The 144,179-nt window shown below is 44.0% G+C and overlaps 1 pseudogene; it reads right to left on the bottom strand.

Annotated features, from left to right (window-relative positions):
* Window positions 1-141,695: 141,695 nt before the first annotated feature.
* Window positions 141,696-143,072, bottom strand: LOC142258892 (uncharacterized; annotated as a pseudogene).
* Between the last annotated feature and the right edge of the window lie 1,107 nt (window positions 143,073-144,179).

Here is a 144,179-nt window from a genome sequence, read left to right as displayed (position 1 = left end):
ATGGAAGTGTTTATACAACAAACAGCAGATTCCATTAAGAAGTCCTCTCGCCAATTTAAACCCAGTCATCGACAGTTTCGGCTTACTGAGAGTTGGTGGTCGTTTGAACCAGGCTCATCTTGGAGTTGCAGAACAAAATCCTCTCATCATTCCCAACAAACACCATGTTACAGTCTTGCTGATCTGACACCACCATGAAAAGACTGAACACCAAGGCAGGCAAATTACAAAAGGTGCTTTACGGTCTGCAGGCCTCTGGATTATTGGAATGAAGAGACGTGTAGCACAAATACTACACGATTGTGTGCACTGTCGTAAAGCGAGAGGAAAACAACTGTACCAGCAAATGGCTGGCTTGCCTACAGACAGACTTTCTACAGAGCCACCTTTCACCTACGTGGGCCTAGACGTTTTCGAACCATGGATGGTGTCCACACGCAGAACTCACGGAGGCCAAGCAAACAGCAAGCGGTGGGCTGTGTTATTCACCTGCATGAGTGTTCGAGCCGTTCACATTGAGGTGTTGGAGTCCATGGATACCTCCAGCCTAATCAACGCCTTGAGAAGGTTCCTTGCCATCAGAGGACCAGTGAAACAGCTGAGGTCTGACCGTGGAAGCAACTTCGTCGGTGCATGTAGAGAACTGAACATCGACACCAAACCTATCCAAGATCAGTTGGCAGAGAAAGGTTGCATCTGGATCTTCAATTCCCCTCACAGTTCTCACATGGGAGGCTCCTGGGAGAGGATGATCGGGATTTCACGCAACATCTTGAACTCCATGCTAATGGACGTCAATTCCTCAAGACTCACACATGAGACTCTAGTCACTCTTTTAGCTGAAGTCTCAGCCATTATCAATTCAAGACCCCTTGTGCCGGTGACCATGGATCCAGAAACACCAACCATATTAACTCCTACTATTCTCATTACCCAAAAAACTGACAACGTGGTAATGCCCAGCGGAGAGTTCACCCACGCGAACACTTATCAAAAACACTGGAACTGGGTTCAATACTTGGCTGACTACTTCTGGAACTGATGGAGGAAGGAATACCTCACCATTCTTCCAGGAAGAAAGAAGTGGCGACATCCCAAGCCGAACCTCAAGGAAGGAGACCTAGTCCTCATGAAAGATCAGACCACAGAAAGGACTGACTGGCCTATGGGACTAATTACTAGGATACTGCCTAGTCAGGACGGCAATGTTCGGAAGGTGGAGCTAAAGGTCATCAGGAAAGGTGAGACGAAGACCTTTGCAAGGCCAATCCACGAACTTGTTCTGCTTTTGCCCATAGTGAGCGTCCCTACAGGATGAACGCTACCGGACCTGAACTTTGAGCCATTCTTCTTGTTTTGGACTCAATTGAGCTTGTTTTTGCATTTAACATGCCTTTCCTTTCAGGTTGTATTATGGACTCAATAGTGAAATCCCCAAAGTGAATTTCAGACGGGGAGTGTGCTGTTTCTATTTGTTTTAGTTAAAACTGTTATTTAATTTTTTTCATGCTTGTCTCTGCTGACATCTACTGGTCAGACCTTTCGGCTCCTCTGTTTCTTTTGTCCAGCCCATGGGAGTGTCTGATGACCCTCTTGCTTCACATCCTGGTACGTTCATTCCAAACCAGAGTTTGTGAGAACAACATCCCATATTGGATTGGAGCTACTAGGAGCAAAGTCTTCTGACCACGTAGTAGCTACAGAGGCAAGCATCACTGGAGAATTACAATGCCAAGTACTTGGATTACTGCACTCTGCATGTCCTAACCTTTGGAGAAAATAAACCACCATTGTTTCATCTCAGCATGTGCATGCTTCACTCTGGAGCGCTCTGGTCCTGTCTGCCCCACCTATAGGAAAAACAAAGGTAAGATTCTCACAACCTCTCACAACTACGCACCTTCCGTTGCCTTTAAGTGGGGACAGAACATAGACCTGTCATGCTAATAGGTTGAGGAGAAGGGACGTAGCCTCACTGTGTCCTGAACCAGGCTTATCCAGAGGGGCATGATTAAGTGCATTATTATTATTATTCGTATTACAGAAAAACGAGCAAGAGCATGCTAAAATAACAACTGAACTGATAAGATTAAGAAAAGAGCTAGAGATGCGTTTATCACAGGATCAGTGGAACAAATTTCTACAGAACCTAGACAAAAAATTAATACCATATCAAACAATAGTAAAAGAACGCAAAAAAGAGAAGTTTTTGAGAGACAAAGCAGACTATGATTCTGGAACTGTTTTCAGATGGAATAAAAATAATGACAGTTTCTCTACCTATAAGAAAGGAAAATCAAGGAAAAAACCTAAAACTGCATCAAATAAAAGAGCCGCATGGACAACAGATTCTGATTCCAGCGGTCAGGAGGAACCACCCCCGGGAAAAAGGAGATTAAGTGAAGATAGATCTAATATGAACTTTCCCATTAACCCTTTAGAAGGCGGACAAGGAGAGGCCGGAGGAGAAATAAATGTGCCCCTGATAGGGAAAAGGAAAGCTGTTTCCTGGAGGGACTGACAATCAGTTCGGAGCCTAATAAAAAAAAAAAAAAAAAGAAAAAAGTTTACAACCTGACTAATGAGACACTGGATGATGATATGTTGGCGGTCCTGGAAAAAGGACTAAATTTCTGCATTCCAGAACCATTTAATATGGTGGAATTTGAAGTGGACTTATACAAAGCTTGCAGAAAATTGCATTTAAAAAAACATTTTTTTAACGCAGATAATAAATCGACTCAAAAACAAGCTGATGAAAGGCAATGCAATATAGGTCCCCTTGGTTTTTCTCTGATGGGTTCAGAAATTGGGAAGGTAGCTGAGGACGCTTTGCATCTGTTGAGTATAACGGATGATAAAATTAATGTGGCAAACGTTTCAGCTATAGAGAGCAATCTAGACAATAGCACTAAATTTACTGGAGGTTTAAAATCTACTTTTATCCCACCTATATCCCCTGGTAATAGTATCGATTTATTTCAGGAAGTAGTATTGAGAGATATAAAAGCGTTAAAATACCCCAATATGAAGAATAATCTATCTAGTTCAGAAAGAGCAGCACTAGAAAAAATTAAATCCTTCAAGAATGTAACGATACGAAAAGCGGATAAAGGAGGTGCCACTGTGCTTATGACCACCGATTATTATTTAGCAGAATCAAAAAAACATCTAGATAATTGCACAGTTTATCAGAAACTAACTGGTGACCCTACAGGTAAAATTAAAGAAAAATTACGCAGTTTTTTGAATAGGCAGATAACAACTGGCCTTATAACAAAAAATAGAGCTGAAAAACTCTTTCCTGATTTCCCAACAAAACCGCACTGGTATTGGCTACCAAAGGTACACAAGTGTGAACAGAGACCACCAGGCAGACCAATAGTCTCGGGAGTGGGATCTCTCACCGAACCACTTTCAGCATATCTTGACTGGCTGTTGCATCCATTACTAAAAACAATTCCATCTTTTGTAAGGGATACAAGGGATTTGATTGAGCAGCTTGAACAATTCGAGTGGCAAGAAACATTTAATTGGGCTTCCTTAGATGTGGAAAGCCTATTCACAAGGATTCCACAGAACCTTGGAATAGACAGCATTACAGATATGTTGAGAGAGCTTGGTGAAGATGCCCATTTAATTAATTTTATTGAAGAGGCTTTGAATTTGGTCTTAAAACATAACACTTTCAAATTTGGGCACACTTGGTACCAACAAAATAGTGGAGTAGCAATGGGGACTCCGGTGGCATGTACTTTTGCGAATTTGTTTCTGGCGCACCTTGAAGATCGTTTAATTTACAGTCCCATCAATCCATATATCAAACATATAAAAAAGTACATGCGATTTGTGGACGATGTCCTGATAATTTGGGATGGAGATAGGGAACAGTTTAATTCCTTTGTAGCGTATTTAAATTCGGAAAATAATTGCAATATGCTGTTCACACATTTTTTCGGAGATAAATGTATTGAGTTCCTTGATGTTAAATTAACAGCCCATGAAGGGTTAATTTCAAGGGAGCTCTACAGGAAACCGACTACAGTGAACACACTATTGCATTATAAAAGTGCCCATCCTGAGCATGTACTGAAATCGGTTCCTTTCAGCCAGTTTTTAAGGCTGAATAGGATCACCAATAATACAGATGCTTTGCAAGTTCAGACAAAAGATCTAAAACAACGCTTTTTGGAAAGGGGTTATCCCCTGAATTTAATTAACTCCATGCAGGCCCAAGCAGAGGAGAAAATAGAGCTTGAAAAAAGATCTCTTGTCAGGAATTGTAACAATCTCCCCCCCAAAAAACAACTAGATCGTTTTGTGTTTAATTTTAAATTCGGACCTATGGACCGAACAATAAAATCAGTGATAAATAAAAATTGGTATATAATCGAAGGGATTGATGAGCTGAGAGACATGGCCATTAACAAGCCCCTAGTGACACACAGGAGGTGCAGGAATATTGGAGATATTCTGATTAAAAAACGCTATTTACCGCCTATGACCTGGCTACACCATGCTGGCCCTACAGGTAATTTTAGATGCGGCAATTGCTCTTTTTGCCAATTTCATATAGTTGGCAGAACATTTAAAATAGGTGGCCATTCACATTATGTCAAAAGTCTGATTACCTGCAGGTCCAAAATGGTGGTGTATGTAATATTCTGCCCTTGTCAATTTTTTTATATTGGCAAAACTATTCGAAATTTGTTTATAAGATTTAGAGAGCATAGAAATTCCATCTCTAGCGGAATAGGCGCTACAAGATTAATCAATCATATAAAAGAAGTCCATAATTCTGACCCCAATGTATTGTCATTTATAGGCATTGATCTAGTTAAAACTCCAGCCAGAGGTGGGGATACGCACAAACTTCTGCTCAGAAAGGAGGCAGAATATATTATGAAGTTTAATGCTTTGGGTCCATTAGGACTAAATGATAAAAATGAGTTGAGCGTATTCTTGGGATAATTTTTCTAGATTCCAGCTATATGTAAAATTATTGTATGTCTTTATATGTTTGTACATGCTTATTTTGCACTCCATTCAGTAGTAATACTGCAGTTTGATTTTAAACTTGTTTTAATCACTGCTGACATCAACCACCTGTATTATGTGGATATAATGGATGTGATGTCAGCTCAGTTCAGACCAGCTGAAGCACCAGACAGGTGCGAAACGGCCGCCGTCGTCTTTGGACGTGTGTAGCGTCCACTCCCTCCCCTCCACTCCATGCACTTGTAACCTGCACGAATAAAACAACAAAACTTGCACAAACAGCAACTGGTGAGTGCCTGATGTTTTTTCCTTTTTTATTGCTCTGTATCATGAGAAAGATGGGGTGGGAACCACTGCCTCTAGAGAAGAACAGGAAGGATAAACCCTGTCACTTACTCTGAGCAACCCTGAGCTCCCGGATGTCCCATGACAGGTTCTTTCACGTCGTGCGACAATCACGTGTCTTACCCTAATCACAACTGTGTCTAGTGAGCAGGGCAGGAGGAACACTAGTCCTGCTTTATGATAATGACACAAAAGGAAAACAACAGACAAAGGAAAAAGAAACTGCATTCCCAAACAACAAGTGGTAAAAAATGGGGATGGAAGAGAAATGAATAAAAAGGGAGATGATCTCCTATTGACACCAAATAAAATTTCCAAGCAGCAATCTCCAGGATCAAATTCAAAACAATTTCTCTTTCCATGGCTCTCACCTCCATGCCAGCACCATGGAAAAGCAAGTTATCCCTGGCAACTACTGAGGTAAAGTGGTGAGAACTTATACCAGGAGGGAGTGCAAAAATCAGAACAGCTGAGACAACTCAGGATGGTAAGCCAAGAAAAACACAAGGGTCCGCTTAACCCTAGCAGCACCAGCACAAGGATCATCTGCACAGCTAAGTGGAAAACAAAGTAGATCCAACTAGTGCTGGCTTGCGCAGTAACCTTCTGACCTATGGGATAGGGGCGACCTCTCTCTGTCTGATAACCTGGTGTCGAAACATTGATGTAAGTGTTCAGTGTAGAGAACGGGATAAATGTTATCCAAAAGTCACAGACAGATGGAGACGTCACATCTATGATCAACTCTAATCCTGCTGTGGCGCCCCTGAGACTTCAGGCGCCACAGGGTACTACTCCTCAATTAGGGTGTAGTACTTATCCTGGGTCCAAGGAGGGTCGGTACTGGTTCCACCAACAGTTACAGTTACAATGGGTTGTCCTCCCCAATGGGGACCGTACCAGGGTCGGATCACAGTAGGGGGTCACTACAGCGGTTGGGTTTACAGGACGCCACCGCACCAGGGGCTCCCCGATCCACAGGAGCTGGGACCCAGGGTCAGGGAGAAGCAACCACCAGGGGGAGTCAGGAGCACACAGTGGGAAGAGCAGATTGACCTAGTGAGAGTAGTGAACCAGCCGGTGGCAGCGGCTGGGGGCAACAGCTTGGAACACACAACACAACTACAAAGGCGGGAACAGCTCTAGACACGGAGCAGAGCGGATGTGCCGCGAGGCAGCTCTGTGGGCCAAGGCGTTTGAACACGGTCGCTGGGGAGAAGCAGGCGGCTGCTTCCACAGGACCGGCACTGTCGGGGTACAGAACCCTAGGGCAGATATACTTCACGTTGTCTACCAACTGTGCAAGGGTCGCAGGAAAGGCTAGAAGAGTCACCGGTCCTGTCTCACTGAGTCTGCAGCCAAATAGCATATAGGATCCGGGGCTGAGGTCTTGGACAAGTCCCACATCAGAACCGCGCTATCAGCATACAGAATGGGACACTTTACTGACACCGGGATTCCCAAGTGATTCACGCCACGGGGATCTGATACTTAGCGCAACAAAGTAGGAAGGTCTCATAGACTGACATACACCAGATCTGACCTTCCACGGAATAGGTATTGGCTGGAGTCAATCGTGGTGGAGAACGGTACTCTGGGGCAGCGCCTGAACTACCAGTGAGTAAAAGACCTGGAACCGCAGTCCCTGTCTCTGCCTCTCCTCTTCCACCGCCAGCGCATAGCGCTGCGGCGCCAACGGGGACCATCACCACCCCCGTCCGTCCTCAGTTATTCTCCCCGGGGTAACCCCGCTCCGCCTGTGATGAGCGACACCATCCCAGCGGCAACCTTCACCACCAGCCCCGGAGAGGGTAAAACAAGACTGAGCACAAGACCTTCACAGCCGTCTACACATCATAGGGAGATTTCATGGCACCTTCTCTCCATCTACCTGATGATCCTGAGGAAGATCGGGATCTTCTAGTTTACAGTCCTGTGGGAGAAGAGGACGGGGACATCTTTCTGGTGTTGTCCTCTTACTGGATAAACCTGGAGGAGACACATACAGGGACTGAATTCATTCCTTACATACAGATAATTATAGGCCGTGTGTATTTAGTCCTGTCTATTACCTGGTGATGTGAGGGGCTGGGGATCCTCCATCATGACGTCCTTGTACAGATCTTTGTGTCCTTCTAAATACTCCCACTCCTCCATGGAGAAATAGATGGTGACGTCCTGACACCTTATAGGAACCTGACACATACAATGATACCGTCACCCCCGATCCCTTCATAGCGTTACTGTATAATGTCCCAGCATTCCCAGCAGTGTCACCTCTCCAGTCAGCAGCTCAATCATCTTGTAGGTGAGTTCTAGGATCTTCTGGTCATTGATGTCCTCATGTATCGGGGGGTGAGGTGGAGGCCCCGTGATTGGGCTCAGGGGTCTTCCCCATCCCTCAGACACAGGGGCCTGACAGCGCTCACTAGAGGTCTTCTTCACTACTGTGTAATCCTGGTTATGGAGAGACACAGTAATAAATCTCACTCCAGACATTTCCAGAGTCCTCACCTCTCCAGTTCTGTCCATCTGTTATTCCCATAGATAAGAATGATGTAATGTGACGTCATCAGAATCTCTCACCTCTCCAGTAAGCCGGAAGAGGATCTCTAGGGTGAGGTGTAATATCCTCTCCGCCATCTTGTCCCTGTCCATATCCATCCTTCACGGGGCAATCAGGAGAATTCTCTTATATAGAATAAAACCACTGAGAGGATCCGATATTGTAGAGACCTGAATGGGAAGGAGATGAGCCGATATGTAACATTAATCGGGATAATAATGAAGGGACGATATCATTTGGGCAGTAAAAAAAAATTTCAACATGAAATGAAGTTGCACCTAAAATGGTATCAATGAAAACGTGAGTTCATCAAGCAAAAAACAAGTCGTCACTCAACTCCGATGTCGGAAAATGGAGACACAAGCCGATTTTTTTATGTTTTTTTTTTTTTTTTTATAAAAGTCTGATTTTTATTTACTACTAGAGATGAGTGAACCTGGAGTTCGGTACAGGTACAGGTACAGGTTTTCGGTACAAACTCAGACTTTTGCAAGATAGCAAAGTTCAGTTTTGGATTTTATCCAGGGGTATAGTGAGCAGTTTGAGCCCACAGGTACTTTACAGAATTTAATAAAGTTAGGTCGTCATATTGAACATTTTCTTTTTTTTTCTACAAAAATGTTGCTTTAGCACCAAATTTCTCACTTTTTCAAGCGGCAACACCAAAATGTGGACCCACAGTTTGTTATCTAATTTCTTATGACATACAAGCATTATGAGCGCAGTGATACCCCACATGTGGCTAAAAACCTCTGTTTGGACAAACGGGAGGGCTCATAACAGAAGGAGCACCATGTGAATTTTGGAAAAATTGAAAAAAAATTGTTGGCACCATGTCGCATTTTCAGGACCTCTAAGGTACCTATACAGCAGAAACCCCCACAAGTGACCCCATTTTGAAAACTAGACCCTCAAGGATTTCATTTGGGGGTATAGTGAGCATTTTGAACCCACAGATACTACACAAAAATGTTGCTGTAGTGCCAAATTTCTCAGTTTTAGGTATGTGCCCACGATCCAGCGACACTATGTCTAGGACGCAATGTCAGCTTTCGTGCAGAGGTCCGAGTATTGTCCACTGGAGAATGCAGCTGACGGGCCCACGATCCAGGTTCAGGCTGCTGAGGATTTTAGCTCTATTTTCCCTTTGGACAAAACTCTCGTCTCCACAGCATAAATTGACATCCTGAGGCTCAGGAAGCCGCGCTGCAGGTCAGTTTATGCTATGTAAAAAAACAAGCACAGTGGGCAGATTTCCAAAAATCCTTCCATTGCGCTTGTACTGCACAGCGCAGCATTTTGGATGCAGCAAAAAGACTCTGTGTCCAAAAGGCTGCAAACACTGATCGTGGACACATAACCTAAAAAGCTAGGATGGATGGATAGACAAACACATATATACCGTATTTTTCACTTTATAAGACACACCGGATTATAACACGCACCCCAAACGTAGACATAAAAAAAGGTAAAAAAAAGAAAAATGGGGTCCGTCTTATACTCCGGTGTTCTCTTACCGGAGGGGGGCAGCAGTGGTGGTGAAGCGGGGTCACAGGAGGCAGAGGTTGTGCTGGCAGGCACGGCGGGTCAGTGGCAGCGGGGTCCGTGGTGGCAGGTGCCGTGGCGTCCGTGGTGGCAGGTGCCGTGGCGTCCGGGGTGGAAGGAGTCGGGGGGGTCAGTGGTAGCAGGAGCAGATGGCTGAAGCCTGCAGATCACAGTTGGCAGCTTCACCTTGGCTGGCAATCCAAAACAGAGGGCACCCCACGCTGTTTTTTTAAAATTATTGATAAATTAAAAAAAAACAAAAAAAAAACCCATGGGTTCCCCCCAAACTGGATCACCAGCAAAGGTGAAGATGACAGCTGGCGTCTGGTATTCTCAGGGTGGTAAGGGCCATGGTTATTTGGCCCTTCCCAGCCTAAAATTAGCAGGCTGCAGCTGTCCCAGCAGTGGTGCATCCATTAGATGTACCAATCCTCGCATTTTATTCTGGCTCATCCTGTTGCCCTGGTGCGGTGGCAAACAGGGTAATAAATGGGGTTTATACCAGCTGTGTAATGTCACCTGGCATCAAGCCCTGGGGCTAGAACCGCTCTGCGCATGCAGACGATATTTTTCAGAGGATGAGTAGGGATCACGAGGACAGAGCAGCAGCCGATATCAGGAGACCGGGGGAGGACCGGGGGTAGTGACAGGGGGTGACTTAGCTGGACCTGGGGAGGTAGTTTCTGTCACATCTGACGTCACATGTGACAGAAATCAGAGGAGGATGAATGCAGCGTGCGACCACCATCTTAGATGATCAGTATGGAGATGGGAATGGGGGGGCACTTTGGCCACACGGGGGGGGGGGACCGGGGGAGGGGATTTATCACCCATCTGACATGTCTGATCAAGTAGTGCTGGCTCCCCCCTTTCTAATATGAAAATGTGCCTGATCAAGAACCGGAGTAAACTGGTCTGGAACTGGACATAAAGGGGTTAATGATAATGATGATGACCCCAAAATAACAGAGACCCTGCACCTACCTCCACCTGCAGAGCCGCACACTAGATATATAATACCCTGCACCTACCTCCTCCTGCAGAGCCGCACACTAGATATATAATACCCTGTACCTACCTCCACCTGCAGAGCCGCACACTAGATATATAATACCCTGCACCTACCTCCACCTGCAGAGCCGCACACTAGATATATAATACCCTGCACCTACCTCCACCTGCAGAGCCGCACACCAGATATATAATACCCTGCACCTACCTCCACCTGCAGAGCCGCACACTAGATATATAATACCCTGCACCTACCTCCACCTGCAGAGCCGCACACTAGATATATAATACCCTGCACCTACCTCCACCTGCAGAGCCACACACTAGATATATAATACCCTGCACCTACCTCCACCTGCAGAGCCGCACACTAGATATATAATACCCTGCACCTACCTCCACCTGCAGAGCCGCACACTAGATATATAATACCCTGCACCTACCTCCAGGGCTGTGGAGTCGGTAAGCCAAACCTTCGACTCCGACTCCGACTCCGACTCCTCAAATTCTCTTGCACCGACTCCGGCTCCGGCTCCGGCTCCGACTCCTACATATATTGCTTATAGTTAGGTGAAAAATTTATTGTAGTACATGAATATGTGTATGTGAACATCAGACATTTAATAATTTTTATGATACAATAATCAAGATATTTGGATAGAACATAAAATATATTTATTGGAATACAACTTTAGAACACAAAAAACTGTAATAAATTGTAAATATGTAATACACTATGTAATATACAGTAGATTACATATATATCTTGTGTGTGTATATACACTGTATATATATATATGTATATACAGTGTATATACACACACAAGATATATATGTAATCTACTGTATATTACATAGTGTATTACATATTTACAATTTATTACAGTTTTTTGTGTTCTAAAGTTGTATTCCAATAAATATATTTTATGTTCTATCCAAATATCTTGATTATTGTATCATAAAAACAATTAAATGTCTGATGTTCACATTGTACTACAATACATTTTTCACTTAAATATAAGCATTATACTAAATGTTATTATTTAGTAAAATATTCAGCACATTCTGCATTGCACTCCTGTCCCCAATTTATTATATATTTTAGGAGTCGGAGTCGGTGCATTTTATACCGACTCCGACTCCGACTCCACGACTCCGACTCCGACTCCACAGCCCTGCCTACCTCCTCCTGCAGAGCCGCACACTAGATATATAATACCCTGCACCTACCTCCACCTGCAGAGCCGCACACTGGATATATAATACCCTGCACCTACCTCCACCTGCAGAGCCGCACACTAGATATATAATACCCTGCACCTACCTCCACCTGCAGAGCCGCACACTAGATATATAATACCCTGCACCTACCTCCACCTGCAGAGCCGCACACTAGATATATAATACCCTGCACCTACCTCCACCTGCAGAGCCGCACACTAGATATATAATACCCTGCACCTACCTCCTCCTGCAGAGCCGCACACTAGATATATAATACCCTGCACCTACCTCCACCTGCAGAGCCGCACACTAGATATATAATACCCTGCACCTACCTCCACCTGCAGAGCCGCACACTAGATATATAATACCCTGCACCTACCTCCACCTGCAGAGCCGCACACTAGATATATAATACCCTGCACCTACCTCCACCTGCAGAGCCGCACACTAGATATATAATACCCTGCACCTACCTCCACCTGCAGAGCCGCACACTAGATATACAATACCCTGCACCTACCTCCACCTGCAGAGCCGCACACTAGATATATAATACCCTGCACCTACCTCCACCTGCAGAGCCGCACACTAGATATATAATAACCCTGCACCTACCTCCTCCTGCAGAGCCGCACACTAGATATATGGCTGCTCTGTGCTTACAGGACCTGTGATGATGTCACATGGAGGGGAGGAGTCAGGGTCACATGATCAGCTCCTCAGTGTATGCAGGACTCTGCTGTGCTGGTTGTCATGGTGCTGGATGAGGGGAAGTTTATGTGTGGGGTCAGGAGGGGTTTACAGTGTGGATGTAGCAGAGCCGTGTGTGTACGAGGTGTACGGAGCGGAGCCGTGTGTGTACGAGGTGTACGGAGCGGAGCCGTGTGTTTACGAGGCGTACGGAGCGGAGCCGTGTGTGTACAAGGTGCACGGAGCAGAGCTGTGTGTGTACGAGGTGTACGGAGTGGAGCCGTGTGTGTACGAGGTGTACGGAGCGGAGCCGTGTGTGTACGAGGTGTACGGAGCGGAGCCGTGTGTGTACGAGGTGTACGGAGCGGAGCCGTGTGTGTACGAGGTGTACGGAGCGGAGCCGTGTGTGTACGAGGTGTACGGAGCGGAGCCGTGTGTGTACGAGATGTACGGAGCGGAGCCGTGTGTACGAGGTGTACGGAGCGGAGCCGTGTGTGTACGAGGTGTACGGAGCGGAGCCGTGTGTGTACGAGGTGTACGGAGCGGAGCCGTGTGTGTACGAGGTGTACAGAGCGGAGCCGTGTGTGTACGAGGCGTACGGAGCGGAGCCGTGTGTGTACGAGGCGTACGGAGCGGAGCCGTGTGTGTACGAGGCGTACGGAGCGGAGCCGTGTGTGTACGAGGCGTACGGAGCGGAGCCGTGTGTGTACGAGGCGTACGGAGCGGAGCCGTGTGTGTACGAGGCGTACGGAGCGGAGCCGTGTGTGTACGAGGCGTACGGAGCGGAGCCGTGTGTGTACGAGGCGTACGGAGCGGAGCCGTGTGTGTACGAGGCGTACGGAGCGGAGCCGTGTGTGTGTATGAAAAAGTTGTGACAACTCTGAATTTCCCTTCCCGTTACATCTATTGATTAATTCTCTATTGATCTATTCTCCCCTTTATCAGTGAATAACATTTATTTTTATCCTTTATCCAGTAAAATAATAATTGCAGATAGTGAAAGTCATTCTTCTGTTACCCAAATCTCTGCTGAACATTACACAATGTACATATCACATTCCTCTAAATAATGGGGACAATCTAGTTATACCTTTATCAATCCATTCTGTGACATTCCCAAAGTGCTCACAATTCCTGTTCTTCCAGATCAGAGCACAACATAAGTAATAACCAGGGGCGTTACGACTGCGGTGGCAGCGGTCGCCACTGCAACCGGGCGCGGGCAGGTTTGGGGCCCGCGGCCGGCGCCCACCGTTCAGAAAAACAACCGGCTCCTCTCAGCTGTTACTTCACTTTCAAACAGTAGTGCAACTACCAGGGGAGGGGGGCCCGTGCTCAGAGGACGCCCAACCGGAGCTGCGCTGCTGTTAACTATATCGGCGCATACAACGCGCCGATGTAGTTAACCTCTGCAATAGTGCTAGCAAATATGATTTCCCTGCACTGCTGCATGAGCGCACGCGCAGGACATCAGAGTCCCAGCGTGGTGATGTCACCGCAAAGCGCCGGGACTTTGATATCTTGCGTGCGCGATGAGGCTGCTCTGATCCGTCGGCGCTGGGGCCACCAGGAGAACCCTGAAGCAGGTTAGTTTGAAGGCTTTATTTGTTCAATGCAGTATGGGGACATTATATATATATATATATATATTTATATATATATATATATAGCAGCGTAGGGGCCAGCCTGGGGGACATTTTATATATATATATATATATATATATATATATATATATATATATATATATATATATATATATATATATAAAATCCCAGCCTAGTGTGTGTATGTATGTATCATATATATATATATATAGATACATACAGTGCATACAAACACACTAGGCTGGGATAAATATATATACTGTGTGTATATATATATATATATATATATATATATATATATATATTAGGATAGGCCCACACCCTTGGGGACAAATATATGTCACAATATCACAATAGGGCCCAGTCTGGGAGACAAATATATATATATATATATTTGTCTCCCAGAGTGTGGGCCTATCCTGGTGTGTATATATATATATATATATATATATATATTTATTTATCCCAGCCTAGTGTGTATGTATGCACTGGATGTATATATGTCACCGGGGCCCATCGCACTCTAGTTACGCCACTGGTAATAACCTATACTAAAATGGATTTTATTTCTGACCAACACTGATCACACATTTTCACACTCCACATGTGTCCCCTGTTTGTCCCAGGAGTCCCACTTCTAGGGGGAGATTGATTGCCGCCTTTCTCTGCACCATGATAGCCATTTGGCTCATAGCGCAATGTCAAGCAAACACCTTCTTTCACAAAAGTGAGGCCATGTGCGCACGTTGCGTTCTGTAACTTGCAGGAAAAAACGCATCCTCTGGCAGAATTTGTCAAATTTCTTTGTGACCACAAAAACGCAGGAAAAATGAATGTGTTTTTACCACGTTTTTCATGCTTTTTCAGTGCTTAAAATGGGATGCGTTTTCAAGACAAAGACACTACTAAATAAAGTTTGAATATTCAAACACTAGGAAAAAAAGGAAAAATAAATCATGCTTTAAATCATACACTATAATGATAATTTTCATAAAAAGATTATTGAGATTTAATATTTATATTAAAAATAAATTTATCTTAGGCTATGTGCACACGTTGCTTTTTTTTCAGCGCGGAAAAAAACGCACCCTCTGGCAGAGGGGAGAATTGTAAACAATGCTTTTTGAGAAAAACGCATCGAAAACGCATGCGTTTTTCATGCGGTTTTCATGCATTTTTCATGCGTTTTTTTAGGTGCGTTTTTTAAGACTTGTCAGTGTTAATAAAGTTGGTTGAACACAAACCTTTGGAAAAAAAAACCTGTGATGTCATTTCCTTCCCCACATTCTGTTTGGATAAATGGGAGGGCTTGGAATGGAAGGAGCACCATTTGAATTTTGGAAAAGTTGAAATAAACTTCGCGCACCATGTCACATTAGCAGGGCCCCTTGGGTACCTATACGTCAGAAAACCCCCACAAGTGACCCCATTTTGGAATCTGCACCCATCAAGGATTTTATTCAGGAGTATATTAAGCATTTTGAATCCACAGCTACTTCCCCCAAAATGTTGCTGTAGCAACAATATTCTCACTTTTAGGCCCGTTTCACACGTCAGTGAAAAACACTGACGTTTTTCACTGGCGTGTAAAACACGCACATGTCCCTCCGTGTGCTGTGATTCACGGCACACGTGGGTTGTCTAAGTGCAATCCGGGCTCCGTTCTCCGTGGCCCGTGATTGCACTCAGTAATCAACTCACCTGCTCCCGCTCCCGCTCTCCATGGTGCTGATAGCTCCCGCGGTGCAGCATCCGGCTGGTGCTGACCCCCGCAGCAGCTGCTTCCGGGTCGGCTGTGTCGCGCATCATGAATATGCGCGACAATAATGAGCCGGCTCAGAAGCAGCAAGCTGCACGGGCTGCAGAGGACATCGCTGGACGCCGGGTGAGTTAAAATGATTTTTATTTTAAATGCACGTTTTTTTCTGGCACGTGTTTCACGGACCACACCACTGCGTGGTCCGTGGAACATCAGTGATGCCAGAAAAAAAATGGACATGTCTCCGTGCGGCAATCACGCACACATGGGTACGCCGCACGCAGACACGTGCAGTGATAAATCACTGACGTGTGAGCAGACCCATTCATTATAATGGGTCTGCGTATGTCAGTGATTCTGGTACGTTTAAAAAAAAGCACAAACGTCCCAGAATCACTGACGTGTGAAACAGGCCTAAAGCTATGTGGCCATGATCCAGCGACACGGCGTCTAGTACACAGTGTCAGCCTTCCTGCAGCTGCCCATGTCCACGATTTGGCTTCAGGCTGCTGTGGAGCTCTATACTACCTGCAGAGAACACTCTCGTCTCCGCAGCATAAATTGACATGCTGAGGCTCGGGAAGCCACGCCACCGGTCAGTTTATGCTGCGGAGAAAAGAAGCACAGTGGGCATGGGATCTCCAAAAATCCTTCCACTGTGCTTCTACTGCACAACGCAGCATTATGGACGCAGGGAAAACACTCAGCGCCCATAACGCTGCAAACCCTGATTGTGGGCACACAGCCTAAAAAGCGTCAATGGATGAATGGATATCAAATATATATAACGTCCCACCCCCGCCTGCATATTCTAAGCTGGCACCTTTAGTACCTTTCATGTGGCACTAAAAGGTGCCTAGCTTAGTATTTATCAAAAAAAAAAAAAAAATGGCGTGGGGTCCCCCCTATTTTTGATAGCCAGTCAGGGTAAAGCAGACAGCTGTAGCCTGCAAACCACAGCTGGCAGCTTCATCTTGGCTGGTGATCAATTTGGAGGGCTCCCCAGGCATTTTTTTTTTTTATTTATAAAGAATTAAAAAAAAAATAACGTGGGGTCCCCCCAAATTAGATCACCAGCCAAGGTGAAGCTGACAGCTGGGGTCTGGTATTCTCAGGGTGGGAAGAGCCATGGTTATTGGACTCTTCCCAGCCTAAAAATAGCAGGCCGCAGCCGCCCCAGAAGTGGCGCATCCATTAGATGCGCCAATCCTGGCGCTTCGCCCCAACTCATCCCGCGCCCTGGTGCGTTGGCAAACGGGGTAATAAATGGGGTTGATACCAGATGTGTAATGTCACCTGGCATCAAGCCCAGCAATTAGTGATGTCACGGCGTCTATCAGATACAGTTAGGTCCAGAAATATTTGGACAGTGACACAAGTTTTGTTATTTTAGCTGTTTACAAAAACATGGTCAGAAATACAATTATATATATAATATGGGCTGAAAGTGCACACCCCCAGCTGCAATATGAGTGTTTACACATCCAAATCGGAGAAAGGGTTTAGGAATCATAGCTCTGTAATGCATAGCCTCCTCTTTTTCAAGGGACCAAAAGTAATTGGACAAGGGACTCTAAGGGCTGCAATTAACTCTGAAGGCGTCTCCCTCGTTAACCTGTAATCAATGAAGTAGTTAAAAGGTCTGGGGTTGATTACAGGTGTGTGGTTTTGCATTTGGAAGCTGTTGCTGTGACCAGACAACATGCGGTCTAAGGAACTCTCAATTGAGATGAAGCAGAACATCCTGAGGCTGAAAAAAAAGAAAAAATCCATCAGAGAGATAGTAGACATGCTTGGAGTAACAAAATCAACAGTCGGGTACATTCTGAGAAAAAAGGAATTGACTGGTGAGCTTGGGAACTCAAAAAGGCCTGGGCGTCCACGGATGATAACAGTGGTGGATGATCGCCGCATACTTTCTTTGGTGAAGAAGAACCCGTTCACAACATCAACTGAAGTCCAGACCACTCTCAGTGAAGTAGGTGTATCTGTCTCTAAGTCAACAGTAAAGAGAAGACTCCATGAAAGTAAATACAAAGGGTTCACATCTAGATGCAAACCATTCATCAATTCCAAAAATAGACAGGCCAGAGTTAAATTTGCTGAAAAACACCTCATGAAGCCAGCTCAGTTCTGGAAAAGTATTCTATGGACAGATGAGACAAAGATCAACCTGTACCAGAATGATGGGAAGAAAAAAGTTTGGAGAAGAAAGGGAACGGCACATGATCCAAGGCACACCACATCCTCTGTAAAACATGGTGGAGGCAACGTGATGGCATGGGCATGCATGGCTTTCAATGGCACTGGGTCACTTGTGTTTATTGATGACATAACAGCAGACAAGAGTAGCCGGATGAATTCTGAAGTGTACAGGGATATACTTTCAGCCCAGATTCAGCCAAAAGCCGCATAGTTGATCGGACGGCGCTTCATAGTACAGATGGACAATGACCCCAAGCATACAGCCAAAGCTACCCAGGAGTTCATGAGTGCAAAAAAGTGGAACATTCTGCAATGGCCAAGTCAATGACCAGATCTTAACCCAATTGAGCATGCATTTCACTTGCTCAAATCCAGACTTAAGACGGAAAGACCCACATACAAGCAAGACGTGAAGGCTGCGGCTGTAAACGCCTGGCAAAGCATTAAGAAGGAGGAAACCCAGCGTTTGGTGATGTCCATGGGTTCCAGACTTAAGGCAGTGATTGCCTCCAAAGGATTCGCAACAAAATATTGAAAATAAAAATATTTTGTTTGGGTTTGGTTTATTTGTCCAATTACTTTTGACCTCCTAAAATGTGGAGTGTTTGTAAAGAAATGTGTACAATTCCTACAATTTCTATCAGATATTTTTGTTCAAACCTTCAAATTAAACGTTATAATCTGCACTTGAATTCTGTTGTAGAGGTTTCATTTCAAATTCAATGTGGTGGCATGCAGAGCCCAACTCGCGAAAATTGTGTCACTGTCCAAATATTTCTGGACCTAACTGTATCTGGGGAAGATGTGGTGTAGAGCAGGATTAAGCAGACTGGAGATACAAAGAACAAATGACATCCGGCAACAGCCTGCAATCAGACCAGGATTTAAATAAGCAGAGAGTTAGCAAAGGAAAAACCCACTGCACAACACACCTGATCCAAGTCCAAACCATTCCAGGCCACCAGAGGGAGCCTCCCAGCAGCCAAAACATAAGTAACATTCACAATACGTACGTATGCAATCCGTGTGCCGTCCGTTTTTAGAGGTCCGCATTCTTACCCAAATAACGTTGTTAATCTTTCATCATGAGATCCTGGTGTTGTTAATTGGTCAATTTCCGTCCCTCATCGGTGGATAAGGTTTAAAAACATTTCAAATCATTGTTTTTAGGCTCTTCCACTCATTAGACTGACTCCAAAATGACTCAAAGTGTATCATTGATATCAAATTGTCTTACTGACACGATTACCCATTAAAAGAAACTTTATTCCTATAATAGTAGAATGTTCCCCATGATATTGTCAGTAGAATTATATATAGTATAATGTTCCCCATGAGTCTTATTGATACGATTACCCATGATATTAAATGAGAGAAGTCGGTCTTATTGATACGAGTACCCATGATATTAAATGAGAGAAGCCATTTTATTTCATATAATAGTATAATGTTTATTTAACCAAATCCACAATACACAGCAAATATCAAATCAATTATCATGTGAACAATATCAAAAATCAATACACTTGAGCATCCGCAATACACAAATCAAAGTTGTCGTTACATAGTGAGCCACGTGGATTGTAGAATCGGTGATACTCTTTTTTTAATCCTCAAAGGGCCTTGAGCAATACCTATTGGAGAGGAGTGTAAAGGATGGTTCACACGTCGCGGGGTGAATAGAGTTCGAGATTTAGATGTACCATCAGATTCATTCAATGGTATTTTTAATCGATCTAACTGTTCTCTGGTAGTGGAATTACCCACAACAGTGGAGGGCATATTTAACTCAGCCATGGCCTGCATAAATGTATCCCAGCCCCGAGGTAAATTCCTGTTGGTCAGGGCGTGGCTCTGAGTTGTGTTACGTACCAAATCCATCATGTTAGAGCCTGGAATTACACTTCCTTTGAATATAAATTCACTTTTATCATTCCACGATGTAATAGTTTTGTTCTGCAACAGTCTGTTTAGTAAAAATTCTGCGTTCTTTTTATAGCGAGGATTTACCTGACTTACAATTTCATTAACGGTTGTATTATTATCAGGTTCTGAATTCGACAATTGTTGATGATCAATCTCAGGAGCGTTAATAAACTTTAAAGTTGATAATTCCTTTGCATCGTGTTTAGCATGAACCAAGTATCTCTGTAGTACATCACTATATTTTTTAATTTTGATGTCGTCCGTTATGTCACGTCTTTGTAAAATTTCACTAATTTCAGCATCGAGACGATGGATTACACTCTGTCGTATGTTGTCTGTAATAGGGGCTCGTAGTTTAATTAGTTCCTGCTTAGGAACAAGATACATTTTCTCAGTATGTTCCATTATTTACCGGCGAGAAGACTTGTTATTATCGGAATCGCAAAGCCTAAAAGAGGACCTATAAACCCACCGGTCTGATTTAGTATACGTTTCTTTTTCTTTATGCTGTGGGACTTATTACTCATGGCTCTTATAGCTTTACGCCATTTTTTTAGTATATTTTTTTGGCGTTCTTTCAGAGGAATACGGCCTTTTAAGATGTTTAATGCAATTTCCCCTATGGCTGTAATTAAATCATGACTTGCATTGCACAAAATAGATTTTCTGACAGAAGGAGGGGCCTTCACGAGGGTTTTTAAGAGATCCCAGTTACGTCGGATTCTCTCAGACATCTTTACATCACTATGTCCACAGCGTAGAATGTCTGATTTTGCGCAAATTTCACTTTTTAGAAGTATTTTTCTTTTGAACATACACAGCGGGTAAAGCTGGTGGAAACAGGCCCGTCCTCAAGCGAAGATCCTCAGGGGTATCGGCTCTTAAGTCTAGCATCAAATAACCATAAGGTACCCGCGTTGCATCCTCAAAAGCTTCTAAGAAAAAACGTGTTTTTCCTGGATACATCTGTCGCGCTAACGTAACAATTTGTAATTTATCCCGAGGATTATTAAAAAGTACCATGTACTTTGTGTTTAAATTTATCGTCCGACTTTTCTTACCTTGACAAAATATGTTTTGTACCAGGTAGAAAATGCTGAGATTTCTGTGGTGTACATACTTGGTAAAAGCTTTTTCTACTTCACTATTATCACTCGCGCTCTCCATGAGATCATCAACAATAGTCAAATTTACCTTTTCGGGAGGGAATAATTCATCATCTACAAATGTATGAGGCAGACCCTCCACAAATCTGATGATTGGAAAAGAAAGAGAGATTTCGTCATATAGTTTTTGCCAGCACGAATAAAACCAAACAATATTATCAGGCTTATGAGAAAAATGAGTGTCAATATTATATAACAGTTGTTTTACAAAATAACTTTTTCCAGAATTAGATGGACCTGCTAGAATGCAGGAGAATGGGTGTTGCAGACGGGTATCCATCACAAGTCACAACTAATAGCCGAATGGTACGGTAGTAAAATCATCAAATAGGCGTCGTTTTGTGTAAACACACCTTTGTGTTTTGCGTAATGGCCTCGTCTCAATGTCCCAGTACTTTTTATTTTTCACAATTCCTGGCTGCTCAACGATAATTAGTTTCTGTGTTTCAGAATCAGAATTACGCGGGTAGTCCAGAACTAGATCTTTTAGACTGTTGAAATTAATAGATTGGTTGTTACCAACATTTAACTTTATACCCTTCACTTTTAAGACAGTTTTACCAGTGTTGAGTTTGTATCCGTACGTTTTTGGACCTGCAGATACAAATTCAGTGATGTACGTATCATCAGGTATCTCACTGGTCAATTCCCCCAGGTAATCACCTAAAGGAGGACTCCACTCACCATCTTTCTGCACAAAAATAACAGAATCTGTGTCATGGTATAGGCACCTTTCCTGCAATTTATCCAGAACAGAGTATAGCTCTAGTCTGGCATACGCTGTTGTAAAACACGCTATAAAAATGTTTGTGTTTTTGTTGACAGTGTGATGTCCCTCTGTATATTTCCAGTCAATTGTGGTTGTCTCATCATCAATAAAATGCAACATTGAAATGTCATAGTACGGTAAAAAAACATGATGAAACAAGGCTTCAGCGTCGCTGATAATGCTGGTACATGATAAATTAGATCTCTGTGCAAACTTTCCCCATAAAGAATTTAAGAAAAGCTTGGAGATCTGTCTCTTTGCAGAGTTCATTCCTATATTTTCAGACCGTAATTGTACACCTTCTTTTTCAAGAAAGGTGTCAATGTACTGTTGTTTCTTGTTATCATCAGTGCACCAGCTGGGATAACCGGAAGCCTCCTGCTTATCCCTAAGGTGTAATTTAATGTACGGCGCAAACAGAGTATCACTGGTATTAGGAAAATCCCAAATTTCATAGATGTGTGCAATCCTATATCCTTTTTATATTGCCATCTCAACCTCTATTGTGCACCAAGTACCTGTCAAAGAGCGCTCCTCATCACTGTGTGTACAGTCCTCAGTTTGTGAATTGACAGCGCATGTATAGCAAAGGGGGAACATTAATTTTTTGTTGAGTTTTACCGGAAGAACTGGAAAAAATAAATCCCTTGGAGGGTAGACCTTGACTTTGACAAGACCAAAGTAATTTTTAATAAATCCAAAGTTCTCATAGATAATATGAGGATGACCAACAGGATATGTTTTAGTTTTGTTTACAAAGGGATACAGACTGGTGAAATCATAGTAATGTAGCATCTCTCCAGATTCCCGTTGGTGATAAAGTTTAATGGCATTAGTACGGCCCCCATAAAGTGCATCGCGGGGATCTAAGGGTTTGGGGAATTCCATTTGGACAAGAAATGTTTGAAGATTAGAATCTTTTTCAACCATTTCATTCCAAGCATGTTCCCACAGTACTCTCACTGTGTAGCCGCAATACTGCAAGTAACGTTTTTTAGCTAAAAAGGCGTAATATAATTGACCATAGGATGTGTTTGTGACCTTATTTGAGTCATTTTCATTATAACATACAGGACAGCCATGGTAAAAGCAGCCCTGAAATTCAAACGCTATGTGACTGTTGTTAACATAGGCGTAACCATCTAAGAAATATTTTCCGACTTGTTTTTCACCTCCTCTCAAAGCATGCTGAATGGTTATGTTCTCTGTGTGTGCTACATACATGAGCCACTGTATAGCGGGGGACGAGAAACGTTTTTTTGTCTTGTGATAATTATCCCCAGGTAAAATGGCTATTGTGTTTTTTGGAAGAAATTTAAACCTGTACATTGCCATACATACAGAGGCCAGGGTCACGAGTTGAAAAGGATCAATGCATCTGGTCACTTCAATCTTTTTCTTTTCCTGTTTACAGTATATTTGAATATTTTTCTGCGTCATCTCCATATCACGCTCTCTATAGAGTTCACACGAGCGCCTCAGAATCTCAACATCTTGCTTGCAATAAGCTTTTAGTTCAGACTTAAAGTCAAAAGTTGTATTTACCTGGGTCTCATACCACTCCATAAATTCCCCTTTCTCACTAGGCGACATGTACTCTACCCCATAATATTTTACAGCGGGTAGGGGCCCCACATAGTTTTGATTTTCTTCGGTGTTAAAAAAGTGGGGAAAATGCCCTTTTGAACCTGAAAAACCCATAGCCTGTGGTAGCTTACTAAGTTTCATGGGTATGAAATTTAGAGAGTCTATAAATCGTATATCCAAATCAGGCAGCGTTACACACAAGAGGCGCCCACCTCGGGATATCAATTTTACGCAGAGTTTTTCAGAAATCAATTCTTTAACAATAAAGTAAGCATCGTATCTGCCGGCATTGTGGGCTATAAATGTATGACCTGAAAATTTACCGCTTGTAAAGAACAGTACAAAGTCATGAGTACACGATTTACCTTCAAACTCCCAGGAAGGCCTGCCATGCAATGTTGTTGCGTAAATGTAATTTGGTATGTGCGTACCTGTTTCTTGCATACATTCAAAGTCATAAAATATATATTGTTCTGTTTCCTCCTTTGGTACATACCTCCGCATGTAACAAAGATGGTCATCAAATTCATTTAGACGTATGCGACAAACAGGACAACACATGCCTTTACATTTATGCTCGGACTCACTATCTTTGAACACAAAATGATGACATTTATCACAAAATGTTTTAAGTCTGCAGAATGTTGGGTTATCTGTAGCTAAATGTGTGTGATGATCTAAGCACTCGCTCGAGCGACAAAAAACCCGACATATAGGGCAACAAGGTGGGTACTGCTCATCACTGCTCTCCACACAACTCTCTCTTTGACAAGCTTTACAAAAATATTGACACGAATGATTAAATTTGTGATGAAACACCGAATTGCATCTTTCACAAAAGTAATCCTCACCGATAAAACCCTTCATATTTTTGATACCGTAGTAGTGATTATCATGGTGCAATATGAAAATGTTTTTAGTACCAGATGTTTTACCTGATTGAAAGTAACGCCAGTCACCCTGACCGTAGTACAGTACTTTAATGTTGACACCCAGAAGTTTCTCAAAATCCACAATTTCGCTAAAGCTTATTAGTTGTTCCTCAGGAATACCCAGGGCTGCATGTATGGCTTTAGCACGACTCAGTATAACTGAATCACCGACATCAGTGTCGTCCATCAGGGCACACACACTAGCACTGAAGCACAGAATGTTTTCTAGCTGCTAGCGATCGTTTAGATCTAATCAACAGTTTTAGGGCCCGTTTAAGTACTCTCGATCTGTATGCCCTCTGTGGACCCATTTTAGATAATTTCGTCCCTTTTTTGGCAATTTCTGCATCCCGTAACCAACCATGCATAGTCACAGTGATTCCTTTTTATTAGGTTGTGATAATACAATAGCATGCTCTCTTTTGAATTCAGATAGTTCTGCGATAATGTCAGGTGTCGGATATGCATTCATGAATCTTTCATAGTTATCACAAAAATATTTTAGTTTGTTCTGGTAAAGTTTGCATTGGACATACTGTCCAGACATAGCAGTAAGCATGATGTCCTGTTCATCAGCCCACACAGGTCTCGCTGTGTAAGCTGATGTAGAGTCAACTCTCTGCTTTTTGCTTACTCTCCGTTTTGAATCAGAACGTTTCTTTAGAGGCATTACAATACCAAAATCACTAGACGAACCTTCAGAAGTATTAACTGGCGGTTGCTCAGTGTGCTGCACCCGTATAATGTTCATGTTTATAGCCTTTGGAATTAAATTCCCGGGTTGCTTGGGGGATGTAGCTCTAGCCTCACGTTTCTTCGGTACTGAATTCCTGGGATACTTGGTGGACGCAGTCGTATCCTCACGATTCACAATATTGCTTAGTGAAAGAGGCGTTGTTCGTGAAAGAGGCGTTGTTCTCACGATCACATTAACTCTTTGTGGAGTTATCTGCGGCGAGTCATAATTAGACCTCTGCAGAGACGACGTTGCTGAAAGAAAAGATACTAGCGTCAGTTCATCGTGAAGTTAGAGTAACATAGAAAACAACATAGGATCAACATAGGAAAAGTTACAGGTACCAGTTAAGCTATTTTCATTGTGACATTGTATGTATAAAGGCAGTATAGAATGAAATAAATATATACTTACAAGCATGAGCTGCGTATTGTACTTCTACAGGCCCTGGATTAGTAGTCTTCTCATTGAACGATGTCGACGGGATGGGAATATTCTCTTTTGCAAATTCAAGTTTTTTGGCCACTAGTTGAACATCTGTAAATAAAACATAACTATTAGACCCATCAGAAATGCTTTTAACACAACAGAAAAGCTTTTCTTCACGGACCTGATAATCGTAAATTACCTTTTCTATTCTTGAGGTCCCTTCTTATTGATTTTCCGGATTTTTTTGGAGCGTTAGGAGCCGGGGGCAGTACAGGACTACAGGGCACTTCTACGAGTTCGATAGCCGAATCCCGATTTTCAGCTGTTGCATACGGGGGCAGTACAGAACTACAGTGCACTTCTACGAGTTCGATATCCGAGTCCCGATTTTCAGCTGTTTCAAAGTCTTGATTGTTTTCCATCATATTAACTGACAGCATCATTTCAGTATCTGAATGAGAAATTTTACTTAGCATCAGGTCTAGAAGCACATGTTTAATCAGTTATTATACAAATAGTAATAAAAGCTGCTGATAATATACATAATTACCTGTGACCGATTGATGAAAACCTGGAACATTTGACTCCTCAATTACATCTTCATTGGGTCCATAATTCAGAGTACTAAAAATGTTGTTAAATCCTGGACTCATACACTCTTCTTAAATAAGAAAGAATGAAAGAATATATAATTAATATACAAAATATGAACTTAATCAGAGTGAGATGACCCTCCTTTCAATATATTCAATATAATACCTAATTGGGAATTCGTAAGAAAGGTATCGAAATGATCTCCGGAATTGTGGTTTTCCATCTGAAATAAAATGTAACACATTAATATATATATATATATATGGGGGCCGTACTAATGCCATTAAACTTTATCACCAACGGGAATCTGGAGAGATGCTACATTACTATGATTTCACCAGTCTGTATCCCTTTGTAAACAAAACTAAAACATATCCTGTTGGTCATCCTCATATTATCTATGAGAACTTTGGATTTATTAAAAATTACTTTGGTCTTGTCAAAGTCAAGGTCTACCCTCCAAGGGATTTATTTTTTCCAGTTCTTCCGGTAAAACTCAACAAAAAATTAATGTTCCCCCTTTGCTATACATGCGCTGTCAATTCACAAACTGAGGACTGTACACACAGTGATGAGGAGCGCTCTTTGACAGGTACTTGGTGCACAATAGAGGTTGAGATGGCAATAGAAAAAGGATATAGGATTGCACACATCTATGAAATTTGGGATTTTCCTAATACCAGTGATACTCTGTTTGCGCCGTACATTAAATTACACCTTAGGGATAAGCAGGAGGCTTCCGGTTATCCCAGCTGGTGCACTGATGATAACAAGAAACAACAGTACATTGACACCTTTCTTGAAAAAGAAGGTGTACAATTACGATCTGAAAATATAGGAATGAACTCTGCAAAGAGACAGATCTCCAAGCTTTTCTTAAATTCTTTATGGGGAAAGTTTGCACAGAGATCTAATTTATCATGTACCAGCATTATCAGCGACGCTGAAGCCTTGTTTCATCATGTTTTTTTACCGTACTATGACATTTCAATGTTGCATTTTATTGATGATGAGACAACCACAATTGACTGGAAATATACAGAGGGACATCACACTGTCAACAAAAACACAAACATTTTTATAGCGTGTTTTACAACAGCGTATGCCAGACTAGAGCTATACTCTGTTCTGGATAAATTGCAGGAAAGGTGCCTATACCATGACACAGATTCTGTTATTTTTGTGCAGAAAGATGGTGAGTGGAGTCCTCCTTTAGGGGATTACCTGAGGGAATTGACCAGTGAGATACCTGATGATACGTACATCACTGAATTTGTATCTGCAGGTCCAAAAACGTACGGATACAAACTCAACACTGGTAAAACTGTCTTAAAAGTGAAGGGTATAACGTTAAATGTTGGTAACAACCAATCTATTAATTTCAACAGTCTAAAAGATCTAGTTCTGGACTACCCACGTAATTCTGATTCTGAAACACAGAAACGAATTATCGTTGAACAGCCAGGAATTGTGAAAAATAAAAAGTATTGGGACATTGAGACAAGACCATTACGCAAAACACAAAGGTGTGTTTACACAAAACGACGCCTATTTGATGATTTTACTACCGTACCATTCGGCTATTAGTTGTGACTTGTGATGGATACCCGTCTGCAACACCCATTCTCCTGCATTCTAGCAGGTCCATCTAATTCTGGAAAAAGTTATTTTGTAAAACAATTGTTATATAATATTGACACTCATTTTTCTCATAAGCCTGATAATATTGTCTGGTTTTATTCGTGCTGGCAAAAACTATATGACGAAATCTCTCTTTCTTTTCCAATCATCAGATTTGTGGAGGGTCTGCCTCATACATTTGTAGATGATGAATTATTCCCTCCCGAAAAGGTAAATTTGACTATTGTTGATGATCTCATGGAGAGCGCGAGTGATAATAGTGAAGTAGAAAAAGCTTTTACCAAGTATGTACACCACAGAAAACTCAGCATTTTCTACCTGGTAAAAAACATATTTTGTCAAGGTAAGAAAAGTCGGACGATAAATTTAAACACAAAGTACATGGTACTTTTTAATAATCCTCGGGATAAATTACAAATTGTTACGTTAGCGCGACAGATGTATCCAGGAAAAACACGTTTTTTCTTAGAAGCTTTTGAGGATGCAACGCGGGTACCTTATGGTTATTTGATGCTAGACTTAAGAGCCGATACCCCTGAGGATCTTCGCTTGAGGACGGGCCTGTTTCCACCAGCTTTACCCGCTGTGTATGTTCAAAAGAAAAATACTTCTAAAAAGTGAAATTTGCGCAAAATCAGACATTCTACGCTGTGGACATAGTGATGTAAAGATGTCTGAGAGAATCCGACGTAACTGGGATCTCTTAAAAACCCTCGTGAAGGCCCCTCCTTCTGTCAGAAAATCTATTTTGTGCAATGCAAGTCATGATTTAATTACAGCCATAGGGGAAATTGCATTAAACACCTTAAAAGGCCGTATTCCTCTGAAAGAACGACAAAAAAATATACTAAAAAAATGGCGTAAAGCTATAAGAGCCATGAGTAATAAGTCCCACAGCATAAAGAAAAAGAAACGTATACTAAATCAGACCGGTGGGTTTATAGGTCCTCTTTTAGGCTTTGCGATTCCGATAATAACAAGTCTTCTCGCCGGTAAATAATGGAACATACTGAGAAAATGTATCTTGTTCCTAAGCAGGAACTAATTAAACTACGAGCTCCTATTACAGACAACATACGACAGAGTGTAATCCATCGTCTCGATGCTGAAATTAGTGAAATTTTACAAAGACGTGACATACCGGACGACATCAAAATTAAAAAATATAGTGATGTACTACAGAGATACTTGGTTCATGCTAAACACGATGCAAAGGAATTATCAACTTTAAAGTTTATTAACGCTCCTGAGATTGATCATCAACAATTGTCGAATTCAGAACCTGATAATAATACAACCGTTAATGAAATTGTAAGTCATGTAAATCCGCGCTATAAAAAGAATGCAGATTTTTTACTAAACAGACTGTTGCAGAACAAAAATATTACATCGTGGAATGATAAAAGTGAATTTATATTCAAAGGAAGTGTAATTCCAGGCTCTAACATGATGGATTTGGTACGTAACACAACTCAGAGTCACGCCCTGACCAACAGGAATTTACCTCGGGGCTGGGATACATTTATGCAGGCCATGGCTGAGTTAAATATGCCCTCCACTGTTGTGGGTAATTCCACTACCAGAGAACAGTTAGATCGATTAAAAATACCATTGAATGAATCTGATGGTACATCTAAATCTCGAACTCTATTCACCCCGCGACGTGTGAACCATCCTTTACACTCCTCTCCAATAGGTATTGCTCAAGGCCCTTTGAGGATTAAAAAAAGAGTATCACCGATTCTACAATCCACGTGGCTCACTATGTAACGACAACTTTGATTTGTGTATTGCGGATGTGCAAGTGTATTAATTTTTTGATATTGTTCACATGATAATTGCTTTGATATTTGCTGTGTATTGTGGATTTGGTTCAATAAACATTATACTATTATATGAAATAAAATGGCTTCTCTCATTTAATATCATGGGTAATCGTATCAATAAGACTCATGGGGAACATTCTACTATCATAGGAATAAAGTTTCTTTTAATGGGTAATCGTATCAATAAGACTCATGGGGAACATTATACTATATATAATTCTACTGATCTACTATCATAGGAATAAAGTTTCTTTTAATGGGTAATCGTATCAATAAGACTCATGGGGAACATTATACTATATATAATTCTACTGACAATATCATGGGGAACATTCTACTATTATAGGAATAAAGTTTCTTTTAATGGGTAATCGTGTCAGTAAGACAATTTGATATCAATGATACACTTTGAATATCAATTTGATTAACGGAAAATTAGAGTATCAAAATACCTATATAAAAGAGAACAATTATTGGACCTATAAATAATAGGCCAGGATTAAGGGGAAACATAACAACCTAACAAATAAATATCAGATGATAGCCATTTGATATCAAAATGATATCAGATGATAGTCATTTGATATCAAAAGGATATATCAAAAGGATATCGGATGATAGTCATTTTATATCAAAAGGATATCAAATGATAGCCATTTGATATCAAAAGGATATCAAATGATAACCATTTGATTAAGGGGGCGTGTTTAATACACTTTGATAGGGGCGGGGCAACTGTCAGATTTCTTTTGATGACTTGTCCCCCACCCCTACTACTGTTACTAAGCCAATATACTAGCAAACACTGAGTAAACTTAGTGGCATCCTAAAAGTGGCTGTTGGACTTCCATTAGTGTCCCACTGGTGCAAACCTATGTGCAGCACCTCTGCATTGCACACTCAAACTCATTGTTACTAAGCCATTATACTAGCAAACACTGAGTAAACTTAGTGGCATCCTAAAAGTGCCTGTTGGACTTCCACTAGTGTCCCACTGGTGCAAACCTATGTGCAGCACCTCTGCATTGCACACTCAAACTCATTGTTACTAAGCCATTATACTAGCAAACACTGAGTAAACTTAGTGGCATCCTAAAAGTGCCTGTTGGACTTCCATTAGTGTCCCACTGGTGCAAACCTATGTACAGCACCTCTGCATTGCACACTCAAACACATTGTTACTAAGCCATTATACTAGGAAACACTGAGTAAACTTAGTGGCATCCTAAAAGTGGCTGTTGGGCTTCCATTAGTGTCCCACTGGTGCAAATCTATGTGCATCACCTCTGCATTGCACACTCAAACTCATTGTTACTAAGCCATTATACTAGCAAACACTGAGTAAACTTAGTGGCATCCTAAAAGTGGCTGTTGGACTTCCATTAGTGTCCCACTGGTGCAAACCTATGTGCAGCACCTCTGCATTGCACACTCAAACTCATTGTTACTAAGCCATTAAACTAGCAAACATTGAGTAAACTTAGTGGCATCCTAAAAGTGCCTGTTGGACTTCCATTAGTCTCCCACTGGTGCAAACCTATGTGCAGCACCTCTGCATTGCACACTCAAACTCATTGTTACTAAGCCATTATACTAGCAAACACTGAGTAAACTTAGTGGCATCCTAAAAGTGGTTGTTGGACTTCCATTAGTGTCCCACTGGTGCAAATCTATGTGCATCACCTCTGCATTGCACACTCAAACTCAATGTTACTAAGCCATTATACTAGCAAACACTGAGTAAACTTAGTGGCATCCTAAAAGTGGCTGTTGGACTTCCATTAGTGTCCAACTGGTGCAAACCTATGTGCAGCACCTCTGCATTGCACACTCAAACTCATTGTTACTAAGCCATTATACTAGCAAACACTGAGTAAACTTAGAGAACTTAGTGGCATCCTAAAAGTGGCTGTTGGACTTCCATTATTGTCCTACTGGTGCAAACCTATGTGCAGCACCTCTGCATTGCACACTCAAACTCATTGTTACTAAGCCATTATACTAGCAAATACTGAGTAAACTTAGTGGCATCCTAAAAATAGCTGTTGGACATCCATTAGTGTCCCACTGGTGCAAATCTATGTGCATCACCTCTGCATTGCACACTCAAACTCATTGTTACTAAGCCATTATACTAGCAAACACTGAGTAAACTTAGTGGCATCCTAAAAGTGTCTGTTGGACTTCCATTAGTGTCCCACTGGTGCAAACCTATGTGCAGCACCTCTGCATTGCACACTCAAACTCATTGTTACTAAGCCATTATACTAGCAAACATTGAGTAAACTTAGTGGCATCCTAAAAGTGCCTGTTGGACTTCCATTAGTCTCCCACTGGTGCAAACCTATGTGCAGCACCTCTGCATTGCACACTCAAACTCATTGTTACTAAGCCATTATACTAGCAAACACTGAGTAAACTTAGTGGCATCCTAAAAGTGCCTGTTGGACTTCCATTAGTGTCCCACTGGTGCAAACCTATGTGCAGCACCTCTGCATTGCACACTCAAACTCATTGTTACTAAGCCATTATACTAGCAAACACTGAGTAAACTTAGTGGCATCCTAAAAGTGGCTGTTGGACTTCCATTAGTGTCCCACTGGTGCAAATCTATGTGCATCACCTCTGCATTGCACACTCAAACTCATTGTTACTAAGCCATTATACTAGCAAACACTGAGTAAACTTAGTGGCATCCTAAAAGTGGCTGTTGGACTTCCATTAGTGTCCCACTGGTGCAAACCTATGTGCAGCACCTCTGCATTGCACACTCAAACTCATTGTTACTAAGCCATTATACTAGCAAACACTGAGTAAACTTAGTGGCATCCTAAAGGTGGCTGTTGGACTTCCATTAGTGTCCCACTGGTGCAAATCTATGTGCATCACCTCGGCATTGCACACTCAAACTCATTGTTACTAAGCCATTATACTAGCAAACACTGAGTAAACTTAGTGGCATCCTAAAAGTGCCTGTTGGACTTCCATTAGTGTCCCACTGGTGCAAACCTATGTGCAGCACCTCTGCATTGCACACTCAAACTCATTGTTACTAAGCCATTATACTAGCAAACACTGAGTAAACTTAGTGGCATCCTAAAAGTGCCTGTTGGACTTCCATTAGTGTCCCACTGGTGCAAACCTATGTGCAGCACCTCTGCATTGCACACTCAAACTCATTGTTACTAAGCCATTATACTAGCAAACACTGAGTAAACTTAGTGGCATCCTAAAAGTGCCTGTTGGACGTCCATTAGTGTCCCACTGGTGCAAACCTATGTGCATCACCTCTGCATTGCACACTCAAACTCATTGTTACTAAGCCATTACACTAGCAAACACTGAGTAAACTTGATGAACTTAGTGGCATCCTAAAAGTGCCTGTTGGACTTCCATTATTGTCCCACTGGTGCAAACCTATGTGCAGCACCTCTGCATTGCACACTCAAACTCATTGTTACTAAGCCATTACACTAGCAAACACTGAGTAAACTTAGTGGCATCCTAAAAGTGGCTGTTGGACTTCCATTAGTGTCCCACTGGTGCAAATCTATGTGCATCACCTTTGCATTGCACACTCAAACTCCATGTTACTAAGCGATTATACTACCAAACACTGAGTAAACTTAGTGGCATCCTAAAAGTGGCTGTTGGACTTCCATTATTGTCCCACTGGTGAAAACCTATGTGCAGCACCTCTGCATTGCACACTCAAACTCATTGTTACTAAGCCATTATACTAGCAAATACTGAGTAAACTTAGTGGCATCCTAAAAGTGGCTGTTGGACTTCCATTAGTGTCCCACTGGTGCAAAACTATGTGCATCACCTCTCCATTGCACACTCAAACTCATTGTTACTAAGCCATTATACTAGCAAACACTGAGTAAACTTAGTGGCATCCTAAAAGTGCCTGTTGGACTTTCATTAGTGTCCCACTGGTGCAAACCTATGTGCAGCACCTCTGCATTGCACACTCAAACTCATTGTTACTAAGCCATTATACTAGCAAACACTGAGTAAACTTAGTGGCATCCTAAAAGTGCCTGTTGGACTTCCATTAGTGTCCCACTGGTGCAAACCTATGTACAGCACCTCTGCATTGCACACTCAAACTCATTGTTACTAAGCCATTATACTAGGAAACACTGAGTAAACTTAGTGGCATCCTAAAAGTGGCTGTTGGGCTTCCATTAGTGTCCCACTGGTGCAAATCTATGTGCATCACCTCTGCATTGCACACTCAAACTCATTGTTACTAAGCCATTATACTAGCAAACATTGAGTAAACTTAGTGGCATCCTAAAAGTGCCTGTTGGAATTCCATTAGTCTCCCACTGGTGCAAACCTATGTGCAGCACCTCTGCATTGCACACTCAAACTCATTGTTACTAAGCCATTATACTAGCAAACACTGAGTAAACTTAGTGGCATCCTAAAAGTGGTTGTTGGCCTTCCATTAGTGTCCCACTGGTGCAAATCTATGTGCATCACCTCTGCATTGCACACTCAAACTCAATGTTACTAAGCCATTATACTAGCAAACACTGAGTAAACTTAGTGGCATCCTAAAAGTGGCTGTTGGACTTCCATTAGTGTCCAACTGGTGCAAACCTATGTGCAGCACCTCTGCATTGCACACTCAAACTCATTGTTACTAAGCCATTATACTAGCAAACACTGAGTAAACTTAGAGAACTTAGTGGCATCCTAAAAGTGGCTGTTGGACTTCCATTATTGTCCCAATGGTGCAAACCTATGTGCAGCACCTCTGCATTGCACACTCAAACTCATTGTTACTAAGCCATTATACTAGCAAACACTGAGTAAACTTAGTGGCATCCTAAAAGTGCCTGTTGGACTTCCATTAGTGTCCCACTGGTGCAAATCTATGTGCATCACCTCTGCATTGCACACTCAAACTCATTGTTACTAAGCCATTATACTAGCAAACACTGAGTAAACTTAGAGAACTTAGTGGCATCCTAAAAGTGGCTGTTGGACTTCCATTATTGTCCCACTGGTGCAAACCTATGTGCAGCACCTCTGCATTGCACACTCAAACTCATTGTTACTAAGCCATTATACTAGCAAATACTGAGTAAACTTAGTGGCATCCTAAAAATAGCTGTTGGACATCCATTATTGTCCCACTGGTGCAAACCTATGTGCATCACCTCTGCATTGCACACTCAAACTCATTGTTACTAAGCCATTATACTAGCAAACACTGAGTAAACTTAGTGGCATCCTAAAAGTGGCTGTTGGACTTCCATTAGTGTCCCACTGGTGCAAACCTATGTGCAGCACCTCTGCATTGCACACTCAAACTCATTGTTACTAAGCCATTATACTAGCAAACATTGAGTAAACTTAGTGGCATCCTAAAAGTGCCTGTTGGACTTCCATTAGTCTCCCACTGGTGCAAACCTATGTGCAGCACCTCTGCATTGCACACTCAAACTCATTGTTACTAAGCCATTATACTAGCAAACACTGAGTAAACTTAGTGGCATCCTAAAAGTGCCTGTTGGACTTCCATTAGTGTCCCACTGGTGCAAACCTATGTGCAGCACCTCTGCATTGCACACTCAAACTCATTGTTACTAAGCCATTATACTAGCAAACACTGAGTAAACTTAGTGGCATCCTAAAAGTGGCTGTTGGACTTCCATTAGTGTCCCACTGGTGCAAATCTATGTGCATCACCTCTGCATTGCACACTCAAACTCATTGTTACTAAGCCATTATACTATCAAACACTGAGTAAACTTCGTGGCATCCTAAAAGTGGCTGTTGGACTTCCATTAGTGTCCCACTGGTGCAAATCTATGTGCAGCACCTCTGCATTGCACACTCAAACTCATTGTTACTAAGCCATTATACTATCAAACACTGAGTAAACTTAGTGGCATCCTAAAAGTGGCTGTTGGACTTCCATTATTGTCCCACTGGTACAAACCTATGTGCAGCACCTCTGCATTGCACACTCAAACTCATTGTTACTAAGCCATTATACTATCAAACACTGAGTAAACTTAGTGGCATCCTAAAAGTGGCTGTTGGACTTCCATTAGTGTCCCACTGGTGCAAATCTATGTGCATCACCTCTGCATTGCACACTCAAACTCATTGTTACTAAGCCATTATACTAGCAAACACTGAGTAAACTTAGTGGCATCCTAAAAGTGGCTGTTGGACTTCCATTAGTGTCCCACTGGTGCAAACCTATGTGCAGCACCTCTGCATTGCACACTCAAACTCATTGTTACTAAGCCATTATACTAGCAAACACTGAGTAAACTTAGTGGCATCCTAAAGGTGGCTGTTGGACTTCCATTAGTGTCCCACTGGTGCAAATCTATGTGCATCACCTCGGCATTGCACACTCAAACTCATTGTTACTAAGCCATTATACTAGCAAACACTGAGTAAACTTAGTGGCATCCTAAAAGTGCCTGTTGGACTTCCATTAGTGTCCCACTGGTGCAAACCTATGTGCAGCACCTCTGCATTGCACACTCAAACTCATTGTTACTAAGCCATTATACTAGCAAACACTGAATAAACTTAGTGGCATCCTAAAAGTGCCTGTTGGACTTCCATTAGTGTCCCACTGGTGCAAACCTATGTGCAGCACCTCTGCATTGCACACTCAAACTCATTGTTACTAAGCCATTATACTAGCAAACACTGAGTAAACTTAGTGGCATCCTAAAAGTGGCTGTTGGACTTCCATTAGTGTCCCACTGGTGCAAATCTATGTGCATCACCTCTGCATTGCACACTCAAACTCATTGTTACTAAGCCATTATACTATCAAACACTGAGTAAACTTCATGGCATCCTAAAAGTGGCTGTTGGACTTCCATTAGTGTCCCACCAGTGCAAATCTATGTGCATCACCTCTGCATTGCACACTCAAACTCATTGTTACTAAGCCATTATACTATCAAACACTGAGTAAACTTAGTGGCATCCTAAAAGTGGCTGTTGGACTTCCATTATTGTCCCACTGGTGCAAACCTATGTGCAGCACCTCTGCATTGCACACTCAAACTCATTGTTACTAAGCCTGTGAGGCAAATCCTGGGATATGAAGAGGAATTATGATTGCCAGTCATAATCGCTCTCATCACTCCCTGGCAGTGCCCCCTCCCTTCTTGTTCTCAATGTCCACCATCTGGGAAGGTGTCACATCCCAGCAACACATCCCATGGCCATCTCCTGTGATATGGAGATTAGATGATGTGGGAACAATGGACACAGGATGACTCCCTGCCGTGACCCTGTGGTAGGGGCTGCTATCTAATTAGCAAGGCTATGGAAGTATCCAGACAGGACGACTCCAGTAAAAAAAATGGTTCATATCTCGCAAGCCATATTTCCGATAAATATGGCAACCATAAAAATGGTGTCTCCGCATGCGGACGATGCTGGCACACCCTTTTTATGGGAGCAGGACCTGGGGAAATACCCCAGGCGTGATATCAGCCAATGGGGAACTAGTAGACAAGTCATGAGTCCTCTCGTTCTGTAGCTAAATTCATAACTGTCACAATGAGAGCGTTGGCGTCTGCCTACGACGCTCCCAGGCAAAGTTATGGCCATATCCCCTGTTGTGGATATTGTCCATAACTCCAGCCAGGGGTGGAGCAGTGCTCCCTCTGAGGTCACTAAGGTAGGAGGGGACCTGGATTTGCCCAGGTTGATAACCCTACTTCGGCCATTTTCCAGCGTTCTTTCGCCGGGGGTCACGTGTAGGAAACATCTGTGGGAAGGATCCTAGAAACCTGGTCTACAGCGCCCCCCTGTGGCCAGACGCACAAGGTAACTGCTGGAACTGTGTATGCCTGTTTGTAACCCATGCTTTGATTGTAACTGTACTCTGACATAACTGTATATTCTGTAGATTCTCTATTGTATATATTGTAGTTCTAGTGTGCTTTAGGCTGATTAAATTATATAATTAATCTTGGGCTGTTCTGTTATCTCGATCTTGAATCCCACGTCTGTGTGTTCGGCTAATAGTTACCGTGAAGCGGTTGGTGGCAGCGAGTTGTGCCAAGGATTATTGTGGGGAGGCCAGTGAGATTCGGGGAGGTTTTATATATTCCGCCCGCGGAGGTCGGGGGAATATATACCCTACTCTCACCGGGGACCCTTCAATAATCGGCATAAGTAGTATAGCGGCCTCCTTGCTTATTGTCGGGCAATTCCATAATTGGCCTGACTATAAGAGGGGCGCTAGAGAGCGCATCACGTGCTCTGTCTGTCGGTCGGGAGGTATAAAGGAGGGGTGACCCCCACTTGTTACCCCCCGATTGTGACGTACTGGTAGCCAGCGCGGGGGATTTCTGAGTGACCCCCCCGGTGGTTCGTGACATATTGGTGGCAGCGGTGGGATTTCTGAGTGACCCCCCCGGTGGTTCGTGACTTAGTGGCATCCTAAAGGTGGCTGTTGGACTTCCATTAGTGTCCCACTGGTGCAAATCTATGTGCATCACCTCGGCATTGCACACTCAAACTCATTGTTACTAAGCCATTATACTAGCAAACACTGAGTAAACTTAGTGGCATCCTAAAAGTGCCTGTTGGACTTCCATTAGTGTCCCACTGGTGCAAACCTATGTGCAGCACCTCTGCATTGCACACTCAAACTCATTGTTACTAAGCCATTATACTAGCAAACACTGAGTAAACTTAGTGGCATCCTAAAAGTGCCTGTTGGACTTCCATTAGTGTCCCACTGGTGCAAACCTATGTGCAGCACCTCTGCATTGCACACTCAAACTCATTGTTACTAAGCCATTATACTAGCAAACACTGAGTAAACTTAGTGGCATCCTAAAAGTGGCTGTTGGACTTCCATTAGTGTCCCACTGGTGCAAATCTATGTGCATCACCTCTGCATTGCACACTCAAACTCATTGTAACTAAGCCATTATACTATCAAACACTGAGTAAACTTCGTGGCATCCTAAAAGTGGCTGTTGGACTTCCATTAGTGTCCCACTGGTGCAAATCTATGTGCATCACCTCTGCATTGCACACTCAAACTCATTGTTACTAAGCCATTATACTATCAAACACTGAGTAAACTTAGTGGCATCCTAAAAGTGGCTGTTGGACTTCCATTATTGTCCCACTGGTGCAAACCTATGTGCAGCACCTCTGCATTGCACACTCAAACTCATTGTTACTAAGCCATTATACTATCAAACACTGAGTAAACTTAGTGGCATCCTAAAAGTGGCTGTTGGACTTCCATTAGTGTCCCACTGGTGCAAATCTATGTGCATCACCTCTACATTGCACACTCAAACTCATTGTTACTAAGCCATTATACTAGCAAACACTGAGTAAACTTAGTGGCATCCTAAAAGTGGCTGTTGGACTTCCATTAGTGTCCCACTGGTGCAAACCTATGTGCAGCACCTCGGCATTGCACACTCAAACTCATTGTTACTAAGCCATTATACTAGCAAACACTGAGTAAACTTAGTGGCATCCTAAAAGTGCCTGTTGGACTTCCATTAGTGTCCCACTGGTGCAAACCTATGTGCAGCACCTCTGCATTGCACACTCAAACTCATTGTTACTAAGCCATTATACTAGCAAACACTGAGTAAACTTAGTGGCATCCTAAAAGTGCCTGTTGGACTTCCATTAGTGTCCCACTGGTGCAAACCTATGTGCATCACCTCTGCATTGCACACTCAAACTCATTGTTACTAAGCCATTACACTAGCAAACACTGAGTAAACTTGATGAACTTAGTGGCATCCTAAAAGTGCCTGTTGGACTTCCATTATTGTCCCACTGGTGCAAACCTATGTGCAGCACCTCTGCATTGCACACTCAAACTCATTGTTACTAAGCCATTACACTAGCAAACACTGAGTAAACTTAGTGGCATCCTAAAAGTGGCTGTTGGACTTCCATTAGTGTCCCACTGGTGCAAATCTATGTGCATCACCTCTGCATTGCACACTCAAACTCATTGTTACTAAGCCATTATACTAGCAAACACTGAGTAAACTTAGTGGCATCCTAAAAGTGGCTGTTGGACATCCATTATTGTCCCACTGGTGCAAACCTATGCGCAGCACCTCTGCATTGCACACTCAAACTCATTGTTACTAAGCCATTACACTAGCAAACACTGAGTAAACTTAGTGGCATCCTAAAAGTGGCTGTTGGACTTCCATTAGTGTCCCACTGGTGCAAATCTATGTGCATCACCTCTGCATTGCACACTCAAACTCATTGTTACTAAGCCATTATACTAGCAAACACTGAGTAAACTTAGTGGCATCCTAAAAGTGCCTGTTGGACTTCCATTAGTGTCCCACTGGTGCAAACCTATGTGCATCACCTCTGCATTGCACACTCAAACTCATTGTTACTAAGCCATTACACTAGCAAACACTGAGTAAACTTGATGAACTTAGTGGCATCCTAAAAGTGCCTGTTGGACTTCCATTATTGTCCCACTGGTGCAAACCTATGTGCAGCACCTCTGCATTGCACACTCAAACTCATTGTTACTAAGCCATTACACTAGCAAACACTGAGTAAACTTAGTGGCATCCTAAAAGTGGCTGTTGGACTTCCATTAGTGTCCCACTGGTGCAAATCTATGTGCATCACCTCTGCATTGCACACTCAAACTCATTGTTACTAAGCCATTATACTAGCAAACACTGAGTAAACTTAGTGGCATCCTAAAAGTGCCTGTTGGACTTCCATTAGTGTCCCACTGGTGCAAACCTATGTGCAGCACCTCTGCATTGCACACTCAAACTCATTGTTACTAAGCCATTATACTAGCAAACACTGAGTAAACTTAGTGGCATCCTAAAAGTGGCTGTTGGACTTCCATTAGTGTCCCACTGGTGCAAATCTATGTGCATCACCTCTGCATTGCACACTCAAACTCATTGTTACTAAGCCATTATACTATCAAACACTGAGTAAACTTCGTGGCATCCTAAAAGTGGCTGTTGGACTTCCATTAGTGTCCCACTGGTGCAAATCTATGTGCATCACCTCTGCATTGCACACTCAAACTCATTGTTACTAAGCCATTATACTATCAAACACTGAGTAAACTTAGTGGCATCCTAAAAGTGGCTGTTGGACTTCCATTATTGTCCCACTGGTGCAAACCTATGTGCAGCACCTCTGCATTGCACACTCAAACTCATTGTTACTAAGCCATTACACTAGCAAACACTGAGTAAACTTAGTGGCATCCTAAAAGTGGCTGTTGGACTTCCATTAGTGTCCCACTGGTGCAAATCTATGTGCATCACCTTTGCATTGCACACTCAAACTCATTGTTACTAAGCCATTATACTAGCAAACACTGAGTAAACTTAGTGGCATCCTAAAAGTGGCTGTTGGACTTCCATTAGTGTCCCACTGGTGCAAACCTATGTGCAGCACCTCTGCATTGCACACTCAAACTCATTGTTACTAAGCCATTATACTAGCAAACACTGAGTAAACTTAGTGGCATCCTAAAGGTGGCTGTTGGACTTCCATTAGTGTCCCACTGGTGCAAATCTATGTGCATCACCTCGGCATTGCACACTCAAACTCATTGTTACTAAGCCATTATACTAGCAAACACTGAGTAAACTTAGTGGCATCCTAAAAGTGCCTGTTGGACTTCCATTAGTGTCCCACTGGTGCAAACCTATGTGCAGCACCTCTGCATTGCACACTCAAACTCATTGTTACTAAGCCATTATACTAGCAAACACTGAGTAAACTTAGTGGCATCCTAAAAGTGCCTGTTGGACTTCCATTAGTGTCCCACTGGTGCAAACCTATGTGCAGCACCTCTGCATTGCACACTCAAACTCATTGTTACTAAGCCATTATACTAGCAAACACTGAGTAAACTTAGTGGCATCCTAAAAGTGCCTGTTGGACTTCCATTAGTGTCCCACTGGTGCAAACCTATGTGCATCACCTCTGCATTGCACACTCAAACTCATTGTTACTAAGCCATTACACTAGCAAACACTGAGTAAACTTGATGAACTTAGTGGCATCCTAAAAGTGCCTGTTGGACTTCCATTATTGTCCCACTGGTGCAAACCTATGTGCAGCACCTCTGCATTGCACACTCAAACTCATTGTTACTAAGCCATTACACTAGCAAACACTGAGTAAACTTAGTGGCATCCTAAAAGTGGCTGTTGGACTTCCATTAGTGTCCCACTGGTGCAAATCTATGTGCATCACCTCTGCATTGCACACTCAAACTCATTGTTACTAAGCCATTATACTAGCAAACACTGAGTAAACTTAGTGGCATCCTAAAAGTGGCTGTTGGACTTCCATTAGTGTCTTACTGGTGCAAACCTATGTGCAGCACCTCTGCATTGCACACTCAAACTCATTGTTACTAAGCCATTATACTAGCAAACACTGAGTAAACTTAGTGGCATCCTAAAAGTGCCTGTTGGACTTCCATTAGTGTCCCACTGGTGCAAACCTATGTGCAGCACCTCTGCATTGCACACTCAAACTCATTGTTACTAAGCCATTATACTAGCAAACACTGAGTAAACTTCGTGGCATCCTAAAAATGGCTGTTGGACTTCCATTAGTGTCCCACTGGTGCAAATCTATGTGCATCACCTCTGCATTGCACACTCAAACTCATTGTTACTAAGCCATTATACTATCAAACACTGAGTAAACTTAGTGGCATCCTAAAAGTGGCTGTTGGACTTCCATTATTGTCCCACTGGTGCAAACCTATGCGCAGCACCTCTGCATTGCACACTCAAACTCATTGTTACTAAGCCATTACACTAGCAAACACTGAGTAAACTTAGTGGCATCCTAAAAGTGGCTGTTGGACTTCCATTAGTGTCCCACTGGTGCAAATCTATGTGCATCACCTCTGCATTGCACACTCAAACTCATTGTTACTAAGCCATTATACTAGCAAACACTGAGTAAACTTAGTGGCATCCTAAAAGTGCCTGTTGGACTTCCATTAGTGTCCCACTGGTGCAAACCTATGTGCATCACCTCTGCATTGCACACTCAAACTCATTGTTACTAAGCCATTACACTAGCAAACACTGAGTAAACTTGATGAACTTAGTGGCATCCTAAAAGTGCCTGTTGGACTTCCATTATTGTCCCACTGGTGCAAACCTATGTGCAGCACCTCTGCATTGCACACTCAAACTCATTGTTACTAAGCCATTACACTAGCAAACACTGAGTAAACTTAGTGGCATCCTAAAAGTGGCTGTTGGACTTCCATTAGTGTCCCACTGGTGCAAATCTATGTGCATCACCTCTGCATTGCACACTCAAACTCATTGTTACTAAGCCATTATACTAGCAAACACTGAGTAAACTTAGTGGCATCCTAAAAGTGCCTGTTGGACTTCCATTAGTGTCCCACTGGTGCAAACCTATGTGCAGCACCTCTGCATTGCACACTCAAACTCATTGTTACTAAGCCATTATACTAGCAAACACTGAGTAAACTTAGTGGCATCCTAAAAGTGGCTGTTGGACTTCCATTAGTGTCCCACTGGTGCAAATCTATGTGCATCACCTCTGCATTGCACACTCAAACTCATTGTTACTAAGCCATTATACTATCAAACACTGAGTAAACTTCGTGGCATCCTAAAAGTGGCTGTTGGACTTCCATTAGTGTCCCACTGGTGCAAATCTATGTGCATCACCTCTGCATTGCACACTCAAACTCATTGTTACTAAGCCATTATACTATCAAACACTGAGTAAACTTAGTGGCATCCTAAAAGTGGCTGTTGGACTTCCATTATTGTCCCACTGGTGCAAACCTATGTGCAGCACCTCTGCATTGCACACTCAAACTCATTGTTACTAAGCCATTACACTAGCAAACACTGAGTAAACTTAGTGGCATCCTAAAAGTGGCTGTTGGACTTCCATTAGTGTCCCACTGGTGCAAATCTATGTGCATCACCTTTGCATTGCACACTCAAACTCATTGTTACTAAGCCATTATACTAGCAAACACTGAGTAAACTTAGTGGCATCCTAAAAGTGGCTGTTGGACTTCCATTAGTGTCCCACTGGTGCAAACCTATGTGCAGCACCTCTGCATTGCACACTCAAACTCATTGTTACTAAGCCATTATACTAGCAAACACTGAGTAAACTTAGTGGCATCCTAAAGGTGGCTGTTGGACTTCCATTAGTGTCCCACTGGTGCAAATCTATGTGCATCACCTCGGCATTGCACACTCAAACTCATTGTTACTAAGCCATTATACTAGCAAACACTGAGTAAACTTAGTGGCATCCTAAAAGTGCCTGTTGGACTTCCATTAGTGTCCCACTGGTGCAAACCTATGTGCAGCACCTCTGCATTGCACATTCAAACTCATTGTTACTAAGCCATTATACTAGCAAACACTGAGTAAACTTAGTGGCATCCTAAAAGTGCCTGTTGGACTTCCATTAGTGTCCCACTGGTGCAAACCTATGTGCAGCACCTCTGCATTGCACACTCAAACTCATTGTTACTAAGCCATTATACTAGCAAACACTGAGTAAACTTAGTGGCATCCTAAAAGTGCCTGTTGGACTTCCATTAGTGTCCCACTGGTGCAAACCTATGTGCATCACCTCTGCATTGCACACTCAAACTCATTGTTACTAAGCCATTACACTAGCAAACACTGAGTAAACTTGATGAACTTAGTGGCATCCTAAAAGTGCCTGTTGGACTTCCATTATTGTCCCACTGGTGCAAACCTATGTGCAGCACCTCTGCATTGCACACTCAAACTCATTGTTACTAAGCCATTACACTAGCAAACACTGAGTAAACTTAGTGGCATCCTAAAAGTGGCTGTTGGACTTCCATTAGTGTCCCACTGGTGCAAATCTATGTGCATCACCTCTGCATTGCACACTCAAACTCATTGTTACTAAGCCATTATACTAGCAAACACTGAGTAAACTTAGTGGCATCCTAAAAGTGGCTGTTGGACTTCCATTAGTGTCTTACTGGTGCAAACCTATGTGCAGCACCTCTGCATTGCACACTCAAACTCATTGTTACTAAGCCATTATACTAGCAAACACTGAGTAAACTTAGTGGCATCCTAAAAGTGCCTGTTGGACTTCCATTAGTGTCCCACTGGTGCAAACCTATGTGCAGCACCTCTGCATTGCACACTCAAACTCATTGTTACTAAGCCATTATACTAGCAAACACTGAGTAAACTTAGTGGCATCCTAAAAGTGGCTGTTGGACTTCCATTAGTGTCCCACTGGTGCAAATCTATGTGCATCACCTCTGCATTGCACACTCAAACTCATTGTTACTAAGCCATTATACTAGCAAACACTGAGTAAACTTAGTGGCATCCTAAAAGTGGCTGTTGGACTTCCATTAGTGTCCCACTGGTGCAAACCTATGTGCAGCACCTCTGCATTGCACACTCAAACTCATTGTTACTAAGCCATTATACTAGCAAACACTGAGTAAACTTAGTGGCATCCTAAAGGTGGCTGTTGGACTTCCATTAGTGTCTCACTGGTGCAAATCTATGTGCATCACCTCGGCATTGCACACTCAAACTCATTGTTACTAAGCCATTATACTAGCAAACACTGAGTAAACTTAGTGGCATCCTAAAAGTGCCTGTTGGACTTCCATTAGTGTCCCACTGGTGCAAACCTATGTGCAGCACCTCTGCATTGCACACTCAAACTCATTGTTACTAAGCCATTATACTAGCAAACACTGAGTAAACTTAGTGGCATCCTAAAAGTGCCTGTTGGACTTCCATTAGTGTCCCACTGGTGCAAACCTATGTGCATCACCTCTGCATTGCACACTCAAACTCATTGTTACTAAGCCATTACACTAGCAAACACTGAGTAAACTTGATGAACTTAGTGGCATCCTAAAAGTGGCTGTTGGACTTCCATTATTGTACCACTGGTGAAAACCTATGTGCAGCACCTCTGCATTGCACACTCAAACTCATTGTTACTAAGCCATTATACTAGCAAATACTGAGTAATCTTAGTGGCATCCTAAAAGTGGCTGTTGGACTTCCATTAGTGTCCCACTGGTGCAAAACTATGTGCATCACCTCTCCATTGCACACTCAAACTCATTGTTACTAAGCCATTATACTAGCAAACACTGAGTAAACTTAGTGGCATCCTAAAAGTTCCTGTTGGACTTCCATTAGTGTCCCACTGGTGCAAACCTATGTGCATCACCTCTGCATTGCACACTCAAACTCATTGTTACTAAGCCATTATACTAGCAAACACTGAGTAAACTTAGTGGCATCCTAAAAGTGGCTGTTGGACTTCCATTAGTGTCCCACTGGTGCAAACCTATGTGCAGCACCTCTGCATTGCACACTCAAACTCATTGTTACTAAGCCATTATACTAGCAAACACTGAGTAAACTTAGTGGTATCCTAAAAGTGGCTGTTGGACTTCCATTAGTGTCCAACTGGTGCAAACCTATGTGCAGCACCTCTGCATTGCACACTCAAACTCATTGTTACTAAGCCATTATACTAGCAAACACTGAGTAAACTTAGTGAACTTAGTGGCATCCTAAAAGTGGCTGTTGGACTTCCATTATTGTCCCACTGGTGCAAACCTATGTGCAGCACCTCTGCATTGCACACTCAAACTCATTGTTACTAAGCCATTATACTAGCAAACACTGAGTAAACTTAGTGGCATCCTAAAAGTGGCTGTTGGACTTCCATTAGTGTCCCACTGGTGCAAATCTATGTGCATCACCTCTGCATTGCACACTCAAACTCATTGTTACTAAGCCATTATACTATCAAACACTGAGTAAACTTCGTGGCATCCTAAAAGTGGCTGTTGGACTTCCATTAGTGTCCCACTGGTGCAAATCTATGTGCATCACCTCTGCATTGCACACTCAAACTCATTGTTACTAAGCCATTATACTATCAAACACTGAGTAAACTTAGTGGCATCCTAAAAGTGGCTGTTGGACTTCCATTATTGTCCCACTGGTGCAAACCTATGTGCAGCACCTCTGCATTGCACACTCAAACTCATTGTTACTAAGCCATTATACTAGCAAACACTGAGTAAACTTAGTGGCATCCTAAAAGTGGCTGTTGGACTTCCATTAGTGTCCCACTGGTGCAAATCTATGTGCATCACCTCTGCATTGCACACTCAAACTCATTGTTACTAAGCCATTATACTAGCAAACACTGAGTAAACTTAGTGGCATCCTAAAAGTGGCTGTTGGACTTCCATTAGTGTCCCACTGGTGCAAACCTATGTGCAGCACCTCTGCATTGCACACTCAAACTCATTGTTACTAAGCCATTATACTAGCAAACACTGAGTAAACTTAGTGGCATCCTAAAGGTGGCTGTTGGACTTCCATTAGTGTCCCACTGGTGCAAATCTATGTGCATCACCTCGGCATTGCACACTCAAACTCATTGTTACTAAGCCATTATACTAGCAAACACTGAGTAAACTTAGTGGCATCCTAAAAGTGCCTGTTGGACTTCCATTAGTGTCCCACTGGTGCAAACCTATGTGCAGCACCTCTGCATTGCACACTCAAACTCATTGTTACTAAGCCATTATACTAGCAAACACTGAGTAAACTTAGTGGCATCCTAAAAGTGCCTGTTGGACTTCCATTAGTGTCCCACTGGTGCAAACCTATGTGCAGCACCTCTGCATTGCACACTCAAACTCATTGTTACTAAGCCATTATACTAGCAAACACTGAGTAAACTTAGTGGCATCCTAAAAGTGCCTGTTAGACTTCCATTAGTGTCCCACTGGTGCAAACCTATGTGCATCACCTCTGCATTGCACACTCAAACTCATTGTTACTAAGCCATTACACTAGCAAACACTGAGTAAACTTGATGAACTTAGTGGCATCCTAAAAGTGCCTGTTGGACTTCCATTATTGTCCCACTGGTGCAAACCTATGTGCAGCACCTCTGCATTGCACACTCAAACTCATTGTTACTAAGCCATTACACTAGCAAACACTGAGTAAACTTAGTGGCATCCTAAAAGTGGCTGTTGGACTTCCATTAGTGTCCCACTGGTGCAAATCTATGTGCATCACCTCTGCATTGCACACTCAAACTCATTGTTACTAAGCCATTATACTAGCAAACACTGAGTAAACTTAGTGGCATCCTAAAAGTGGCTGTTGGACTTCCATTAGTGTCTTACTGGTGCAAACCTATGTGCAGCACCTCTGCATTGCACACTCAAACTCATTGTTACTAAGCCATTATACTAGCAAACATTGAGTAAACTTAGTGGCATCCTAAAAGTGCCTGTTGGACTTCCATTAGTCTCCCACTGGTGCAAACCTATGTGCAGCACCTCTGCATTGCACACTCAAACTCATTGTTACTAAGCCATTATACTAGCAAACACTGAGTAAACTTAGTGGCATCCTAAAAGTGCCTGTTGGACTTCCATTAGTGTCCCACTGGTGCAAACCTATGTGCAGCACCTCTGCATTGCACACTCAAACTCATTGTTACTAAGCCATTATACTAGCAAACACTGAGTAAACTTAGTGGCATCCTAAAAGTGGCTGTTGGACTTCCATTAGTGTCCCACTGGTGCAAATCTATGTGCATCACCTCTGCATTGCACACTCAAACTCATTGTTACTAAGCCATTATACTATCAAACACTGAGTAAACTTCGTGGCATCCTAAAAGTGGCTGTTGGACTTCCATTAGTGTCCCACTGGTGCAAATCTATGTGCATCACCTCTGCATTGCACACTCAAACTCATTGTTACTAAGCCATTATACTAGCAAACACTGAGTAAACTTAGTGGCATCCTAAAAGTGGCTGTTGGACTTCCATTAGTGTCCCACTGGTGCAAACCTATGTGCAGCACCTCTGCATTGCACACTCAAACTCATTGTTACTAAGCCATTATACTAGCAAACACTGAGTAAACTTAGTGGCATCCTAAAGGTGGCTGTTGGACTTCCATTAGTGTCCCACTGGTGCAAATCTATGTGCATCACCTCGGCATTGCACACTCAAACTCATTGTTACTAAGCCATTATACTAGCAAACACTGAGTAAACTTAGTGGCATCCTAAAAGTGCCTGTTGGACTTCCATTAGTGTCCCACTGGTGCAAACCTATGTGCAGCACCTCTGCATTGCACACTCAAACTCATTGTTACTAAGCCATTATACTAGCAAACACTGAGTAAACTTAGTGGCATCCTAAAAGTGCCTGTTGGACTTCCATTAGTGTCCCACTGGTGCAAACCTATGTGCATCACCTCTGCATTGCACACTCAAACTCATTGTTACTAAGCCATTACACTAGCAAACACTGAGTAAACTTGATGAACTTAGTGGCATCCTAAAAGTGGCTGTTGGACTTCCATTATTGTACCACTGGTGAAAACCTATGTGCAGCACCTCTGCATTGCACACTCAAACTCATTGTTACTAAGCCATTATACTAGCAAATACTGAGTAATCTTAGTGGCATCCTAAAAGTGGCTGTTGGACTTCCATTATTGTCCCACTGGTGCAAAACTATGTGCATCACCTCTCCATTGCACACTCAAACTCATTGTTACTAAGCCATTATACTAGCAAACACTGAGTAAACTTAGTGGCATCCTAAAAGTTCCTGTTGGACTTCCATTAGTGTCCCACTGGTGCAAACCTCTGTGCAGCACCTCTGCATTGCACACTCAAACTCATTGTTACTAAGCCATTATACTAGGAAACACTGAGTAAACTTAGTGGCATCCTAAAAGTGGCTGTTGGGCTTCCATTAGTGTCCCACTGGTGCAAATCTATGTGCATCACCTCTGCATTGCACACTCAAACTCATTGTTACTAAGCCATTATACTAGCAAACACTGAGTAAACTTAGTGGCATCCTAAAAGTGGCTGTTGGACTTCCATTAGTGTCCCACTGGTGCAAACCTATGTGCAGCACCTCTGCATTGCACACTCAAACTCATTGTTACTAAGCCATTATACTAGCAAACACTGAGTAAACTTAGTGGTATCCTAAAAGTGGCTGTTGGACTTCCATTAGTGTCCCACTGGTGCAAATCTATGTGCATCACCTCTGCATTGCACACTCAAACTCATTGTTACTAAGCCATTATACTATCAAACACTGAGTAAACTTCGTGGCATCCTAAAAGTGGCTGTTGGACTTCCATTAGTGTCCCACTGGTGCAAATCTATGTGCATCACCTCTGCATTGCACACTCAAACTCATTGTTACTAAGCCATTATACTATCAAACACTGAGTAAACTTAGTGGCATCCTAAAAGTGGCTGTTGGACTTCCATTATTGTCCCACTGGTGCAAACCTATGTGCAGCACCTCTGCATTGCACACTCAAACTCATTGTTACTAAGCCATTACACTAGCAAACACTGAGTAAACTTAGTGGCATCCTAAAAGTGGCTGTTGGACTTCCATTAGTGTCCCACTGGTGCAAATCTATGTGCATCACCTCTGCATTGCACACTCAAACTCATTGTTACTAAGCCATTATACTAGCAAACACTGAGTAAACTTAGTGGCATCCTAAAAGTGGCTGTTGGACTTCCATTAGTGTCCCACTGGTGCAAACCTATGTGCAGCACCTCTGCATTGCACACTCAAACTCATTGTTACTAAGCCATTATACTAGCAAACACTGAGTAAACTTAGTGGCATCCTAAAGGTGGCTGTTGGACTTCCATTAGTGTCCCACTGGTGCAAATCTATGTGCATCACCTCGGCATTGCACACTCAAACTCATTGTTACTAAGCCATTATACTAGCAAACACTGAGTAAACTTAGTGGCATCCTAAAAGTGCCTGTTGGACTTCCATTAGTGTCCCACTGGTGCAAACCTATGTGCAGCACCTCTGCATTGCACACTCAAACTCATTGTTACTAAGCCATTATACTAGCAAACACTGAGTAAACTTAGTGGCATCCTAAAAGTGCCTGTTGGACTTCCATTAGTGTCCCACTGGTGCAAACCTATGTGCAGCACCTCTGCATTGCACACTCAAACTCATTGTTACTAAGCCATTATACTAGCAAACACTGAGTAAACTTAGTGGCATCCTAAAAGTGCCTGTTGGACTTCCATTAGTGTCCCACTGGTGCAAACCTATGTGCATCACCTCTGCATTGCACACTCAAACTCATTGTTACTAAGCCATTACACTAGCAAACACTGAGTAAACTTGATGAACTTAGTGGCATCCTAAAAGTGCCTGTTGGACTTCCATTATTGTCCCACTGGTGCAAACCTATGTGCAGCACCTCTGCATTGCACACTCAAACTCATTGTTACTAAGCCATTACACTAGCAAACACTGAGTAAACTTAGTGGCATCCTAAAAGTGGCTGTTGGACTTCCATTAGTGTCCCACTGGTGCAAATCTATGTGCATCACCTCTGCATTGCACACTCAAACTCATTGTTACTAAGCCATTATACTAGCAAACACTGAGTAAACTTAGTGGCATCCTAAAAGTGGCTGTTGGACTTCCATTAGTGTCTTACTGGTGCAAACCTATGTGCAGCACCTCTGCATTGCACACTCAAACTCATTGTTACTAAGCCATTATACTAGCAAACATTGAGTAAACTTAGTGGCATCCTAAAAGTGCCTGTTGGACTTCCATTAGTCTCCCACTGGTGCAAACCTATGTGCAGCACCTCTGCATTGCACACTCAAACTCATTGTTACTAAGCCATTATACTAGCAAACACTGAGTAAACTTAGTGGCATCCTAAAAGTGCCTGTTGGACTTCCATTAGTGTCCCACTGGTGCAAACCTATGTGCAGCACCTCTGCATTGCACACTCAAACTCATTGTTACTAAGCCATTATACTAGCAAACACTGAGTAAACTTAGTGGCATCCTAAAAGTGGCTGTTGGACTTCCATTAGTGTCCCACTGGTGCAAATCTATGTGCATCACCTCTGCATTGCACACTCAAACTCATTGTTACTAAGCCATTATACTAGCAAACACTGAGTAAACTTAGTGGCATCCTAAAAGTGGCTGTTGGACTTCCATTAGTGTCCCACTGGTGCAAACCTATGTGCAGCACCTCTGCATTGCACGCTCAAACTCATTGTTACTAAGCCATTATACTAGCAAACACTGAGTAAACTTAGTGGCATCCTAAAGGTGGCTGTTGGACTTCCATTAGTGTCCCACTGGTGCAAATCTATGTGCATCACCTCGGCATTGCACACTCAAACTCATTGTTACTAAGCCATTATACTAGCAAACACTGAGTAAACTTAGTGGCATCCTAAAAGTGCCTGTTGGACTTCCATTAGTGTCCCACTGGTGCAAACCTATGTGCAGCACCTCTGCATTGCACACTCAAACTCATTGTTACTAAGCCATTATACTAGCGAACACTGAGTAAACTTAGTGGCATCCTAAAAGTGCCTGTTGGACTTCCATTAGTGTCCCACTGGTGCAAACCTATGTGCATCACCTCTGCATTGCACACTCAAACTCATTGTTACTAAGCCATTACACTAGCAAACACTGAGTAAACTTGATGAACTTAGTGGCATCCTAAAAGTGGCTGTTGGACTTCCATTATTGTACCACTGGTGAAAACCTATGTGCAGCACCTCTGCATTGCACACTCAAACTCATTGTTACTAAGCCATTATACTAGCAAATACTGAGTAATCTTAGTGGCATCCTAAAAGTGGCTGTTGGACTTCCATTAGTGTCCCACTGGTGCAAAACTATGTGCATCACCTCTCCATTGCACACTCAAACTCATTGTTACTAAGCCATTATACTAGCAAACACTGAGTAAACTTAGTGGCATCCTAAAAGTGGCTGTTGGACTTCCATTAGTCTCCCACTGGTGCAAACCTATGTGCAGCACCTCTGCATTGCACACTCAAACTCATTGTTACTAAGCCATTATACTAGCAAACACTGAGTAAACTTAGTGGTATCCTAAAAGTGGCTGTTGGACTTCCATTAGTGTCCAACTGGTGCAAACCTATGTGCAGCACCTCTGCATTGCACACTCAAACTCATTGTTACTAAGCCATTATACTAGCAAACACTGAGTAAACTTAGTGAACTTAGTGGCATCCTAAAAGTGGCTGTTGGACTTCCATTATTGTCCCACTGGTGCAAACCTATGTGCAGCACCTCTGCATTGCACACTCAAACTCATTGTTACTAAGCCATTATACTAGCAAACACTGAGTAAACTTAGTGGCATCCTAAAAGTGGCTGTTGGACTTCCATTAGTGTCCCACTGGTGCAAATCTATGTGCATCACCTCTGCATTGCACACTCAAACTCATTGTTACTAAGCCATTATACTATCAAACACTGAGTAAACTTCGTGGCATCCTAAAAGTGGCTGTTGGACTTCCATTAGTGTCCCACTGGTGCAAATCTATGTGCATCACCTCTGCATTGCACACTCAAACTCATTGTTACTAAGCCATTACACTAGCAAACACTGAGTAAACTTAGTGGCATCCTAAAAGTGGCTGTTGGACTTCCATTATTGTCCCACTGGTGCAAATCTATGTGCATCACCTCTGCATTGCACACTCAAACTCATTGTTACTAAGCCATTATACTAGCAAACACTGAGTAAACTTAGTGGCATCCTAAAAGTGGCTGTTGGACTTCCATTAGTGTCCCACTGGTGCAAACCTATGTGCAGCACCTCTGCATTGCACACTCAAACTCATTGTTACTAAGCCATTATACTAGCAAACACTGAGTAAACTTAGTGGCATCCTAAAGGTGGCTGTTGGACTTCCATTAGTGTCCCACTGGTGCAAATCTATGTGCATCACCTCGGCATTGCACACTCAAACTCATTGTTACTAAGCCATTATACTAGCAAACACTGAGTAAACTTAGTGGCATCCTAAAAGTGCCTGTTGGACTTCCATTAGTGTCCCACTGGTGCAAACCTATGTGCAGCACCTCTGCATTGCACACTCAAACTCATTGTTACTAAGCCATTATACTAGCAAACACTGAGTAAACTTAGTGGCATCCTAAAAGTGCCTGTTGGACTTCCATTAGTGTCCCACTGGTGCAAACCTATGTGCAGCACCTCTGCATTGCACACTCAAACTCATTGTTACTAAGCCATTATACTAGCAAACACTGAGTAAACTTAGTGGCATCCTAAAAGTGCCTGTTAGACTTCCATTAGTGTCCCACTGGTGCAAACCTATGTGCATCACCTCTGCATTGCACACTCAAACTCATTGTTACTAAGCCATGACTGATGGACTAGTGAATTGCGCTCCTGGTAACCTAATAAATAAGACACCACACACTGCGTGACATGGATTAAAATTTTGGCCACAGCAGCCCTTTATTTTTTATAAGAAAAAACATCAACAAGAAAAAACAAGATTATCGGCCCAGAGATGTGGTTGTTATAAATCCCAGCCCCATATCCCCCTCCGCCGTGTACACCTAGCTCAAGGGGGAATCTGGGTATACCCCTTGATCATTTTCCTTGTGTCCGCTGAGCTCCTCCCCAGGGACCCATCTATTCCACTGTCCACTGAGCTCCTCCCCAGGGACCCATATTCCACTGTCCGCTGAGCTCTGGCCCAGGGACCCCATTAAAAACATAATTCTCCAACCAACAAAGAGGGGGTTTAAACAACCACATCCCGCCGCCGCCAAATGCTGCTGTAACATACAATATTAAAATGTTAATACAATATTAATATGTTGATATGACATTGTCAATTTGGATACATTACTGATAACAATTGATACAATACGATACAATACTAATAATGTTGATAAAATACCGATGATGTTGAATACCAAAACATTGTTAGAATATTGACAGTGTTGCAAAGTCCTGATATTGATACATTTCCCTTTATTATAGGGAGGGTGGGTGGGACAACTGCTGGTTCAGTCTTTGAGTCCAGGACAAAGGAATGACACCTTAACATGGGACCTATTTCTTATATGGCCCCTGCCCCCCGTCTCTCCTCCTGCTCGCTCACCCCCCACCACATTCCTTAGGTAAAAACCCCATCCCTTACTCCTTAACCCTTTCCTGGATCTATCACTGCCTCAGTCATGTACGTTACGGCTATCTGCCTTCACTCTGCTTGACTGATGGACTAGTGAATTGCGCTCCTGGTAACCTAATAAATAAGACACCACACACTGCGTGACATGGATTAAAATTTTGGCCACAGCAGCCCTTTATTTTTTATAAGAAAAAACATCAACAAGAAAAAACAAGATTATCGGCCCAGAGATGTGGTTGTTATAAATCCCAGCCCCATATCCCCCTCCGCCGTGTACACCTAGCTCAAGGGGGAATCTGGGTATACCCCTTGATCATTTTCCTTGTGTCCGCTGAGCTCCTCCCCAGGGACCCATCTATTCCACTGTCCACTGAGCTCCTCCCCAGGGACCCATATTCCACTGTCCGCTGAGCTCTGGCCCAGGGACCCCATTAAAAACATAATTCTCCAACCAACAAAGAGGGGGTTTAAACAACCACATCCCGCCAAGACTCGCTCTTGTGACACCTTACAAGAGTGAGTTCCTCCACAACTTAATGGCTCGTTCTACTCCTTCTTGTATTCCCAACATCCATATATCAATGCCAATGTCATTAAGATGTACCTTATCATCTCTCCAAAATTGTTCCTTTGTATTTTCCAGCATCTGGTGACGTATGGCCACCCCTCCGTTTTCCAACACAAATTTTGTTATTTTTTTATTAACCTTTATCCTTGTATTATTGATGCGAGCCACTGATTGCGCTGTTCTCCACATTTGTCTAGCTACTATATCCGACCAGACCACCACTGTTTCTGGGTAAGACCTCCATAAATTCAACATATCAAGCTTTATGTTCCTAACTAAATGTCTTGATGTTCTTATTGCTAAATCATTACCACCTAAATGGATAAGTAAGACGTCCGGGGGGCGGTAGAACTCCACATGATACTGGATTTCTTTTAACAGCTGATGCCACTGCATTCCCCTCTTTCCTATCCATGTCACCCGTGCCAAGGAACTGGGCAACCCCAACTGTTTGCCATTAGGCCTGACTGCTGCACGTAAGGCCCCCCAAAAAACAAATGAATGTCCCATGATCCAAACCAGGCATTGCTGTTCAGCTAAAACAAAAAACAAAAACACAATTATCACACAATTGTCTAAATGAAGACACAACTACTATAAGATTACCAAAATGTACACATATATATATATACATGTACGCCATTTATAATAAATGTAATCTAATGTAACTCTTAAATCTGCTCGATTCCCATCTCCCGATTTTTTTAACTATGTCCGGCCCTAAGCCCCATCTAGCAGCTTCTGTGGCTGCTCCTATCCTAAATGAGTGTGAAGTGAATGCGTTTGGAGACTCTCCCAATATTGTCAGGCATTTTTTAAGAACTGCTGTGAATTGAAATTGTGACAATGACTTACAATCCTCATGAATTAGTAATGAACCTTGGATATTTGGCCTTCTTGAGACATAGTTTCTAAAACAGATGACCGGGCAGGCCCTGGAACCGCTTAAAGGAAACAATGTGATCCATTTTCCTCTACCCTGTTGATCAGTTTTTGACTTTGCCAGAAAACATTCCAATCTGTCTGTGTACTGATGCACGTCCTCGGCTTGTAGACCCCCACTTCTGGTGGAGCTACTCGACACTAACTCGCTGATTCTAAAAGCTCCAAAAAAGGCCAGTGTGAATGCACAACTAAAGAGAAACACTTCAAACGGACTGCTACAGACTCGGCCTACACTCAGTATCTGCTGCAATAACTGGAAAGAAATCGGACGCCGTTTATCTCTGGTCTTCTTACAACTTTTCCTGTAACCCTTTAGGGCCTGCTTAACTAAAAAATGCTTTGTGTAATCAGTGAAGTCGTGCAACTTAAACCAAAAAGCTAATCCAGACATTTTACTATCAATACTGGACAATGAAGTACCGTCCACAAAGGCCCTGCTAATGTAAAATAACAACAAGGAAACATTGTCATGTAACCTGGCATCATGTCCCACTAGAGCACACAAGTCTTCCCATTCCCTCCATGCTGACTGGTACCTCTGCCATGTGCTTACACCCACAGACCGTTCTATCAGAGCGTATGTGGTGTCACTGGCAGTGACCACAGAAAATCCGGACACTTCTTGCCTTGTACCTCTGCCATCGGGGCTAACGAACGGAATCTGTCCCACTGAAAACGAGACAGAGCATCAGCCACAGAATTGCACACACCGGGGACCTGCACAGCTGTAATCTGACAATTTGACTTTAAACAGCGCAGCACTAGATGACGCAGCAACGTAACAACAGGCAGGGAAGAAGCTGATTGTTTGTTGATGACTTCTACAACTCCCAAGTTATCACAATGAAATCTCACTTTTCGGTTTTGGAAAATATTGCACCAAATTTCACAAGCAACCACTATGGGGAACAATTCAAGGAGTACTAAGTTTCGTGTTAACCCATTGTTTCTCCAACTCTCTGGCCACCTATCTGCACACCACTGTCCAGAACAATATGCACCAAAACCAGTTGACCCCGCTGCATCAGTGTGGATGTCTAGATCAAAATTTGAAACCGGTGGTCTGATCCACAATGACCTCCCATTAAACTCCATTAAGAACTGTTCCCATACCGCCAGATCGTCCTTTAATGTTCTAGCCAGCCGCACAAAGTGATGTGGAAAGGTTATGCCTGAGGTAGCTGCAGCTAGGCGCCTACAAAAAACTCTACCCATTGGAATAATGCGACACGCAAAGTTCATTTTTCCTAACAGTGATTGTAGATCCTTTAATCTGATCTTACGGTGAGATCTAGCTTCTCTGACTGCCTCCAGCAGATCACTGACCTTGTCATCCGGTAATCTGCACTCCATTGCTTCACTGTCAATCAAAATTCCTAAAAACTTGATAAGTGTAGACGGGCCTTCTGTTTTATCTGATGCTAACGGTACTCCAAAACACTTAAAAACCGACTGAATCGCTGCCAATAATGAAGCACAAACAAATGACTTTGGTGGACCAATACATAGGAAATCATCTAGATAATGCAGGACAGAACGCACGCCGGCTTCCTTCTTTACTACCCACTCCAAAAATGTGCTAAATGATTCAAACAAGGAGCATGAGATGGAGCAGCCCATGGGTAAACACAAGTCTACATAAAACATTCCCTGCCACTGACAACCCAAGAGATGGAAGCTTTCTGGATGGACTGGTAAGAGTCTAAAAGCAGCTTCAATGTCTGTTTTTGCCATTAAAGCTCCTCTGCCGTACTTCTGAACCCATGCAATCGCTGTATCAAATGAAGTATACGAGACTGTGCAAAGTTCCTGATCGATTCCATCATTAACTGAGCTTCCATGAGGGAAGGACAGATGATGGATCAGCCTAAACTTATTGGGTTCCTTCTTTGGGACCACTCCCAATGGAGAGACTCTTAAGTTTTCTATTGGCATTTTGGGGAATGGGCCTGCCATGCGGCCCAGGTCAATTTCTTTGTTTAGTTTTGTGGAGACAATGTGAGAATATGTATAAGCTGAAGCAAGGTTACGAGAACAGGTTAATGGGCCCGAAGTAGATGGGATCTTAAAACCTTCTGAGAAACCCTCCCCCAGCAATTGTGCTGCTTTTCTATCTGGGTACCTGCTTAGATAGCCCACCATCTCCCCGAGTCTAATTGGGGTTTCCCCCTTTTTGGTTAATCTCTGCTGTTGGGGTTTTATTTCGTTTAAAGCATTTTGATAGGCTATGGTTTCCACTACAGAAGGTGCATTCATGTCTGTACCTGCATGTGTTTCCGAATCTGCACTGGCTATCATTGAACTGCCAGCAGCAACCTTTTCTGTTTGCTGCCGACAATCCGATTGCTGATGATCTGCCGACATAGCCCTGAAAGGGCTGATTAACCCCACGTGGCGCTGTCATGAGACGCATCCATAAACCAATATCTTTGTGATCCCAACGAATCCCTTGGCGACCAGCCTTTCGTTGGCGAAACTGCTCATCATAGCGCAGCCATGCTAAACCTCCATACACACGGTGCGCCTCCCCGATAGAATCCATGTAACAAAATAAGGCAGAGCAATGTTCAGGAGTTTTTTGGCCTATTACACTTGCTAATATGGCAAAGGCCTGGAACCAATTGCTAAATGTTTGGGGGATGAGACAATACCGTCTTTCTTGTTCCTCTCTTTTCCTCTCATCAAACCTTACTCTATCCAAGTTATATTTTTCTAAGGGCAATAATGAAAATATTTCCACATATTCGTCGGCCCAAATCTTCTCCCTAACCTCCTGTTTCAAATGAATTCCTAGAGGACCCTCAAAACATACATATAATTCTCCTTTTGCTGTATCAGATAATGTAACCCCTTGTGAAATTACTGCGTCCTCCTGTGTCTCTGGATCAGCACACGACTGACTTACCACCTCCGATGTCCGGCGACCATTCCCGCACCATGCAGCAATAGGAGAAGAAGTTATGGGTAAGCTAGACTGACTCAAAGCCTCCTTAACCCCTGACACTAATTGCTGTACTACTGAATTAAGATCCCATCCTACATTGCCGGGAACTGTACCCCCAACTGCGCCCACTGGACTCATTACAGGTGTTGTTACACTAGATATAGGACAAGAAAAAGTGTTCTCACCAATACCTGGCTGCGTCCTAGGTTGACCAGCCGTCCATATTAGTTATAGTCTCTACAGCCCCTTCATTATTGAAGTGCTGCGTGCTGCTGCCCTCTAGTGGGGAGTCGTTATCTGTGTCATAGTCATTGTCTGGAATCTCTTCTGAGTCTTGTAGCTGTAGATTTATTGCCTGACTCACATCCTGAGCCGGCCGATGAAGTCTTTGTTTGGTTAAAGTACTTTTGCGCAGTTGTCTTTTTGGATTCCTACCACTCCTCGTGTAATGAGAACCCGGATCCGGAAATGTTGTGTGTCCTAAGCCCATCCCCCCGTGTTGGTTCATTTCCTGAGGTGAGGCCGTATGATGTCCTCTAGAATGATGCAAAGTTTGTTGAGGAAGTTCTAAGGATTCATGGTGGGCTGTCGTCACGTCAGTTGTAGCTTGTGTGGCTGCTTCTCTGGCTGGCACCTCAGTAGAGCTGGACTTTCTCCTTGCACTTCTTGGTGTCTCTCTGGTTAGATGGTCTGGCTCTTTTCTCTGTACCTTGTTATTCTTGTACTGTAGTTTCCTTCCTGGTTTGTAAGAAGGATCAGAGGCCGTGCTGCGCTTTGCTCTTTTCCTAGAAGTAACAGAAGGACTTATGATCCTATTGTGAGTCCTATTGGCCATTTCAGAAGTTAGTCTCTCAGGAGGTCTGGATCTTCTTAGAGTTTGATGTTCAGAAAGTTCAGAAGGGGCAGATGCTGTATCCCGGGCACTCTTCAGCAATTCGTCTAGCTGGGCCTGAATCCATTCGGGCCTACACGTCAAAGCCGCTGTCTGAACGCTCCTCAGCAAGGCATCCATACTGCTGGTTCAGTCTTTGAGTCCAGGACAAAGGAATGACACCTTAACATGGGACCTATTTCTTATATGGCCCCTGCCCCCCGTCTCTCCTCCTGCTCGCTCACCCCCCACCACATTCCTTAGGTAAAAACCCCATCCCTTACTCCTTAACCCTTTCCTGGATCTATCACTGCCTCAGTCATGTACGTTACGGCTATCTGCCTTCACTCTGCTTTACTCTAGCAAACACTGAGTAAACTTGATGAACTTAGTGGCATCCTAAAAGTGCCTGTTGGACTTCCATTATTGTCCCACTGGTGCAAACCTATGTGCAGCACCTCTGCATTGCACACTCAAACTCATTGTTACTAAGCCATTACACTAGCAAACACTGAGTAAACTTAGTGGCATCCTAAAAGTGGCTGTTGGACTTCCATTAGTGTCCCACTGGTGCAAATCTATGTGCATCACCTCTGCATTGCACACTCAAACTCATTGTTACTAAGCCATTATACTAGCAAACACCGAGTAAACTTAGTGGCATCCTAAAAGTGGCTGTTGGACTTCCATTAGTGTCTTACTGGTGCAAACCTATGTGCAGCACCTCTGCATTGCACACTCAAACTCATTGTTACTAAGCCATTATACTAGCAAACATTGAGTAAACTTAGTGGCATCCTAAAAGTGCCTGTTGGACTTCCATTAGTCTCCCACTGGTGCAAACCTATGTACAGCACCTCTGCATTGCACACTCAAACTCATTGTTACTAAGCCATTATACTAGCAAACACTGAGTAAACTTAGTGGCATCCTAAAAGTGCCTGTTGGACTTCCATTAGTGTCCCACTGGTGCAAACCTATGTGCAGCACCTCTGCATTGCACACTCAAACTCATTGTTACTAAGCCATTATACTAGCAAACACTGAGTAAACTTAGTGGCATCCTAAAAGTGGCTGTTGGACTTCCATTAGTGTCCCACTGGTGCAAATCTATGTGCATCACCTCTGCATTGCACACTCAAACTCATTGTTACTAAGCCATTATACTATCAAACACTGAGTAAACTTCGTGGCATCCTAAAAGTGGCTGTTGGACTTCCATTAGTGTCCCACTGGTGCAAATCTATGTGCATCACCTCTGCATTGCACACTCAAACTCATTGTTACTAAGCCATTATACTAGCAAACACTGAGTAAACTTAGTGGCATCCTAAAAGTGGCTGTTGGACTTCCATTAGTGTCCCACTGGTGCAAACCTATGTGCAGCACCTCTGCATTGCACACTCAAACTCATTGTTACTAAGCCATTATACTAGCAAACACTGAGTAAACTTAGTGGCATCCTAAAGGTGGCTGTTGGACTTCCATTAGTGTCCCACTGGTGCAAATCTATGTGCATCACCTCGGCATTGCACACTCAAACTCATTGTTACTAAGCCATTATACTAGCAAACACTGAGTAAACTTAGTGGCATCCTAAAAGTGCCTGTTGGACTTCCATTAGTGTCCCACTGGTGCAAACCTATGTGCAGCACCTCTGCATTGCACACTCAAACTCATTGTTACTAAGCCATTATACTAGCAAACACTGAGTAAACTTAGTGGCATCCTAAAGGTGGCTGTTGGACTTCCATTAGTGTCCCACTGGTGCAAATCTATGTGCATCACCTCGGCATTGCACACTCAAACTCATTGTTACTAAGCCATTATACTAGCAAACACTGAGTAAACTTAGTGGCATCCTAAAAGTGCCTGTTGGACTTCCATTAGTGTCCCACTGGTGCAAACCTATGTGCAGCACCTCTGCATTGCACACTCAAACTCATTGTTACTAAGCCATTATACTAGCAAACACTGAGTAAACTTAGTGGCATCCTAAAAGTGCCTGTTGGACTTCCATTAGTGTCCCACTGGTGCAAACCTATGTGCATCACCTCTGCATTGCACACTCAAACTCATTGTTACTAAGCCATTACACTAGCAAACACTGAGTAAACTTGATGAACTTAGTGGCATCCTAAAAGTGGCTGTTGGACTTCCATTATTGTACCACTGGTGAAAACCTATGTGCAGCACCTCTGCATTGCACACTCAAACTCATTGTTACTAAGCCATTATACTAGCAAATACTGAGTAATCTTAGTGGCATCCTAAAAGTGGCTGTTGGACTTCCATTAGTGTCCCACTGGTGCAAAACTATGTGCATCACCTCTCCATTGCACACTCAAACTCATTGTTACTAAGCCATTATACTAGCAAACACTGAGTAAACTTAGTGGCATCCTAAAAGTTCCTGTTGGACTTCCATTAGTGTCCCACTGGTGCAAACCTCTGTGCAGCACCTCTGCATTGCACACTCAAACTCATTGTTACTAAGCCATTATACTAGGAAACACTGAGTAAACTTAGTGGCATCCTAAAAGTGGCTGTTGGGCTTCCATTAGTGTCCCACTGGTGCAAATCTATGTGCATCACCTCTGCATTGCACACTCAAACTCATTGTTACTAAGCCATTATACTAGCAAACACTGAGTAAACTTAGTGGCATCCTAAAAGTGGCTGTTGGACTTCCATTAGTGTCCCACTGGTGCAAACCTATGTGCAGCACCTCTGCATTGCACACTCAAACTCATTGTTACTAAGCCATTATACTAGCAAACACTGAGTAAACTTAGTGGTATCCTAAAAGTGGCTGTTGGACTTCCATTAGTGTCCAACTGGTGCAAACCTATGTGCAGCACCTCTGCATTGCACACTCAAACTCATTGTTACTAAGCCATTATACTAGCAAACACTGAGTAAACTTAGTGAACTTAGTGGCATCCTAAAAGTGGCTGTTGGACTTCCATTATTGTCCCACTGGTGCAAACCTATGTGCAGCACCTCTGCATTGCACACTCAAACTCATTGTTACTAAGCCATTATACTAGCAAACACTGAGTAAACTTAGTGGCATCCTAAAAGTGCCTGTTGGACTTCCATTAGTGTCCCACTGGTGCAAATCTATGTGCATCACCTCTGCATTGCACACTCAAACTCATTGTTACTAAGCCATTATACTAGCAAACACTGAGTAAACTTAGAGAACTTAGTGGCATCCTAAAAGTGGCTGTTGGACTTCCATTATTGTCCCACTGGTGCAAACCTATGTGCAGCACCTCTGCATTGCACACTCAAACTCATTGTTACTAAGCCATTATACTAGCAAATACTGAGTAAACTTAGTGGCATCCTAAAAATAGCTGTTGGACATCCATTAGTGTCCCACTGGTGCAAATCTATGTGCATCACCTCTGCATTGCACACTCAAACTCATTGTTACTAAGCCATTATACTAGCAAACACTGAGTAAACTTAGTGGCATCCTAAAAGTGGCTGTTGGACTTCCATTAGTGTCCCACTGGTGCAAACCTATGTGCAGCACCTCTGCATTGCACACTCAAACTCATTGTCACTAAGCCATTATACTAGCAAACATTGAGTAAACTTAGTGGCATCCTAAAAGTGCCTGTTGGACTTCCATTAGTCTCCCACTGGTGCAAACCTATGTGCAGCACCTCTGCATTGCACACTCAAACTCATTGTTACTAAGCCATTATACTAGCAAACACTGAGTAAACTTAGTGGCATCCTAAAAGTGGTTGTTGGACTTCCATTAGTGTCTCACTGGTGCAAACCTATGTGCAGCACCTCTGCATTGCACACTCAAACTCATTGTTACTAAGCCATTATACTAGCAAACACTGAGTAAACTTAGAGAACTTAGTGGCATCCTAAAAGTGGCTGTTGGACTTCCATTATTGTCCCACTGGTGCAAACCTATGTGCAGCACCTCTGCATTGCACACTCAAACTCATTGTTACTAAGCCATTATACTAGCAAACACTGAGTAAACTTAGTGGCATCCTAAAAGTGCCTGTTGGACTTCCATTAGTGTCCCACTGGTGCAAATCTATGTGCATCACCTCTGCATTGCACACTCAAACTCATTGTTACTAAGCCATTATACTAGCAAACACTGAGTAAACTTAGTGGCATCCTAAAAGTGGCTGTTGGACTTCCATTAGTGTCCAACTGGTGCAAACCTATGTGCAGCACCTCTGCATTGCACACTCAAACTCATTGTTACTAAGCCATTATACTAGCAAACACTGAGTAAACTTAGAGAACTTAGTGGCATCCTAAAAGTGGCTGTTGGACTTCCATTATTGTCCCACTGGTGCAAACCTATGTGCAGCACCTCTGCATTGCACACTCAAACTCATTGTTACTAAGCCATTATACTAGCAAACATTGAGTAAACTTAGTGGCATCCTAAAAGTGCCTGTTGGACTTCCATTAGTCTCCCACTGGTGCAAACCTATGTGCAGCACCTCTGCATTGCACACTCAAATTCATTGTTACTAAGCCATTATACTACCAAACACTGAGTAAACTTAGTGGCATCCTAAAAGTGGCTGTTGGACTTCCATTATTGTCCCACTGGTGAAAATCTATGTGCAGCACCTCTGCATTGCACACTCAAACTCATTGTTACTAAGCCATTATACTAGCAAATACTGAGTAAACTTAGTGGCATCCTAAAAGTGGCTGTTGGACTTCCATTAGTGTCCCACTGGTGCAAAACTATGTGCATCACCTCTCCATTGCACACTCAAACTCATTGTTACTAAGCCATTATACTAGCAAACACTGAGTAAACTTAGTGGCATCCTAAAAGTGCCTGTTGGACTTCCATTAGTGTCCCACTGGTGCAAACCTATGTGCAGCACCTCTGCATTGCACACTCAAACTCATTGTTACTAAGCCATTATACTAGCAAACACTGAGTAAACTTAGTGGCATCCTAAAAGTGGCTGTTGGAATTCCATTAGTGTCCCACTGGTGCAAACCTATGTGCAGCACCTCTGCATTGCACACTCAAACTCATTGTTACTAAGCCATTATACTAGCAAACATTGAGTAAACTTAGTGGCACCCTAAAAGTGCCTGTTGGACTTCCATTAGTCTCCCACTGTTGCAAACCTATGTGCAGCACCTCTGCATTGCACACTCAAACTCATTGTTACTAAGCCATTATACTAGCAAACACTGAGTAAACTTAGTGGCATCCTAAAAGTGGTTGTTGGACTTCCATTAGTGTCCCACTGGTGCAAATCTATGAGCTTCACCTCTGGATTGCACACTCAAACTCCATGTTACTAAGCCATTATACTAGCAAACACTGAGTAAACTTAGTGGCATCCTAAAAGTGGCTGTTGGACTTCCATTAGTGTCCCACTGGTGCAAACCTATGTGCAGCACCTCTGCATTGCACACTCAAACTCATTGTTACTAAGCCATTATACTAGCAAACACTGAGTAAACTTAGTGAACTTAGGGGCATCCTAAAAATAGCTGTTGGACATCCATTAGTGTCCCACTGGTGCAAATCTATGTGCAGCACCTCTGCATTGCACACTCAAACTCATTGTTACTAAGCCATTATACTAGCAAATACTGAGTAAACTTAGTGGCATCCTAAAAGTGGCTGTTGGACTTCCATTAGTGTCCCACTGTTGCAAATCTATGTGCATCACCTCTGCATTGCACACTCAAACTCACTGTTACTAAGCCATTATACTAGCAAACACTGAGTAAACTTAGTGGCATCCTAAAAGTGCCTGTTGGACTTCCATTAGTGTCCCACTGGTGCAAACCTATGTGCAGCACCTCTGCATTGCACACTCAAACTTATTGTTACTAAGCCATTATACTAGCAAACACTGAGTAAACTTAGTGGCATCCTAAAAGTGGCTGTTGGACTTCCATTAGTGTCCCACTGGTGCAAATCTATGTGCATCACCTCTGCATTGCACACTCAAACTCATTGTTACTAAGCCATTATACTAGCAAACACTGAGTAAACTTAGTGGCATGCTAAAAGTGGTTGTTGGACTTCCATTAGTGTCCCACTGGTGCAAATCTATGTGCATCACCTCTGGATTGCACACTCAAACTCAATGTTACTAAGCCATTATACTAGCAAACACTGAGTAAACTTAGTGGCATCCTAAAAGTGCCTGTTGGACTTCCATTAGTGTCCCACTGGTGCAAACCAAGTGCAGCACCTCTGCATTGCACACTCAAACTCATTGTTACTAAGCCATTATACTAGCAAACACTGAGTAAACTTAGAGAACTTAGTGGCATCCTAAAAGTGGCTGTTGGACTTCCATTATTGTCCCATTGGTGAAAACCTATGTGCAGCACCTCTGCATTGCACACTCAAACTCATTGTTACTAACCATTATACTAGCAAATACTGAGTAAACTTAGTGGCATCCTAAAAGTGGCTGTTGGACTTCCATTAGTGTCCCACTGGTGCAAATCTATGTGCATCACCTCTGCATTGCACACTCAAACTCATTGTTACTAAGCCATTATACTAGCAAACACTGAGTAAACTTAGTGGCATCCCAAAAGTGCCTGTTGGACTTCCATTAGTGTCCCACTGGTGCAAACCTATGTGCAGCACCTCTGCATTGCACACTCAAACTCATTGTTACTAAGCCATTATACTACCAAACACTGAGTAAACTTAGTGGCATCCTAAAAGTGCCTGTTGGACTTCCATTAGTGTCCCACTGGTGCAAACCTATGTGCAGCACCTCTGCATTGCACACTCAAACTTATTGTTACTAAGCCATTATACTAGCAAACACTGAGTAAACTTAGTGGCATCCTAAAAGTGGCTGTTGGACTTCCATTAGTGTCCCACTGGTGCAAATCTATGTGCATCACCTCTGCATTGCACACTCAAACTCATTGTTACTAAGCCATTATATTAGCAAACCCTGAGTAAACTTAGTGGGATCCTAAAAGTGGCTGTTGGACTTCCATTAGTGTCCCACTGGTGCAAATCTATGTGCATCACCTCTGTATTGCACACTCAAACTCATTGTTACTAAGCCATTATACTAGCAAACACTGAGTAAACTTAGTGGCATCCTAAAAGTGGCTGTTGGACTTCCATTATTGTCCCACTGGTGCAAACCTATGTGCAGCACCTCTGCATTGCACACTCAAACTCATTGTTACTAAGCCATTATACTAGCAAACACTGAGTAAACTTAGTAGCATCCTAAAAGTGGTTGTTGGACTTCCATTAGTGTCCCACTGGTGCAAACCTATGTGCATCACCTCTGCATTGCACACTCAAACTCATTGTTACTAAGCCATTATACTAGCAAACACTGAGTAAACTTAGTGGCATCCTAAATGTGCCTGTTGGACTTCCATTAGTGTCCCACTGGTGCAAATCTATGTGCATCACCTTTGCATTGCACACTCAAACTCACTGTTACTAATCCATTATACTAGCAAACACTGAGTAAACTTAGAGAACTTAGTGGCATCCTAAAAGTGGCTGTTGGACTTCCATTATTGTCCCACTGGTGCAAACCTATGTGCAGCACCTCTGCATTGCACACTCAAACTCATTGTTATTAAGCCATTATACTAGCAAACACTGAGTAAACTTAGTGGCATCCTAAAAGTGGCTGTTGGACTTCCATTAGTGTCCCACTGGTGCAAATCTATGTGCATCACCTCTGCATTGCACACTCAAACTCATTGTTACTAAGCCATTATACTAGCAAACACTGAGTAAACTTAGTGGCATCCTAAAAGTGGCTGTTGGACTTCCATTAGTGTCCAACTGGTGCAAACCTATGTGCAGCACCTCTGCATTGCACACTCAAACTCATTGTTACTAAGCCATTATACTAGCAAACATTGAGTAAACTTAGTGGCATCCTAAAAGTGCCTGTTGGACTTCCATTATTGTCCCACTGGTGAAAACCTATGTGCAGCACCTCTGCATTGCACACTCAAACTCATTGTTACTAAGCCATTATACTAGCAAATACTGAGTAAACTTAGTGGCATCCTAAAAGTGGCTGTTGGACTTCCATTAGTGTCCCACTGGTGCAAAACTATGTGCATCACCTCTCCATTGCACACTCAAACTCATTGTTACTAAGCCATTATACTAGCAAACACTGAGTAAACTTAGTGGCATCCTAAAAGTGCCTTTTGGACTTCCATTAGTGTCCCACTGGTGCAAACCTATGTGCAGCACCTCTGCATTGCACACTCAAACTCATTGTTACTAAGCCATTATACTAGCAAACACTGAGTAAACTTAGTGGCATCCTAAAAGTGCCTGTTGGACTTCCATTAGTGTCCCACTGGTGCAAACCTATGTACAGCACCTCTGCATTGCACACTCAAACTCATTGTTACTAAGCCATTATACTAGGAAACACTGAGTAAACTTAGTGGCATCCTAAAAGTGGCTGTTGGGCTTCCATTAGTGTCCCACTGGTGCAAATCTATGTGCATCACCTCTGCATTGCACACTCAAACTCATTGTTACTAAGCCATTATACTAGCAAACACTGAGTAAACTTAGTGGCATCCTAAAAGTGGCTGTTGGACTTCCATTAGTGTCCCACTGGTGCAAACCTATGTGCAGCACATCTGCATTGCACACTCAAACTCATTGTTACTAAGCCATTATACTAGCAAACACTGAGTAAACTTAGTGGCATCCTAAAAGTGGTTGTTGGACTTCCATTAGTGTCCCACTGGTGCAAATCTATGTGCATCACCTCTGGATTGCACACTCAAACTCATTGTTACTAAGCCATTATACTAGCAAACACTGAGTAAACTTAGTGGCATCCTAAAAGTGGCTGTTGGACTTCCATTAGTGTCCCACTGGTGCAAACCTATGTGCAGCACCTCTGCATTGCACACTCAAACTCATTGTTACTAAGCCATTATACTAGCAAACACTGAGTAAACTTAGTGGCATCCTAAAAGTGCCTGTTGGACTTCCATTATTGTCCCACTGGTGCAAACCTATGTGCAGCACCTCTGCATTGCACACTCAAACTCATTGTTACTAAGCCATTATACTAGCAAACACTGAGTAAACTTAGTGGCATCCTAAAAGTGCCTGTTGGACTTCCATTATTGTCCCACTGGTGCAAACCTATGTGCAGCACCTCTGCATTGCACCTTCAAACTCATTGTTACTTAGCCATTATACTAGCAAACACTGAGTAAACTTAGAGAACTTAGTGGCATCCTAAAAGTGGCTGTTGGACTTCCATTATTGTCCCATTGGTGAAAACCTATGTGCAGCACCTCTGCATTGCACACTCAAACTCATTGTTACTAAGCCATTATACTAGCAAATACTGAGTAAACTTAGTGGCATCCTAAAAGTGGCTGTTGGACTTCCATTAGTGTCCCACTGGTGCAAATCTATGTGCATCACCTCTGCATTGCACACTCAAACTCACTGTTACTAAGCCATTATACTAGCAAACACTGAGTAAACTTAGTGGCATCCTAAAAGTGCCTGTTGGACTTCCATTAGTGTCCCACTGGTGCAAACCTATGTGCAGCACCTCTGCATTGCACACTCAAACTCATTGTTACTAAGCCATTATACTAGCAAACACTGAGTAAACTTAGTGGCATCCTAAAAGTGCCTGTTGGACTTCCATTAGTGTCCCACTGGTGCAAACCTATGTGCAGCACCTCTGCATTGCACACTCAAACTCATTGTTACTAAGCCATTACACTAGCAAACACTGAGTAAACTTAGTGGCATCCTAAAAGTGGTTGTTGGACTTCCATTAGTGTCCCACTGGTGCAAATCTATGTGCATCACCTCTGGATTGCACACTCAAACTCAATGTTACTAAGCCATTATACTAGCAAACACTGAGTAAACTTAGTGGCATCCTAAAAGTGGCTGTTGGACTTCCATTAGTGTCCCACTGGTGCAAACCTATGTGCAGCACCTCTGCATTGCACACTCAAACTCATTGTTACTAAGCCATTATACTAGCAAACACTGAGTAAACTTAGTGAACTTAGTGGCATCCTAAAAATAGCTGTTGGACATCCATTAGTGTCCCACTGGTGCAAATCTATGTGCAGCACCTCTGCATTGCACACTCAAACTCATTGTTACTAAGCCATTATACTAGCAAACACTGAGTAAACTTAGTGAACTTAGTGGCATCCTAAAAATAGCTGTTGGACATCCATTAGTGTCCCACTGGTGCAAATCTATGTGCAGCACCTCTGCATTGCACACTCAAACTCATTGTTACTAAGCCATTATACTAGCAAACACTGAGTAAACTTAGTGGCATCCTAAAAGTGCCTGTTGGACTTCCATTAGTGTCCCACTGGTGCAAACCTATGTGCAGCACCTCTGCATTGCACACTCAAACTCATTGTTACTAAGCCATTATACTAGCAAACACTGAGTAAACTTAGTGGCATCCTAAAAGTGCCTGTTGGACTTCCATTAGTGTCCCACTGGTGCAAATCTATGTGCATCACCTCTGTATTGCACACTCAAACTCATTGTTACTAAGCCATTATACTAGCAAACACTGAGTAAACTTAGTGGCATCCTAAAAGTGGCTGTTGGACTTCCATTATTGTCCCACTGGTGCAAACCTATGTGCAGCACCTCTGCATTGCACACTCAAACTCATTGTTACTAAGCCATTATACTAGCAAACACTGAGTAAACTTAGTGGCATCCTAAAAGTGGTTGTTGGACTTCCATTAGTGTCCCACTGGTGCAAACCTATGTGCATCACCTCTGCATTGCACACTCAAACTCATTGTTACTAAGCCATTATACTAGCAAACACTGAGTAAACTAAGTGGCATCCTAAAAGTGCCTGTTGGACTTCCATTAGTGTCCCACTGGTGCAAATCTATGTGCATCACCTTTGCATTGCACACTCAAACTCACTGTTACTAATCCATTATACTAGCAAAGACTGAGTAAACGTAGAGAACTTAGTGGCATCCTAAAAGTGGCTGTTGGACTTCCATTATTGTCCCACTGGTGCAAACCTATGTGCAGCACATCTGCATTGCACACTCAAACTCATTGTTATTAAGCCATTATACTAGCAAACACTGAGTAAACTTAGTGGCATCCTAAAAGTGGCTGTTGGACTTCCATTAGTGTCCCACTGGTGCAAATCTATGTGCATCACCTCTGCATTGCACACTCAAACTCATTGTTACTAAGCCATTATACTAGCAAACACTGAGTAAACTTAGTGGCATCCTAAAAGTGGCTGTTGGACTTCCATTAGTGTCCAACTGGTGCAAACCTATGTGCAGCACCTCTGCATTGCACACTCAAACTCATTGTTACTAAGCCATTATACTAGCAAACACTGAGTAAACTTAGAGAACTTAGTGGCATCCTAAAAGTGGCTATTGGACTTCCATTATTGTCCCACTGGTGCAAACCTATGTGCAGCACCTCTGCATTGCACACTCAAACTCATTGTTACTAAGCCATTATACTAGCAAACATTGAGTAAACTTAGTGGCATCCTAAAAGTGCCTGTTGGACTTCCATTAGTCTCCCACTGGTGCAAACCTATGTGCAGCACCTCTGCATTGCACAATCAAATTCATTGTTACTAAGCCATTATACTACCAAACACTGAGTAAACTTAGTGGCATCCTAAAAGTGGCTGTTGGACTTCCATTATTGTCCCACTGGTGAAAACCCATGTGCAGCACCTCTGCATTGCACACTCAAACTCATTGTTACTAAGCCATTATACTAGCAAATACTGAGTAAACTTAGTGGCATCCTAAAAGTGGCTGTTGGACTTCCATTAGTGTCCCACTGGTGCAAAACTATGTGCATCACCTCTCCATTGCACACTCAAACTCATTGTTACTAAGCCATTATACTAGCAAACACTGAGTAAACTTAGTGGCATCCTAAAAGTGCCTGTTGGACTTCCATTAGTGTCCCACTGGTGCAAACCTATGTGCAGCACCTCTGCATTGCACACTCAAACTCATTGTTACTAAGCCATTATACTAGCAAACACTGAGTAAACTTAGTGGCATCCTAAAAGTGCCTGTTGGACTTCCATTAGTGTCCCACTGGTGCAAACCTATGGAAAGCACCTCTGCATTGCACACTCAAACTCATTGTTACTAAGCCATTATACTAGGAAACACTGAGTAAACTTAGTGGCATCCTAAAAGTGGCTGTTGGGCTTCCATTAGTGTCCCACTGGTGCAAATCTATGTGCATCACCTCTGCATTGCACACTCAAACTCATTGTTACTAAGCCATTATACTAGCAAACACTGAGTAAACTTAGTGGCATCCTAAAAGTGGCTGTTGGACTTCCATTAGTGTCCAACTGGTGCAAACCTATGTGCAGCACCTCTGCATTGCACACTCAAACTCATTGTTACTAAGCCATTATACTAGCAAACACTGAGTAAACTTAGAGAACTTAGTGGCATCCTAAAAGTGGCTATTGGACTTCCATTATTGTCCCACTGGTGCAAACCTATGTGCAGCACCTCTGCATTGCACACTCAAACTCATTGTTACTAAGCCATTATACTAGCAAACATTGAGTAAACTTAGTGGCATCCTAAAAGTGCCTGTTGGACTTCCATTAGTCTCCCACTGGTGCAAACCTATGTGCAGCACCTCTGCATTGCACAATCAAATTCATTGTTACTAAGCCATTATACTACCAAACACTGAGTAAACTTAGTGGCATCCTAAAAGTGGCTGTTGGACTTCCATTATTGTCCCACTGGTGAAAACCCATGTGCAGCACCTCTGCATTGCACACTCAAACTCATTGTTACTAAGTCATTATACTAGCAAATACTGAGTAAACTTAGTGGCATCCTAAAAGTGGCTGTTGGACTTCCATTAGTGTCCCACTGGTGCAAAACTATGTGCATCACCTCTCCATTGCACACTCAAACTCATTGTTACTAAGCCATTATACTAGCAAACACTGAGTAAACTTAGTGGCATCCTAAAAGTGCCTGTTGGACTTCCATTAGTGTCCCACTGGTGCAAACCTATGTGCAGCACCTCTGCATTGCACACTCAAACTCATTGTTACTAAGCCATTATACTAGCAAACACTGAGTAAACTTAGTGGCATCCTAAAAGTGCCTGTTGGACTTCCATTAGTGTCCCACTGGTGCAAACCTATGTACAGCACCTCTGCATTGCACACTCAAACTCATTGTTACTAAGCCATTATACTAGGAAACACTGAGTAAACTTAGTGGCATCCTAAAAGTGGCTGTTGGGCTTCCATTAGTGTCCCACTGGTGCAAATCTATGTGCATCACCTCTGCATTGCACACTCAAACTCATTGTTACTAAGCCATTATACTAGCAAACACTGAGTAAACTTAGTGGCATCCTAAAAGTGGCTGTTGGACTTCCATTAGTGTCCCACTGGTGCAAACCTATGTGCAGCACCTCTGCATTGCACACTCAAACTCATTGTTACTAAGCCATTATACTAGCAAACACTGAGTAAACTTAGTGGCATCCTAAAAGTGGTTGTTGGACTTCCATTAGTGTCCCACTGGTGCAAATCTATGTGCATCACCTCTGGATTGCACACTCAAACTCATTGTTACTAAGCCATTATACTAGCAAACACTGAGTAAACTTAGTGGCATCCTAAAAGTGGCTGTTGGACTTCCATTAGTGTCCCACTGGTGCAAACCTCTGTGCAGCACCTCTGCATTGCACACTCAAACTCATTGTTACTAAGCCATTATACTAGCAAACACTGAGTAAACTTAGTGGCATCCTAAAAGTGGCTGTTGGACTTCCATTATTGTCCCACTGGTGCAAACCTATGTGCAGCACCTCTGCATTGCACCTTCAAACTCATTGTTACTAAGCCATTATACTAGCAAACACTGAGTAAACTTAGAGAACTTAGTGGCATCCTAAAAGTGGCTGTTGGACTTCCATTATTGTCCCATTGGTGAAAACCTATGTGCAGCACCTCTGCATTGCACACTCAAACTCATTGTTACTAAGCCATTATACTAGCAAATACTGAGTAAACTTAGTGGCATCCTAAAAGTGGCTGTTGGACTTCCATTAGTGTCCCACTGGTGCAAATCTATGTGCATCACCTCTGCATTGCACACTCAAACTCACTGTTACTAAGCCATTATACTAGCAAACAGTGAGTAAACTTAGTGGCATCCTAAAAGTGCCTGTTGGACTTCCATTAGTGTCCCACTGGTGCAAACCTATGTGCAGCACCTCTGCATTGCACACTCAAACTCATTGTTACTAAGCCATTATACTAGCAAACACTGAGTAAACTTAGTGGCATCCTAAAAGTGGCTGTTGGACTTCCATTATTGTCCCACTGGTGCAAACCTATGTGCAGCACCTCTGCATTGCACACTCAAACTCATTGTTACTAAGCCATTATACTAGCAAACACTGAGTAAACTTAGTGGCATCCTAAAAATAGCTGTTGGACATCCATTAGTGTCCCACTGGTGCAAATCTATGTGCATCACCTCTGCATTGCACACTCAAACTCATTGTTACTAAGCCATTATACTAGCAAACACTGAGTAAACTTAGTGGCATCCTAAAAGTGCCTGTTGGACTTCCATTAGTGTCCCACTGGTGCAAACCTATGTGCAGCACCTCTGCATTGCACCTTCAAACTCATTGTTACTAAGCCATTACACTAGCAAACACTGAGTAAACTTAGAGAACTTAGTGGCATCCTAAAAGTGGCTGTTGGACTTCCATTATTGTCCCATTGGTGAAAACCTATGTGCAGCACCTCTGCATTGCACACTCAAACTCATTGTTACTAAGCCATTATACTAGCAAATACTGAGTAAACTTAGTGGCATCCTAAAAGTGGCTGTTGGACTTCCATTAGTGTCCCACTGGTGCAAATCTATGTGCATCACCTCTGCATTGCACACTCAAACTCACTGTTACTAAGCCATTATACTAGCAAACACTGAGTAAATTTAGTGGCATCCTAAAAGTGCCTGTTGGACTTCCATTAGTGTCCCACTGGTGCAAACCTATGTGCAGCACCTCTGCATTGCACACTCAAACTCATTGTTACTAAGCCATTATACTAGCAAACACTGAGTAAACTTAGTGGCATCCTAAAAGTGGTTGTTGGACTTCCATTAGTGTCCCACTGGTGCAAATCTATGTGCATCACCTCTGGATTGCACACTCAAACTCAATGTTACTAAGCCATTATACTAGCAAACACTGAGTAAACTTAGTGGCATCCTAAAAGTGGCTGTTGGACTTCCATTAGTGTCGGTGCAAACCTATGTGCAGCACCTCTGCATTGCACACTCAAACTCATTGTTACTAAGCCATTATACTAGCAAACACTGAGTAAACTTAGTGAACTTAGTGGCATCCTAAAAATAGCTGTTGGACATCCATTAGTGTCCCACTGGTGCAAATCTATGTGCAGCACCTCTGCATTGCACACTCAAACTCATTGTTACTAAGCCATTATACTAGCAAACACTGAGTAAACTTAGTGGGATCCTAAAAGTGGCTGTTGGACTTCCATTAGTGTCCCACTGGTGCAAATCTATGTGCATCACCTCTATATTGCACACTCAAACTCATTGTTACTAAGCCATTATACTAGCAAACACTGAGTAAACTTAGTGGCATCCTAAAAGTGGCTGTTGGACTTCCATTAGTGTCCCACTGGTGCAAACCTATGTGCAGCACCTCTGCATTGCACACTTAAACTCATTGTTACTAAGCCATTATACTATCAAACATTGAGTAAACTTAGTGGCATCCTAAAAGTGCCTGTTGGACTTCCATTAGTGTCCCACTGGTGCAAACTTATGTGCAGCACCTCTGCATTGCACAATCAAATTCATTGTTACTAAGCCATTATACTACCAAACACTGAGTAAACTTAGTGGCATCCTAAAAGTGGCTGTTGGACTTCCATTATTGTCCCACTGGTGAAAACCCATGTGCAGCACCTCTGCATTGCACACTCAAACTCATTGTTACTAAGCCATTATACTAGCAAATACTGAGTAAACTTAGTGGCATCCTAAAAGTGGCTGTTGGACTTCCATTAGTGTCCCACTGGTGCAAATCTATGTGCATCACCTCTCCATTGCACACTCAAACTCATTGTTACTAAGCCATTATACTAGCAAACACTGAGTAAACTTAGTGGCATCCTAAAAGTGCCTGTTGGACTTCCATTAGTGTCCCACTGGTGCAAACCTATGTGCAGCACCTCTGCATTGCACACTCAAACTCATTGTTACTAAGCCATTATACTAGCAAACACTGAGTAAACTTAGTGGCATCCTAAAAGTGGCTGTTGGACTTCCATTAGTGTCCCACTGGTGCAAACCTATGTGCAGCACCTCTGCATTGCACACTCAAACTCATTGTTACTAAGCCATTATACTAGCAAACACTGAGTAAACTTAGTGAACTTAGTGGCATCCTAAAAATAGCTGTTGGACATCCATTAGTGTCCCACTGGTGCAAATCTATGTGCAGCACCTCTGCATTGCACACTCAAACTCATTGTTACTAAGCCATTATACTAGCAAACACTGAGAGGCGTGGCCTGGACATGGAGGGATAGAGTCGTGAAGTGTCTCTGCTCCTGCCCTGACCCGGGCATTTATAACACCAGGGCAACAAAAACAGAGATTTGAGCAGCGGATGGGCAACAGGAGGAGGGGAGGAGGCCCCCGACATACTTTTAAAACACCGGCCACCACAACGCGGGATATCAGGAGCTATCTGAGGGATCCGGAGCGGGCAGCCCCTGAGCACAAGATGGCGGACGCAGCGAGGCATACGAGAAGCGGCCGCTCACTGGGCGCAGCCGCGGCGGCGGCAGTGGCGGCTGAGGATCCGGAGGATGCAGCTGACGCCCGGGCTCCGGCTGCGGACACAGGCGGCAATGAAGAGCGGGCACAGGTCAGTGAGGGGCAGGCCGGAGCGACACCTGGAGCGGCTCCTCAGGTGGGAAGGCAAAATGGCGCCGAGGCCCAGAACGCCGGCGGGACAGTGACGGAAAACTCAGTCTGCACCCAGGCGGCACTTACCATGACTGGAGCGGGAGGGGAGGGCAGTGATGCGGGGGGGTCCATAATGTTGGAGGATTCATCTGGCCCCACTTCCACCGGAGGATCGCCAGCTACTCTGGGCCTGGAGACTCGGAGGGGGGAGGGAAGGAGGGCTGCCTCACCCGACCACTGTGATGCTGCTGGCACGGAGCTGTGCGTCTTCCCTGTGCAGATGGGAACTGCTGGGACTGTGTTCTTTGGAGGGAGCCCCCCTGCAGGCCTGTGTTTCTCAGCTGCTACATTTAATAGTGCTGCTCAAGAGGCCGGGCACCCTGGCACCAGCGGGGGTATAGGCCACACAGATCATCAGCCTTTGCTCCAGATGTGGAGGGTGTTAGAGGGCCTCAGTAGTCACATTAAAAATATCCCTACAAAAGCTGATATGGACTCATATGTAACTAGACTGGAAAGCTCCTATCGCGCAGAGCTATCAGGCCTGAGAGATGAAGTACAGCAGATGGGGGAAAGGGTGGGGGCTGTTGAAGCTGCAGCACAATCCCTATCACTTAAAATAACAGAGCAGGATTCCCGCATTTCTTCCCACAATGCTCACTTTCAGTATCTGACTGACCTCATTGACGATATTGAAAACCGCAACCGACGAAACAATATAAGGGTCCGTGGCTTGCCGGAATCGATTGAATCTGTGGATTTGGACAAAACCCTACGCCACATTTTTAATGCTCTGTTACAAGTCCCACTGGACTCTCCCCTGGAGCTGGACCGATCACATAGAGCTTTGGGCCCCCGTTCTCGGGATCCGGACCGTCCTAGAGATGTCATCTGCAAGGTACACAGATACCAACTCAAGGACGCCATAATGGGGCGGGCCCGCTCGGCAGAGAATCTAAGACACCAGGGACGGAGGATACAACTTTTGCCTGATCTCTCCAGATGGACACTCCAGAAAAGGAGGGCATTACGCCCGCTCCTGGACTCGCTGCGCCAACGGAATATCCCGTACACGTGGGGGTTCCCTTTTCGCCTGCGGGTACGGCAGGCGGGCAGGGTGCACGTATTGAGCCACCCGGTGGGGGTTCCAGCGTTTGCAGCGGCCTTACGGATTCCGGAGGTGACCATCACAGACTGGCCGTGTTTGCCCCCCGGGGGACCAGGGGGCGTCTACCCTGCGGCGGTATGGGAGAGGAGGAGAAACCAGGAAGAAGTGCCCGAAGATCGTGGCTGAGGTTGGACATTCACAAGGAGGCGAAGATTCATGAAGGTTTATAAGGCGTATAGGTCTTATTACTACAGAGATGTGGTTTGATTTTTCTCATTACAGGTTAACACACTACTGACAGTTAATGTTATATTGCATTACCAAGGATGTGTTGGAGGGGCCTCCTTTTGCCTTTTGTCTAAAGGTTGTGGCCTGAGTTTGCGTCGTCGTGGGGAAGGTGAGACCATCTTAATTGGCCGCCAAGTCCCCGCGAGGAACACACTCGGTGCTAAAGTTAAAAGCTGAAGGGCGGCGTAACTTTAAAGTTAAGGTTGCTGATATAAGTTGTTAAAATAATATGCTCTGGGTCAGGCGGAGCTGCCTTCCGTGTGCAGTCCGCTTCTCTATTGGGGTTGTTGCACTTGGCTGGCCTAGGTGCAGCGTTATATAGTTCTACCCCATTAACTCCGTCAGGTTTGGCGGTACGCTTTAGCCCTTTCTTGGTGCTGAAGTATTTTCTGTTCTAATTGTTCTAATTCTCCTTCTAACTCTTCTTATTTTACTTCCTCTCTCTCTCCTCTTCTTTAAATTCTTTTTCTTCTAACTCTTCTTCTTCCTCCTTTTCTTGTTCCTCTTCACCCTTCCCCCCTTCCCCCCCCCCTTTTTTTTTTTTTTTTTCTCTTTTTCTTTTCTCTTTCTCTGGTTTTCCTACAACCTTCCCCAACTTCCCTCTTATCCCTTCTCCAACCACAGGTGATTGATTGGACCCTAGGTGCGGAACCATGGCGGAACTAAAATTTGGCTCTTTGAATGTGAAGGGACTTAATACTCCCCAAAAAAGGACCCAAATTCTTTATGATATGCACAAGCAGAGGGTGCACATTCTTATTCTCCAAGAAACTCATTATAAAACTGGTTGTGTCCCCAACATGAAAAATCGTTACTACCCGACCTGGTACCATGGCACTAACGCAGACTCTAGATCCAGGGGGGTGTCTGTTGCCTTGCATAAATCATTGAGTCACTGCTTGATAGACATGAAGTTGGACCCAGAAGGCAGATACGTTATGGTTAAATTGAGAATCTCAGGTAATGTGTTCACAGTTGCGGGTTGGTATTCGCCCAATGTAGATCAGTCAAAAGCGGGGCGGGGATTTCTCAGAACCCTTACAGAATTCACAGAGGGAGTGGTCATCTTGGGGGGAGACTTTAATATGCCCCTAGACCCACAGGTGGATACTTCAACTGGCCGAAGCGCGATCCCCTTATCCCACTTACGGTCCTTTAAACGGGAGGTGCATCAGGTTCAATTGACGGACGTGTGGCGGGTATTAAACCCCTCGGGAAGGGATTATACCTTTTACTCAAACCCACACGGCTCATATAGCCGTATTGATTTTTTTTTAGTAAGTCAGCACGTCCTCACATGGCACCCAGTTGCTGAGATCGGAAGCGTGGTTTGGTCCGATCATGCACCTATTTTTCTAACAGTCTCGCCCCCGGGGGGTCAGAAGCGTGAGTGGACATGGAAACTTAACGACAATCTATTGAAGGATACACTGTGCGCAAATGATGTCAAGGAATCAATAGAGGTCTTTTTGGCAACACACGCCGGGGACTCCACCTCCCTACCTTTTCAGTGGGAAGCATTCAAGTGCGTAATTCGGGGAGTTTTCATAAAACATGGGGCACGTATTAAGAAGTTGAAGACTTTGCAAATTAGCACACTACTTGAGGCGATACATAGGTTGGAAACCACACATAAAAGAAACAGATCAGCTGGGGTCTTAGCAGACCTCGTTAAAAATAGAGACGACTTGAAGACGCTCCTTAATGAAAAATACCTTAAATACCGCTCTCATTACCAACGTTTCCTATATCAACACTCGGACAAATGTGGTAGGCCCTTGTCACGCCTTCTTCACCCCCGCAACAACACATCATTCATACCGAGAATACAGCGGCGTGGCGGCACTGACACGAGTAACCCAGCAGAGATCATGGAGGAAATGAGAACATTTTACTCTGACCTATATAACATTAGGGGACGCCTGGCGGATATGGAGCAGAGTAAACTGATGGAGAGGATCAATGAGTACATCACAGACACGGCATCCACACCGTTGAGGGAGGAGGAGGTCTCACAATTAGAAGAACGGTTTACGGAGGAGGAGGTGGGGCGGGTGATTAAAAGCTCTCCTGCAGGAAAGAGCCCGGGCCCGGATGGGTTCTCCCCGGCATTTTACAAGACATTTAGAGAATTGATAGCCCCATTCCTTACAAGGGTTTTCAATTCGGTCTCAGACACGACTCCATTTGCGGCGCAGTCCCTGGAGGCGTTCATTACAGTCTTGCCGAAGCCCGGGAGGGACCCATCTCTGGTTACCAATTATAGGCCGATATCTTTATTAAATGTGGATGTGAAATTGTTTTCTAAAACACTGGCCAACAGACTGGCCCCTCTCCTCCCCTCAATTGTTCACTCAGATCAGGTCGGATTTGTTCAAGGTAGGGAGGCACGTGATAATGTGAATAAGACTTTATTACTCATGGCTAATGCGATCTCTTCTTCTTCACCGGTTGGCCTTTTGTCTGTGGATGCGGAGAAGGCATTCGACCGGGTGCATTGGGATTTCCTCCGAACTGCGTTACAAAAGATTGGCTTGGGCCCGCTCTTTTTACAAAAAATATTGGCGTTGTATACGTGTCCCTCGGCACGGGTCAAGGTCAATGGAGCATTGTCTCGACCCATTGCGATAAGGAATGGCACGAGACAGGGGTGCCCTCTCTCGCCATTGCTGTATGTGGTAGTGATGGAGCACCTCGCTAGCGCTATAAGGAGGAATCCCAGTATACATGGTCTACTGGTGGATGAGGAGACTTATAAGACTTCCCTGTATGCTGATGACCTCTTGATTTATGTTTCTCAACCCCACATTACACTACCTTCTTTGATGAAGGAGTTTGAGAGATTCGGGGAGGTAAGCAATTTCAAAGTGAATTACTCAAAAACGGAAGCACTGAGTGTCACCCTAAGATCCCACGAAGTGGCATTGGCTAAACAGAATTTCCCATTCAGGTGGCAAACTAAAGCAATTAAATATTTGGGCATACAGATCCCGGCTGACCTCTCTCTTCTCTACGCGTTAAATTATCAAACCCTATTGACACGCACACTCAAAGATCTCCTATCATATCACAAAAAACCTATTTCGTGGTTTGGACGTATCAACTCTTTCAAGATGGACGTACTCCCACGGTTTCTATATGTTTTTCAAGCGGTTCCCATATCTCCACCCGCTAGCTTTTTCCGCACACTCAAATCGGCGTTGATCAAGTTTGTGTGGGGACACTCGAGGGCAAGAATAAAATATCATACTTTAACCAGACCGACGGACAGGGGAGGGGCTGGACTGCCAGACCTCCGTAGATACCATCAGGCTACTCTATTAATGCGCATGTTTGACTGGCACTTTTTTGCTGAACATAAGAAGTGGGTAGCATTAGAGCAAGGGGGAGCGCATGTACCCTTGCGGTATCTACCTTGGTTGGAGTCACGAGAGGGAGTAAAGTTGCCTACGGCTGACTTCTTGGTAAAGGCCACACTAAAAGAATGGGATCGGACCCGACAAAAAAGTTCGTTATCTGGTCCTCCACTCCTGCTCACCCCGATCCTTTCCAATCCGGAATTTGCCCCGGGATCTGACCGTTCCACTTTCTTGCGCTGGGGAAAAGATGATGATGTTAGGATTCATCATGTATTAAAAGGACATGACATCATGTCCTTTGGGGATCTGCAGGGGCTGGATCCCCCTTGTTCATTATCATGGATAGAGTACAGACAGTTGCACTCATTTGTAAGCAATAGATTGAGAAAATGGAAACATCTACCCAACCCTTCTTTGACCCCATTTGAAGGGTTGTTCATGCAGAAGTCCCCGCCCTCTCACTTAATATCATTAATTTATAAATTGTTGAGTCAGGCAGCTCCTGAGGCAGATACGGATCCACACTTCATGTCACAATGGGAGATAGAATTGGGCACCACCTTTTCTGAAGAAGAAAAACGGAAAGCATATCTGTTTACCCATAAGCTGGCCACGGCAGGCTATGCGAAAGAAAAGAATTACAAAATTTTGTCAAGATGGTACCTATACCCAGTGAAGCTGCATAGGATTTTCCCCTCTGTTTCTGAGCTGTGTTGGCGGTGTGGAGGTTCCCCGGGGACAATGCTGCATATATGGTGGGACTGCCCACTAATTAAACCCTTCTGGCTAGAGATGTTTCGGACATATACCAATATCTCTGGAGAGAGGGTGCTGCCCTCCCCACAGATCTCTCTGCTGTCCATGTTGCCCGGCTCAATTAAGACACAAAAAGGAGACTTACTCAGATTCTGCCTTTCGGCAGCCCGTTCGGTGGTACCTAGACACTGGCGGAAGACAACGTCTCCTTCTATGCAAGAATGGCAGCAGGAACTCTCCTCCATATGTTATATGGAGGAGCTTTCCGCGGAGGTGACAGAGGACAGCGGGAAATTCTTAAAGATTTGGCAACCTTGGATCCTTTTTAAAGAGACAAATGCGTATAGAGAACTGTTTGGTCCTTGAATAGAAGGGGAATACTGGCCGGGCCTGGTTTCTCCAACAGCCGCACCTGGGAGAACATGGACATCCCTTCCCCTCGGACTTACCCACCCTTCACCTTCTTCCTCTCTCTATGTCGTTACTATCTTCAATGCTAGCTCATTCCCCCCCCCCCTTTTTTCTTTTTTTTTTTTCTCTTCTTTCACCCTGTTTCTGTTCTTAAGTTGCATTCTTAGTGCCTAATGTTCTGGTATACGAGTCAAGTGGGTACGTAGACTCCCTCTCGTTTTATTTTGGTCTTGAAATAATACCCTATCCAAGGTAAACAGAGGGAGCAGAGTCAAGCAAATGTGGAGGGGGGGAGAGGGGCAGATAATATTCGTAATGGAAGGATCTTGAGATATGCATGTCCCCTTCCTTTCTTCCCTTCCCTTTGTTATTGCCTTTTGCTACTTTCCAGAAGGATATATGTCTACATGACTTTTTTTTTTGTATTACTAAGGAATTGATTTGTAAGTCAAATTTGTACGCAATATTTGATTCTATGCTTTGGTTCTTGTCATTTGTATTGTATTTCTCTTAATAAACAAAGATTATACATACTAGCAAACACTGAGTAAACTTAGTGGCATCCTAAAAGTGCCTGTTGGACTTCCATTAGTGTCCCACTGGTGCAAACCTATGTGCAGCACCTCTGCATTGCACCTTCAAACTCATTGTTACTAAGCCATTATACTAGCAAACACTGAGTAAACTTAGAGAACTTAGTGGCATCCTAAAAGTGGCTGTTGGACTTCCATTATTGTCCCATTGGTGAAAACCTATGTGCAGCACCTCTGCATTGCACACTCAAACTCATTGTTACTAAGCCATTATACTAGCAAATACTGAGTAAACTTAGTGGCATCCTAAAAGTGGCTGTTGGACTTCCATTAGTGTCCCACTGGTGCAAATCTATGTGCATCACCTCTGCATTGCACACTCAAACTCACTGTTACTAAGCTATTATACTAGCAAACACTGAGTAAACTTAGTGGCATCCTAAAAGTGCCTGTTGGACTTTCATTAGTGTCCCACTGGTGCAAACCTATGTGCAGCACCTCTGCATTGCACACTCAAACTCATTGTTACTAAGCCATTATACTAGCAAACACTGAGTAAACTTAGTGGCATCCTAAAAGTGGTTGTTGGACTTCCATTAGTGTCCCACTGGTGCAAACCTATGTGCAGCACCTCTGCATTGCACACTCAAACTTATTGTTACTAAGCCATTATACTAGCAAACACTGAGTAAACTTAGTGGCATCCTAAAAGTGGCTGTTGGACTTCCATTAGTGTCCCACTGGTGCAAATCTATGTGCATCACCTCTGCATTGCACACTCAAACTCATTGTTACTAAGCCATTATATTAGCAAACCCTGAGTAAACTTAGTGGGATCCTAAAAGTGGCTGTTGGACTTCCATTAGTGTCCCACTGGTGCAAATCTATGTGCATCACCTCTATATTGCACACTCAAACTCATTGTTACTAAGCCATTATACTAGCAAACACTGAGTAAACTTAGTGGCATCCTAAAAGTGGCTGTTGGACTTCCATTAGTGTCCCACTGGTGCAAACCTATGTGCAGCACCTCTGCATTGCACACTTAAACTCATTGTTACTAAGCCATTATACTATCAAACATTGAGTAAACTTAGTGGCATCCTAAAAGTGCCTGTTGGACTTCCATTAGTGTCCCACTGGTGCAAACCTATGTGCAGCACCTCTGCATTGCACACTCAAACTCATTGTTACTAAGCCATTATACTAGCAAACACTGAGTAAACTTAGTGGCATCCTAAAAGTGCCTGTTGGACTTCCATTAGTGTCCCACTGGTGCAAATCTATGTGCATCACCTCTGCATTGCACACTCAAACTCATTGTTACTAAGCCATTATACTAGCAAACACTGAGTAAACTTAGTGAACTTAGTGGCATCCTAAAAGTGACTGTTGGAATTCCATTATTGTCCCACTGGTGCAAACCTATGTGCAGTACCTCTGCATTGCACACTCAAACTCTATGTTACTAAACCATTATACTACCAAACACTGAGTAAACTTAGTGGCACCCTAAAAGTGGGTGTTGGACTTCCATTATTGTCCCACTGGTGCAAACCTATGTGCAGCACCTCTGCATTGCACACTCAAACTCATTGTTATTAAGCCATTATACTAGCAAACACTGAGTAAACTTAGTGGCATCCTATAAGTGCCTGTTGGACTTCCATTAGTGTCCCACTGGTGCAAATCTATGTGCATTACCTCTGCATTGCACACTCAAACTCATTGTTACTAAGCCATTATACTAGCAAACACTGAGTAAACTTAGTGGCATCCTAAAAGTGCCTGTTGGACTTCCATTAGTGTCCCACTGGTGCAAATCTATGTGCATCACCTTTGCATTGCACACTCAAACTCATTGTTACTAAGCCATTATACTAGCAAACACTGAGTAAACTTAGTGGCATCCTAAAAGTGGCTGTTGGACTTCCATTAGTGTCCCACTGGTGCAAATCTATGTGCATCACCACTGCATTGCACACTCAAACTCATTGTTACTAAGCCATTATACTAGCAAACACTGAGTAAACTTAGTGGCATCCTAGAAGTGGCTGTTAGACTTCCATTAGTGTCCCACTGGTGCAAACCTATGTGCAGCACCTCTGCATTGCACACTCAAACTCATTGTTACTAAGCCATTATACTAGCAAACACTGAGTAAACTTAGTGGCATCCTAGAAGTGGCTGTTAGACTTCCATTAGTGTCCCACTGGTGCAAACCTATGTGCAGCACCTCTGCATTGCACACTCAAACTCATTGTTACTAAGCCATTAAACTAGCAAACACTGAGTAAACTTAGTGGCATCCTAAAAGTGGCTGTTGGACTTCCATTAGTGTCCCACTGGTGCAAACCTATGTGCATCACTTCTCCATTGCACACTCAAACTCTATGTTACTAAGCCATTATACTACCAAACACGAAGTAAACTTAGTGGCATCCTAAAAGTGGCTGTTGGACTTCCATTATTGTCCCACTGGTGCAAACCTATGTACAGCACCTCTGCATTGCACACTCAAACTCATTGTTACTAAGCCATTAAACTAGCAAACACTGAGTAAACTTAGTGGCATCTTAAAAGTGGCTGTTCGACTTCCATTATTGTCCCACTGGTGCAAACCTATGTGCAGCATCTCTGCATTGCACACTCAAACTCATTGTTACTAAGCCATTATACTAGCAAACACTGAGTAAACTTAGTGGCATCCTAAAAGTGCCTGTTGGACTTTCATTAGTGTCCCACTGGTGCAAACATATGTGCAGCACCTCTGCATTGCACACTCAAACTCATTGTTACTAAGCCATTATACTAGCAAACACTGAGTAAACTTAGTGGCATCCTAAAAGTGGCTGTTGGACTTCCATTAGTGTTCCACTGGTGCAAACCGATGTGCATCACCTCTGCATTGCACACTCAAACTCATTGTTACTAAGCCATTATACTAGCAAACACTGAGTAAACTTAGTGGCATCCTAAAAGTGGCTGTTGGACTTCCACTAGTGTCCCACTGGTGCAAACATATGTGCAGCACCTCTGCATTGCACACTCAAACTCATTGTTACTAAGCCATTATACTAGCAAACACTGAGTAAACTTAGTGGCATCCTAAAAGTGGCTGTTGGACTTCCATTAGTGTCCCACTGGTGCAAACCTATGTGCAGCACCTCTGCATTGCACACTCAAACTCATTGTTACTAAGCCATTATACTAGCAAATACTGAGTAAACTTAGTGGCATCCTAAAAATGGCTGTTGGACATCCATTAGTGTCCCACTGGTGCAAATCTATGTGCATTACCTCTGCATTGCACACTCAAACTCATTGTTACTAAGCCATTATACTAGCAAACACTGAGTAAACTTAGTGGCATCCTAAAAGTGCCTGTTGGACTTCCATTAGTGTCCCACTGGTGCAAACCTATGTGCAGCACCTCTGCATTGCACTCTCAAACTCATTGTTACTAAGCCATTATATTAGCAAACACTGAGTAAACTTAGTGGCATCCTAAAAGTGGCTGTTGGACTTCCATTAGTGTCCCACTGGTGCAAATCTATGTGCATCACCACTGCATTGCACACTCAAACTCATTGTTACTAAGCAATTATACTAGCAAAAACTTAGTGGCATCCTAGAAGTGGCTGTTAGACTTCCATTAGTGTCCCACTGGTGAAAATCTATGTGCATCACCACTGCATTCCACACTCAAACTCATTGTTACTAAGCCATTATACTTGCAAACACAGAGTTAGTGACTTAGTGAACTTAGTGGAATCCTAAAAGTGGCTGTTGGACTTCCATTATTGTCCCACTGGTGCAATCCTATGTGCAGCACCTCTGCATTGCACACTCAAACTCTATGTTACTAAGCCATTATACTACCAAACACGAAGTAAACTTAGTGGCATCCTAAAAGTGGCTGTTGGACTTCCATTATTGTCCCACTGGTGCAAACCTATGTGCAGCATCTCTGCATTGCACACTCAAACTCATTGTTACTAAGCCATTATACTAGCAAACACTGAGTAAACTTAGTGGCATCCTAAAAGTGCCTGTTGGACTTCCATTAGTGTCCCACTGGTGCAAACCTATGTGCATCACCTTTGCATTGCACACTCAAACTCACTGTTACTAAGCCATTATACTGGCAAACACTGAGTAAACTTAGTGGCATCCTAAAAGTGGCTGTTGGACTTCCATTAGTGTCCTACTGGTGCAAACCTATGTGCAGCACCTCTGCATTGCACACTCAAACTCATTGTTACTAAGCCATTATACTAGCAAACACTGAGTAAACTTAGTGGCATCCTAAAACTGGCTGTTGGACTTCCATTAGTGTCCCACTGGTGCAAACCCATGTGCATCACCTCTGCATTGCACACTCAAACTCTATGTTACTAAGCCATTATACTACCAAACACTGAGTAAACTTAGTGGCATCCTAAAAGTGGCTGTTAAACTTCCATTATTGTCGCACTGGTGCAAACCTATGTGCAGCACCTCTGCATTGCACACTCAAACTCATTGTTACTAAGCCATTATACTAGCAAATACTGAGTAAACTTAGTGGCATCCTAAAAGTGGCTGTTGGACTTCCACTAGTGTCCCACTGGTGCAAATCTATGTGCATCACCTCTGCATTGCACACTCAAACTCATTGTTACTAAGCCATTATACTAGCAAACACTGAGTAAACTTAGTGGCATCCTAAAAGTGGCTGTTGGATTTCCATTATTGTCCCACTGGTGCAAATCTATGTGCAGCACCTCTGCATTGCACACTCAAACTCATTGTTACTAAGCCATTATACTAGCAAACACTGAGTAAACTTAGTGGCATCCTAAAAGTGGTTGTTGGACTTCCATTACTGTCCCACTAGTGCAAACATATGTGCAGCACCTCTGCATTGCACACTCAAACTCATTGTTACTAAGCCATTATACTATCAAACACTGAGTAAACTTAGTGGCATCCTAAAAGTGGCTGTTGGACTTCCATTATTGTCCCACTGGTGCAAACCTATGTGCAGCACCTCTGCATTGCACACTCAAACTCATTGTTACTAAGCCATTATACTAGCAAACACTGAATAAACTTAGTGGCATCCTAAAAGTGGCTGTTAGACTTCCATTAGTGTCCCACTGGTGCAAACCTATGTGCAGCACCTCTGCATTGCACACTCAAACTCATTGTTACTAAGCCATTATACTAGCAAACACTGAGTAAACTTAGTGGCATCCTAAAAGTGGCTGTTGGACTTCCATTAGTGTCCCACTGGTGGAAATCTATGTGCAGCACCTCTGCATTGCACACTCAAACTCATTGTTACTAAGCCATTATACTAGCAAACACTGAGTAAACTTAGTGAACTTAGTGGCATCCTAAAAGTGGTTGTTGGACTTCCATTATTGTCTCACTGGTGCAAACCTATGTGCAGCACCTTTGCATTGCACACTCAAACTCATTGTTACTAAGCCATTATACTAGCAAACACTGAGTAAACTTAGTGGCATCCTATAAGTGGTTGTTGGATTGCCATTAGTGTCCCACTGGTGCAAACCTATGTGCAGCACCTCTGCATTGCACACTCAAACTCATTGTTACTAAGCCATTATACAAGCAAACACTGAGTAAACTTAGTGGCATCCTAAAAGTGGCTGTTGGGCTTCCATTAGTGTCCCACTGGTGCAAATCTATGTGCATCACCTCTGCATTGCACACTCAAACTCATTGTTACTAAGCCATTATACTAGCAAATACTGAGTAAACTTAGTGGCATCCTAAAAGTGGCTGTTGGACTTCCATTAGTGTCCCACTGGTGCAAATCTATGTGCATCACCTCTGCATTGCACACTCAAACTCATTGTTACTAAGCTATTATACTAGCAAACACTGAGTAAACTTAGTGGCATCCTAAAAGTGGCTGTTGGATTTCCATTATTGTCCCACTGGTGCAAACCTATGTGCAGCACCTCTGCATTGCACACTCAAACTCATTGTTACTAAGCCATTATACTAGCAAACACTGAGTAAACTTAGTGGCATCCTAAAAGTGGCTGTTGGACAACCATTAGTGTCCCACTGGTGCAAACCTATGTGCAGAACCTCTGCATTGCACACTCAAACTCATTGTTACTAAGCCATTATATTAGCAAACACTGAGTAAACTTAGTGGTATCCTAAAAGTGCCTGTTGGACTTCCATTAATGTCCCACTGGTGCAAATCTATGTGAATCACCTTTGCATTGCACACTCAAACTCATTGTTACTAAGCCATTATACTAGCAAACACTGAGTAAACTTAGTGGCATCCTAAAAGTGGTTGTTGGACTTCCATTAGTGTCCCACTGGTGCAAACCTATGTGCAGCACCTCTGCATTGCACACTCAAACTCATTGTTACTAAGCCATTATACTAGCAAACACTGAATAAACTTAGTGGCATCCTAAAAGTGGTTGTTGGACTTCCATTAGTGTCTCACTGGTGCAAATCTATGTGCATAACCTCTGCATTGCACACTGAAACTCATTGTTAATAAGCCAGTATACTAGCAAACACTGAGTAAACTTAGTGGCATCCTAAAAGTGGCTGTTGGACTTCCATTAGTGTCCCACTGGTGCAAATCTATGTGCATAACCTCTGCATTGCACACTGAAACTCATTGTTACTAAGCCATTATACTAGCAAACACTGAGTAAACTTAGTGGCATCCTAAAAGTGGCTGTTGGACTTCCATTAGTGTCCCACTGGTGCAAACCTATGTGCAGCACCTCTGCATTGCACACTCAAACTCATTGTTACTAAGCCATTATACTAGCAAACACTGAATAAACTTAGTGGCATCCTAAAAGTGGCTGTTGGACTTCCATTAATGTCCCACTGGTGCAAACCTATGTGCAGCACCTCTGCATTGCACACTCAAACTCATTGTTACTAAGACATTATACTAGCAAACACTGAGTAAACTTAGTGAACTTAGTGGCATCCTAAAAGTGGTTGTTGGACTTCCATTATTGTCTCACTGGTGCAAACCTATGTGCAGCACCTCTGCATTGCACACACAAATTCATTGTTACTAAGCCATTGTACTAGCAAACACTGAGTAAACTTAATGGCATCCTAAAAGTGGTTGTTGGACTTCCATTAGTGTCCCACTGGTGCAAACTTATGTGCAGCACCTCTGCACTGCACACTCAAACTCATTGTTACTAAGCCATTATACTAGCAAACACTGAGTAAACTTAGTGGCATCCTAAAAGTGGCTGTTGGACAACCATTAGTGTCCCACTGGTGCAAACCTATGTGCAGCACCTCTGCATTGCACAATCAAACTCATTGTTACTAAGCCATTATACTAGCAAACACTGAGTAAACTTAGTGGCATCCTAAAAGTGGCTGTTGGACAACCATTAGTGTCCCACTGGTGCAAATCTATGTGCATCACCTCTGCATTGCACACTCAAACTCATTGTTACTAAGCCATTATACTAGCAAACACTGAGTAAACTTAGTGGCATCCTAAAAGTGCCTGTTGGACTTCCATTAGTGTCCCACTGGTGCAAATCTATGTGCATCACCTCTGCATTGCACACTCAAACTCATTGTTACTAAGCCATTATACTAGCAAACACTGAGTAAACTTAGTGGCATCCTAAAAGTGCCTGTTGGACTTCCATTAGTGTCCCACTGGTGCAAATCTATGTGCATCACCTCTGCATTGCACTCTCAAACTCATTGTTACTAAGCCATTATACTAGCAAACATTGAGTAAACTTAGTGGCATCCTAAAAGTGGCTGTTGGACTTCCATTAGTGTCCCACTGGTGCAAATCTATTTGCATCACCACTGCATTGCACACTCAAACTCATTGTTATTAAGCCATTATACTAGCAAACACTGAATTAACTTAGTGGCATCCTAAAAGTGGCTGTTGGACTTCCATTATTGTCCCACTGGTGCAAACCTATGTGCAGCATCTCTGCATTGCACACTCAAACTCATTGTTACTAAGCCATTATACTAGCAAACACTGAGTAAACTTAGTGGCATCCTAAAAGTGCCTGTTGGACTTCCATTAGTGTCCCACTGGTGCAAATCTATGTGCATCACCTTTGCATTGCACACTCAAACTCATTGTTACTAAGCCATTATACTAGCAAACACTGAGTAAACTTAGTGGCATCCTAAAAGTGGTTGTTGGACTTCCATTAGTGTCCCACTGGTGCAAACCTATGTGCAGCACCTCTGCATTGCACACTCAAACTCATTGTTACTAAGCCATTATACTAGCAAACACTGAGTAAACTTAGTGGCATCCTAAAAGTGGTTGTTGGACTTCCATTAGTGTCCCACTGGTGCAAACATATGTGCAGCACCTCTGCATTGCACACTCAAACTCATTGTTACTAAGCCATTATACTAGCAAACACTGAGTAAACTTAGTGGCATCCTAAAAGTGGCTGTTGGACTTCCATTAGTGTCCCACTGGTGCAAATCTATGTGCATCACCTCTGCATTGCACACTCAAACTCATTGTTACTAAGCCATTATACTAGCAAACACTGAGTAAACTTAGTGGCATCCTAAAAGTGCCTGTTGGACTTCCATTAGTGACCCACTGGTGCAAATCTATGTGCATTCCCTCTGCATTGCACACTCAAACTCATTGTTACTAAGCCATTATACTAGCAAACACTGAGTAAACTTAGTGGCATCCTAAAAGTGGCTGTTTGACTTCCATTAGTGTCCCACTGGTGCAAACCTATGTGCAGCACCTCTGCATTGCACTCTCAAACTCATTGTTCCTAAGCCATTATATTAGCAAACACTGAGTAAACTTAGTGGCATCCTAAAAGTGGCTGTTGGACTCCCATTTGTGTCCCACTGGTGCAAATCTATGTGCATCACCACTGCATTGCATACTCAAACTCATTGTTACTAAGCCCTTATACTAGCAAACACTGAGTAAACTTAGTGGCATCCTAGAAGTGGCTGTTAGACTTCCATTAGTGTCCCACTGGTGCAAATCTATGTGCATCACCTCTGCATTGCACACTCAAACTCATTGTTACTAAGCCATTATACTTGCAAACACAGAGTAAACTTAGTGAACTTAGTGGCATCCTAAAAGTGGCTGTTGGACTTCCATTAGTGTCCCACTGGTGCAAACCTATGTGCAGCACCTCTGCATTGCACACTCAAACTCTATGTTACTAAGCCATTATACTACCAAACACTGAGTAAACTTAGTGGCATCCTAAAAGTGGCTATTGGACTTCCATTATTGTCCCACTGGTGAAAACCTATGTGCAGCACCTCTGCATTGCACACTCAAACTCATTGTTACTAAGCCATTATACTAGCAAACACTGAGTAAACTTAGTGGCATCCTAAAAGTGCCTGTTGGACTTCCATTAGTGTCCCACTGGTGCAAACCTATGTGCAGCACCTCTGCATTGCACACTCAAACTCATTGTTACTAAGCCATTATACTAGCAAACACTGAGTAAACTTAGTGGCATCCTAAAAGTGGCTGTTTGACTTCCATTAGTGTCCCACTGGTGCAAACCTATGTGCAGCACCTCTGCATTGCACACTCAAACTCATTGTTACTAAGCCATTATACTAGCAAACACTGAGTAAACTTAGTGGCATCCTAAAAGTGGCTGTTGGACTTTCATTAGTGTCCCACTGGTGCAAATCTATGTGCAGCACCTCTGCATTGCACACTCAAACTCATTGTTACTAAGCCATTATACTAGCAAACACTGAGTAAACTTAGTGGCATCCTAAAAGTGCCTGTTGGACTTCCATTAGTCTCCCACTGGTGCAAACCTATGTGCAGCACCTCTGCATTGCACACTCAAACTCATTGTTACTAAGCCATTATACTAGCAAATACTGAGTAAACTTAGTGGCATCCTAAAAGTGGCTGTTGGACTTCCATTATTGTCCAACTGGTGCCAACCTATGTGCAGCACCTCTGCATTGCATACACAAACTCATTGTTACTAAGCTATTATACTAGCAAACACTGAGTAAACTTAGTGGCATCCTAAAATTGGTTGTTGGACTTCCATTAGTGTCCCACTGGTGCAAACCTATGTGCAGCACCTCTGCATTGCACACTCAAACTCATTGTTACTAAGCCATTATACTAGCAAACACTGAGTAAACTTAGTGGCATCCTAAAAGTGGCTGTTGGACAACCATTAGTGTCCCACTGGTGCAAACCTATGTGCAGCACCTCTGCATTGCACACTCAAACTCATTGTTACTAAGCCATTATACTAGCAAACACTGAGTAAACTTAGAGGCATCCTAAAAGTGGCTGTTGGACAACCATTAGTGTCCCACTGGTGCAAATCTATGTGCACCACCTCTGCATTGCACACTCAAACTCATTGTTACTGAGCCATTATACTAGCCAACACTGAGTAAACTCAGTGGCATCCTAAAAGTGGCTGTTGGACTTCCATTATTGTCCCACTGGTGCAAACCTATGTGCAGCACCTCTGCATTGCACACTCAAACTCATTGTTACTAAGCCATTATACTAGCAAACACTGAGTAAACTTAGTGGCATCCTAAAAGTGGCTGTTGGACTTCCATTAATGTCCCACTGGTGCAAATCTATGTGCATCACCTCTGTATTGCACACTCAAACTCATTGTTACTAAGCCATTATACTAGCAAACACTGAGTAAACTTAGTGAACTTAGTGGCATCCTAAAAGTGGCTATTGGACTTCCATTATTGTCCCACTGGTGCAAACCTATGTGCAGCACCTCTGCATTGCACACTGAAACTCATTGTTACTAAGCCATGATACTACCAAACACTGAGTAAACTTAGTGGCATCCTAAAAGTGGCTGTTGGACTTCCATTAGTGTCCCACTGGTGCAAATCTATGTGCATCACCTCTGCATTGCACACTCAAACTCATTGTTACTAAGCCATTATACTAGCAATCACTGAGTAAACTTAGTGGCATCCTAAAAGTGGCTGTTGGACTTCCATTAGTGTCCCACTGGTGCAAATCTATGTGCAGCACCTCTGCATTGCACACTCAAACTCATTGTTACTAAGCCATTATACTAGCAAACACTGAGTAAACTTAGTGGCATCCTAAAAGTGGTTGTTGGACTTCCATTAGTGTCCCACTGGTGCAAACCTATGTGCAGCACCTCTGCATTGCACACTCAAACTCATTGTTACTAAGCCATTATACTAGCAAACATTGAGTAAACTTAGTGGCATCCTAAAAGTGGCTGTTAGACTTACATTAGTGTCCCACTGGTGCAAACCTATGTGCAGCACCTCTGCATTGCACACTCAAACTCATTGTTACTAAGCCATTATACTAGCAAACACTGAGTAAACTTAGTGGCATCCTAAAAGTGGCTGTTAGACTTACATTAGTGTACCACTGGTGCAAACCTATGTGCAGCACCTCTGCATTGCACACTCAAACTCATTGTTACTAAGCCATTATACTAGCAAACACTGAGTAAACTTAGTGGCATCCTAAAAGTGGCTGTTGGACTTCCATTAGTGTCCCACCTGTGCAAACCTATGTGCAGCACCTCTGCATTGCACACTCAAACTCATTGTTACTAAGCCATTATACTAGCAAACACTGAGTAAACTTAGTGGCATCCTAAAAGTGGCTGTTGGACAACCATTAGTGTCCCACTGGTGCAAACCTATGTGCAGCACCTCTGCATTGCACACTCAAACTCATTGTAACTAAGCCATTATACTAGCAAACACTGAGTAAACTTAGTGGCATCCTAAAAGTGGCTGTTGGACAACCATTAGTGTCCCACTGGTGCAAATCTATGTGTATCACTTCTGCATTGCACACTCAGACTCTATGTTACTAAGCCATTATACTAGCAAACACTGAGTAAACTTAGTGGCATCCTAAAAGTGGCTGTTGGACTTCCATTATTGTCCCACTGGTGCAAACCTATGTGCAGCACCTCTGCAATGCACACTCAAACTCATTGTTACTAAGCCATTATACTAGCAAACACTGAGTAAACTTAGTGAACTTAGTGGCATCCTAAAAGTGGCTATTGGACAACCATTAGTGTCCCACTGGTGCAAACCTATGTGCAGCACCTCTGCATTGCACACTCAAAGTCATTGTAACTAAGCCATTATACTAGCAAACACTGAGTAAACTTAGTGGCATCCTAAAAGTGGCTGTTGGACTTCCATTATTGTCCCACTGGTGCAAACCTATGTGCATCACCTCTGCATTGCACACTCAAACTCATTGTTACTAAGCCATTATACTAGCAAACACTGAGTAAACTTAGTGGCATCCTAAAAGTGGCTGTTCGACTTCCATTAGTGTTTCACTGGTGCAAATCTATGTGCATCACCTCTGCATTGCACACTCAAACTCATTGTTACTAAGCCATTATACTAGCAAACACTGAGTAAACTTAGTGAACTTAGTGGCATCCTAAAAGTGGCTATTGGACTTCCATTATTGTCCCACTGGTGCAAACCTATGTGCAGCACCTCTGCATTGCACACTGAAACTCATTGTTACTAAGCCATTATACTAGCAAATACTGAGTAAACTTAGTGGCATCCTAAAAGTGGCTGTTGGACTTCCATTAGTGTCCCACTGGTGCAAATCTATGTGCAGCACCTCTGCATTGCACACTCAAACTCATTGTTACTAAGTAGTGATGAGCGAGCATGCTTGTAACTACTCGGTACTCGCACGAGTATCGCTGTACTCGGGCTGCTCAGCGGGGACCGAGTAATCTCGCGATACTCGTGCTGTACTCGTGGTCTTCATCCCTGCATGTTGGCGCTCTTTTGAGAGCCAGCCCTCATGCAGGGATTGGCTGGCAGACCACTGCAATGCCACAGCCCTGTTAGTTGTGGAATTGCAGTGATTGGCCGGCCTGCACAGCGTGACCGAGCCTTTATACCGGCCGGCGCGCTGTGCTCTGCTCACAGCTATCCAGACAGTGAGTGCAGGGAGAGTGTCGCTGATTCAGGGAAAGCTTTGCGGCCCTTTATAGCTTTTTCAGTTGCAGGGCTGCAAACAGTGTGACTTCTCAGGACTATTCTAGTTGTATACAGGCAGGCAGGGTATAGCCAGGTCGGAGTACAGTAGCAGAGTCCTTCTCAGGACTATTGTTGCTATATACAGGCAGGGTATAGCCAGGTCTGAATACAGGCTAGTGACCAGAAGAGTCCTTGTCAGGACTATTGTACCAGTATACAGGCAGGCAGGCAGGCAGGCAGGCAGGGTATATATAGCCATTCCTAGTGGTGACCGTATACCAGCCTTCATCATATCTGGGGCTGGTGTACACAGTCTAAAACAGTCCAGATAGTGTCTGACTTGTCTGTAATTGTCGCTCCCCAAAAAAACCTGTTAGGTTCTTATTGCGTCCGTGCTTGGTTTTTAAAACCGCACGTGTGTGCCTGTCAGTGGCAGCGTACAGGTGCACTTGTGTGCAATTTCCAAAAACTTTGATATAACGCACAAGTAGTGAATACACGTCAGCACAGCATTGCAAAATGCGCAAGGGCATTGGCAAGGAACAAGGAAGTGGACGTGATGGTGGTGCAGGCAGAGGCCGAGGTCGTGGGCAAGCTCTAATTTCGCCACAACAAAGGGCCACATCTAGTCGCTCGCACGTCCTGTCCCAAATTCTTGGGGACCGCAGCAGTACACCGCTCTTGAACCAAGACCAGTGTCAACAGGTTGTTAGTTGGATAGCAGATAATGCTTCCAGTCAGATTGGCACCACCACAAACACTCTGTCTTCCACACGGTCAAGTGTCAGTAGCCGTGATACTGCACCGCACATTTCTGAACCTGATCCTCCTTCCTACCACCAGGCTGAGTACACGTCCTCCTCGGACATTAATGATCCCACACTTGGACACTCGGAAGAGCTGTTCACGTTTCCATTCACACATTCTGGCCTCTCGCCAGCTCATATTGAAGTGGGTCATGAGGAGATCGTCTGTACAGATGGCCAAATATTTGAGCAGCCACGTTCTCACGAAGTTGGCAACGTGTCTCAACAAGTGGTGGACGATGATGAGACACAATTGTCAGGAAGTCAGGAGGAGGAGCAGGGTGCGGAAGAGGAAGACGACGTGGTGGATGATCCAGTAACTGACCCAACCTGGCAGGAGGATATGCAGAGCGAGGACAGCAGTGCACAGGGGGAGGGAGGCGTAGCATCACAACAGGCAGTAAGAAGCAGGGTGGTGGCCCCAGGCAGAAGTCAGGCAACCGTTCCCCGGAACAACACGACGACACAAGGTGCCTGTACAAATGTTAGGTCTTCCCGAGTCTGGCAGTTTTTTAAGTTGGATCCAGATGATTCTAAAAAGGCCATTTGCAACACCTGCCGTGCCAGCATCAGCAGGGGTACCAAAACTAGCAGCCTGACCACCACCAGCATGATCAGGCACATGTCAGCCAAGCACCCGACTTTGTGGGAAGTACAACAGAGTCGAGGAGCAGTGCTTGCTGATGTCACTGCTACGTCTTCGCTGGTTGTGCATGCGAGCCAATCCCCTGTCCATGCTGCCTGCGAACAAGCCTCCTCCACTCCTGCACCTGCAGTTGCCTACGCAGAAAGAACACCATCATCAAGCACGTCCTTGTCCCAGCGCAGCGTTCAGTTATCCATTCAGCAAACCTTTGAACGCAGGCGCAAATACACTGCCAACACCCCACATGCCACAGTTCTAAATGCTAACATTTCGCGACTGCTTGCGCTGGAAATGTTGCCTTTTAGGCTGGTGGAGACAGAAGCATTCTGTGACCTGATGGCGGCAGCTGTCCCACGTTACTCGGTCCCCAGCCGCCACTATTTCTCCCGGTGTGCCGTCCCCGCGTTGCATAACCACGTGTCACAAAACATCACACGTGCCCTGAACAACGCTGTTTCACCCAAGGTCCACCTAACCACAGACACGTGGACAAGTGCTTGTGGGCAAGGCCGCTACATCTCGTTGACGGCACACTGGGTTAATATTGTGGAAGCTGGGACCCAGTCTGAGCGAGGGACGGAACACGTCCTTCCCACACCAAGGTTTGCAGGCCCTACCTCAGTCAGTGTTTCACCCACACTCTACAGCTCCGGAATGTCATGCTCTTCAGCCTCCTCCTCCTCCTGCGCATCCTCATCCACTGTACCCTCCACACCAGTCACAAGCTGGAAGCACTGCAGCACTGCCTCGGCGAAGCGGCAACAGGCTGTGCTGAAGCTAATCTGCATAGGTGACAAACCCCACAATGCAGAAGAGCTGTGGACAGCTCTGAAACAGCAGGCAGATCACTGGCTCACACCTCTGAACCTAAAGCCAGGAAAGGTCGTGTGTGACAATGGCCGGAACCTGGTGGCGGCTTTGAGGCGAGGCCAGCTGACACATGTTCCATGCGTGGCCCATGTGCTCAACCTCGTGGTTCAGCGGTTTCTAAAGTCATACCCAGAGCTGTCTGATCTGCTGGTAAAAGTTCGCCGCCTGTCTGCACATTTTCGAAAGTCACCTACTGCTTCAGCCGGCCTTGCCGGCTTTCAGCGCAGTTTGCATCTTCCGGCTCACAGACTGGTGTGTGATGTCCCCACGCGTTGGAATTCAACTCTGCACATGTTGGTCAGGATATGTGAGCAGAAGAGGGCAGTTGTTGAGTACCTGCATCACCTAAGCCGTCGGGAAATGGGTCAAACTCCACACATAACACCTGAGGAGTGGAGATGGATGTCCGACCTATGTACCATCCTCCAAAACTTTGAGGACTCCACCAAGATGGTGAGTGGTGATGACGCCATTATTAGCGTCACCATACCGCTACTCTGCCTTCTAAAACGGTCTCTGCTGAAAAACAAACATGATGCATTGCAGGCGGAGCGCGATGAGTTGCAGCAAGAAACAGTAGTGGGTGTGGGTGATAACACACAGCCCAGCCTCGTCTCATCACAACGTGCAGTGGAGGACTATGACGAGGAGGAGGATGAAGACATGGAGCAACTCTCCGGCCAAATTGAGGATATGACATGCACACCAGTCATATCCTCGGTTCAGCGTGGCTGGCCAGAGGACAGGGTAGATGAGGAGGAGGAGGAGGAGGAGGAGGAGGAGGAGGACAGCATGTTCAGTCATCTTGTTGGTCAGGCTACTGAAGTCCTGGCTGTTAAGAGTCTGGCGCACATGGCTGACTTTATGGTAAGCTGCCTGTCTCGTGACCCTCGCGTTAAGAACATCTTGGCCGACAATCATTACTGGTTGGTAACACTGTTAGACCCACGCTACAAGGAGAACTTTTTGTCTCTTATTCCCGTGGAGGAGAGGTCAACCAAAATGCAGCAGTTCCGGAAGGCCATAGTCACGGAAGTAGGCAAAGCATTCCCCTCACAAAACGCTAGCGGCATAGGTCAGGAATCAGTGGACAACCGAGGCGTACAGCCGAGAGAGGCACAAGTCCAATCCGCCAGAGGTAGGGGAACAGTCTTTAAGATGTGCGACAGTTTTCTCAGCCCCTCACGTACCACAGCCCCTGAGGTGCGGGGTAGTGCCACAAGAAATCCTAAGTTTGCCCAGATGCTGAAGGAGTACCTTGCAGATCGAACAACTGTACTCCGACATTCCTCTGTGCCTTACAATTATTGGGTATCCAAGCTGGACACGTGGCATGAATTGGCTCTCTACGCCTTGGAAGTCCTGGCCTGCCCTGCTGCTAGCGTTTTGTCAGAGCGTGTTTTTAGTGCCGCAGGTGGAATCATTACAGATAAACGCACCCGCCTGTCAACTGAAAATGCTGACAGGCTGACTCTGATCAAGATGAACAAGGGTTGGATTGGGCCAGACTTCACCACACCACCAGCAAATGAGAGCGGAATTTAAAGTTTGCCATGTACCTCCACTCACCCATGGGTACACACTTCTGGACTTTGGATAATCGCTGGACTGCTCCTCCTTCTCCTCATGCGCCACCATGATGACCGTTACAAATTGCAATACTTAGGCCTTTGTTTCAGGTATACCCCCAGTGGTAAATTTTTTCGCCCATTCTTTGCAGAATGGACATTACAACGACAGGAGACCCGCTCCTTTGCAATGGGAACAATGTTTTGAGGCCCTCATGCACGTCTCTACCCAGGGACAACGTGGAGCCTCCCAATTTTTGGCTGCCCTGCCTAAGGGCTATACTATAATACACCCACTTCCTGACAATGGACACTTAATGTTTTGAGGCCCTCATGCACGTCTCTACCCAGGGACAACGTGGAGCCTCCCAATTTTTGGCTGCCCTGCCTAAGGGCTATACTATAATACACCCACTTCCTGACAATGGACACTTAATGTTTTGAGGCCCTCATGCACGTCTCTACCCAGGGACAACGTGGAGCCTCCCAATTTTTGGCTGCCCTGCCTAAGGGCTATACTATAATACACCCACTTCCTGACAATGGACACTTAATGTTTTGAGGCCCTCATGCACATCTCTATCCAGGGACAACGTGGAGCCTCCCAATTTTTGGCTGCCCTGCCTAAGGGCTATACTATAATACACCCACTTCCTGACAATGGACACTTAATGTTTTGAGGCCCTCATGCACGTCTCTACCCAGGGACAACGTGGAGCCTCCCAATTTTTGGCTGCCCTGCCTAAGGGCTATACTATAATACACCCACTTCCTGACAATGGACACTTAATGTTTTGAGGCCCTCATGCACGTCTCTACCCAGGGACAACGTGGAGCCTCCCAATTTTTGGCTGCCCTGCCTAAGGGCTATACTATAATACACCCACTTCCTGACAATGGACACTTAATGTTTTGAGGCCCTCATGCACGTCTCTACCCAGGGACAACGTGGAGCCTCCCAATTTTTGGCTGCCCTGCCTAAGGGCTATACTATAATACACCCACTTCCTGACAATGGACACTTAATGTTTTGAGGCCCTCATGCACGTCTCTATCCAGGGACAACGTGGAGCCTCCCAATTTTTGGCTGCCCTGCCAAAGGGCTATACTACAATAGACCCACTTCCTTCCAATGGGCACTTCAGGTTTACAGGCCCTCATGCACGTCTCTACCCAGGGACAACGTGGAGCCTCCCAATTTTTGGCTGCCCTGCCTAAGGGCTATACTATAATACACCCACTTCCTGACAATGGACACTTAATGTTTTGAGGCCCTCATGCACGTCTCTACCCAGGGACAACGTGGAGCCTCCCAATTTTTGGCTGCCCTGCCAAAGGGCTATACTACAATAGACCCACTTCCTTACAATGGGCACTTCAGGTTTACAGGCCCTCATGCACGTCTCTATCCAGGGACAACGTGGAGCCTCCCAATTTTTGGCTGCCCTGCCAAAGGGCTATACTATAATACACCCACTTCCTTCCAATGGGCACTTCAGGTTTACAGGCCCTCATGCATGTCTCTATGCGGGGGCATTGGTGAACCTCACAATTTTGGACTGCCCTGGCAAAGGAAAATACTACAAAGACTCACTTCCTCAAAATGGGCACATTAGACTCAAGAGGCCTTCATGTACGTCTCTTCTCAGGGACATCGGAGTGCCACACAATGTTTTCACGTAAAATCTTTCATGTATTAATCTCAAAAAGTAACATACACCAGCTCTATCTCACTATTGGGTATGTGCCCTTAACATTTCTGCCATGAAAAATCATTTTGGGGTCATTTTGGAAGGTTTTCTGGTGAGTCCGTAAAAATGGCGTGAAACGCGGACAAAATTGTTCACAGCTGTGACTTTTGAGTGATAAATGCTTCAAGGGGTCTTCCCCATGCTGTTGCCATGTCATTTGAGCACTCTTCTGAGACTTTTGTGACATTTTTAGGGTTTCTACATGCTGCCGGTGGTCATTTCACAAAAATACTCGGGTCTCCCATAGGATAACATTGGGCTCGTTGCTCGGGCCGAGTACACGAGTATCTTGGGAGGCTCGGCCCGAGCTTCGAGCACCCGAGCTTTTTAGTACTCGCTCATCACTATTACTAAGCCATTATACTAGCAATCACTGAGTAAACTTAGTGAACTTAGTGGCATCCTAAAAGTGGCTATTGGACTTCCATTATTGTCCCACTGGTGCAAACCTATGTGCAGCACCTCTGCATTGCACACTGAAACTCATTGTTACTAAGCCATTATACTAGCAAACACTGAGTAAACTTAGTGGCATCCTAAAAGTGGCTGTTGGACTTCCATTAGTGTCCCACTGGTGCAAATCTATGTGCATCACCTCTGCATTGCACACTCAAACTCTATGTTACTAAGCCATTATACTAGCAAACACTGAGTAAACTTAGTGGCATCCTAAAAGTGGCTGTTAGACTTACATTAGTGTCCCACTGGTGCAAACCTATGTGCAGCACCTCTGCATTGCACACTCAAACTCATTGTTACTAAGCCATTATACTAGCAAACACTGAGTAAACTTAGTGGCATCCTAAAAGTGGCTGTTGGACTTCCATTAGTGTCCCACTGGTGCAAACCTATGTGCAGCACCTCTGCATTGCACACTCAAACTCATTGTTACTAAGCCATTATACTAGCAAACACTGAGTAAACTTAGTGGCATCCTAAAAGTGGCTGTTGGACAACCATTAGTGTCCCACTGGTGCAAACCTATGTGCAGCACCTCTGCATTGCACACTCAAACTCATTGTAACTAAGCCATTATACTAGCAAACACTGAGTAAACTTAGTGGCATCCTAAAAGTGGCTGTTGGACTTCCATTAGTGTCCCACTGGTGCAAACCTATGTGCAGCACCTCTGCATTGCACACTCAAACTCATTGTTACTAAGCCATTATACTAGCAAACACTGAGTAAACTTAGTGGCATCCTAAAAGTGGCTGTTGGACTTCCATTAGTGTCCCACTGGTGCAAACCTATGTGCAGCACCTCTGCATTGCACACTCAAACTCATTGTTACTAAGCCATTATACTAGCAAACACTGAGTAAACTTAGTGGCATCCTAAAAGTGGCTGTTGGACAACCATTAGTGTCCCACTGGTGCAAACCTATGTGCAGCACCTCTGCATTGCACACTCAAACTCATTGTAACTAAGCCATTATACTAGCAAACACTGAGTAAACTTAGTGGCATCCTAAAAGTGGCTGTTTGACAACCATTAGTGTCCCACTGGTGCAAATCTATGTGTATCACTTCTGCATTGCACACTCAGACTCTATGTTACTAAGCCATTATACTACCAAACACTGAGTAAACTTAGTGGCATCCTAAAAGTGGCTGTTGGACTTCCATTATTGTCCCACTGGTGCAAACCTATGTGCATCACCTCTGCATTGCACACTCAAACTCATTGTTACTAAGCCATTATACTAGCAAACAGTGAGTAAATTTAGTGGCATCCTAAAAGTGGCTGTTCGACTTCCATTAGTGTTTCACTGGTGCAAATCTATGTGCATCACCTCTGCATTGCACATTCAAACTCATTGTTACTAAGCCATTATACTAGCAAACAATGAGTAAACTTAGTGGCATCCTAAAAGTGGCTGTTGGACTTCCATTATTGTCCCACTGGTGCAAACCTATGTGCATCACCTCTGCATTGCACACTCAAACTCATTGTTACTAAGCCATTATACTAGCAAACAGTGAGTAAATTTAGTGGCATCCTAAAAGTGGCTGTTCGACTTCCATTAGTGTCCCACTGGTGCAAATCTATGTGCAGCACCTCTGCATTGCACACTCAAACTCATTGTTACTAAGCCATTATACTAGAAAACACTGAGTAAACTTAGTGGCATCCTAAAAGTGGTTGTTGGACTTCCATTAGTGTCCCACTGGTGCAAACCTATGTGCAGCACCTCTGCATTGCACACTCAAACTCATTGTTACTAAGCCATTATACTAGCAAACACTGAGTAAACTTAGTGGCATCCTAAAAGTGGCTGTTAGACTTCCATTAGTGTCCCACTGGTGCAAACCTATGTGCAGCACCTCTGCATTGCACACTCAAACTCATTGTTACTAAGCCATTATACTAGCAATCACTGAGTAAACTTAGTGGCATCCTAAAAGTGGCTGTTGGACAACCATTAGTGTCCCACTGGTGCAAACCTATGTGCAGCACCTCTGCATTGCACACTCAAACTCATTGTTACTAAGCCATTATACTAGCAAACACTGAGTAAACTTAGTGGTATCCTAAAAGTGGCTGTTGGACTTCCATTATTGTCCCACTGGTGCAAACCTATGTGCATCACCTCTGCATTGCACACTCAAACTCATTGTTACTAAGCCATTATACTAGCAAAAAGTGAGTAAATTTAGTGGCATCCTAAAAGTGGCTGTTCGACTTCCATTAGTGTTTCACTGGTGCAAATCTATGTGCATCACCTATGCATTGCACATTCAAACTCATTGTTACTAAGCCATTATACTAGCAAACACTGAGTAAACTTAGTGAACTTAGTGGCATCCTAAAAGTGGCTATTGGACTTCCATTATTGTCCCACTGGTGCAAACCTATGTGCAGCACCTCTGCATTGCACACTGAAACTCATTGTTACTAAGCCATTATACTAGCAAATACTGAGTAAACTTAGTGGCATCCTAAAAGTGGCTGTTGGACTTCCATTAGTGTCCCACTGGTGCAAATCTATGTGCAGCACCTCTGCATTGCACACTCAAACTCATTGTTACTAAGCCATTATACTAGCAATCACTGAGTAAACTTAGTGGCATCCTAAAAGTGGCTGTTGGACTTCCATTAGTGTCCCACTGGTGCAAATCTATGTGCAGCACCTCTGCATTGCACACTCAAACTCATTGTTACTAAGCCATTATACTAGCAATCACTGAGTAAACTTAGTGGCATCCTAAAAGTGGCTGTTGGACTTCCATTAGTGTCCCACTGGTGCAAATCTATGTGCAGCACCTCCGCATTGCACACTCAAACTCATTGTTACTAAGCCATTATACTAGCAAACACTGAGTAAACTTAGTGGCATCCTAAAAGTGGTTGTTGGACTTCCATTAGTGTCCCACTGGTGCAAACCTATGTGCAGCACCTCTGCATTGCACACTCAAACTCATTGTTACTAAGCCATTATACTAGCAAACACTGAGTAAACTTAGTGGCATCCTAAAAGTGGCTGTTGGACAACCATTAGTGTCCCACTGGTGCAAACCTATGTGCATCACCTCTGCATTGCACACTCAAACTCATTGTTACTAAGCCATTATACTAGCAAACACTGAGTAAACTTAGTGGCATCCTAAAAGTGGCTGTTGGACTTCCATTAGTGTCCCACTGGTGCAAATCTATGTGTATCACTTCTGCATTGCACACTCAAACTCTATGTTACTAAGCCATTATACTACCAAACACTGAGTAAACTTAGTGGCATCCTAAAAGTGGCTGTTGGACTTCCATCATTGTCCCACTGGTGCAAACCTATGTGCATCACCTCTGCATTGCACACTCAAACTCATTGTTACTAAGCCATTATACTAGCAAACACTGAGTAAACTTAGTGAACTTAGTGGCATCCTAAAAGTTGGTATTGGACTTCCATTATTGTCCCACTGGTGCAAACCTATGTGCAGCACCTCTGCATTGCACACTCAAACTCATTGTTACTAAGCCATTATACTAGCAAACACTGAGTAAACTTAGTGGCATCCTAAAAGTGGCTGTTTGACTTCCATTAGTGTCCCACTGGTGCAAACCTATGTGCAGCACCTCTGCATTGCACACTCAAACTCATTGTTACTAAGCCATTATACTAGCAAACACTGAGTAAACTTAGTGGCATCCTAAAAGTGGCTGTTGGACTTTCATTAGTGTCCCACTGGTGCAAATCTATGTGCAGCACCTCTGCATTGCACACTCAAACTCATTGTTACTAAGCCATTATACTAGCAAACACTGAGTAAACTTAGTGGCATCCTAAAAGTGCCTGTTGGACTTCCATTAGTCTCCCACTGGTGCAAACCTATGTGCAGCACCTCTGCATTGCACACTCAAACTCATTGTTACTAAGCCATTATACTAGCAAATACTGAGTAAACTTAGTGGCATCCTAAAAGTGGCTGTTGGACTTCCATTATTGTCCAACTGGTGCCAACCTATGTGCAGCACCTCTGCATTGCATACACAAACTCATTGTTACTAAGCTATTATACTAGCAAACACTGAGTAAACTTAGTGGCATCCTAAAATTGGTTGTTGGACTTCCATTAGTGTCCCACTGGTGCAAACCTATGTGCAGCACCTCTGCATTGCACACTCAAACTCATTGTTACTAAGCCATTATACTAGCAAACACTGAGTAAACTTAGTGGCATCCTAAAAGTGGCTGTTGGACAACCATTAGTGTCCCACTGGTGCAAACCTATGTGCAGCACCTCTGCATTGCACACTCAAACTCATTGTTACTAAGCCATTATACTAGCAAACACTGAGTAAACTTAGAGGCATCCTAAAAGTGGCTGTTGGACAACCATTAGTGTCCCACTGGTGCAAATCTATGTGCACCACCTCTGCATTGCACACTCAAACTCATTGTTACTGAGCCATTATACTAGCCAACACTGAGTAAACTCAGTGGCATCCTAAAAGTGGCTGTTGGACTTCCATTATTGTCCCACTGGTGCAAACCTATGTGCAGCACCTCTGCATTGCACACTCAAACTCATTGTTACTAAGCCATTATACTAGCAAACACTGAGTAAACTTAGTGGCATCCTAAAAGTGGCTGTTGGACTTCCATTAATGTCCCACTGGTGCAAATCTATGTGCATCACCTCTGTATTGCACACTCAAACTCATTGTTACTAAGCCATTATACTAGCAAACACTGAGTAAACTTAGTGAACTTAGTGGCATCCTAAAAGTGGCTATTGGACTTCCATTATTGTCCCACTGGTGCAAACCTATGTGCAGCACCTCTGCATTGCACACTGAAACTCATTGTTACTAAGCCATGATACTACCAAACACTGAGTAAACTTAGTGGCATCCTAAAAGTGGCTGTTGGACTTCCATTAGTGTCCCACTGGTGCAAATCTATGTGCATCACCTCTGCATTGCACACTCAAACTCATTGTTACTAAGCCATTATACTAGCAATCACTGAGTAAACTTAGTGGCATCCTAAAAGTGGCTGTTGGACTTCCATTAGTGTCCCACTGGTGCAAATCTATGTGCAGCACCTCTGCATTGCACACTCAAACTCATTGTTACTAAGCCATTATACTAGCAAACACTGAGTAAACTTAGTGGCATCCTAAAAGTGGTTGTTGGACTTCCATTAGTGTCCCACTGGTGCAAACCTATGTGCAGCACCTCTGCATTGCACACTCAAACTCATTGTTACTAAGCCATTATACTAGCAAACATTGAGTAAACTTAGTGGCATCCTAAAAGTGGCTGTTAGACTTACATTAGTGTCCCACTGGTGCAAACCTATGTGCAGCACCTCTGCATTGCACACTCAAACTCATTGTTACTAAGCCATTATACTAGCAAACACTGAGTAAACTTAGTGGCATCCTAAAAGTGGCTGTTAGACTTACATTAGTGTACCACTGGTGCAAACCTATGTGCAGCACCTCTGCATTGCACACTCAAACTCATTGTTACTAAGCCATTATACTAGCAAACACTGAGTAAACTTAGTGGCATCCTAAAAGTGGCTGTTGGACTTCCATTAGTGTCCCACCTGTGCAAACCTATGTGCAGCACCTCTGCATTGCACACTCAAACTCATTGTTACTAAGCCATTATACTAGCAAACACTGAGTAAACTTAGTGGCATCCTAAAAGTGGCTGTTGGACAACCATTAGTGTCCCACTGGTGCAAACCTATGTGCAGCACCTCTGCATTGCACACTCAAACTCATTGTAACTAAGCCATTATACTAGCAAACACTGAGTAAACTTAGTGGCATCCTAAAAGTGGCTGTTGGACAACCATTAGTGTCCCACTGGTGCAAATCTATGTGTATCACTTCTGCATTGCACACTCAGACTCTATGTTACTAAGCCATTATACTAGCAAACACTGAGTAAACTTAGTGGCATCCTAAAAGTGGCTGTTGGACTTCCATTATTGTCCCACTGGTGCAAACCTATGTGCAGCACCTCTGCAATGCACACTCAAACTCATTGTTACTAAGCCATTATACTAGCAAACACTGAGTAAACTTAGTGAACTTAGTGGCATCCTAAAAGTGGCTATTGGACAACCATTAGTGTCCCACTGGTGCAAACCTATGTGCAGCACCTCTGCATTGCACACTCAAAGTCATTGTAACTAAGCCATTATACTAGCAAACACTGAGTAAACTTAGTGGCATCCTAAAAGTGGCTGTTGGACTTCCATTATTGTCCCACTGGTGCAAACCTATGTGCATCACCTCTGCATTGCACACTCAAACTCATTGTTACTAAGCCATTATACTAGCAAACACTGAGTAAACTTAGTGGCATCCTAAAAGTGGCTGTTCGACTTCCATTAGTGTTTCACTGGTGCAAATCTATGTGCATCACCTCTGCATTGCACACTCAAACTCATTGTTACTAAGCCATTATACTAGCAAACACTGAGTAAACTTAGTGAACTTAGTGGCATCCTAAAAGTGGCTATTGGACTTCCATTATTGTCCCACTGGTGCAAACCTATGTGCAGCACCTCTGCATTGCACACTGAAACTCATTGTTACTAAGCCATTATACTAGCAAATACTGAGTAAACTTAGTGGCATCCTAAAAGTGGCTGTTGGACTTCCATTAGTGTCCCACTGGTGCAAATCTATGTGCAGCACCTCTGCATTGCACACTCAAACTCATTGTTACTAAGTAGTGATGAGCGAGCATGCTTGTAACTACTCGGTACTCGCACGAGTATCGCTGTACTCGGGCTGCTCAGCGGGGACCGAGTAATCTCGCGATACTCGTGCTGTACTCGTGGTCTTCATCCCTGCATGTTGGCGCTCTTTTGAGAGCCAGCCCTCATGCAGGGATTGGCTGGCAGACCACTGCAATGCCACAGCCCTGTTAGTTGTGGAATTGCAGTGATTGGCCGGCCTGCACAGCGTGACCGAGCCTTTATACCGGCCGGCGCGCTGTGCTCTGCTCACAGCTATCCAGACAGTGAGTGCAGGGAGAGTGTCGCTGATTCAGGGAAAGCTTTGCGGCCCTTTATAGCTTTTTCAGTTGCAGGGCTGCAAACAGTGTGACTTCTCAGGACTATTCTAGTTGTATACAGGCAGGCAGGGTATAGCCAGGTCGGAGTACAGTAGCAGAGTCCTTCTCAGGACTATTGTTGCTATATACAGGCAGGGTATAGCCAGGTCTGAATACAGGCTAGTGACCAGAAGAGTCCTTGTCAGGACTATTGTACCAGTATACAGGCAGGCAGGCAGGCAGGCAGGCAGGGTATATATAGCCATTCCTAGTGGTGACCGTATACCAGCCTTCATCATATCTGGGGCTGGTGTACACAGTCTAAAACAGTCCAGATAGTGTCTGACTTGTCTGTAATTGTCGCTCCCCAAAAAAACCTGTTAGGTTCTTATTGCGTCCGTGCTTGGTTTTTAAAACCGCACGTGTGTGCCTGTCAGTGGCAGCGTACAGGTGCACTTGTGTGCAATTTCCAAAAACTTTGATATAACGCACAAGTAGTGAATACACGTCAGCACAGCATTGCAAAATGCGCAAGGGCATTGGCAAGGAACAAGGAAGTGGACGTGATGGTGGTGCAGGCAGAGGCCGAGGTCGTGGGCAAGCTCTAATTTCGCCACAACAAAGGGCCACATCTAGTCGCTCGCACGTCCTGTCCCAAATTCTTGGGGACCGCAGCAGTACACCGCTCTTGAACCAAGACCAGTGTCAACAGGTTGTTAGTTGGATAGCAGATAATGCTTCCAGTCAGATTGGCACCACCACAAACACTCTGTCTTCCACACGGTCAAGTGTCAGTAGCCGTGATACTGCACCGCACATTTCTGAACCTGATCCTCCTTCCTACCACCAGGCTGAGTACACGTCCTCCTCGGACATTAATGATCCCACACTTGGACACTCGGAAGAGCTGTTCACGTTTCCATTCACACATTCTGGCCTCTCGCCAGCTCATATTGAAGTGGGTCATGAGGAGATCGTCTGTACAGATGGCCAAATATTTGAGCAGCCACGTTCTCACGAAGTTGGCAACGTGTCTCAACAAGTGGTGGACGATGATGAGACACAATTGTCAGGAAGTCAGGAGGAGGAGCAGGGTGCGGAAGAGGAAGACGACGTGGTGGATGATCCAGTAACTGACCCAACCTGGCAGGAGGATATGCAGAGCGAGGACAGCAGTGCACAGGGGGAGGGAGGCGTAGCATCACAACAGGCAGTAAGAAGCAGGGTGGTGGCCCCAGGCAGAAGTCAGGCAACCGTTCCCCGGAACAACACGACGACACAAGGTGCCTGTACAAATGTTAGGTCTTCCCGAGTCTGGCAGTTTTTTAAGTTGGATCCAGATGATTCTAAAAAGGCCATTTGCAACACCTGCCGTGCCAGCATCAGCAGGGGTACCAAAACTAGCAGCCTGACCACCACCAGCATGATCAGGCACATGTCAGCCAAGCACCCGACTTTGTGGGAAGTACAACAGAGTCGAGGAGCAGTGCTTGCTGATGTCACTGCTACGTCTTCGCTGGTTGTGCATGCGAGCCAATCCCCTGTCCATGCTGCCTGCGAACAAGCCTCCTCCACTCCTGCACCTGCAGTTGCCTACGCAGAAAGAACACCATCATCAAGCACGTCCTTGTCCCAGCGCAGCGTTCAGTTATCCATTCAGCAAACCTTTGAACGCAGGCGCAAATACACTGCCAACACCCCACATGCCACAGTTCTAAATGCTAACATTTCGCGACTGCTTGCGCTGGAAATGTTGCCTTTTAGGCTGGTGGAGACAGAAGCATTCTGTGACCTGATGGCGGCAGCTGTCCCACGTTACTCGGTCCCCAGCCGCCACTATTTCTCCCGGTGTGCCGTCCCCGCGTTGCATAACCACGTGTCACAAAACATCACACGTGCCCTGAACAACGCTGTTTCACCCAAGGTCCACCTAACCACAGACACGTGGACAAGTGCTTGTGGGCAAGGCCGCTACATCTCGTTGACGGCACACTGGGTTAATATTGTGGAAGCTGGGACCCAGTCTGAGCGAGGGACGGAACACGTCCTTCCCACACCAAGGTTTGCAGGCCCTACCTCAGTCAGTGTTTCACCCACACTCTACAGCTCCGGAATGTCATGCTCTTCAGCCTCCTCCTCCTCCTGCGCATCCTCATCCACTGTACCCTCCACACCAGTCACAAGCTGGAAGCACTGCAGCACTGCCTCGGCGAAGCGGCAACAGGCTGTGCTGAAGCTAATCTGCATAGGTGACAAACCCCACAATGCAGAAGAGCTGTGGACAGCTCTGAAACAGCAGGCAGATCACTGGCTCACACCTCTGAACCTAAAGCCAGGAAAGGTCGTGTGTGACAATGGCCGGAACCTGGTGGCGGCTTTGAGGCGAGGCCAGCTGACACATGTTCCATGCGTGGCCCATGTGCTCAACCTCGTGGTTCAGCGGTTTCTAAAGTCATACCCAGAGCTGTCTGATCTGCTGGTAAAAGTTCGCCGCCTGTCTGCACATTTTCGAAAGTCACCTACTGCTTCAGCCGGCCTTGCCGGCTTTCAGCGCAGTTTGCATCTTCCGGCTCACAGACTGGTGTGTGATGTCCCCACGCGTTGGAATTCAACTCTGCACATGTTGGTCAGGATATGTGAGCAGAAGAGGGCAGTTGTTGAGTACCTGCATCACCTAAGCCGTCGGGAAATGGGTCAAACTCCACACATAACACCTGAGGAGTGGAGATGGATGTCCGACCTATGTACCATCCTCCAAAACTTTGAGGACTCCACCAAGATGGTGAGTGGTGATGACGCCATTATTAGCGTCACCATACCGCTACTCTGCCTTCTAAAACGGTCTCTGCTGAAAAACAAACATGATGCATTGCAGGCGGAGCGCGATGAGTTGCAGCAAGAAACAGTAGTGGGTGTGGGTGATAACACACAGCCCAGCCTCGTCTCATCACAACGTGCAGTGGAGGACTATGACGAGGAGGAGGATGAAGACATGGAGCAACTCTCCGGCCAAATTGAGGATATGACATGCACACCAGTCATATCCTCGGTTCAGCGTGGCTGGCCAGAGGACAGGGTAGATGAGGAGGAGGAGGAGGAGGAGGAGGAGGAGGAGGACAGCATGTTCAGTCATCTTGTTGGTCAGGCTACTGAAGTCCTGGCTGTTAAGAGTCTGGCGCACATGGCTGACTTTATGGTAAGCTGCCTGTCTCGTGACCCTCGCGTTAAGAACATCTTGGCCGACAATCATTACTGGTTGGTAACACTGTTAGACCCACGCTACAAGGAGAACTTTTTGTCTCTTATTCCCGTGGAGGAGAGGTCAACCAAAATGCAGCAGTTCCGGAAGGCCATAGTCACGGAAGTAGGCAAAGCATTCCCCTCACAAAACGCTAGCGGCATAGGTCAGGAATCAGTGGACAACCGAGGCGTACAGCCGAGAGAGGCACAAGTCCAATCCGCCAGAGGTAGGGGAACAGTCTTTAAGATGTGCGACAGTTTTCTCAGCCCCTCACGTACCACAGCCCCTGAGGTGCGGGGTAGTGCCACAAGAAATCCTAAGTTTGCCCAGATGCTGAAGGAGTACCTTGCAGATCGAACAACTGTACTCCGACATTCCTCTGTGCCTTACAATTATTGGGTATCCAAGCTGGACACGTGGCATGAATTGGCTCTCTACGCCTTGGAAGTCCTGGCCTGCCCTGCTGCTAGCGTTTTGTCAGAGCATGTTTTTAGTGCCGCAGGTGGAATCATTACAGATAAACGCACCCGCCTGTCAACTGAAAATGCTGACAGGCTGACTCTGATCAAGATGAACAAGGGTTGGATTGGGCCAGACTTCACCACACCACCAGCAAATGAGAGCGGAATTTAAAGTTTGCCATGTACCTCCACTCACCCATGGGTACACACTTCTGGACTTTGGATAATCGCTGGACTGCTCCTCCTTCTCCTCATGCGCCACCATGATGACCGTTACAAATTGCAATACTTAGGCCTTTGTTTCAGGTATACCCCCAGTGGTAAATTTTTTCGCCCATTCTTTGCAGAATGGACATTACAACGACAGGAGACCCGCTCCTTTGCAATGGGAACAATGTTTTGAGGCCCTCATGCACGTCTCTACCCAGGGACAACGTGGAGCCTCCCAATTTTTGGCTGCCCTGCCTAAGGGCTATACTATAATACACCCACTTCCTGACAATGGACACTTAATGTTTTGAGGCCCTCATGCACGTCTCTACCCAGGGACAACGTGGAGCCTCCCAATTTTTGGCTGCCCTGCCTAAGGGCTATACTATAATACACCCACTTCCTGACAATGGACACTTAATGTTTTGAGGCCCTCATGCACGTCTCTACCCAGGGACAACGTGGAGCCTCCCAATTTTTGGCTGCCCTGCCTAAGGGCTATACTATAATACACCCACTTCCTGACAATGGACACTTAATGTTTTGAGGCCCTCATGCACATCTCTATCCAGGGACAACGTGGAGCCTCCCAATTTTTGGCTGCCCTGCCTAAGGGCTATACTATAATACACCCACTTCCTGACAATGGACACTTAATGTTTTGAGGCCCTCATGCACGTCTCTACCCAGGGACAACGTGGAGCCTCCCAATTTTTGGCTGCCCTGCCTAAGGGCTATACTATAATACACCCACTTCCTGACAATGGACACTTAATGTTTTGAGGCCCTCATGCACGTCTCTACCCAGGGACAACGTGGAGCCTCCCAATTTTTGGCTGCCCTGCCTAAGGGCTATACTATAATACACCCACTTCCTGACAATGGACACTTAATGTTTTGAGGCCCTCATGCACGTCTCTACCCAGGGACAACGTGGAGCCTCCCAATTTTTGGCTGCCCTGCCTAAGGGCTATACTATAATACACCCACTTCCTGACAATGGACACTTAATGTTTTGAGGCCCTCATGCACGTCTCTATCCAGGGACAACGTGGAGCCTCCCAATTTTTGGCTGCCCTGCCAAAGGGCTATACTACAATAGACCCACTTCCTTCCAATGGGCACTTCAGGTTTACAGGCCCTCATGCACGTCTCTACCCAGGGACAACGTGGAGCCTCCCAATTTTTGGCTGCCCTGCCTAAGGGCTATACTATAATACACCCACTTCCTGACAATGGACACTTAATGTTTTGAGGCCCTCATGCACGTCTCTACCCAGGGACAACGTGGAGCCTCCCAATTTTTGGCTGCCCTGCCAAAGGGCTATACTACAATAGACCCACTTCCTTACAATGGGCACTTCAGGTTTACAGGCCCTCATGCACGTCTCTATCCAGGGACAACGTGGAGCCTCCCAATTTTTGGCTGCCCTGCCAAAGGGCTATACTATAATACACCCACTTCCTTCCAATGGGCACTTCAGGTTTACAGGCCCTCATGCATGTCTCTATGCGGGGGCATTGGTGAACCTCACAATTTTGGACTGCCCTGGCAAAGGAAAATACTACAAAGACTCACTTCCTCAAAATGGGCACATTAGACTCAAGAGGCCTTCATGTACGTCTCTTCTCAGGGACATCGGAGTGCCACACAATGTTTTCACGTAAAATCTTTCATGTATTAATCTCAAAAAGTAACATACACCAGCTCTATCTCACTATTGGGTATGTGCCCTTAACATTTCTGCCATGAAAAATCATTTTGGGGTCATTTTGGAAGGTTTTCTGGTGAGTCCGTAAAAATGGCGTGAAACGCGGACAAAATTGTTCACAGCTGTGACTTTTGAGTGATAAATGCTTCAAGGGGTCTTCCCCATGCTGTTGCCATGTCATTTGAGCACTCTTCTGAGACTTTTGTGACATTTTTAGGGTTTCTACATGCTGCCGGTGGTCATTTCACAAAAATACTCGGGTCTCCCATAGGATAACATTGGGCTCGTTGCTCGGGCCGAGTACACGAGTATCTTGGGAGGCTCGGCCCGAGCTTCGAGCACCCGAGCTTTTTAGTACTCGCTCATCACTATTACTAAGCCATTATACTAGCAATCACTGAGTAAACTTAGTGAACTTAGTGGCATCCTAAAAGTGGCTATTGGACTTCCATTATTGTCCCACTGGTGCAAACCTATGTGCAGCACCTCTGCATTGCACACTGAAACTCATTGTTACTAAGCCATTATACTAGCAAACACTGAGTAAACTTAGTGGCATCCTAAAAGTGGCTGTTGGACTTCCATTAGTGTCCCACTGGTGCAAATCTATGTGCATCACCTCTGCATTGCACACTCAAACTCTATGTTACTAAGCCATTATACTAGCAAACACTGAGTAAACTTAGTGGCATCCTAAAAGTGGCTGTTAGACTTACATTAGTGTCCCACTGGTGCAAACCTATGTGCAGCACCTCTGCATTGCACACTCAAACTCATTGTTACTAAGCCATTATACTAGCAAACACTGAGTAAACTTAGTGGCATCCTAAAAGTGGCTGTTGGACTTCCATTAGTGTCCCACTGGTGCAAACCTATGTGCAGCACCTCTGCATTGCACACTCAAACTCATTGTTACTAAGCCATTATACTAGCAAACACTGAGTAAACTTAGTGGCATCCTAAAAGTGGCTGTTGGACAACCATTAGTGTCCCACTGGTGCAAACCTATGTGCAGCACCTCTGCATTGCACACTCAAACTCATTGTAACTAAGCCATTATACTAGCAAACACTGAGTAAACTTAGTGGCATCCTAAAAGTGGCTGTTGGACTTCCATTAGTGTCCCACTGGTGCAAACCTATGTGCAGCACCTCTGCATTGCACACTCAAACTCATTGTTACTAAGCCATTATACTAGCAAACACTGAGTAAACTTAGTGGCATCCTAAAAGTGGCTGTTGGACTTCCATTAGTGTCCCACTGGTGCAAACCTATGTGCAGCACCTCTGCATTGCACACTCAAACTCATTGTTACTAAGCCATTATACTAGCAAACACTGAGTAAACTTAGTGGCATCCTAAAAGTGGCTGTTGGACAACCATTAGTGTCCCACTGGTGCAAACCTATGTGCAGCACCTCTGCATTGCACACTCAAACTCATTGTAACTAAGCCATTATACTAGCAAACACTGAGTAAACTTAGTGGCATCCTAAAAGTGGCTGTTTGACAACCATTAGTGTCCCACTGGTGCAAATCTATGTGTATCACTTCTGCATTGCACACTCAGACTCTATGTTACTAAGCCATTATACTACCAAACACTGAGTAAACTTAGTGGCATCCTAAAAGTGGCTGTTGGACTTCCATTATTGTCCCACTGGTGCAAACCTATGTGCATCACCTCTGCATTGCACACTCAAACTCATTGTTACTAAGCCATTATACTAGCAAACAGTGAGTAAATTTAGTGGCATCCTAAAAGTGGCTGTTCGACTTCCATTAGTGTTTCACTGGTGCAAATCTATGTGCATCACCTCTGCATTGCACATTCAAACTCATTGTTACTAAGCCATTATACTAGCAAACAATGAGTAAACTTAGTGGCATCCTAAAAGTGGCTGTTGGACTTCCATTATTGTCCCACTGGTGCAAACCTATGTGCATCACCTCTGCATTGCACACTCAAACTCATTGTTACTAAGCCATTATACTAGCAAACAGTGAGTAAATTTAGTGGCATCCTAAAAGTGGCTGTTCGACTTCCATTAGTGTCCCACTGGTGCAAATCTATGTGCAGCACCTCTGCATTGCACACTCAAACTCATTGTTACTAAGCCATTATACTAGAAAACACTGAGTAAACTTAGTGGCATCCTAAAAGTGGTTGTTGGACTTCCATTAGTGTCCCACTGGTGCAAACCTATGTGCAGCACCTCTGCATTGCACACTCAAACTCATTGTTACTAAGCCATTATACTAGCAAACACTGAGTAAACTTAGTGGCATCCTAAAAGTGGCTGTTAGACTTCCATTAGTGTCCCACTGGTGCAAACCTATGTGCAGCACCTCTGCATTGCACACTCAAACTCATTGTTACTAAGCCATTATACTAGCAATCACTGAGTAAACTTAGTGGCATCCTAAAAGTGGCTGTTGGACAACCATTAGTGTCCCACTGGTGCAAACCTATGTGCAGCACCTCTGCATTGCACACTCAAACTCATTGTTACTAAGCCATTATACTAGCAAACACTGAGTAAACTTAGTGGTATCCTAAAAGTGGCTGTTGGACTTCCATTATTGTCCCACTGGTGCAAACCTATGTGCATCACCTCTGCATTGCACACTCAAACTCATTGTTACTAAGCCATTATACTAGCAAAAAGTGAGTAAATTTAGTGGCATCCTAAAAGTGGCTGTTCGACTTCCATTAGTGTTTCACTGGTGCAAATCTATGTGCATCACCTATGCATTGCACATTCAAACTCATTGTTACTAAGCCATTATACTAGCAAACACTGAGTAAACTTAGTGAACTTAGTGGCATCCTAAAAGTGGCTATTGGACTTCCATTATTGTCCCACTGGTGCAAACCTATGTGCAGCACCTCTGCATTGCACACTGAAACTCATTGTTACTAAGCCATTATACTAGCAAATACTGAGTAAACTTAGTGGCATCCTAAAAGTGGCTGTTGGACTTCCATTAGTGTCCCACTGGTGCAAATCTATGTGCAGCACCTCTGCATTGCACACTCAAACTCATTGTTACTAAGCCATTATACTAGCAATCACTGAGTAAACTTAGTGGCATCCTAAAAGTGGCTGTTGGACTTCCATTAGTGTCCCACTGGTGCAAATCTATGTGCAGCACCTCTGCATTGCACACTCAAACTCATTGTTACTAAGCCATTATACTAGCAATCACTGAGTAAACTTAGTGGCATCCTAAAAGTGGCTGTTGGACTTCCATTAGTGTCCCACTGGTGCAAATCTATGTGCAGCACCTCCGCATTGCACACTCAAACTCATTGTTACTAAGCCATTATACTAGCAAACACTGAGTAAACTTAGTGGCATCCTAAAAGTGGTTGTTGGACTTCCATTAGTGTCCCACTGGTGCAAACCTATGTGCAGCACCTCTGCATTGCACACTCAAACTCATTGTTACTAAGCCATTATACTAGCAAACACTGAGTAAACTTAGTGGCATCCTAAAAGTGGCTGTTGGACAACCATTAGTGTCCCACTGGTGCAAACCTATGTGCATCACCTCTGCATTGCACACTCAAACTCATTGTTACTAAGCCATTATACTAGCAAACACTGAGTAAACTTAGTGGCATCCTAAAAGTGGCTGTTGGACTTCCATTAGTGTCCCACTGGTGCAAATCTATGTGTATCACTTCTGCATTGCACACTCAAACTCTATGTTACTAAGCCATTATACTACCAAACACTGAGTAAACTTAGTGGCATCCTAAAAGTGGCTGTTGGACTTCCATCATTGTCCCACTGGTGCAAACCTATGTGCATCACCTCTGCATTGCACACTCAAACTCATTGTTACTAAGCCATTATACTAGCAAACACTGAGTAAACTTAGTGAACTTAGTGGCATCCTAAAAGTTGGTATTGGACTTCCATTATTGTCCCACTGGTGCAAACCTATGTGCAGCACCTCTGCATTGCACACTCAAACTCATTGTTACTAAGCCATTATACTAGCAAACACTGAGTAAACTAAGTGGCATCCTAAAAGTGGCTGTTGGACTTCCATTAGTGTCCCACTGGTGCAAACCTATGTGCAGCACCTCTGCATTGCACTCTCAAACTCATTGTTACTAAGCCATTATACTAGCAAACACTGAGTAAACTTAGTGGCATCCTAAAAGTGGCTGTTGGACTTCCATTAGTGTCCCACTGGTGCAAATCTATGTGCATCACCTCTGCATTGCACACTCAAACTCTATGTTACTAAGCCATTATACTACCAAACACTGAGTAAATTTAGTGACATCCTAAAAGTGGCTGTTGGACTTCCATTATTGTCCCACTGGTTCAAACCTATGTGCAGCACCTCTGCATTGCACACTCAAACTCATTGTTACTAAGCCATTATACTAGAAAATACTAAGTAAACTTATTGGCATCCTAAAAGTGGCTGTTGGACTTCCATTAGTGTCCTACTGGTGCAAATCTATGTGCAGCACCTCTGCATTGCACACTCAAACTCATTGTTACTAAGCCATTTTACAAGCAAACACTGAGTAAACTTAGTGGCATCCTAAAAGTGGCTGTTTGACAACCATTAGTGTCCCACTGGTGCAAACCTATATGCAGCACCTCTGCATTGCACACTCAAACTCATTGTTACTAAGCCATTATACTATCAAACACTGAGTAAACTTAGTGGCATCCTAAAAGTGGCTGTTGGACTTCTATTAGTGTCCCACTGGTGCAAATCTATGTGCATCACCTCTGCATTGCACACTCAAACTCATTGTTACTAAGCCATTATACTAGCAAACACTGAGTAAACTTAGTGGCATCCTAAAAGTGGCTGTTGGACTTCCATTATTGTCCCACTGGTGGAAACCTATATGCAGCACCTCTGCATTGCACACTCAAACTCATTGTTACTAAGCCATTATACTATCAAACACTGAGTAAACTTAGTGGCATCCTAAAAGTGGCTGTTGGACTTCTATTAGTGTCCCACTGGTGCAAATCTATGTGCATCACCTCTGCATTGCACACTCAAACTCATTGTTACTAAGCCATTATACTAGCAAACACTGAGTAAACTTAGTGGCATCCTAAAAGTGGCTGTTGGACTTCCATTATTGTCCCACTGGTGGAAACCTATATGCAGCACCTCTGCATTGCACACTCAAACTCATTGTTACTAAGCAATTATACTAGCAAACACTGAGTAAACTTATTGGCATCCTAAAAGTGGCTGTTGGACTTCCATTAGTGTCCCACTGGTGCAAATCTATGAGCATCACCTCTGCATTGCACACTCAAACTCATTGTTACTAAGCCATTATACTAGCAAACACTGAGTAAACTTAGTGGCATCCTAAAAGTGGCTGTTGGACTTCCATTATTGTCCCACTGGTGCAAACCTATGTGCAGCACCTCTGCATTGCACACTCAAACTCATTGTTACTAAGCCATTATACTAGCAAACACTGAGTAAACTTAGTGGCATCCTAAAAGTGGCTGTTGGACAACCATTAGTGTCCCACTGGTGCAAACCTATGTGCAGCACCTCTGCATTGCACACTCAAACTCATTGTTACTAAGCCATTATACTAGCAAACACTGAGTAAACTTAGTGGCATCCTAAAAGTGCTTGTTGGACTTCCATTAGTGTCCCACTGTTGCAAAGCTATGTGCATCACCTCTGTATTGCACACTCAAACTCATTGTTACTAAGCCATTATACTAGCAAACACTGAGTAAACTTAGTGGCATCCTAAAAGTGGCTGTTGGACTTCCATTAGTGTCCCACTGGTGCAAATCTATGTGCATCACCTCTGCATTGCACACTCAAACTTATTGTTCCTAAGCCATTATACTAGCAACCACTGAGTAAACTTAGTGGCATCAAAAAAGTGGCTGTTGGACTTCCATTAGTGTCCCACTGGTGCAAATCTATGTGCATCACCTCTGCATTGCACACTCAAACTCATTGTTACTAAGCCATTATACTAGCAAACACTGAATAAACTTAGTGGCATCCTAAAAGTGGCTGTTGGACTTCCATTAGTGTCCCATTGGTGCAAACCTATGTGCAGCACCTCTGCATTACACACTCAAACTCATTGTTACTAAGCCATTATACTAGCAAACACTGAGTAAACTTAGTGGCATCCTAAAAGTGGCTGTTGGACAACCATTAGTGTCCCACTGGTGCAAACCTATGTGCAGCACCTCTGCATTGCACACTCAAACTCATTGTTACTAAGCTATTAATCTAGCAAACACTGAGTAAACTTAGTGGCATCCTAAAAGTGGCTGTTGGACAACCATTAGTGTCCCACTGGTGCAAATCTATGTGCATCACCTCTGCATTGCACACTCAAACTCATTGTTACTAAGCCATTATACTAGCAAACACTGAGTAAACTTAGTGAACTTAGTGGCATCCTAAAAGTGGCTGTTGGACTTCCATTAGTGTCCCACTGGTGCAAATCTATGTGCATCACCTCTGCATTGCACACTCAAACTCATTGTTACTAAGCCATTATACTAGCAAACACTGAGTAAACTTAGTGGCATCCTAAAAGTGGCTGTTGGACTTCCATTATTGTCCCACTGGTGCAGACCTATGTGCAGCACCTCTTAATTGCACACTCAAACTCATTGTTACTAAGCCATTATACTAGCAAATACTGAGAAAACTTAGTGGCATCCTAAAACTGGCTGTTGGACTTCCATTAGTGTCCCACTGGTGCAAATCTATGTGCATCACCTCTGCATTGCACACTCAAACTCATTGTTACTAAGCCATTATACTAGCAAACACTGAGTAAACTTAGTGGCATCCTAAAAGTGCCTGTTGGACTTCCATTGGTGTCCCACCGGTGCAAACCTATGTGCAGCACCTCTGCATTGCACACTCAAACTCATTGTTACTAAGCCATTATACTAGCAAACACTGAGTAAACTTAGTGGCATCCTAAAAGTGGCTGTTGGACTTCCATTAGTGTCCCACTGGTGCAAATCTATGTGCACCACCTCTGCATTGCACACTCAAACTCATTGTTACTAAGCCATTATACTAGCAAACACTGAGTAAACTTAGTGGCATCCTAAAAGTGGCTGTTGGACTTCCATTAGTGTCCCACTGGTGCAAACCTATGTGCATCACCTCTGCATTGCACACTCAAACTCATTGTTACTAAGCCATTATACAAGCAAACACTGAGTAAACTTAGTGGCATCCTAAAAGTGGCTGTTCGACTTCCATTAGTGTCCCACTGGTGCAAACCTATGTGCAGCACCTCTGCATTGCACACTCAAACTCATTGTTACTAAGCCATTATACTAGCAAACACTGAGTAAACTTAGTGGCATCCTAAAAGTGGCTGTTGGACAACCATTAGTGTCCCACTGGTGCAAACCTATGTGCAGCACCTCTGCATTGCACACTCAAACTCATTGTTACTAAGCCATTATACTAGCAAACACTGAGTAAACTTAGTGGCATCCTAAAAGTGGCTGTTGGACTTCCATTAGTGTCCCACTGGTGCAAACCTCTGTGCAGCACCTCTGCATTGCACACTCAAACTCATTGTTACTAAGCCATTATACAAGCAAACACTGAGTAAACTTAGTGGCATTCTAAAAGTGGCTGTTCGACTTCCATTAGTGTCCCACTGGTGCAAACCTATGTGCAGCACCTCTGCATTGCACACTCAAACTCATTGTTACTAAGCCATTATACTAGCAAACACTGAGTAAACTTAGTGAACTTAGTGGCATCCTAAAAGTGGCTGTTGGACTTCCATTATTGTCCTACTGGTGCAAACCTATGTGCAGCACCTCTGCATTGCACACTCAAACTCATTGTTACTAAGCCATTATACTAGCAAATACTGAGAAAACTTAGTGGCATCCTAAAAGTGGCTGTTGGACTTCCATTATTGTCCCACTGGTGCAAACCTATGTGCAGCACCTCTGCATTGCACACTCAAACTCATTGTTACTAAGCCATTATACTAGCAAACACTGAGTAAACTTAGTGGCATCCTAAAAGTGCTTGTTGGACTTCCATTAGTGTCCCACTGTTGCAAAGCTATGTGCATCACCTCTGTATTGCACACTCAAACTCATTGTTACTAAGCCATTATACTAGCAAACACTGAGTAAACTTAGTGGCATCCTAAAAGTGGCTGTTGGACTTCCATTAGTGTCCCACTGGTGCAAATCTATGTGCATCACCTCTGCATTGCACACTCAAACTTATTGTTCCTAAGCCATTATACTAGCAACCACTGAGTAAACTTAGTGGCATCCTAAAAGTGGCTGTTGGACTTCCATTAGTGTCCCACTGGTGCAAATCTATGTGCATCACCTCTGCATTGCACACTCAAACTCATTGTTACTAAGCCATTATACTAGCAAACACTGAATAAACTTAGTGGCATCCTAAAAGTGGCTGTTGGACTTCCATTAGTGTCCCACTGGTGCAAACCTATGTGCAGCACCTCTGCATTACACACTCAAACTCATTGTTACTAAGCCATTATACTAGCAAACACTGAGTAAACTTAGTGGCATCCTAAAAGTGGCTGTTGGACAACCATTAGTGTCCCACTGGTGCAAACCTATGTGCAGCACCTCTGCATTGCACACTCAAACTCATTGTTACTAAGCTATTAATCTAGCAAACACTGAGTAAACTTAGTGGCATCCTAAAAGTGGCTGTTGGACAACCATTAGTGTCCCACTGGTGCAAATCTATGTGCATCACCTCTGCATTGCACACTCAAACTCATTGTTACTAAGCCATTATACTAGCAAACACTGAGTAAACTTAGTGGCATCCTAAAAGTGGCTGTTGGACTTCCATTATTGTCCCACTGGTGCAGACCTATGTGCAGCACCTCTTAATTGCACACTCAAACTCATTGTTACTAAGCCATTATACTAGCAAATACTGAGAAAACTTAGTGGCATCCTAAAACTGGCTGTTGGACTTCCATTAGTGTCCCACTGGTGCAAATCTATGTGCATCACCTCTGCATTGCACACTCAAACTCATTGTTACTAAGCCATTATACTAGCAAACACTGAGTAAACTTAGTGGCATCCTAAAAGTGCCTGTTGGACTTCCATTGGTGTCCCACCGGTGCAAACCTATGTGCAGCACCTCTGCATTGCACACTCAAACTCATTGTTACTAAGCCATTATACTAGCAAACACTGAGTAAACTTAGTGGCATCCTAAAAGTGGCTGTTGGACTTCCATTAGTGTCCCACTGGTGCAAATCTATGTGCACCACCTCTGCATTGCACACTCAAACTCATTGTTACTAAGCCATTATACTAGCAAACACTGAGTAAACTTAGTGGCATCCTAAAAGTGGCTGTTGGACTTCCATTAGTGTCCCACTGGTGCAAACCTATGTGCATCACCTCTGCATTGCACACTCAAACTCATTGTTACTAAGCCATTATACAAGCAAACACTGAGTAAACTTAGTGGCATCCTAAAAGTGGCTGTTCGACTTCCATTAGTGTCCCACTGGTGCAAACCTATGTGCAGCACCTCTGCATTGCACACTCAAACTCATTGTTACTAAGCCATTATACTAGCAAACACTGAGTAAACTTAGTGGCATCCTAAAAGTGGCTGTTGGACAACCATTAGTGTCCCACTGGTGCAAACCTATGTGCAGCACCTCTGCATTGCACACTCAAACTCATTGTTACTAAGCCATTATACTAGCAAACACTGAGTAAACTTAGTGGCATCCTAAAAGTGGCTGTTGGACTTCCATTAGTGTCCCACTGGTGCAAACCTCTGTGCAGCACCTCTGCATTGCACACTCAAACTCATTGTTACTAAGCCATTATACAAGCAAACACTGAGTAAACTTAGTGGCATTCTAAAAGTGGCTGTTCGACTTCCATTAGTGTCCCACTGGTGCAAACCTATGTGCAGCACCTCTGCATTGCACACTCAAACTCATTGTTACTAAGCCATTATACTAGCAAACACTGAGTAAACTTAGTGAACTTAGTGGCATCCTAAAAGTGGCTGTTGGACTTCCATTATTGTCCTACTGGTGCAAACCTATGTGCAGCACCTCTGCATTGCACACTCAAACTCATTGTTACTAAGCCATTATACTAGCAAATACTGAGAAAACTTAGTGGCATCCTAAAAGTGGCTGTTGGACTTCCATTATTGTCCCACTGGTGCAAACCTATGTGCAGCACCTCTGCATTGCACACTCAAACTCATTGTTACTAAGCCATTATACTAGCAAACACTGAGTAAACTTAGTGGCATCCTAAAAGTGGCTGTTGGACTTCCATTAGTGTCCCACTGGTGCAAACCTATGTGCAGCACCTCTGCATTGCACACTCAGACTCATTGTTACTAAGCCATTATACTAGCAAACACTGAGTAAACTTAGTGGCATCCTAAAAGTGGCTGTTGGACTTGCATTAGTGTCCCACTGGTGCAAACCTATGTGCAGCACCTCTGCATTGCACACTCAAACTCATTGTTACTAAGCCATTATACTAGCAAACACTGAGTAAACTTAGTGGCTTCCTAAAAGTGGCTGTTGGACTTCCATTATTGTCCCACTGGTGCAAACCTATGTGCAGCACCTCTTAATTGCACACTCAAACTCATTGTTACTAAGCCATTATACTAGCAAATACTGAGAAAACTTAGTGGCATCCTAAAAGTGGCTGTTGGACTTCCATTAGTGTCCCACTGGTGCAAATCTATGTGCAACACCTCTGCATTGCACACTCAAACTCATTGTTACTAAGCCATTATACTAGCAAACACTGAGTAAACTTAGTGGCATCCTAAAAGTGGCTGTTGGACTTCCATTAGTGTCCCACTGGTGCAAACCTCTGTGCAGCACCTCTGCATTGCACACTCAAACTCATTGTTACTAAGCCATTATACAAGCAAACACTGAGTAAACTTAGTGGCATCCTAAAAGTGGCTGTTCGACTTCCATTAGTGTCCCACTGGTGCAAACCTATGTGCAGTACCTCTGCATTGCACACTCAAACTCATTGTTACTAAGCCATTATACTAGCAAACACTGAGTAAACTTAGTGGCATCCTAAAAGTGGCTGTTGGACAACCATTAGTGTCCCACTGGTGCAAACCTATGTGCAGCACCTCTGCATTGCACACTCAAACTCATTGTTACTAAGCCATTATACTAGCAAACACTGAGTAAACTTAGTGGCATCCTAAAAGTGGCTGTTGGACTTTCATTATTGTCCCACTGGTGCAAACCTATGTGCAGCACCTCTGCATTGCACACTCAAACTCATTGTTACTAAGCCATTATACTAGCAAATACTGAGAAAACTTAGTGGCATCCTAAAAGTGGCTGTTGGACTTCCATTATTGTCCCACTGGTGCAAATCTATGTGCATCACCTCTGAATTGCACACTCAAACTCATTGTTACTAAGCCATTATACTAGCAAACACTGAGTAAACTTAGTGGCATCCTAAAAGTGGCTGTTGGACTTCCATTAGTGTCCCACTGGTGCAAACCTATGTGCAGCACCTCTGCATTGCACACTCAGACTCATTGTTACTAAGCCATTATACTAGCAAACACTGAGTAAACTTAGTGGCATCCTAAAAGTGGCTGTTGGACTTGCATTAGTGTCCCACTGGTGCAAACCTATGTGCAGCACCTCTGCATTGCACACTCAAACTCATTGTTACTAAGCCATTATACTAGCAAACACTGAGTAAACTTAGTGGCTTCCTAAAAGTGGCTGTTGGACTTCCATTATTGTCCCACTGGTGCAAATCTATGTGCATCACCTCTGCATTGCACACTCAAACTCATTGTTACTAAGCCATTATACTAGCAAACACTGAGTAAACTTAGTGGCATCCTAAAAGTGGCTGTTGGACTTCCATTAGTGTCCCACTGGTGCAAACCTATGTGCAGCACCTCTGCATTGCACACTCAGACTCATTGTTACTAAGCCATTATACTAGCAAACACTGAGTAAACTTAGTGGCATCCTAAAAGTGGCTGTTGGACTTGCATTAGTGTCCCACTGGTGCAAACCTATGTGCAGCACCTCTGCATTGCACACTCAAACTCATTGTTACTAAGACATTATACTAGCAAACACTGAGTAAACTTAGTGGCTTCCTAAAAGTGGCTGTTGGACTTCCATTATTGTCCCACTGGTGCAAACCTATGTGCAGCACCTCTTAATTGCACACTCAAACTCATTGTTACTAAGCCATTATACTAGCAAACACTGAGTAAACTTAGTGGCATCCTAAAAGTGGCTGTTGGACAACCATTAGTGTCCCACTGGTGCAAACCTATGTGCAGCACCTCTGCATTGCACACTCAAACTCATTGTTACAAAGCCATTATACTAGCAAACACTGAGTAAACTTAGTGGCATCCTAAAAGTGGTTGTTGGACTTCCATTAGTGTCCCACTGGTGCAAATCTATGTGCAGCACCTCTGCATTGCACACTCAAACTCATTGTTACTAAGCCATTATACTAGCAAACACTGAGTAAACTTAGTGGCATCCTAAAAGTGGTTGTTGGACTTCCATTAGTGGCCCACTGGTGCAAACCTATGTGCAGCACCTCTGCAATGCACACTCAAACTCATTGTTACTAAGCCATTATACAAGCAAACACTGAGTAAACTTAGTGGCATCCTAAAAGTGGCTGTTGGACTTCCATTAGTGTCCCACTGGTGCAAATCTATGTGCATCACCTCTGCATTGCACACTCAAACTCATTGTTACTAAGCCATTATACTAGCAAACACTGAGTAAACTTAGTGGCATCCTAAAAGTGGCTGTTGGACTTCTATTAGTGTCCCACTGGTGCAAATCTATGTGCATCACCTCTGCATTGCACACTCAAACTCTATGTTACTAAGCTATTATACTACCAAACACTGAGTAAACTTAGTGGCATCCTAAAAGTGGCTGTTGGACTTCCATTATTGTCCCACTGGTGCAAACTTATGTGCAGCACCTCTGCATTGCACACTCAAACTCATTGTTACTAAGCCATTATACTAGCAAACACTGAGTAAACTTAGTGGCATCCTAAAAGTGGCTGTTGGACTTCCATTAGTGTCCCACTGGTGCAAATCTATGTGCATCACCTCTGCATTGCACACTCAAACTCATTGTTACCAAGCAATTATACTAGCAAACACTGAGTAAATTTAGTGAACTTAGTGGCATCCTAAAAGTGGCTGTTGGACTTCCATTATTGTCCCACTGGTGCAAACCTATGTGCAGCACCTCTGCATTGCACACTCAGACTCATTGTTACTAAGCCATTATACTAGCAAACACTGAGTAAACTTAGTGGCATCCTAAAAGTGGCTGTTGGACTTCCATTAGTGTCCCACTGGAGCAAATCTATGTGCAGCACCTCTGCATTGCACACTCAAACTCATTGTTACTAAGCCATTATACTAGCAAACACTGAGTAAACTTAGTGGCATCCTAAAAGTGGCTGTTGGACTTCCATTAGTGTCCCACTGGTGCAAACCTATGTGCAGCACCTCTGCATTGCACACTCAAACTCACTGTTACTAAGCCATTTTACAAGCAAACACTGAGTAAACTTAGTGGCATCCTAAAAGTGGCTGTTGGACTTCCATTAGTGTCCCACTGGTGCAAACCTATGTGCAGCACCTCTGCATTGCACACTCAAACTCATTGTTACTAAGCCATTATACTAGCAAACACTGAGTAAACTTAGTGGCATCCTAAAAGTGGCTGTTGGACAACCATTAGTGTCCCACTGGTGCAAACCTATGTGCAGCACCTCTGCATTGCACACTCAAAATCATTGTTACTAAGCCATTATACTAGCAAACACTGAGTAAACTTAGTGGCACCCTAAAAGTGGCTGTTGGACTTCCATTAGTGTCCCACTGGTGCAAATCTATGTGCGTCACCTCTGCATTGCACACTCAAACTCATTGTTACTAAGCCATTATACTAACAAACACTGAGTAAACTTAGTGAACTTAGTGGCATCCTAAAAGTGGCTGTTGGACTTCCATTATTGTCCCACTGGTGCAAACCTATGTGCAGCACCTCTGCATTGCACACTCAAACTCATTGTTACTAAGCCATTATACTAGCAAATACTGAGTAAACTTAGTGGCATCCTAAAAGTGGGTGTTGGACTTCCATTAGTGTCCCACTGGTGCAAATCTATGTGCATCACCTCTGCATTGCACACTCAAACTCATTGTTACTAAGCCATTATACTAGCAAACACTGACTTAGTGGCATCTTAAAAGTGGCTGTTGGACTTCCATTAGTGTCCCACTGGTGCAAACCTATGTGCAGCACCTCTGCATTGCACACTCAAACTCATTGTTACTAAGCCATTATACTAGCAAACACTGAATAAACTTAGTGGCATCCTAAAAGTGGCTGTTGGACAACCATTAGTGTCCCACTGGTGCAAATCTATGTGCAGCACCTCTGCATTGCACACTCAAACTCATTGTTACTAAGCCATTATACTAGCAAACACTGAGTAAACCTAATGAACTTAGTGGCATCCTAAAAGTGGCTGTTGGACTTCCATTATTGTCCCACTGGTGCAACTCTATGTGCAGCACCTCTGCATTGCACACACAAACTCATTGTTACTAAGCCATTATACTAGCAAACACTGAGTAAACTTAGTGGCATCCTAAAAGTGGCTGTTGGACAACCATTAGTGTCCCACTGGTGCAAACCTATGTGCAGCACCTCTGCATTGCACACTCAAACTCATTGTTACTAAGCCATTATACTAGCAAACACTGAGTAAACTTAGTGGCATCCTAAAAGTGGCTGTTGGACTTCCATTAGTGTCCCACTGGTGCAAATCTATGTGCATCACCTCTGCATTGCACACTCAAACTCATTGTTACTAAGCCATTATACTAGCAAACACTGAGTAAATTTAGTGAACTTAGTGGCATCCTAAAAGTGGCTGTTGGACTTCCATTATTGTCCCACTGGTGCAAACCTATGTGCATCACCTCTGCATTGCACACTCAGACTCATTGTTACTAAGCCATTATACTAGCAAACACTGAGTAAACTTAGTGGCATCCTAAAAGTGGCTGTTGGACTTCCATTATTGTCCCACTGGTGCAAATCTATGTGCAGCACCTCTGCATTGCACACTCAGACTCATTGTTACTAAGCCATTATACTAGCAAACACTGAGTAAACTTAGTGGCATCCTAAAAGTGGCTGTTGGACTTCCATTAGTGTCCCACTGGTGCAAATCTATGTGCAGCACCTCTGCATTGCACACTCAAACTCATTGTTACTAAGCCATTATACTAGCAAACACTGAGTAAACTTAGTGGCATCCTAAAAGTGGCTGTTGGACTTCCATTAGTGTCCCACTGGTGCAAACCTATGTGCAGCACCTCTGCATTGCACACTCAAACTCATTGTTACTAAGCCATTATACAAGCAAACACTGAGTAAACTTAGTGTCATCCTAAAAGTGGCTGTTGGACTTCCATTAGTGTCCCACTGGTGCAAACCTATGTGCAGCACCTCTGCATTGCACACTCAAACTCATTGTTACTAAGCCATTATACTAGCAAACACTGAGTAAACTTAGTGGCATCCTAAAAGTGGCTGTTGGACAACCATTAGTGTCCCACTGGTGCAAACCTATGTGCATCACCTCTGCATTGCACACTCAAACTCATTGTTACTAAGCCATTATACTAGCAAACACTGAGTAAACTTAGTGGCATCCTAAAAGTGGCTGTTGGACTTCTATTAGTGTCCCACTGGTGCAAATCTATGTGCAGCACCTCTGCATTACACACTCAAACTCATTGTTACTAAGCCATTATACTAGCAAACACTGAGTAAACTTAGTGGCATCCTAAAAGTGGCTGTTGGACTTCCATTAGTGTCCCACTGGTGCAAACCTATGTGCAGCACCTCTGCATTGCACACTCAAACTCATTGTTACTAAGCCATTATACTAGCAAACACTGAGTAAACTTAGTGAACTTAGTGGCATCCTAAAAGTGGCTGTTGGACTTCCATTAGTGTCCCACTGGTGCAAACCTATGTGCAGCACCTCTGCATTGCACACTCAAACTCATTGTTATTAAGCCATTATACTAGCAAACTATGCTGCCAGTTTAAGGGCCGTAGTTGCATTGTCAGGGATAGTTATTGTTGTTTTTTCTGCTGTTAATAAAGATAGACGGACCGCTGCAATCTACACCACCTCTCAATTTTTACTACCACATTTTAAGTGTACAATCTTGTCGCAATCAAAATGAGTGGCAAAATGACAGATGCTGGTGGAAAGGGGAAGAGGCGTGTTGGAAAAGGAAAAAAAGGGTTTGTCCGTGGGGAAGGTGGCAAAGCTTCATTAACATCTGCTGAAGATAGACCATCTTCCAGCAAAAGTAAGATGTCTACTACTTACCGTGGACAATCCGATGTTCTCCCTTTTTTACGGACACGAACAACTGGAACAAAGGTAGATGATGGCCAAAAAAGGAAAATGCTTGAATGAATCTCAAGTGGTCCAACAAGTGCACCTCAACTACCGCATACAAAAAACACCAGTCCTCTGAGTTGTCATCCCAATCAAACTTGCTTTCTCCCAGCTCTGAAGTCTCCATCCGCCCTGCACAGTATGGTGGAACTATGTCTGCAGAGCTGTTCAGTCACACTATAGCCTGGGAATCAGAGGTCTGCTCCCAAGCTACAGTGAGTACAGACCAGGAAATGGTCTGCAGTGATGCCCAGAACCTTTGTGACTCTGATTCACGCCATGAGGACCAAGTTTCTGAGCATAATGTTGACCCTTTTTCACAAACTGTAACACCTGTTGTTATAGACAATGAGGAACATACTGATGAGGATGAGACGCAGATACCAGATTGGGATGACAACTTAAATATTCGGTCAGGGCAAGAAGAGGCTCGGTCTGAAGGGGAGGGGAGTGCAAACACAACAATTGATGAGGAAGTTCTAGATCCCACCTACTGTCAACCCACAGTCAGGCCCTCGAGGAGGTCAACAGAGACGGTGGAGGAGGATGCAACTGACGACGAAGTTACCTTGCGCCTTCCTGGACAGAGTCGGAGCACTGGTAGCACGTCTACAACTGCATCCTCAGCCACCACTGTGCCTCTGAGCACTAGTCGGGGTGGATCAACAGGTCGCATGCCCTCTAAGCCTTGCCTAGCCTGGTCCTTTTTTGACATAGCAAAAGATCGCCCAAATTATGTGATCTGTAAAATTTGTCGTGATTCTGTTAGTAGAGGGCAAAACCTCAGCAGTTTGACAACTTCTTCCATGAATCGTCACATGAATAAATATCATATGTCCCAGTGGGAAGCTCACCGTGCTGCAATGCGGCCTAGCGGAGCGAACCATCCACCGCCTGCCCCTTCCAGTGAATCCGCGCGCTCTTCATCTTCTAGGACTGTGGGGACAGCTGTCACACCTGGTTTTCCACGCACAACTTCCACCACTGTAACCGCAACAGGCAGTTTGCTTGGTAGGTCGTCAGTTGGTTTGGAAGGGGAAACAAGTGCGTGTGTACAGCTCTCTCAGACATCGATAGCACCAACGTTGGATGAAGGCAACATCATGTCTTCGCCTGCACTTTCCTCACAAACCTGCATTTTTCCAGGGACACCCTACTCAATACCGTCTACACACAGCAACCAGATCTCTGTCCCTCAGATGTGGACAAATAAAAGGCCATTTCCTGCGACCCATGCCAAAGCTAAGAGGTTGACTTTATCCCTCTGTAAGCTCTTGGCTACCGAAATGCTGCCTTTCCGCCTGGTGGACACAGGATTTTAGAGACCTTATGTCTGTCGCTGTGCCCCAGTACCAGATGCCCAGTCGCCACTACTTCTCTAAGAAAGGTGTTCCCGCGCTACACCAGCATGTCGCACACAACATCACCGCTTCCTTGAGAAACTCTGTGTGTGAACGGGTGCATTTCACCACCGATACTTGGACCAGTAAGCATAAACAGGGACGTTACATGTCGCTGACTGGGCACTGGGTAACTATGGTGATAGATGGTGAAGGGTCTGCTGCACAAGTCTTGCCGTCCCCACGACTTGTGTGTCAATCCTCTGTCTGTCCAAGTTCCGCCACTGCTTCTGCCTCCTCCACCTCATCTGGGTCCTCCACCTCCGCCCCAAGCCTGCCTGGTCAGGCCACCAGTGCTCACTGCGTAGAAAGAATCAAGCACCCCTCATTACTATGCTGGCAGCAGAGCGCAACGGCATCAGGCGGTCTTTAGCTTGACATGTCTTGGAAATAGGAGTCACACAGTGGTTGAGTTGTGGGCAGCTCTGGAGACTGAGTTTAATAAATGGTTGTCTCCACTCAACCTGCAGCCTGATAAGGCCGTGTGCGACAATGCTGCAAACCTGGGTGCGGCCCTTCGCCTGGGCAAGGTGACACACGTGCCTTGTATGGCTCACGTGTTGAACCTTGTTGTCCAGCAATTTTTAACACACTATCCCGGCCTAGATGGCCTTCTGACCAGGGCACGAAAACTGTCTGCTCACTTCCGCCGTTCAACCGCCGCAGCTGAGCGACTTGCATCGCTCCAGAAGTCTTTCGGCCTGCCGGTTCATCGCCTGAAATGCGATGTGGTGACACGCTGGAATTCGACTCTCCACATGTTACAGCGACTGTGGCAGCACCGCCGAGCCCTGGTGCAATACGTCATGACGTATAGTCTGGGCCAACGAGATGCAGAGGTGGGGAAGATCACTTTGATGGAGTGGTCTCAGATCAAGGACCTATGCACCCTTCTGCACAGTTTCGACATGGCGACGAATATGTTTAGCGCTGACAATGCCATTATCAGCATGACAATTCCAGTCATTTACATGCTGGAGCACACGCTAAACACTATTCGGAGTCAGGGGGTGGGACAACAGGAAGGGGAGGAACTACAGGAGGATTCATATGCGCAAGACACAACAACATCACCAAGGTCCAGACGTTCATCATCACCAACGCGGCAGGCATGGGACCATGGGGGACAGGGATCAACAAGGGTGCATGGTAGCAGGCGAAATGTTGAGGAAGGTGCAGGAGAACATGAAGAAATGGAGGACGAACTGTCCATGGACATGGAAGACTCAGCGGATGAGGGAGACCTTGGTCAAATTTCAGTTGAAAGAGGTTGGGGGGAGATGTCAGAGGAAGAAAGAACGGTTAGCACTTCTATGCCACAAACACAGCATGGACTTGGTCCGCATGGCTGCGCAAGAAACATGAGTGCCTTCTTGCTGCACTACCTCCAACATGACCCTCGTATTGTGAAAATTAGAAGTGATGATGACTACTGGCTTGCCACACTATTAGATCCCCGGTACAAGTTCAAATTTTGTGACATAATTCCAGCCATAGAAAGGGACGCACGTATGCAGGAGTATCAGCAGAAGCTGTTACTCGATCTTAGCTCGGCTTTTCCACCAAACAACCGTGCAGGTGCAGGAAGTGAATCTCCCAGTTGTAACTTGACAAACATGGGACGGTCTCGTCATCTTCAACAGTCTACCCGTACCAGTAGCACCGTATCTGGTGCTGGTAACAGCAATTTTATTGAATCTTTTCATAATTTTTTTAGACCCTCCTTTGCAAGGCCAACAGAGACAACAGGTCTGACACATAGTCAACGGCTGGAGAGGATGATACAGGAGTATCTCCAAATGAACATCGATGCCATGACGTTGCAAATGGAGCCTTGCTCATTTTGGGCTTCAAATCTTGAAAAATGGCCAGAGCTCTCCAGTTACGCCTTGGAGATTTTGTCATGTCCAGCTGCCAGCGTTGTCTCTGAACGTGTCTTCAGTGCTGCTGGGTGTGTGCTGACAGATAAGCGCACGTGTCTGTCCAGTGACAATGTGGACAGACTAACGTTCATCAAAATGAACAAGTCATGGATCCACAAGAAATTTACTACCCCTGTGTCATCCTGGGGAGAGTAAATGCTTGTGGATTTGGAATGTGCTTGATGCAAATCAAAACATCCTGTTTGCAACTAGGGCACAAGTGCTGCCACTGAAGGGGTGAGTGTCTGTGTGGCCCAATTTTTGGAAAAAAGGGAGACTCCGCTTGGAGTAACCCTTGCTTACATTGTTTTTAAAAATGTTCCAAGATGCACAGAGCTGGGATCAGGAAAGACTTTGCTACCTACCCCGGGGTCATCCTGGGGACGGTTAAGTATGGCGTATTTTTGAATGTGCTTGATGCGAATCTACCTGTGAAGTGTACAACTAGGGCACAAGTGCTGCCACTGAAGGGGTTAGTGTCTGTGTGGCCCAATTTTTGGAAAAAAAGGGAGACTCCGCTTGGAGTAACCCTTGCTTACATTGTTTTTAAAAATGATCCAAGATGAACAGAGCTGGGATCAGGAAAGACTTTGCTACCTACCCCGGGGTCATCCTGGGGACGGTTAAGTAAGGCGTATTTTTGAATGTGCTTGATGCAAATCTAGCTGTGAAGTGTACAACTGGGGCACAAGTGCTGCCACTGAATGGGTGGGTGTGTGTGGGGTCCAATTTTTGGAAAAAAAGGGAGATTCCGCTTGGAGTAACCCTTGCTTACATTGTTTTTAAAAATGATCCAAGATGAACAGAGCTGGGATCAGGAAAGACGTTGCTACCTACCCCGGTGTCATCCTGGGGACGGTTAAGTATGGCGTATTTTTGAATGTGCTTGATGCAAATCTAGCTGTGAAGTGTACAACTGGGGCACAAGTGCTGCCACTGAAGGGGTTAGTGTCTGTGTGGCCCAATTTTTGGAAAAAAAGGGAGACTCCGCTTGGAGTAACCCTTGCTTACATTGTTTTTAAAAATGATCCAAGATGAACAGAGCTGGGATCAGGAAAGACTTTGCTACCTACCCCGGGGTCATCCTGGGGACGGTTAAGTAAGGCGTATTTTTGAATGTGCTTGATGCAAATCTAGCTGTGAAGTGTACAACTGGGGCACAAGTGCTGCCACTGAATGGGTGGGTGTGTGTGGGGTCCAATTTTTATAAAAAAAGGGAGATTCCGCTTGGAGTAACCCTTGCTTGCTGTGTTTTTTAAAAGGAGCCAAGATGAACAAGTCATGGTTCAGCAAAGACTTTGCTGCCTACCCCGGTGTCATCCTGGGGACGGTTAAGTATGGCGTATTTTTGAATGTGCTTGATGCAAATCTAGCTGTGAAGTGTACAACTGGGGCACAAGTGCTGCCACTGAAGGGGTGGGTGTGTGTGGGGCCCAATTTTTGGAAAAAAAGGGAGACTCCGCTTGGAGTAACCCTTCCTTGCTGTGTTTGTTAAAAGGAGCCAAGATGAACAAGTCATGGTTCAGCAAAGACTTTGCTACCTACCCCGGTGTTATCCTGGGGACGGTTAAGTATGGCGTATTTTTGAATGTGCTTGATGCAAATCTAGCTGTGAAGTGTACAACTCGGGCACAAGTGCTGCCACTGAATGGGTGGGTGTGTGGGGGGCCCAATTTTTTGAAAAAAAGGGAGACTCCGCTTGGAGTAACCCTTGCTTACATTGTTTTTAAAAATGATCCAAGATGAACAGAGCTGGGATCAGGAAAGACGTTGCTACCTACCCCGGTGTCATCCTGGGGACGGTTAAGTATGGCGTATTTTTGAATGTGCTTGATGCAAATCTAGCTGTGAAGTGTACAACTGGGGCACAAGTGCTGCCACTGAATGGGTGGGTGTGTGTGGGGCCCAATTTTTGGAAAAAAAGGGAGACTCCGCTTGGAGTAACCCTTGCTTACATTGTTTTTAAAAATGATCCAAGATGAACAGAGCTGAAATCAGGAAAGACTTTGCTACCTACCCCGGTGTCATCCTGGGGACGGTTAAGTATGGCGTATTTTTGAATGTGCTTGATGCAAATCTAGCTGTGAAGTGTACAACTGGGGCACAAGTGCTGCCACTGAAAGGGTGAGTGTCTGTGTGGCCCAATTTTTGGAAAAAATGGAGACTCCCTTGCTTACATTGTTTTTAAAAATGATCCAAGATGCACAGAGCTGGGATCAGGAAAGACTTTGCTACCTACCCCGGGGTCATCCTGGGGACGGTTAAAGGGAACCTGTCAGCAGAAATTTCGACTAAAACCTAACAGATTCCCCCTCTGCAGCTCCTGGGCTGCATTCTAGAAAGGTCCCTGTTATTATAGTGCCCCCTTTCTGACCCAAAAAAAGAGTTTATATCGAGGTACCTTTTTGACTTCTGATTCTCTAAATGTGTCACGGGGGCGGGCTGCCTGATGGCCGTTATTCTGCCCCCTGTTCCTGTATGCCGCCCCCATCGCCGATTTCTATACTTCTGGACGCCGCCCACTGCTCCAGCCATCCCCGCGCATGCCCAGTGCTCATCTCTCGTGGATGAGCACTGTGCCCAGTGTCACCGGTGGTGACGTGCGCGCAGGGTTTAGATTATGGGCGGTGCTGTGATGTTAATTACCAAGCAACCGCCCATAATCGCGGGACCGCGCATTCCCCCTCGGCCTGCTTCTTTCTGCGCAAGCGCGCTGCAGCTGAACTCCTCCTGATCGGTGTAGTCACTGCTCCGCGCTCCTCCCATCTATTTCCTGCCTCAGGGCAAGATGGGAAGGAGGTGACGTGAGTTCAGCTGCAGCGCGCTTGCGCAGAAAGAAGCAGGCCGAGGGGGAATGCGCGGTCCCGCGATTATTGGCGGTTGCTTGGTAATTAACATCACAGCACCGCCCATAATCTAAACCCTGCGCGCACGTCACCACCGGTGACACTGGGCACAGTGCTCATCCACGAGAGATGAGCACTGGGCATGCGCGGGGATGGCTGGAGCAGTGGGCGGCGTCCAGAAGTATAGAAATCGGCGATGGGGGCGGCATACAGGAACAGGGGGCAGAATAACGGCCATCAGGCAGCCCGCCCCCGTGACACATTTAGAGAATCAGAAGCCAAAAAGGTACCTCGATATAAACTCTTTTTTTGGGTCAGAAAGGGGGCACTATAATAACAGGGACCTTTCTAGAATGCAGCCCAGGAGCTGCAGAGGGGGAATCTGTTAGGTTTTAGTCGAAATTTCTGCTGACAGGTTCCCTTTAAGTATGGCGTATTTTTTAATCTGCTTGATGCAAATCTACCTGTGAAGTGTACAACTAGGGCACAAGTGCTGCCACTGAAGGGGTTAGTGTCTGTGTGGCCCAATTTTTGAAAAAAAAAAGGAAGACTCCTTGCGGTGTTTTACATGATTTTAGAAGGGCGTGCCATGCCTATATCTGTGTCTCCTCCTCTTTTTCCTTGTCCTGCTCTTTTGTTTTCACATGAGTATATGTCCTTGTCACTTTCCCATGTGTTTGTGTTGTGTTGTGAGTTGTTTGTCACCTTTTGGACACCTTTCAGGGTGTTTTCTAGGTGTTTTTATGTGTTTGTGATTGCCTCCCATTGTTTCCTATGCGGTTCGAGTTCGGTTCGTTGAACGTTCGACGAACCGAACTCGAACAAGACCTCCGTTCGGCGAACCGAACTTGAGCCGAACCGCGACCGGTTCGCTCATCTCTACTATTGAGCACATCATGCACAAGTGCTAACATTTCCAGTGATGGCAAACATAACCGTTGGCGTGTAAATAGGCTGTAAATAATTAACAAAAATGAACGGTAAGGCACATAACAGAAGTAGTGATGGGTGGACCTCGACTGTAAAAGTTCACTTCTTCGCGGTTTCAAACGTGCCTGAGTGGTGGGTCCGGTCCCAGAATTTTCAAGGTATTCTGGCTAAAAATCCACATTTTTTGTAATAAAATAAAAAAAAGGGAAAAATAAAGAAAAAATAAAGTAAGCGGTGCTTCATATTTACTGACCGCTAATTTAAGTCCGGAGCCGCGTTTTAGCCTTCATGCATATGCACTGTTATCCCCAGCCACCAGCATCTGTGATTGATTGCAGTCAGACTCATTCACACACTGAATGACAGTGTGTCTGATGCTTCCAATCACAGACCCGATCTGCGGGCCTAACGCGTACAGTAAAAATAAAAAAATAAATAATTAAAAAATTAGTGTAGGGTCCCCCCATATTATGATACACAGCACAGATAAAGCTAACGGCTATAGGCTGCAGCCCCCAGCCGTGCGCTTATCTTGGCTGCGTATCAAAATACTGTAGGAGGAACCGCATACGGCTTTTTTTAATTTATTTAAATAAATAATTTAAAAAAAACAGCGTACAGTCCCCCAATTTGATACCCAGCTATGATCAAGCCCAACAGCTGGTGGCTGGTATTCTAAGGCTGGGGAGACCCATGCTTACTGGGAGCCCCCAAGCGTAAAAATAGCAGCATGCAGCCGCCAAGAATTGTTGCATCCATTAGATGCAATGATCCCAACACTTTTCCTGGCTCTTCCTGATTGCCCTGGTGTGGTGGCAATCGGAGCTACCACTAAGCCCTAGATTAGTAATGGGAGGCGTCTATAAGACACCCCCCATTACTAATCTATAAGTGAAAGTAAGTAAACACAAACACCGACAAATCCTGTATTTGGAATAGAAGACAAAAATGCACCCTCTTTCACTCCTTTATTAACCCCAAAAGCATCCCTGCAGGTCCAACGTAATCCACACAAGATCGTTCGATGATTCAGTTTTGCTGCATTTGAAATTACAGCGCACGGCCAAAGAACATATCTGCATGCTGCAACTGCAGGTAGAGACTGAGCCGGTGTCAGCGGTGACATAACTCAAATTAGTTGGGGTCAAACCTGGTGGTTCTCACCATCCTCCACCTTGGACCGAAGGTGACAGGTCACCTGCGGTCACAGGAGGAGGACTGTGGGAACCTCCAGGTGAGACTGAAAAACTACCCTGGGTGACATCACCGCTCTTCGCAACTCAGTCTCTGACTGCAGTTACAGCATGCGGACATGTTCATTGACTGCGCACTGCTGTAGTTTCAGATGTAGTAAAGCTGAATTGTTGGGGGACCTTGTGTGGATTACGTCGGACCTCTAGGGATGCTTTTGGGATTAATAAAGTGGTGAGAATGGGTGATTTTGTGTTAATTCCAAATAAAGGATTTTAGCAGTTTTTGTGTTTATTTACTTTCACTTACAGATTAGTAATGGGGGGTTTCATAGATCCTCCCATTACTAATCTAGGGCTTAGTGGCAGCTGTGGGCTGTTAATAACAGCACCAGGGCAACCGGGAAGAGCCGGGTAGAGTTCTGGGACTTTTGCATCTAACGGATCTGACAATTCTGAGCATGAGTCTCCCCAGCCTGAGAATACCAGCCCCCAGCTGGCTGGCTTTATCATGGCTAAGTATCAAAATTGGGGGGTGGGGGGTCGCACACTGTTTTTTTTTAATTTATTTAAAAAATTAAAAAAATAAGTCGCATGTGGTTCCTCTTATTTTGATATACATCCAAGATAAGTGCATGGCTGCTGGCTGCAGCCATGACTATTTGTGCTGGGTATCATAATAGGGGGAGTCCCTATGCCAAAAATTCTATTTATTCTTACTGTACGATATAGACACTTGTAGGCAGGGAAAGCAGTGCATATGCATGAGCGTAATGCGCGGCCCTGGAAGTGAATGGGAAACCGCGAGAGCAGTGTACAGCCGCGCTGGAGCCTCGGTAAGTATGAAGCTTTTGCTTCATTCTTATTTTATTTTTCCTTTATTTTATTTCCCGAGTTGCCGGATCAAGACCCAGAATCCCAGGCCTGGCACTTTGGTAAGTATGATACCATGGGGATCCGGACTTTTACAGGCTGGGTCCATCCATCATTAGTATTGGGGAATAGAGAAATAGAGAAAGGAGTCAGTTCCCAATGATGATGAAAAAACTACTAAACTTATCGGAAAGTGATTTTAATAAACTCAATTACATCAGATGTTTCCACAAAGAAGGACTGGATCGTAGATGGAAATAGTAATTTGTAACATGAACATGTTTATTATTGTAGTATAGAGAAGTCACAGACATTGTTCAGACATGGACATTGTGCGCTGAAAGTAACTGTAATGAATGGCAGATCACTGAGATTGGGAGTTAGGAAGAAGAGGGAGGTGGAATGTTGGGTATTTTTTTATTTTTTTTGGGGGGGGGGAGCGGGAAGAATCGCAATACTCTGATCCATATAGTGAATATATAAATATATAACAATGTGAAATGTTCAATGCACATGGAATATTGCTTTTTATTTGATTTTTAGAAAACAGACGTCTATTAGTAACTGTATATAATATAATTCTAATGTACTTTTCTAACGTGCTTTCGCTTTCTCGTTTACTTGCCTTTACTTTGACTGTCTCTCTCATGTTTTATTTTGGTCAGTTTGTCAAATCTATATTTTCTCCCCATGTTTATTTTTCTTAGTGGTAAACAAATTATAATTTAAATAAAACATTTCTCACCTTCTAGGTATGATGGCTTCTGCCCTTGTGTTTTCTGATGTTTAAAAAGATGCCATTTGTGTGTAAAATATTCCTCTCATTCTAAACATATCAAGGGTTTCTCCCCTCTGTGAATTCTTTGGTGCTTAGTAAGACTTGATTTCTCTGCAAAACATTGCCCACATTATGAACATGAAAAAGGCTTCTCCCCTATGTGAGTTCTCTGATGTTTAACAAGATGCCGTTTTTGGTTAAAACATTTCCCACATTCTGAACATGAAAAAGGCTTCACTCCTGTGTGAGTTCTCTGGTGTTTAACAAGACTTGGCCTATATGGAAAACATCGCCCACATTCTGAACATGAGAAAGGCTTCTCCCCTGTGTGAGTTCTCTGGTGTGTAAGAAGACGACTTTTGTGCCTAAAACATTTCCCACATTCTGAACATGAAAAAGGCTTCTCCCCTGTGTGAGTTCTCTGATGTGTAAGAAGATGGCATTTTTCTTTAAAACATTTCCCACATTCTGAACATGAAAAAGGCTTCTCCCCTGTGTGAGTTCTCTGGTGTGAAAAAAGACGACTTTTGTGCCTAAAACATTTCCCACATTCTGAACATGAAAAAGGCTTCTCCCCTGTGTGAGTTCTCTGATGTGTAAGAAGATGGCATTTTTGGTTAAAACAATTCCCACATTCTGAACATGAAAAAGGCTTCTCCCCTGTGTGAGTTCTCTGATGTGTAAGAAGATGGCATTCGTGCTTAAAACATTTCCCACATTCTGAACATGAATACGTCTTCTCCTCTGTGTGAGCTATCTGGTAGCTAATAGACTCTGAAGAAATTCTTTTTTCGCCTGTGTGAATTTTTTTGGAGATTTTTCGATACTCTGTAGTTGAAAATTGCTTCTTTCCTGTAAGAACACTTTGATTTTGAATGCCTCTTTTGTGACATTTATTTTTTTTAATAGTCTGTGATGAATTAGAGGGTAAGACTTCTTTAATAGAATCAGATGATAGACCTTTGCTTTGAAGAGATGATGATATATCTGGAATAGTTGCATTCACTTCAGTTATATCTTGTGTGTTATCAAGGCCATCTGATTTTAATACTGAAGATGTCAGTTGTGCCTCTAATCTTCTGGTACAGTCATCTGCCAAGAATAAAAATTGATTGTAATAATATATTAAAGTTAAAGGATATAATTTATAAAATAGCTTGTTTTGCTTTACTAGCGTCTCCGCACTGTCCTGCACCCTTTCCCCGGCGGGGACTCCAGCACACTTACTGTCCCATACACCCAACATTGGCTTCCATGTCCCCAGTCCCTTCCACTGTCTCCCAGGACCTGCGCACACCACTCAGAGCTCCTGGGAGTCAGATAAGGGAGCTGAAAGGCACTATGTATTTAAGGCATCCTCCCATGGGAGGTGCCTGGGTAATGTGGTCTATCCTTAAAGACATGTTGCTAGTTGTCGGGTCCAGTTCCACTTCCTGAGTGTTATGCTGTGTGCGCGAATACGTGTATTTCTCCTAGTATCTGTGGACCTGCTGCATCTATCTTTACCAGTTGTGCCTGCTAGACCTGTAATGACTGTCAGTATCCTATACCCGATCCTTGGGGCCAATTTTTGCAGTACCGGGACTCCCCAGAGTAGCACCAGGTGGATACCTTACAGCACAAGCCTATTCTCACCATCAGAAGCTCTAGTGAAGACGAAGTAGTCGCTTAATTATGCCCTTCTTGGTTTAACCAGTGCTGTGACCCGGTGGGTCCACTCCCATTCGCAACTGCGAGCAAAACATAGCTAAAGAAATTGACAGTTCCATAAATTGTAATTATTTACTAAAACAAAAACCGTTTACAATCTAAATCTCAGAGTAGAAACCAGGAGCCCAAGATGTTCACCTCTTTCTTCTTTTGCCTCAAATATGTTGGAATAATAAGCCATCAAATAATATTTTGAAGGAAAAAAAATATTCTGAACTGCTTCTCCATCAGTGGAAAAATGGAAGTTTCCACAATAGTTGTTAATGAAAGACTCTTGATTATAAAGAGATATGGCTTCTGTAGAATCAAAATAGTCATTTACACTAAAGCAGAATACGGTAAATGCTATTTATTGACTATATGTTGTGGTGTCACTTTGTTTTAAGAGCATCAAATGCAATGTTTCATCACTTCTAATTCTTTTACATTTTTGGTGAACTTCACAGGGTTTTTTTAATAAATGCAAAACAAATCAACCTCACATTACAGCTAAGATAAAGTAGAATATGCCACAGAAAAAAATCTCAGAAACACTGGGATCAGATTCAGCATTACAAAGGTGTTATCATGTAAAGTGACAGATGTCAGATTGGAGAAATGGGGCCTGGATAGGAGCAGAAAACTGGCTGCAGTGGAAAGCCAT

The sequence above is a fragment of the Anomaloglossus baeobatrachus genome (assembly GCF_048569485.1).
Source record: "Anomaloglossus baeobatrachus isolate aAnoBae1 chromosome 5 unlocalized genomic scaffold, aAnoBae1.hap1 SUPER_5_unloc_16, whole genome shotgun sequence".
NCBI lineage: Eukaryota > Metazoa > Chordata > Amphibia > Anura > Aromobatidae > Anomaloglossus > Anomaloglossus baeobatrachus.
This window is presented reverse-complemented; position numbering and strand designations above follow the sequence as displayed.